The 123,401-nt window shown below is 43.0% G+C and overlaps 3 protein-coding genes and 1 long non-coding RNA gene across 9 annotated transcripts; 2 read left to right on the forward strand and 2 right to left on the reverse strand.

Moving 5' to 3' along the window:
• Positions 1-6,639: 6,639 nt before the first annotated feature.
• WDR37 (WD repeat domain 37) lies at positions 6,640-51,587 on the reverse strand. 4 transcript variants are annotated; one of them, XM_083825189.1, is made up of 15 exons: positions 48,518-48,677; positions 43,367-43,398; positions 40,160-40,337; positions 35,065-35,161; positions 32,383-32,478; positions 32,150-32,214; positions 27,842-27,977; positions 27,186-27,257; positions 24,772-24,816; positions 22,999-23,075; positions 21,403-21,640; positions 20,714-20,855; positions 11,728-11,862; positions 11,232-11,346; positions 6,640-9,762 (listed from the first exon to the last, which is right to left on the reverse strand). In XM_083825189.1, exons 3-15 carry the CDS (start codon positions 40,295-40,297, stop codon positions 9,631-9,633), a joined length of 1,488 nt encoding a protein of 495 aa, XP_083681315.1. In that variant the 5' UTR covers positions 40,298-40,337; positions 43,367-43,398; positions 48,518-48,677; the 3' UTR covers positions 6,640-9,630. The 4 variants fall into 4 exon arrangements, with proteins under 4 accessions (XP_083681315.1, XP_083681317.1, XP_083681314.1 ...); XM_083825191.1 differs by lacking the exons at positions 43,367-43,398; positions 48,518-48,677 and adding an exon at positions 51,441-51,587; XM_083825188.1 differs by lacking the exon at positions 43,367-43,398 and having other exon boundaries at positions 48,518-48,679.
• Positions 51,588-53,172: 1,585 nt separating this feature from the next.
• On the forward strand, positions 53,173-61,858 carry LOC310894843. Of its 2 annotated transcripts, none has more exons than XR_014580239.1 (3): positions 53,173-57,849; positions 58,644-58,764; positions 59,106-61,858. It is a non-coding gene; the product is annotated as an uncharacterized lncRNA (long non-coding RNA). The 2 variants fall into 2 exon arrangements; XR_014580240.1 differs by having other exon boundaries at positions 58,644-58,715.
• A 264-nt stretch (positions 61,859-62,122) lies between these two features.
• Positions 62,123-67,719, forward strand: LOC310894972 (isopentenyl-diphosphate Delta-isomerase 1). 2 transcript variants are annotated; one of them, XM_083825709.1, is made up of 5 exons: positions 62,123-62,340; positions 62,622-62,776; positions 63,788-63,880; positions 64,909-65,039; positions 65,981-67,719. In XM_083825709.1, exons 1-5 carry the CDS (start codon positions 62,204-62,206, stop codon positions 66,296-66,298), a joined length of 834 nt encoding a protein of 277 aa, XP_083681835.1. In that variant the 5' UTR covers positions 62,123-62,203; the 3' UTR covers positions 66,299-67,719. The 2 variants fall into 2 exon arrangements, with proteins under 2 accessions (XP_083681835.1, XP_083681836.1); XM_083825710.1 differs by having other exon boundaries at positions 62,207-62,340; positions 62,549-62,776.
• A 1,891-nt stretch (positions 67,720-69,610) lies between these two features.
• Positions 69,611-80,138, reverse strand: GTPBP4 (GTP binding protein 4). The gene is made up of 17 exons (XM_083825708.1): positions 79,981-80,138; positions 79,111-79,281; positions 77,981-78,084; positions 77,766-77,902; positions 77,056-77,156; positions 76,576-76,668; positions 75,865-76,056; positions 75,710-75,775; positions 74,883-74,972; positions 74,321-74,431; positions 73,961-74,038; positions 73,801-73,852; positions 73,146-73,246; positions 72,106-72,303; positions 71,666-71,731; positions 70,348-70,482; positions 69,611-69,802 (listed from the first exon to the last, which is right to left on the reverse strand). The coding sequence occupies exons 1-17, from the start codon at positions 80,026-80,028 to the stop codon at positions 69,650-69,652; spliced, it is 1,896 nt and encodes a 631-aa protein (XP_083681834.1). The 5' UTR covers positions 80,029-80,138; the 3' UTR covers positions 69,611-69,649.
• Positions 80,139-123,401: the final 43,263 nt, after the last annotated feature.

The raw sequence follows: 123,401 nt of genomic DNA on the forward strand, positions 1-123,401 counted from the left end.
AAATCACTTTTTTGGTGGAGGAAAGGAGACTGGAAGGGGGCATCTCAGTAGCTGTGGCTTTCAAGTGAGAGAGCAGAAATATGTTATATTTCAGGGACACTCCTAGGTAGTTCAAAGTGAGAACTCAAGTGAGCAGCTGAGACTCTTGGCAAACACTCAGTTGCCGAAGGCCTGTTGAGGCCAACAGCACTACATGGAGGCACAGGGTTTGGAAGAGGTGAAGCACATCTGGATAGTTAAGACCCCCCCAGAATAGTGTACTTGTATCTATGTAACATTAAACAGCATTCCTAGAGCACTCGAGGCGATGCACAGCAGCAGTACAAATACAAGTAATATCTTGTTGGGTCAGGACCTTACCCTCAAGGAGATTACTAGAACAGATGCTCATCCTTTAGGCAAGGATTCTTACAATCAATAACAGAAAGTGCTGTCTCTTTGCTAAGGAGAATATTATTCCAATCTTCCTTAAATTTCAGTTACAGAGCCAGCATTCTAGGAGAAGGGGGGGAGGGCTTTTTCTTTGCTTGTTTTCATTTTTAAAGTCTCAAATTAGCCTGATTTCTCAGTCTGTGAAGACACCAGTCAGGATCTACCTGACCTGAGACTCGTGCCTCAGTGGGTTCCTCCTGAAATGCTTCTGCATCCCATGCCCCTCCGGGTATCCCTGCGCTGAGTCACTCCAGCTTCCTGCAACAGAAAACTGGCAACAACACGACGTCACCTCCCCTTTTCCACAGCCCCCTCCTCCTCCTCTTTCACAGACGCTGACTTTTTTGTGTTTTTTCTTCGTCTTCTAACTCCTTCACTTGCCTTAGTGACTCAAGCCCATCGCCTTAACACCCACACACACTCTCATCCTCTTCTGAGCTTTTTGTGTCCTTTATTCTTCTTCTTTCTTTTTTTTTTTTAATTTTATTTTTCTGCTGACATCAAAGTTTTCATTGGTCTTATATCCTGAACAATCCAGCCCCACAGGCTCTGCCCTGGCCTTCCTCCTCCCTCACCTTCCTCGCTGAGCCCCTGGCTGCAGGCCCCATTACCCCCCTGCACCCTCTGCCACCACCACTAATGCTGTCCCTCATTAAGTCCCCAAGGCAGCGAGCCATCCACCTCCTGTCACACCTCGCAGCCCAAGCTGAAGTGCCCTTTGCCAGGTCATCATCCTGTGGGGCCAGCCACTGCCACCAGTCCTAACCCTGCTGCTCCTGCAGAGCTCCTGGGAGACATCAGACCCTGTCCCTGTGGCACCACAGGGCCCTGTTGCTGGTTTCCTTCTGGGCAGCCTTGTTTTCCCCATGAAGCCCACTAAAATCCACCCAATGTTTCCTCATGCTCCCTCGCTGTACCCGTGTCCCCCTGGTCCCAATGTGTCCCCAGTGAGGAACCCCACAGGGCCGATGGGTGGCTGTGCCCAGCGTGGCAGAATCCCAAGGCCAGAGTCGTGCTCCCTTACTGGCTGCATCCATGGTTAAGGCTTCTATAGGTTATGGTAACAATGATATTGGGCTAAATAACACTAATTTTCTGCACATTGTTCCCCAGAAGTACCTCAACCTACTTGTGTCTATTCCCAGCAGAGGACAACTCAAGGATTTTGGGTCATCTTCTCTTGTGATATTCATATTTTTATCATGAGCACTTGACTTACATGGGCCACAGCTAATATCTGCAGGGATGTGGCTCTATCTAGCGTTTGCTCTTAAACTTTTCTTCAATGCACTGTTGATCTGTTTATAGCTGCCTCTTTTAAGAACTTGTCAATGCTTTTTTTTCAAAAGACAATACTAGTCTGACAAAAATCGATTTACTGAAAATACTGTCACAAGCACATACTTGCATGAACGTGAGGGAGACACACTGCAGCCCAGCAGGTAAAGGACGAGAAAAGTGCAGTGTTAGCAGGCAGCTGCTGAGGCCCCTTGCAGCCTGGTTATTCCCTCACCACAACACCAGACTTTGCTGCAAGCGCTGCAGAGAAGCGCTAAGCACACAGCAGCAAGGTCGGAATGTGGACAAACTAACGGCCGAGTACCAAGTGGGAAAGGGGCTGCGTGAAGCCGTGAATGCCTTCTTAAAAACGCCTCTCTCCAGCTGCGGGGCCCTCGGCCCACAGGAGGCCCGGGGAGAGATGGCGGGCCCTCAGCGCTGCAGGCGGCCCCCTCGTGGTTCGGGCTTTTTCTTCCTGGCTAGGCCTGAGCTGCTGCTGGGGGCAAAGCCCCTGACATTGCCCCCACCTTGCTCCATCTCTCACTGGCACAAAAGTTAAGACCAAGTTTCATTTTATGCCATTTCAAATACGGTAATTGACATTCATCGCCAAGACCCTTTGCCTGCACCAATGCAAATAAACTCCGCTCACTTCAAGGAGGTATTTTCTGGTGAAACATTTGGACACACCTCCACTCTGTCACTGCCTGTTTTTACCTCAGTACTTTGTCACAGAAAGTGCCCCTCAGTAGCTCGCCTGCTGACGGGCATCCAGCGCTGCCCTCAAGGTAGGCATGGAAGAGACCAAACTGCAACCCAAGGTATTGCACGGGCAGTTTCTCAGAAATAAGGTATCAGTTTGAAAGGTCCGGTCCCCATAAATATATGCATTTGGATTTGATTTCCTCCATTTTGTACATAATGGAAGAATGATGGAGGATTATATATTTTTATATATACATGTATATATATATATATATATGGATGTGTGCAACTTCAGTCACCCAACTCAGGTAACAGGCTTGCTGAGGCTCTGTAACAAAGCAGCACACATAGCCACCAATGTAATATTTATAGTGTTCAACTTTTCTTAAATGTGTCTGTAGCTAAACCTTTGGTTTCCTTCACTGTGGAAAACATATGCTATGACTTCCACGCTGGGGAGAAGATTTTCATTTGAAAGAGGAGCAATGAGTTTCCCAAGGAAGGTATTTATTCCCTGATCAGTGAATAGTTGTATCTGGAGCTGACACAATGTCGCTTCAGTTTTTCAGCAGCAAACTCCAGGAAGCCTTATATAACTCCAAAGGGAAAATAATCTCTCTACTTTTCTTACATTTCATTGAACTATGCGTTTGTGTCCAAGAACTTTTCAAGTACATTAATTCAGCAACAACATAAAACGTATACGAAATTAGGGTATGGTTTTCAAAAGCAGGAACCTAAAATGAAGTTTCTAATTCCACATTTAGGCACATGAATCTGATTTTCCAAACTACTAACCACCCACCAGCCTGCACAGAAGGCTGACGGGAGCTCGTCATTTCTGGAAGTTGCACCACTGAACTGCAGCATCTGACTTTTTGACAGCCTTCTGGCGAGCAGTTTGCACAAGCCTCATAAAACATCAAAGGCCAAAACAACATGTCCTGCAATTACCCACCGAAAAACAATCTTAATTAATAACGATATCATCACTACTCCCTCTACCCTTTAACTGCTGCTGAAAAGTTTTGCTTTTCCTTCATCTCTGTCCCTGCTCCTTAATGCTTTAATCCTGCCCTTCAAGTTTTTATCGTACTATCAACCTGATTTCGGTGCTGTTTATTGCTCACTGTGTCAGATTTTTCTCTCTTGTTTTTTGGATTAGTCTGCTTGCTATATACTCAGCAACTACAGCCTCAGAGGACATGCATTACTCCATCAAAATACTCTAAGTTCAGTTTTACATGTGTACGAGGCTGATCTTAGTGACATCATAAAAATTTAGATAAGGTTGAAAAAACTAACAGGAAAATAAGAATTTGGATTTCTGGCTTTATCCACATTAAGCACTTGGGAAAAAATAGTAATTAAAAATATTAAGTACTGAAAGCACATAAGTTTAGAACATTAACCTCATGGAGTTGACCAGTTATTTGTTCTCCTTTCCATCAGCTAATGATTTTGATGTAGACACAGAATGTCACGTTTGCATAAGACTCATAGTGTCTGTATCCTTAGGTGTGTATTTTGACCAAAAGTCATTGAGGTAAACTGGAATCAGAAATTTGACCACTGAAGCCAAGAGTAATATTTTTACTCACTTGGGTTTGTGATGGAGAACGTCAAATTCTGTCATCTCAAGGTGAAAATTGGAAGGAAGGGCTGGTTTTGTCTTTCCCAGGACTAAGAGAATTATTGGAAGTACAGCCATATCTCCCCAGTGCGATCTGTACATTCAAATGCCTCTATTTTGGCTTGGCTGGGAAGCATCCCCAGTCAATTCAAATTAAATTGAAATAAACAGAATTAAGGCAAGTATTTAGAGCATTTTGGCCTGAAGTCATGCTGAAATTTAAAATGCTGAAACTTTCTTTGTAGACTAGCCACATGTACCCAAAGGGACCTTGTAAAACATCATGACCTTCTTGCAAATTAATTGTTCATTCAAAAAAGGAAGAGACTTCCAGTCTAAGAGTGATTCCTAATAAGCCACATGTCATGCTGTCATACCTTGAGTTTGTGGGATGGAGCTTGTTTGCCTGTACCGTTTGTAATCTTCTACTGGAACAGCCCCATCCCAGGAGTGCTTCCATCAACTACTCCAGTAATCATAGCACCATTGCAACAGTTGAAGTAGAAAATTGAACATATGTCATTAAAATTGTGTTTATATAACTGAGGTTTTCCCCAGACCAAGGATATTGAAAACAACTACCTATTCTTATTAAAAATGCGAATATCTTTAATGTCCAGCAGTTTCCACACCGGGCTCTGAGTACCAGAACATCCCGATGTCCACATTTCCCAGCAGCTCAGAAACTGCTGCTTCTCCCTGCCCTGCTCCCATCTGTTCTTCCTCTTCTCCTCATCTAGTCAGGGGCACACACTAGGCTCTACTCTCCCAGCACCATTTGTCTCCAGCTGACCACCAGGAGGGTCACAGTTTCACCTTTTGGGCACACACACACCTCCTCCTCATCACTTTGTTCTCTCGTCGTACCTGTCTTCCTAAGCTGGTTTTATTTCAGCTTTGCATTTCCCTTCATTTTCTGTGTTCCTCAACTGCAGTCCAAACACTTCCATCGCAAATTTGCCCCTCTAAGTTCTCATACAGTCTTGCTTCCTTCTCAAATCAGCTCTCAAACGCTGGGTCGACATCCCTGCTTACACCACAGACTCTTCATGCTCAGTTTGGGCCCTTTCTCCTCGCTACTGGAAGCAGGTGGGACTGTGTGGTTAGCAGCAGCTGGAAATGGGGCCTCAAAGTGAACCACCCTTCCGAAACCCCTAAAAGTTTTATGAAGACCCTAAGGTGCTAATTCAGGCACTTGGGCGAGATCCTACTAACGCGCACCAGCCTCAGCTCTTCACTGCTGAGAAATGCCATGTCCTGGTAGGAAGAAATATTCTCTGTAGGACACTGATGAGCTGCATCCATGGCTTGCACAAACGCCCTTCTCCAGCATGGTGCCTCTCCCAGTCACTGGTACCTTCTGACCAGGATTTACAGTCAGAATTAAATGGGATTTTCTGTGTAAGGTCCTGCAAATTACTTATGTTCTGAAAATTATGAGCTGTGGGAATTAGAAAAGGTAACAACACTGCTTAAAAATAAAATATCACAAGGCTGAGTAATTTTTCAGTGACATACTTTAGCCTCAATGGAGCATTAAATAAAAATTCCATGCCAGTCAAAGAAGCACAGTGTGACACACAAGAGCGGTTCTCCTGCAGCTCTTCAAGTTAGAGCACAGACATCCTACTGAAACCACTCGTTTGTGCATGCGATTTACTCACAGGTTTAAAAAAAGGCGTCAGAATACTCATCCTCAACCCCCCCTCGACCCAAAGTATGAGCAGGAATAGCCTTTGTAAACGTATATAACTTGGGAGATTTAAGGTTGTAAGTACTGCAAGTTTAAAATCAGTTGCAGTAAGTCCTGATCTAAATTCCTCAACTGAGATTGACTAAAAGTATAAATAAATAAACCAAAGAGTTGCATTCTATCCCAAACCAGCCCCCAGGTCTGTTGTGTCATCCTGTAACTTTGGTCTTTTATTTCTGATCCATATCACCAGTGACATGAATAGCAATTTTCCAGAGCACTAGACTTTGAGGATTTGAAGTAGCAATACAGGATCCCGAAGAACACTGAAGGGAACTGCAGTATCCTACAGCTGTGCTCCGCTCTCAGGTGCTGGCTGGCACTCGGCTAAGGCACCTGAAACCAGATGGCATGGCCTGCTCTGACACGAAGCTTCTTAGGATTGATTTCAACACTGCAAAGCTCTGTTTCAAATGATATGGGTGCAACGAGCAAACCATCGTTAACCTAAAGCAATAATGATGGCAGGTTTTAGATTGCATTAAAAATATCAACCTATAGAGTACTGTGAAAAAATCACATGGAGACTTCTGTTTAATCTGCATAACAAAATGTAATTACGAAATGTCTCTTTGTAAAACTGAAGACGAGAGCACAAATGCCACGTCTGAGCACCTTTCAGCCCATATACTTATCTGCCAGCATAACCAACTGCACTCCAGAAGTCCTACCTCAGGGGCAGACTTGGCCTTCTTCCCAAAGAACTGTGCCCATCATTGCACTGGAAGTGAATTTTTTGGGTGGAAGAGGGGAAAATGGATAGGAAGATCATTGGACTATTAACAAGATGAAATGTTAATTGCAATTTTAATGAAAAACCGAAGAACAGCAGGTTGCAAAAAAAAAAGTTGAATGTTTTAATGCATTTTGAATCATAATGAAGAATAACATATTACATCTAAAAACAAATTAGCAGAATAATAAAAAGTGGTTCCACATAACTTATAAATTCTTTTTTTCCAAAAAGATGGTTTTCACAGATTTAGGCAACAAATAAGATGTTTCACTCCAGATCTGATTGCAAAGTATACACACAACTTGTGAAAACTGATGTGCATTGCTTAAAAGACATAAAAGCTTGATTTTGCCCAGTGATCAATTTCCTGTGAAATTCTGCACAATACTGAAACTGCAACTTTCCTCCATTTTATGAAATGTTGGACATTGTTCAACGCTGAAAAACTCTCTCTGGAACATTCAAAGCCATGAAATGTTTTCCACATATTTAGTCAAGGCAGTAGCATTCGCTACTACTGCTCAGGGGTGATTTGCTTCAAGGGGAACAGCAGCCTGGAGTTAATCTTCAGTACAGTATATAAAATTAAGCTAAGGGACAGTTCAGTATTTAGCTGATTGAGTATTAGCCTGCTCATAAGAACATGGCTCTAGCACCTTGTCTGGTTGATTTTTTTTTCAAAAGTAAAAGTGTGTAATCATCCCGTTCCTGGTGCCAGAGGTGTGTCCCTCTGGTGATATAAAAAGCTTGCAGCAATGATTAAACTGCATAGAATCCAGTGGTCCTGTGTTACATATGTATATTAGAGAAGCTTATGCTGTCAATTTAGTTCAGCAGGACCAAAACAGTGACCTTCTCCCCCACCTCATGTAATTAAAAGGTTAGTCATTGCTCAAGATGCTACACAGGCCATGCTGGAGAAACCGCTTCTACTGGCTGGAAAGAAGTTTCTCTCTCTGTTAAGCAGCATCAACCTGCCTAAAACTCTCTCCATTACCAACTGAAAGAAAAAGTGAGCCTTTTTTCTTACAGAATAAAACCTGCAATCCAATATCAGATGGCCTTACCCAAGAATTAAAAACCCAGAAAAAAAAAAGTGAAAACAAACTCTGACACCATCCTTTAACCCTTGTTATCAGAAGGCTTAAAACTCTGCAGCTGCTTTCCTCGACCTCACTAGTTTTGGTACTTTAAGATTGCTTCAGTATAATTCTGCATTTATCTTGTACCTCATAAAAAAAAGCTACGACGACCCGTACTATAAAGATACTGGACTACTCCATTAAATACCTTGAGCTTCCTCAATGTTGTGCACTCAAAAACCATTTCTAGGACCCCAGCTTCCTTGTAACTACTCAACGATGCATTCACCATCCCCTTCCATTGCACTCTAATGCCTTTACGTGTTAGTTAACAGGCAAACCAGCAAACACATCGGCCTTAATGTCATTATGAACAGTGCTGTACAGGACATGAGCACAGCTACAGCTTCATGTAATCCTAACAACACGATAGAAAGTTTTGACTACTTTACTTACGGCAACCCAATATACTCTGATTCCCACTGTAAGAGTGCTTTCCCTCACCCTCCATCTTACAGCGTGATATGTCAGACAGATAGGGGCAGTATCTCGCTCCAGCTAAGAAGTGTCTGTCTGAAGCAGCCTTCCTGTTCTTTTGCAGATGTCAGCTGCCACTTGCATTTACTTACATAATCAGCAGCTGTGGTGTAACGCCACATTGCCAGTGCAAAAGAGGCTGAGCACAGCGAGGAACAAAACCAGAGTAAGATCATTTGGGAGAAAGAAGGGAGACCTGTGTTAATTATCCCCCTCGGAACACGATAGGGACTGCAGCAGCCCTTGCCACAGCTGAGAACACAAAGGTGACAGATGATGTTTACTTACCATATTGCTCCATTAGCCTTAAGTGTTAATTATCTTAAGGATCACATTTAGTATGATTGTCTTTCCTCTCATGTCAGAGATAGTTCTTCAGCCAGAGACCAAAAGTGCTTTTTTCTAGGCTACAGAGAGATTCAATGCATCTTGACCAACATTCACTTTTGAGGTAGTACTAATTTATTTTGTATTGCTGGCTCAAAAAAAAAAAAAATACGGGCAGCGAGCACATTTAAAAGCATGCTCACTGTAGGTATAAGAGAAAAAAAAAAAGAAAAAGAAAAAACCTATTTCCTTTCTGGGCAGATCACCAAAAAGAAGCAATCCTTCTTACAAAGGTCAGCTCACATTCACTGGTAAAGTCAAACTTTCATACATGGTTTATAACAATAGCTATAAACTAAAGTGCTTCAAAATTTGCTTGACTAGATTTCAGTGATTAGAATCATAATATTCTGGATTTTTGCTAGTGTGAAATGCCATGAGTTTTTTAGAATCACTTTATATAAGAAGGGCAGAATGAACGTTTTTCTTTTTCAAAAGAAAAAGTACAAAAAGCATTCAGAATAAACCTTGCAGCCTATACTCACTACAAGTAGTTTATATTTTCCTTCTCAAATCTACTATTTCTCCAGTAACTGGACTAAAAATGGAGTTGAAGTTGCACTATACTGCAGCACTAAAAAAAAAGTATTCTGATCAGATGCAAACAGGAAAACGTTTACAATCATATACCTAGTGAAATTCACACTTCATTTCAAACTTTTAGCCCTGCAGATTCTTTTTAACACAAGGCAGATATGTAGAGTCATGGAAAAATGTAACAGACTGCTATACATTCTCTACACCTACTACATAAATTTCACATTTATGTCACAAATGTAATGCCCTACTGTTTATCTATCAAACGCTAAATAACTTATGAACATTTATGTGCTCTATGCAACAGTGAACATATTGACCAGTGGATGCCAAAATATAAAAGTTCATACACGAGACGAACTAATTTTAAAAAAATCACATTTTCTGTACAATTCATGCAAACTGTGCACAACGTGGTAACAAGAACAACATTTGCTGAAGTCTCCATTTAAGGAAGAGCTTTTGGAGCAATAGCAGACCAATATCCGGAGAAGTCTGCGGGAGTGTAGAAGTCCATGGCAACATAAAATGCAAAAATTCTTCCAGCATTTCATTTTTCTTGTAACAAAGCGGGGATGTTGATGTTCCAGCCAATAGCCTGACGATCAAATCCACATGTGAAGAGGTTACAGATTGGGTGGTCCTCACTCCACGCCGAGCAGCACACCATCCTTCTGTGGCCCTACGACAGTTTGAGACACATCAAGTACTGCTTACAACAATTTTGAAAGCTTCTGTGTCAACAACTTAAAGTCAAAATAGAAACTTGTTCATGCTCTCACTACTTTTTTTGTATTTGAGGTTCCTAAAGATTACAGTCACTTTCATCTGCAAGGTAAAATCTTTATGACATTGAGACTGCTTAATAACAGCACTGGGTCCATAAAGACAGAAGCATACAAACAGGTGAATCAAAACTTGAGGTTTTCACAGTATGTCTGCTATCTAATTGCCACTTTATTTACAAAAGCAAACTGAATTTTGATTTTAAAACTTTTACTTATAAAAGCAATCTTAAAATAAGGAACTACTTGCTGGCAACTGCTTTCTTATGAACCTGCAAGGTTTGCTGTTGAGTTTTTTTTGTCTGTCATGTTTATAATTCAGAAAGGATAACAGTACAGCAGGAGGAATGTCATACTGAGGAAAAGCAATGCCTTATCTATTGTTCAAGTCCAATAGTAAGAAAAATACCTCAAGGAGGATTCTGACAAACATTCAAGTAAAAAAAAAAATCTCCGTGATTTCTGTAGTGTTGACCTGAATGTAAACACTAAAGAAAAATAAAGGAAAGAAGAAAATTCACAATATCAAGACTTAAAAATAGGTAAGCACTAAACAGCTCTTAAAACCCTTTCCTAAATTCTGTCAACAGCTGCTGCATCCACATACGTGCTTGGTTTCCACAAAGCTGTGAGTGATGATACAGGACAGTCAGAAACCCTGCCTTTCAAATGGTTAAACATACTACTGCTTATGAAATATTTGAAATGTGCTGGAAAACTGATGTCTTCAAAAACGTATTGTAAAAGGTCCCTTTGAGTGACATAATCCAATTAATTTCACTTAGTCTAACTTGCTACATTAGCAGTGCCATGCCAAGTAGCACCACAAATGAACAAACTTGGTGGCTACAGAAAGGATGGTTGAGTAGCTGGTATCAAATATCAAGAATTTATTTGTATAAGCATGGGAGAAAAAAAGATTATCACCAAATCATACAAAGTGAGCTTTTCAAACTGCATCCCATTTTTTCCCTTTATGTTTCTTTACAAAACAAATTCACCACACGGTAATGAAAAAAGTCTGAAACCTCAAAATGAGTCACTTTTCTGACAAGATTCACGTCAAGATGTTTAAACACATTTAAAATGCCCTTAAACATTTTTATCCATTTCATAGAGAATGCAGACATTAGGATCTCTTTCACAAGAAGAAAAATTATGATGAAATCCGGTTGAAACATTTCCAATTCCAAAATATGATTTTACTTATTTGTACATTGGTCATTTCCAACAACAGTGTATTTGTATAGACAAGTGTCTTTCAGCATTTCTTCAGCTTTTACACTACAGATATCAAACCCTATTTTTAACCTTGTATGAAAGAGAAGAACAGACATACTTTAAGGCTATAAAAAAATTCAGTTACCTGTCTATTACTGCGAGGGAGGCGTGCTAATCGCACTCCTGACATGTCAAATAACCTAACCTGTCGGTTGTCATGTGGAAGCGCAATGATTCTTTGGCCAACACACACATTAATCCTGCACGTAAGAGACAAAAGTAGGTTATGCACAAAACAGTCAGCCTGGCAAACAGAACTTGATATAAATTTAAGCTCACGAGAAGTGATATAGCTGAATTTTTCCTGGTTAGCATTCAAAAGTGGAAAAAATAAAGTATTAAATCATTAAGGTGACTTTTATTGTACCAGAAGCTCTAACAGGTTTAACTTCTGCATCCCATATAAAAATCTCAGAAAATCAATACAATATATTTATTGAAAATGAATGTTGACTAAATCTGTATTTTGGAAAATCACTTTCAAAAACTCATAAATCTCTCTGCACAAGTTTAATTATAGTGACTAAAACTAAATTTCTGTTCAGTGAATTAAGAAAATAGTAACTTGAATATCTGCTTACCTATTGACTGCTGAATCTGTACGGATGGTTGCAATAGGAGACCTCATGTTTTTCAAATCCCAAACTTTTACAGTACGGTCATCGCTGCCAGAAACAACATTGTCTCCCACGGTGAAAACTGCAGATGTCACAGTGCTGAACAAACAGGAGTAAAAATGAAAAAAGGCCAAGCTCCGAAGTTTGTATTTAAACTAGCTGCTGATTTAGAGTTCTACTTCCTGTTCCTACGTTTCCGTTAGGATATATAGCTTGCCTTTCCCCCAGCTTGATGTGGGTATCTTAGAATAAAGTAATCTTATGAGAGGTTGTTTCACTTAAGGTCTAAGCGGCTTGACTGGCCAACATGCTAAGAAAAGAAGCCCAACGGTGCCGAGCCCATTTGGAGACACCTCTCACATTCCATTTATCCTAATAGGACTGGGCACTTTTACCTCATGAAGCCTTAATTCACTTTGTAGTTTCTATGTCAACGTTCACTATGCTATCAGACACCCAAAACTGAATCAGTAGTATACAATCAAACTCTTCCTCTCAAGTGCCTTGAGACCACTAGCTCAAGTTATTTTATCTTCCATTCAAAAATTTCTGTAGAACTACCGCAGGCATTTGTTATTCACGCTGCAGACACGAAAGAGATCCACAATACCTGACCTGAGATGTAACTAATAATACTTTGTACATACACCTAAACACGTTACACAAAGAGCTTCCAGAACAACTCTGCTAGCAGCAACTACATCAATCTAACAATTTCCAATTCTGATTTCAATTCCTATTCAACAATAGCTGAAGTCTGATAGTCAGGTAAGAAAAATGGCAAGTAGTAACATCAAGAAGCATGACCAGCCAGTTCTTCAAATTCAACCTATTGTGGCTTCAAATGCACAAGTTCAACCAGCGAATGACTCTCAAGAATATTTATACCAACTGGAAGCACAAAATATTACTTTCAGAAAATGTTTTTATTTTATATATATTTAGGTATATATTAAATATATATTTATATTATTAAATATCAGCCACAAACAATTTTATTTTAGAATTTTCTCTTATTTACATCTTTTACCTATTATTTCATATTGTACTGTACCAGTAGTACTCAGTATTTAAACGAAAATAGTAGTACAATGTGAATTCTCAACTCAAAAATAGTTATTTTTTGCTCACAGAGTGTACTAAGAAAGCATATAATCTCTCCCTAAAATCATTAGGAAAGGCTTCTCAACTCTGTTTCTGCAGATTTGATTTAATGACCTATCTTGTAACTTGGGTCATGCACATCAATTTCTTAGAATTTAGTAATTTTAATTTAAGTTGTCAGTTGTTACTGTCACTTTGGTTGTTCTGCAGAAATTTGAATTCATGTCCTACCCAAGCTGCTGATTGAGATTAGCACTAGCCAGGTCACAACGGACCAGTTTATGCAAGCCTCTTAATTTAAATTGACACCAAATTAAGTTTTAATTAGGATGAAGGTCCACTTTATTCATGACACCAAGTTTCCTAATGCATTATTAGAGTGTAGCTAAGCTATCAGGGAGATGATTATAATAACAGGCCTTTGCCTCATCTTCTGGACTCATGAACCAAAAGTCAAGAAGTTAAAAGATACATGAAGGCCACAACCGAGGAGTCTTCAGATAAGCACCTTCGCATTTGGGAAGAAAATTCATCCACACGATCAAGTTACTGCAGACTAGAGTTGGTACGGTCTTGGCACAGAACCTGCCTTCCACCTGCCTGACCTCCCCACGACTTAGTAATTTCTGCATTTCCTTCCCCAAGTTCTAGAACACAAGCTGCAAAATACCTCACAGGAAAACTTTTCAGACTTCCACTGAACTCCATATCAGTGTAACACATTTGAAATAATGTTTAGCAGTTTAAAGTTGACTATTAAATCTGTACACTTTGCGCACACTGCGAGACCACCTTGTACATGACAGCATGAGGAATTCAAGTCGTAGAAAGACTCCAGGTGAGTGAAAAGGCAGCATTTTAGTATTCTGCTACAACACACAGATATGATCTGTTTTCCCATCATACATTTTGTTCCAATTATGGTCTTAACACATTTCCAAACTGTCTTTAAATAAACCTCCAATTTCGGATGCTTTATTCCACAACTTTAAACAGTCTTCCAGCTTCTTTGATCTCGTATTGGTTCTCCTTTATCACTTATCACTGTCAAACACAGTTAAGTACAGTTAAGTCTTTTTGACCACAGAAGGTCTCTCTTTCTTAGATTTATCATCTTTCAAATGAAAACATTCAAAGCCTTTGCCATGCAAACAGAACGCCAGCTCTAGGTTTGCTCAGCTCTTTCTGCTCCTCTCAAAAGGAAAAGATTTCCAAAATAAACCAAAATCCTTTTCTGTAGTACTTTCAGTTTAACTACTCATTCAGATATTACTGGGCACATCAGGAAGAAGTTTGTAAAACAGAAGTGCAGTGAAGTTCTCCTGTAGCTCTCTGTGATGACTGGGAAAAGGGTAGAAAGGCAAAAGGAAAGCTGCCATGCTGTTTTCCGTGATGTCCTTAAAGGCATTTAGTAGTCTTCATCCTCTGGCTCCCATCCCAAAACTCCACTGGAAGGCACTGCAGACTGAGATATGCACTATTTACAAGCACACGTGACTACAATAGCCTTTTTCATAAGGAGCTCTGAATTCAAAGGCTAGATATAAAAGCACTTTTTATTGCAAAAAGGCAACATTGAGAAAACCCACTTCCTGAGAAGCAAGCAAAGCAAAGTCTGTGTGGGAAGAAAGAAGTTGGCAGAGCAGCCAGCATCCCAATAACCTTTCAGAAGTATTGCCTCCCTAATCCCACCCACATCACAAAATTAAAAGGCTGCTTTCTGCATTTTCATGGGGCTGCTTTTACTTTCCATCGATACTAGTCTTCAATTTGTTCTAACCCAACTTAAATTGCGGTTAACGTCCCCTTGGCAAAATTAATAAAAAGTGTCAACAAAAGATCATCAGACCCCCGTGTTAATGGAATGCTAGAAGACATTAGGTTTTTAATAACTCAAAAAAGATGACAGGTATTATAGGACGTTAAAAAAAAATGGCAAAGAAGCAGCAGTCTTATGACACTTCAAACCACGGGTCCCACAGGGAGTTTGGTGTGCTACGACCATTCTCCAGAAAAGCTTCAGCCTCCGCCAAACCCCAGCAAAACTCATTTATCTTGTCGTAGGGAGCAGCCGAGCGTGTACTTCCAGCTGACAGCGTGGCACTTCCTCACCACACACCGCTGCCTGGCCTCGAACATTCTGCTCCCTCCGTGGGTCTCAATCAACAGAAATACTGTAGTGCTAGCACTCCTCATTAGGCCGAACAGCTGTCTCCCCAGTCACACTGAGACACGGAACTGTTTTGCATAACAATCTGCTGAAATTTCACACACAGGGAAAAAAAAAATGATGTGGAAAATGTTGGACCATGAAATGCTGATGCAGAACACTTACTGGCAACGCACCAAAAAAGAAAGTTAACACTGCTGTTTCCATTTTGATTCGCAACCTATGCTGGGATTTGCTGTTGAATACTCGGAGAGGACGTGTTTTCCTGGCAGTGGGAAGGCAGCTACTAAAAAGCACTAACCTGCTTGTGGGCCGAGGTTCTGGAGAAAATGAACTAAAAGAGAGTTTTCAGACAAACACACTCGATGTACACCAAATCATAGTTAAGCAACAAAATCGGAGTGTTCCAACTCGTGTTTCGTATTCCAAGCGGTAAAATTTAGGAATGAAACCTAAAGAAAGAGGTATTTGGGGCAGCCTTTCCTGTACACAGGAGTTTACCTTCTGTTAGGGGAACTAAGCATATCCTCACACAGAGCACCCCGCAGTCTGTGGGGAAGCCTGGACCTGGATTTAAAGCCTCCAGACAAGGACAACATACTGCCCTGGCCACAGGAGTACCACGTAAGGAGCACACCAATACCTCCTCATCTGATCGTGCACTCAGGTTTTAGAAGTGCTAAGGAACTTAATTCCAAGAGCAGCTACACACACAACTCCCAAAGTCTGTTTCTGGGTTTATCTCCGAATATCAGCAGAGCTTCTTCCTCCCACTTGAGAAGCACTAAAAACAAACCACGGAAGAATTAACACAAAAATGGTGGGAATTCAGAGACAGCTTCACGCTGAAAAGTCATCTCTAGCGTTTAAATCAACAATGCCTATTTCAAAGATATGCGTTTCATGACATTCAGAGAAAACAACCCGTGTCTCTTTTTCTCTGTCTTAACAAAACGATACAGGATTGAAAACCAATTGCTAGCTTTTATGAGAATCACTCAATGGCAAGTTAGCAAATTAGTTAAGGTGCAGATGTCTTTAAAATCAATTCCATTACCTTTATGATGGGATAAAAAAGGTTCATTTATCCCTGCAGTCTTGCTGCATGTGTTAGGTAAGCTTTAAAACAACAAAACACTATGAAGCGTTTTCCATTGAATAGGATATAAAGAAAAGGCCTTTGGCTATGCTTTTTTGTGGGTCATTTGAGAAAAAATCATAGTACTTTTAGAGCATGCATTCACAAATGGAATTAAGATTCTCTCCACCTACTCTAGTAAAGCTTAAAGCATTCACAAACAACTAAATAGATTTATTGCCCACATCTCTTTTTTGAAGTGACTGACAAAAACTCCAATGGCTAACATCGAGTACAGTGAAACTCTGTGTTATATACCCCATTGCCCCAAATAAACGCATGGTGGATCTTATTATTATTATTATTTAAAAAATTACTAGCTACAGGGGGTTTAATTGTAAACAGTTATTCTTCCAGATAAAAAAGATGTTCACTTTTTTATATTTTTTTAAGTAAAAGCAATTTTCTCTACAAGAAAATTAGTCAATGACAAATTAAAAAGCAAAAAGAATATAAAATTATTGAATAATATTATCTTTTAAACAGCTTTTTCATCAATTCAGCAACTCCATGACGGTGCAGTAACTCTCTTTATTTGGCCTAATATTCAAGTACTGACAAACATACAACTAGCATTTATGGAATGACTCATTTTCCAGGATTTCAAAAGTGATTGCAGTACGTCTCTTTATTTCTGAGTACATACTACTGGTTATATAGCAGAGAACTTGCTAAGATAAGATCAGTTAATTGGAACTCTAAGCGGTATGCCCTACAGCAAGTTTCCTTGCTGTACAACCCTACAGGAGGTTTCTTTTCAACTAATTTTCTCTATAATGCTACGTACATTCCTTTTATAGGAAGAAAGGATTAAACTTCATCAAGTTTTGATTATTCTCTCAAAATAAAGATGGCAAAAATATTTCAAGAACAGAGACAGTCTAAGTGTCATTTTAAGGTGTTTAGAATCTCTCTGATATCAACTCCACAGCATCACATTCTAATGCCTTCCCTCTTGTCTGATGATATAATGTTTACAAGAAAAAAAGCTAAGTTGCATACTACTGATTATTGGGGCTTACAAACCCAGTTATGTTACCATTTTACACACGTGGTACTGACACCCTAACAAAACTCCTAATTTTGTGGAGGAGACGGAACAAGATAGATACAGTAAGAGAAGAATCATCGAGTTAATCAGTAAGGCTTGGGCAGAAAAACAACAGATTTCACAGACAAATTTTGCACTTCCTACAGAAGCTGAGTTGAGAGACCCACACACGGGGAATGCCAAAGGCATTCCTTGATTAGGAACAGCAGAAAAATAGTAGACACAGTAAAGCATCGCTGATGGCATTAATAGCTGAGAAAGACCAGGAATATCTCAAGACGACCCAGTGCTTGAAACTGGTTGAATTTCACTGACAGCATCCAACAAGGTATTCTCCCTTCGCCCACATCACCTTGGCTTTCAAAGGCGAGCAAGACACACAGCAGGGTAAGAGAATTAAACCTTGCAGAACAAAGGATCTGGGAAAGCCTGCTGACCTTGGCAAACTTGAGTGTCCATGAAACTAAAACAATCATTAGTCTCTTAATACAGGATGCCATTTTGACATTAATTCCACACTCATTAAATGTCAGAATTCAACCCAGCATCCTAATCAGCTACTAATCAAGTATTTTTACATTTTTTAATTCAGATTTTACAGCAGAAATAGGAGTTAGAAGATGAAAAGTTGAAAAAGTGAGACATTATTTGCACTTCCCTCGTTTCACAATTCTCACAACAAAGCACAACTCACCATCAGCCGTATATTCAGAGATATATGGCTAGCAGAGGTACTGGAGCCTTTCGCACATCTCCTGTAGCCACACATTTGGAATGAAAGTCGAAGGCATATGCAGTAGTCTGGAAATGCTACAGGCCACCCCATTCTGCTCTTCATCAGCAGTAACACGAGATCCACTTTGAGCAATTTTTCTCTGAGTTTGCCCACAAAGACGTAAGATCCAACAACTAACACATTCATCTTGATGCACTGGCTCAAACTAGCAACAAAGATTTGAGCCTGAGAACTCAAATTACGAATTTTTTTCAGCCTAGGTCAAAAGCACCTGCTCAGATGATGTTTCTGAAGCCAGAAACATGCTTATTGCCATGACAAGTTGGTGCCTAACGAGGCACTGAACAATCAAGAAGCATTAACAAAGGGCATTCAACTAAGAGCTACCCAAAGCTGCTTTTGAAGACAGTATTTTACACCTTGAAGGTGTAAATCTAGAAAGATCTCAGCACATGTAGAATACCTGAAAAGACAGAAAAACACTGACATTCTCTAGCTCTTTCAGATTATTGCATATTCCTTCTCCTTTCACTGTGTGGCTGCAGATGACAGCAGTGGAAAGCTCCAGTTCACCTGCTGTATGCAGCCTCTGAACCTCCCAGGCTGAACCTCTGCTGCTGATGGGAAGTAGTCAGTGAATTCCTTGCTTTGCTTTGCTTGTGGGTGCAGCTTTTGCTTTACCTGTTAAGCTGTCCTTATCTCAACCCAGGAGTTTTCTCACTTCTGCCCTTCCCGTTCTCTCCCCTATCCCAGTGCAGGGGAGTGAGCAAGGAGCTCTGTGGTGCTCAGCTGCCTGCTGGGGCTAAAACCACTTAAGTGCGAAACATAGAGGCTTGAACTCAGGAAATCAGCTCAATTAACTTGCAACAGGTCAATGTCTGGATGATATTGTATCCTTTTCCCAGGGCTCTGTTAAACATCTCATAGAAGGATGTGATTGGAAATTAACAGTACTAGGAATATAAATTCCTTGTGGTGCAAGCAGAAAAATCAGACAGGGAATAGTAGTAAGTGATACGACAGGGAATAGTAGTAAGTGATACAAACTGGAGGTATACCAGGTATAATAAAAAGGCAAGATAAAATCCTGTTGCCAGAAATTAAAGCTAGACAAAGTCACACTACAAAAGCACAAGAAGTTTAACAAGGAGGTTAAATGCTGGAACAAGCAACTTACAGGATGCACCAAGGGCTAAGTTAAAACCTTTATTACTGAAGAACCTAATATAAAATTGGACAATTCTTCTAAATTTACCTCTTAATTAAAAATAGGCATCAATGTAAGAAGCCCAAGACAGATGTGATGATCACAACAGGTTCCATCTGGCCTTACTGGACAATGTTTTATTTTCTTGGACTATAGCAGAACTGTGATAGAAGTAAAGTACAAGAAATACCCCACTTCTAATAAAGCAAACAGTTATATGCTCAGGATGCCAAAATAACAGGTGATTTCTTAGTCCATTTACTTAAAATACAAATAGACTCATCTCTGGTATACATACACCTGTTCTGAAAGAATATCACTTGATCACACAAGGCAACACACAGTAATTTTTTTTTGTTTTTGAAAGTCAACTTATAAAATCATATTCTGTATGTAACAGTCTTAGTCTGTTACATTGCAGTTTATTTTTAAAAGATAAAGTGCCATTTTGACTAAATCTTAAATCATTACGGCTAATAAGAAAGGAATTTGAAATTACACTATCCACCTACGTCTTTAGTAGGCAAACAGACACAAAGCATAATATGGCACTGAACAGAAAATGTAGTTTCTGAGCAGGTTTAAAGTTTTGACTTTCTCCCTCACATTCCCAAAACTAAAAATTGCTTTTGGAACCAGGAATCACATGTCTGATGGCAAAGTTTTAAGAGGCAGAAGTGGTATGCCACCCTCTGAGTTCAGAGGCTGGCACCTAAGAGCCTCTTTTACGTGTGAGTTTTTTTTCTTTGACAGCTCTGAGCTGGGGCTGCAGGCACCCAGGCTGGCGGCCACCAGCAGAGCTGTGGTGCCATCTGCTGGGCGCTCTGGTGCCTGTGCTCCTGGCTCTGCCGCCCCAAGGCTGTGCCACCAAGCAGTGAACCATTTAGGAAATACTGCTCTTACTCTCCCACCAGAAGCTTTACTGCTTTCAAGAGAGAAGCAAGTGCTACGAAGTATCAAATATGGCAGAAAGGAACCAAACTTCAATTCCGAACCATATATTACTAGGGTTCGATGATGGTTTGGATCTCAGATGAGAACAAAAAGGCAGTAACGATACTGACTGTAGGTGAAAATAAAAACAATTTTCACAGAAACTCTTATCTGTTCTCCTTCAAATGTCACACAGTAGTACTCAGTTTCCAAAACAACAGCCAGAGCTCATGATATATTAAACGTATACGGTAAAACTAAGTAAAACTTACAATTAAAGGTGATTTTAAGTATGAAAATTGACTTTTCACAGACCAGATAACCTCCAGAGGTCCCTTCTAACCTTAACTATTCTGTAATTTGGTGATTTATTTCACACTGAGTATCACGACAAGCAGAGATGACCTGTTCGATCAACTGCAGCAATACCCCTAAACTACACTGTAACTGATGCAAAAAAAAAAAATAGTCTTATAAAACAGGGAAATTAACTTAGTACCTCAAAGAGCACATGAACGTCTTTGCTTGGATAAGCAACTGAGGACATTCATACTTTAAGAACTTGTAAAAAAAATTTTATTTTTATTAATCGTGAATTAAATGTCACTTACTCTGTGTGGCCCTGAAAGACATTCACAGAATGGATAGAAGGATCTCTGAAATCCCACAGACGGAAAGTTGTATCGCGGGATGATGTCACCACAAGACGCTGGGTGGGATGCGTACAACAATGCGTTAGCTCTTGGTCGTGCCCTAGAAGCACAGATGAGAACATGTAAGGTAATGAAAATAAGACTTTTCATTTCCACATATGCTTGGAATGAAATGCTGGTGATTTTAAACAAACAGTAAAACAATAATAAGCATCATTCCAAACTTTCATTTTACTATTGCTGTAAAAGTTTAGAACTGTATTTAGAAGCAAAAAAAAAAAAAACCATGAAAAATTACCACTCATTTCACATGATTATTAAGTAGCCATAGATTATTGCTACTTAATATGCCATGAAGACAACAAAAACACTTTGCTAGAACTGAAATTTGGCTGCATTCACTTTACAAACAACTGCTTCATAGGCCACGTATCACATGCTTGAAACAACACAAATTCATGCTCACAGGATTTGCCAGGTTGGAATCTTAGAAGCCACTGCAGCACTGAGCAGCAGCATAAATCCTGCACACGCTCACACCACACTCCAGCAAAACAACTTAACTTTCCCAATGTTTCTGTATCTAAAAGTAATCCCACGTATAACACTAAACCACCAATTTTATCTTTATGTGAATGAAGAAATACCTGTAAGAGAATGGACTAGTTCGGAAGTCTCTACATCATACAGATTTGCTGTCCTATCCCACGAAGCTGTCACAGCTTGCTTTCCCCCCACAAGCCAGTCGGCTGCTATGACCACTCCTTGATGGCTTTTGAGCGAAGTTAACGGGGCTCTGATAGTGGGACAGTCACTAGAACCATCTCCGTCTCCATCAGGTTCATCCTTATCTGAGAACTCAAATTCATCTTCTCCGGACACTTGCTATAAAATGCAATAGGAAAAAGAATAAAAATAAATGGGAAGGAATGTCTCAAAGTTACATTTTACAGTGTAAATGCAACCAAACCCCTTTAATGTGAACATGGGTAGCTTAATTCTCTAGAACCTAGCCTACTCAGGTATCTACTATGAAAATCTTAACTGAAGGCATAAGACAGGTGAGTTAAATGCATTTTTAATAGCTTCTTCATTTTCAAATCTCTCCTGAACTGTTTAGCTCTGAATATCTGTCCACCTTACTTTCTGGCAAATCTTTTCCATAAATCCTCTCGCTCTATTACCTTGAGTTTCATTCCCATGCATGTATCACAGGACTTTCTTACCTTTAATTTTTTTAAAAGAAATCAGAAGCATCTAGCAGGACGCTATTTTTTAATCTTTGGGAAGAGAATCATTTACAGTAATATTTTTATCCATTAGAATTAAAATCCTGACATCAGGATTTGTCTGTTGGTCTTTACATCAGAACTGCATGCTGACAGAAACTGGATACAAAATAAACTCTTATGCTAAGGTAAAATCATCCATCTCTGAATCCTACCAAAATACACCCCTCCTTCACCATATTCAGATGTGAAAAAGTAACATTTGTACTGCTCTTTCAAAATAGAAATTCCAAATCAACTCAATTGAATCAAACATTTGCCATTTAGAAATCTACCTACATATCTCTTATCATACAGTCATCTCCTGCCCCTACGCAGCTTACTGAGAAGCTCTCACTATGAGCTACATTTGTCTTCAGAATTTAGTAAGGGTGACTTGAAGTCAAATACAGCACTTGACGGTCTACAGTAAATGTTGTTCCCAGGCTTTTATTCAGTCAGCAAATGTCAGTTAGTATGACGAATACTGGCAAGGGTCAAACAGAAATCAGGTTTAGAGATACAATTAAATAAATGCCAAAAACATGAACCTGTACCACCAGTTCTCATCACAGCAACTACAGCTAATACAGGTACCTCGGTAAGGTACGGTACAAGAACTTAACTAGTTTAACTTAACTTCATTATTATTTATGATTGTACTAGTTACAAAAAAACATACGCGCCACCTCATTTACTTATATGCTTATCACCTTCAGATAAAAGTCAAAGTGCTTGCAGTTTCATAGTCTATTCTGCACTTCTATTCTGATCTTCAAAAACATGAATCTTTTTTTTTTTAGAAAGATGCTGAAATATACCCGTTCAACTAAAACCTTAAACCCCACCTTTTCCAATCCTGAAATCATGCAATTTTTTAATTACATATAAATTTAATGTTCAGTATTATCACAACACCCATATCTGATGAAATTGCTGTGCAATTAGTTGAGTTGCAGTAAGTTGATTGCTTACACTGCAGTCTGCAGTTGGCTGAGGTGCAGGCAACTGTACTATGTATCTCCAGATATGAGCTGTCTGGTCTCCAGATGCTGCAGAGGGGAAAAAGAAAGCACAAAGAAATGGAGGGGGAGGCAGAGAGGGAGAGACTGACTAAATAAGAGCATTTCCATGAGAAATAAAAACAAGCTTTAATGTTACATATTTGGCAATAACATCTGTGTGGCATCTAACAGACACCATTGCTACTTTTTTGGCAAGCAAGCTTCAATGAAATGGCCTCTGGCTTCAATACAGATCAGAACATAATTCATTCTGCAAAATGTAAGTATCTACCAAATTAATCCTTCTTACAGTGAAAATATCTACTTAAATACTACAAATCAAAACTCTAATATCACTGCTGTTCTAGTATGGAACATTTGAAGAAAGTATTTAATGCATCAGCAAGAGCCATCTTTCATTTGCTATTTCCCAAAATGCTAGGGTTCTTCTTCATTCAATGATTTCTTCTGTTACATGTTTCTAGCACATTTTTAATGAGAAAACCAAAACAGCAAGAGTGAAGCTATTCTGCCTCTGCCTTAAGCAACTCAGCTTAACTAGCACCAGTTCACAGCTCAGCAAGTATCATTTGATTTTAGACTTCACCCGTTTTTCAAAGAAACTTACCCATTACTAAACAAGATTCTCTTTGCTATGGACAAAACAAACATGCTCCTAATACTTAGGGGGTACAGTGTTGAGATTGCTACATTGAGAAGAAAAACAGTCTGCTATGTGTGTGCACAGACTTCGAAAGTAAAATGTATGTGAAAACGTTTGGAGAAATGTCTTTTTAATAGAACAAGTAAGACAGGTAAAAGGAAGTTCATCAGCCTTATATGCTTTTGGGTGTCAGTATTCTGGATCAGGGAAGGAGGTGTTTTTCTCGCTTGTACCCCCCCTTTTTTTTTTCATTTAAAGTAGTCATGTCAATCAAGTGACACAGATTGTCAATGGAAATATTTTGCAGAAACACCTCTCAGAAAACCAGAAGTCTCACTATGGCTAGTTTTTTGCTTTGTTTTTCATTTTTGGTTTATTTGTTTTTGTAAGTCAGTTTACATAACAATATTATTTATGGCACTGCAACACTAACTTCAGTTAGCATATGAAAACAGGAAAATCCAATTAGCCGAACTTAAATCACCATTAGCCTAGCTAGAAATCATACCTACCTTCTTTTAAGGTAGCCACTGCTGAAGCAGAAAGCAGCAGCATTTTAATTTCTAACCTCAATAGCAATTATCTTCATTTTACAGTGAGTTACCCAAAAGCCGCAAATTGAATCCAGATCTCTTTAATGCCAAGGGTAGTACCCTAATTGCTGGACCATAAAAAACACAGCACTAACCACATCAGACAGTTTTCAAACCCAAAGCTTAATGACAATATTCTCAGTCCTGAAAACATCGTTACACTACTATCCATATTTTCTTTCCTTTTTTTTTTTTTCCTGCACATTCAGTATCAACCTTCTCATTCACTTCTGGAAACATAATTTAACCCAAAAGGGCTAAGATCTATGATTCCAGAGGTCTGTTTTGGAGCAGGTAAGCACAAGTGACAATATGATATGATAAACTGATGGAAAGATCTAGCTCTGATTTCTTACACGTTCAAATATTAAGATCATTGTATCAGCAACGATACTGACGAAGTGGTGAGAGGGGAGACAGTAGCAAACAATGCACTTACTTTTCCAACACAATTAAAATACTCAGCAGATGAAAACAATGTACGTACCTGTAAGAGCCACTTGCTCAGTTGGATGAAACTTTATGGAATTTACTGTGTAAAACAAAGTAAAGCTTTAAGCCAGCATACTAGAAGAATTATTTCACAATGCTTTATCATAAAAAGTATTGAGACATCAAGAAGTCTTCAGTTTTAAATAACTTCTTGTCAGATAGCAATCTCTTAGGTGAGAGAAACCACAATGATATTTGAGTACATAAACCTATGCAGTATCAAAGAAAGCAGTCACTGTCAATCACAGATACCACGGTACACATTTTCTAGCAAGTTATTTCCTAAACCTAGTGCAAGTGTTTCGTGTTAAAAAGGACAAACAAACTATATTCATGTAATCATGTGCAAGATGGCTGGAGATAAATTCACTTTGGGGAAATTTAGAGCAGTATGTAATCATAATTATTTATAACATAATGAAAACTTCCTATATAGGACCATCAACTTCCTGATTAATGCTACAGATTACAGGAACAAATGCCTAAAGATCCAATGGAAAGAACATAAATTAGACTTCAGTCCTGCAAAACTACATGTAATTGAAGCATGATTGTTTTAAAATACAGTTCTGCAAGAATTCTATCAGCCTACAAAGCTGTTCTTAGTTCAATGTATATGATTCAATTGCTTACATTACTAAGCACTTTCATTTTCAAAATCCATAAGCTTCTCTTCAATAGTTCTTCAGGAAAGAACTTAAAAATCATTTCTATCATACAAGTAAAAGATGTCCATGATCTCAAGAGAGTGCTAGAATTTAGTAGCAAGTTGGAAAAGTTACTCATTCATGCTGAACTACCTCAAGTCTACTAACTGCTGCCATCCAACATCCCTGCTCTATTTCCAATCAACTGTCAAACATAAGTAAACAAAGTTTAACTAAATACAAGCTATATGAACTGAAATTTAACTGTAATTATTTTCTTTTAAAACTTAGTTTACAAACTGTTTAAATATAGTTTGGAGTCTTATTATTTTCATGATTACCCAAAAAGTAATTTAAAAACAAACTAACAAACAAAAAAATCTTCACCTCAACACAGGAGCTGGGTGCATGCTAGCTAAGTTTGTGGTTGATGCTAAATTAGGGGAAAACACTGACTCCCTTGAGGGTAGAGAGGCCTTACAAGGCTATCTTGATAGATGCAAGTGCTGGTCAACCACCAATCGTATGAAATTTAACAAGAACAAATGCCAGATTCTGCATCTGGGACAGCATAATCCTGGATGTACATGCAGGCTGGCGGACAAGAGGCTGGCATGCAACCCTGCAGAGAGGAGTCCGGAGGGTTTTGGTTGATGGTAAGATCAGTATGAGCCAAAGATATGTCCTGGTTGCCAAAAAAAAGGGCACCATTCGTACCCTCACCACACTGCAAGCAACCTGAGAGACCTGTACGAGTTAAGTGTTACCTGTTGTCTCTATGCATCTATCTATTGGGCGTTAGAATCCTTAAGCTACAGGAGCTAGAAGTCGTAGCAGCAAACAAAAAAAAAAGTAGAACTCCTGGCTGAAAGCAGCTGACCTTACTGCACAGAACTTAATCCTATTTGTGTCCTTGCCGCAAAGCTCACGTGATGTCCCAGCTGCATTACCTAACCAAATATACCAGTTTAATAATGGTGTTCCTCATCTTCTGGCTGCATGACTCGATGCTCCATATGAGATATGAGAGCTCAACTCTCATCAGCAAGTTAAAGCTATGGAAAACATCACCACCTTTGGTCTATAAAACCCAATATTCTTACCCATTACGAGGTAGAAGGGAGCTAAACAGGTGCTTGTTGTCAAACTGGACACCAAAAATGAAGATTAACATCAAAACACTTACTGCACTGCATCTTTCCACCCAAAGAGCAGTACAAAAACACTAAGGTCACATTTCTGAAACGTTCATGCTGGTATACAGGAAGACAAATAGGGAATTAACTGTCTTCAAAATAAGACTTTAATACCATGCAGTAAATTATATATCGAATCACACACTGAACAAGAAGTGAAGATTGATGGTCACCCAGCACCTGTATCTTGTATCCCAAATAAAACACAGCCTCTACGAAATAACCAATTTCTGACTATGTAAGCTTCTCTTTGTTCTACATGAAGGCCTTAATGAATTCTGACATTTAACTTCTAAGTGTTGTAACTGTGTCTGTTAAATTTCTTTATATGGAGTTGTTTATTCGTTCAGCATTTGCAGAACTGTCTTAATATTCCTCTCTAAAAAAGAATCACATTAGAAAACATTCACTATATGAGGACTAATGGAAATTTACAGTTAACTTGCTAATGGTGTTGGCAAACCTGACAGTAAAACCACAATAAACATTTTTGCAGTTGTCCAAAACACACTTCACCCTCCCAAACGCATTCTGCTTCCAATTTACACAACACGCCCTTATCTTACCTGATCCAACGTGCCCTGCATACTTGACAAGGGACTTCCCCGTTTCTATGCTCCAGAGCAAAGCAGTATGATCTACAAGATTAAAAACCAGCTGTAAATATTGTTACAAGTGTATACTTTTAACACTGATTCAACAAGCTATTTATCTTGGGCTGTACAGCACACCATACGAAATGGACTTCAAATCCAGGTAATGCCAGCTCCTCTTGACCATTAGCTTACACATAAAATAGAAAAGCTTCCCATCATTACAACTTAACGCAACTCTCAAAACAAGTAAAAGGAATTACCCCAATCAGATTAATCTGCAGTAGATATCAAAAGGCCAATTCTACTTGCGGTATTTTTCCTAACTTGAAAACTTGATTTTTGGATCACAACAGGTACCTTGAATAAGTCAGTGACCCACAGGGAAGTTAACTGACACACACTTCAGAAACATCAACAAGGATGCCTGAATTTTCTGAAGGTTAAATGCATTTCAAGGAAAATCCAACTTAAGAATTTTCGAGATACTGAATTTCTTTATATCGACTTTTTCAGAGCTGTGCTCATTGGTGGAGTGAAGTATTCAGGAATGCTTTTGACCTACATTTGCTATTGTTTAAGAGACTACACCACAATTTTCAGAAGATTCAAGCAACGCAAAATGTTACCAGCAGATGCAGTTCCCAAAACCACAGGCTGAGTTTTCGCGACACTGACATCCCAAATACCGTCCCTGTGGCCAACATATTCCTTTACCAGTTGACAGATTGCCCTTGATGTTGTAGTCTTAAAACTGGAGACAATCTGAAAAGGCAGAAAGACCAAAATCTTTTTTTCCACACCAACACAAGATTAAGTAATTATTTCACAAATACAAATAGATAGCATTTTTTTCATACCAATTCTTTAGTTTTCAACAGTTCACTGTTGTCAAGAATTTGACACTTGATAGCAGGAAAGTGAGTTTGGATGCAAACATACCACATGATTTCTTATAATATGTCCCTTTTTACAGAAGGCTAAACAACTTTGTACTACAGTAATACAACCTCTTTGAAGTAAAACACTGTACAAATGCAGTGCACACTTCCCATCAGTGTGGGTAAGAGATTGCCAGCAACAACGACAACACACCTTCCTATTCCCTAACGATTCCAATTCCTTAACAATTCCAATTGTCTATTCCCAAACAATTATAACTGACAACTTAAAGACAATGTAATCTTTGAGAAAAATCTATTAAATAATTCTAATAAAAAAACAGAAACATTTTTTCACCTTTTTAAGTTGCAAAAAGCTAATCAAATCAAGCTTTAATCTGAGAGCATCTGACAGTTTATTTGCACAACAACGCATTTTTCAAGATATGTCAAACTCATCTAAGCATCTGATAAATACATTCCCTCGATGTTGTTAAGGGAAAACAGAGAAGACTCAGTAAATCCAAATTAGTATGTGCATAAATAATAATAAATCAAAGGAAGAAAAAAATCTAGCAAAAGTGTGAAAACTACAAGACATTATAGTACAAGAAAATAAAAGCCAGTCAGTATCTATAGAGAAGTAACCCACTTGCAGAAATTTTGTATTTTCAGATGACAGGGGACTGTAATACTTTTAAAGAAAAAAAACGTTTCTCTGTAACACTTCCAGAGACAACTGAAAACAAGAGTGGTAAAAGATTACTTCAGTGAGAGCAAAGTCTCATTTAAAACTACCCTCTTATTATCCCACAAATCTCTTATCCTGCATGCAATTATGGGAAAGTATCTGTCCAGCTGATTCAAAACCTTTAAATGCTTCAACACAAGCCACATTAAGACATCTACAACGTAGCAGAAGTTAGAAAATTAAGCCTACATTTCAGATACAGTAAACTAAGGTTAAAATCTCATTAGTTTGTGGCATCAAAAAAGAAGGTCCAAAGCACATCATTAAAGCAAATTATTTTTAAGAAATGTTCTTAAAGGGCATCTTCCACTCTTAAAACTAGGGTACATTCCAAATCCTGAGCACGTCAACTTTCCAGTGGCAAAATGATAATGCCCTACATGAATTCCAAATTAACCGTTAATATGCATTTCTGTTCCATGGCAGCAGAAGCAACGATTATTAAGGCTGCATTGAAAAGAGAATGGGCTAATGGTAAAGTTATTAGTTCAGCCACACTATAGAGTTTTATAGGTGATGAATACAATCCTGTGGGTGCAGCCTTAACACAGAATATTGTCCTTGAACTAAACAGAATCTATCTATGAGAAACAGAACAGCAGAATTCAGTAAGGAACTAAGTAACAGTTACGGACTAATACAGCACTCAGCTCAAATTCCAACCTTGAAGTTTTTCAACTCTCAGACCCACGCTCAAACTACTTTTACACTCTGTTTTTCTAATTTTGAGTCGAATCCTCATGCAAAAGTTGTATGGGAAACCTAACTCCTATTCATCAACAAGCACTGATGTTTCCAAAACTGCTGGGCAGTACTTTCACTAATTCTTTAATAGAAAGGCCATAATACTCCTCCTGGAGTATCAGCAGTTTTGAATGAACATGGGGGATAAAAGCTCAAGAATATTACATGTTTATAGATAGATACAGATATTTATTTATTGACTCTTTCTCTACACACAAAATCTTTTAAAACATATATATATATATATATATATATATATGCACACACACACACACACACGTATACACTCCTCTTTTGCTGTCTCTCACTTCACATACCAGTAATTGGATTAACTGGATCTTCCCTGGGTCACTTTCTGGTTCCTTACACATTCACAAACATTTTCCCGGGAAAGGAAAGGAAGTATTTCAATACCATGCAACTTTCTAGATGGCTCTGCACTGCACAAAGCTTTTAAATTATTTGAGCAGACCTCAGATTATCATGTTCAGTTATTTGCACTTGCATATCATCTTGACAGTGTTCCAGCTTGTCCTATTTGTTAAATCAATACAGTTTCCTGTACTTCCTTCTGTACAGAGATTTGCTAGTGAGAAAGCAATTGTTTGCACGTAGTGTCAAAACACTGTTTAAAGATGTCTCTGAAATGGACAGGATACATTAGAAGTAAGAATGAAAACTTGGCCAAGTCAGGATCAGCAACACTGCACTGTGACTGACTAATGGAATTTACGGTCAAACAACATTAAGCACTGAGGTTAAACACTACCTCTACCAAAAAGTTTTATTCCCTTCAACTGCTCAATGGACAGGTGAAGAAATACCTTCCTTTAAGAGTCCTTTTCCTGGTCCAAAAGAATCAGAGATCCTGGAAGATAGTTCATGATGAAGCAAGTTATGCAATTTCAGTTTATTTTAGGATTCTGCATAAACTGTTAATGTGCTCCTGACATCTTATAAACTATTACAGCTGGGGGTTGTTAACATCAGCAATAAAGTTGCCATCAATGCATGAATTTCATAGAGTAATTCTTGCATTTGCAGAACATTTAATTTAACGTTAAATAACAGCATCTTGTCCATTAACATACACAAAAATAACTTTTAGAGTACCAAGCACTAAATCTACTCTCTCTCCAGGATTTGAGCACCAGTGGGTTACCCCAGGTGCCAAAAGTATCCTTATTCTCTGATACGAGTTTTGCCAACTTGAACGTTCTCACCTCTCCTCTTTACATCCCAGTAAATTCTGATTTAAAGTTGCAGAAAGAAATATGCCACCACATTCAACCATGTTAGTTATCAACTGATGTAATCAATACGATGCTTATCGTAAATTAAATTCTTGTTTCACTACTCAGGACTACTTCGATGTGCATGCATATCGGAACACCGGGAAACAAAGCAGGTGCTCAGGATTCTCCCAGTTTCCCATGCTGAAGTTATGAGGTTCACCTGTCTTGCCCAGGAAAGAATGAGCACTACATTGCTAGCAAGTAAAAGAAGGCAAGCATTTAACAGCAGCCTTAAAAAAAAGATAAAAAATAAAGCAGAAAGTATTAATTGATAACTCCATAGTATTGTACTATTAATACTATGTTATCCCTACATAAGTGGCCTCAATAAAGGATTTATGAGTCATTAGCTATTAAAAAAACACACAAAGTATTATCTCTGGTCACCAGCTTGGCAAGAATAAAAAAGAAAGTTTGAGAAACAACAGGAAAAAAGGGGAGACCAAGTAAAACATGAACTCAGATGTATTTCACCACACTATTCTTATTCTCTCACTTTCAAACTACTTAATAGATTGTACTTCCAAGACACCTGCAGTCATTCTATTGCCTGCAACAATAGTCTCCACAGAGCTTCTCATAATTAGGTTCACAACCAGATCTCACTGTTTTTTCCTGAGACATCACATTTTATTTACTCTTAACGTATCACAAAATTACCCTGAGACAGGACAGAAAGAGCAGCAGCTAAAACTTAAAAATGCAAAAGAGAAAAACAAAAGTACTGAACAGACGTCGCTGTACAAAAAGAAAACCATCAGAAAGGGTAGTTGTGCTAAGAGACCCGACAAAAAGTTAGCTAGCTACTAATTTGCAAGGCTTGTGACATAAAGAAAATGAACTCATAGTTAAAAAAAAAAATAAACCTACACTACAATGCCTATTCGTATCTTAGGTTCCAATTTCAACTGCAATATCCAAATCAATATTCAAAAAAAAGTCATCTAATTTCTGTTTCCTTCATCAAAACGTTAGCTATCTCTACAGAAGAGCAATCTCACACAAACATGCACACACATGCACATGCTCTCCCCTCCAACATTCGCTCTTTAAAAATGTGAACAGTTACTGTAAAAAGGTGGTGGTAGCGTGGCTGAAGCAATGAGTAATAGATGAATCCAAGATAAAGATACTGTTCCTCATTAGGCGGGTTCACATAAAGCACAGCACTCCTCAGCTTAAAGAAACCATAATTTACAACTTCAGGACAGCCACGTTAGTCTCATGAGTACACAGTGATGAGTAGAGGTTTAATTGGTCTCATACCTTGCTAGTAGATGCCTTGTAAGTTGTCTTTAATTTCTGAGAAAGCTGACTGGTACTATGACTGGCTGTTGAGACAAATAAATTTAAAGGAAGATATTTCAAATACAGCATTAGCTTATTTGTGATAGGTAACTGGCATTAATTCCCTTTAATAAATTCTAAGTTCAGGCCAGCCAAGTACAAAAAAAAGTACATTCAAAAGGAGTATATAGAATTATTTGTAGTTCTCTTACCTTTTGTTTTCAGTTGTCCTTTGCTCAGTTCAGCTCCATCAATTGTCTGTCCTTCAGCTGCTAAACGCTCATTAAGTGTATCAATCTCTCTACGTACTGATGAGAGCAAAAATTCACGTTAATACAAAAAAAACTAAGTATCATTAACAACGTCATTAACATACTATTTCTGAATTGTTATGTAACGTATGCACACAATGTATTTTGCACTAAGGACAGGAAAACAGATCAACTGTGATTTTATAGAAGCAGTTCTCACCAAGACATAAACCAAGGCTCATGCTGAATGTTCCGGAGATCAACCTTGACCCAGATTCCAAGGAAAGCATTACTGGCTTCTAATTACTGTTGCTTTTACTATCAAACGTGACTAAAGATTAACAAAGCAACTTCTGTGAAATAAATGACCCACCTTTACTGACTGAAATCCTAGAGAAGGCAGAAAACTTATATCATCAGAAATATTTTAGCCACACAACTAATATGTCATTTCTTGGCAAAGATTTTACTCATCATGAAATAGTATTTTCCCCCGAATGCTTGTCTACTGCTAGTTTCAGGGGAAGAAAAAGGAAAACAAACATGCATTTTACACTCTGAAATACAGTAAAAGTGCTGAAGAATGACATTTACATTTGCATTTAAGTGTTTTAAAAATATCAACTCCAATCAAAATGTTTTTGCATGTTACACAGAGCATGTATTTGCAAGAAGAATCTGCTTTTCTGTCAATTATTGATGACTCTTGCTAATGCCATTTGAACACCAGAGTGATGGCATAGCTAAAACAAATCAGGTACTTGGAAGTGATTTCCAGTTGCCGGGCTGGTTTAAAGTGCCCCAGCTTCATTTTATAAAGACGAAGATGGCTTAGAGTTTTTCCTCAAAATCTGGGCTGATATTTTTCAAGCATCTTCCTTAGGTGAAACATGATTGAGAGGCTTTAGCTAAGCAGTTTTTAACTGTTCTTAAGTCTAGGTCTGTCTTTTCCACAAATTCCTAGGACTACTATTTTAAAAATAAATAAATAAATAAATAAACACTCATTCCCAGACTTTGGAATAAAGCTTTCAGATCCGGGAGAACGTAATCCATCAGGAGAGAGGTTTTTGACATTTCTGAGAAATTCACAGAAGTCTCAGTCATAAGCACTAGAAGGCAGTTTGCAACTGTGTATCAAATCCAAGTGCCTGCAATGAGCAAAGCAAGGTTCTCTTTCCTGTGTTCCAGGTCACATGCACCTAAACTTATTAAACACAGACTGAAAGAGAAGTAAACAAAGAGACAAGCTTGTCCTAACAGATGACTGAAACAGACAAGCCTGGCAGACTAAAAGAAATGGCTGCAAAAAAAAATAAATAAAAAAAAAAATCAAGACTGCAGCCTGGAAGGAATCAGAAAAGGAAGAAACTAGAAATTAGCTGCAATAAGGAAAAGTGGATATATGAACAGCCAGGAAAGAAAAACTGAGATTCTCCACATAAAATAACTGCAACACTAACATAGGAGTTAGATCATAAGGCACAATAACAGACTCAGCATCAAAAGAGAAAAATTTGGAAGTTGTCAGGGAGGCAGAAAGAGATCACAAATGCCGGGAGCAAAATATAACTACCGGGTAAAAAAGAAAGATGCAGAAGTAACAGAAATGGGATGGAAGGAAAATAACCATGCTCTGGAGGGTACAGGCAAATTCGCCACTTGTTTTCTGACAAACATTTGTGAATTTCTGTAAAATTTGGGGGGAGAAGGGGGACATATAATACTTTTTTCTTACTTCCAGCCAACTTCACAGCAGGAGGCTGAAAACTGAGGTGTGCAAATTGTCACTACTGCAAGAAGTGTGTAGTGTTGCTGACGGCCTTTAACCACCACTACCTCCGGTTTTTAAAATAAGAAAAAGGCAGCACATTTTCCAAAAGCATGCAAGAATGTTTTTGTAACATGAGTGTTTGCTTTAACTGTGATAACAGATTAGGTTTGGAAAAAAGTTTAACTGGGAGCCAAGACAGACAGATTCCACAATTCAGAAGCCAAGCCATACAACACAGCTTCCAGAACCCAACAAGGAAAATTTAACAGGGTCTTCACAATATGGTTGCTTGTGTTACTTACTTTGGATCCTCTTACATCACTTTAGATCATTTATATTACTAAATCATTTATATTACAATACAGTCATTACACATAGAACATTTTTTCCAAAAAAAATTTTTCCAGGTAACACCTGGAACGTACAGCGACAAGGAGACAGCCACTTGCCTTTTTTTGCCAAGAGCCAAGGAGGGTATCACACATTAGTCTCGCTACTTGCGTCAAAGAGCTAAAATTAAGTTAAATCTGTCACCATGGTGGAGTCACCATCCCTGGAGGTCTTTAAAAGACGTTTAGATGTAGAGCTTAGGGATATGGTTTAGTGGAGTACTTAGTGTTAGGTCGGAGGTTGGACTCGATGATCTTGAGGTCTCTTCCAACCTAGAGAAATCTGTGAATCTGTGAAAGTTATTTTTCTGAAAGGGGACAAACGCTGTCTTTCACTACAAGTTCAAAACAATTCTTGAATTCCTCACAAAAATTAATTAATTAATTAAATTACAGTATCCAGTGTAAGCTCTTTCAACTAGAGCTGCTATATCCTAAGTCCAAACAGTTCGTAAGTTGCTTAAAGAAAGATATACTCACATTCCAAATTTTCAATATACAGATTTTCAAACTCCCGCTCTATTTGTCCAAAAAGTTCAAGGAGTGTGTTCCGAACAGAAGATGGTAGCTTAGAATCCTAGGAGGCAAAACACAGTTTTATATTTTTTTTTATCATCTATATAACAATAATAATAATATGTATTTTTTTATATATATATACATATGCATACATAGAAAATTTTACTCTGAGCTGCAGCTGCCTTTCAATCTTATGCCAATTTTAGAAGTTTTCTACCTCTCAGCAAAGAGGGAAATTAAAGCTTCTTCTAGCACAGAACACAAAACAAAAAGCTTTGGGGACATTTCTGTCCAAATAATTCATTTTACATATGCTTTCTCTTTCAAGGGACAGAATTCAAGTGACCAATTTTTTCTGTTGTTTTTACTAGAGAACAATTATAAAAATGTAACACAATAAAGGCAAAAAACGGTGAAAAAAATGTATTGTAATGTCAAGATTCTTCTAGTTCAAGAAGAAAAATACCTCTGGTTGACAAAGCAATTTACAAGTTGACTATGCACTACTTAAGAAACTGCTTTGTGATGATACCTTACTATCAAACCTTAAGACAATCTAAGCTTTTAAGCAGTCACCTACTTTTGTCACTAGCCATAACTAAGTGTGAAAGAAACAGCAATGTCTAATCCTTCCCTCCCCCATGTTATTCAAGACTCTCCTCCTCGCAGAAAATATTTTGAGATAAGTTTACAGAGAAGGGCTGAATTTTTCTTCAGCATAATCAGCATCGCAGTTCTGAGGCATAAAAACAAGTACAAGATAAAGCCACTAACACAGGATTTAAAGGGCCCAACTTCAATACGCAGTTCAACCACAAGCTTCTGAAGGCAAACTACTTAAATTTTATTCATCTGCCTCTAAAATACCACATTGTCTTTAAAGAAACACATACCAACCTACGGAGTACTGATTTCTGCTGGGATGCAAGGCTCCCACTCTATCAGTTACTGAAGACCTTTGAGAAGACAGCAAGTACAGGAAAAGGCAAATGACTGCAGCACACTGATAAATTTGTGACCCAGTACTAACAAATATGTTATAAAATTTAAAGCACGGTATGCTACTAAGAAGTGGTACATTAGAAAGGAAAAAATACTGTCACAAGGATGATAACTAGAGTAAATTAATCCACTAGCTGGCCTAGTAATTGTTTTTTTTGGATAGACTGTAAGGGGCTTTGCCAGCTGCAAATAGAGAATTTTCCCTGCCTTTTGAGTGAATAGCAGACTGTCAGTCACCACTGAGTTTCTCTGATGCAGTGGTTCAAAGGCATCTATATTACAATTGCTACTTGTTATTACTTACAATCTTTAAGTATGGAGTAATGTTCTATTCTATTCTAGGAATAGAAGGTATTTTGAGCAAGTTTGCTGATGACACCAAACTTGGAGGAGTTGTGGACTCGAATGAGGGTGGAAAGGCCTTGCAGAGGGATCTGGATAGGTTGGAGAGCTGGGCGATCACCAACCGCATGAAGTTCAATAAGAGCAAGTGCCGGGTCCTGCACCTGGGACGGGGAAACCCTGGCTGCACGTACAGACTGGGCGATGAGACGCTGGAGAGCAGCCTAGAGGAGAGGGATCTGGGGGTCGTGGTAGACAGCAAGTTGAATATGAGCCAGCAGTGTGCCCTGGCGGCCAGGAGGGCCAACCGTGTCCTGGGGTGCATCAAGCACGGCATCGCTAGTAGGTCAAGGGAGGTGATTGTCCTGCTCTACTCTGCGCTGGTGCGGCCTCACCTCGAGTACTGTGTGCAGTTCTGGGCACCACAGTATAAAAAGGACATGAAACTGTTGAAGAGTGTACAGAGGAGGGCTACGAAGATGGTGAAAGGCCTGGAGGGGAAGACATACGAGGAACTGCTGAGGTCACTGGGCCTGTTCAGCCTGGAGAAGAGGAGGCTGAGGGGAGACCTCATCACAGTCTACAACTTCCTCGTAAGGGGGTGTCGGGAGGCAGGAGACCTTTTCTCCATTAACACCAGTGACAGGACCCGCGGGAACGGGGTTAAGCTGAGGCAGGGGAAATTTAGGCTCGACATCAGGAGGGGGTTCTTCACAGAGAGGGTGGTTGCACACTGGAACAGGCTCCCCAGGGAAGTGGTCACTGCACCGAGCCTGTCTGAATTTAAGAAGAGATTCGACTGTGCACTTAGTCACATGGTCTGAACTTTTGGGTAGACCTGTGCGGTATCAAGAGTTGGACTTGATGATCCTTAAGGGTCCCTTCCAACTCAGGATATTCTATGATTCTATGATTCTAATCTACAGTGACGAGCTGTCCCTGTACATCATGCAAATAAATTATACTAAAACTGTTCTTTCCTTCTGCTGCTGATAGACCACAATATGTAGTTGGCTTACTGCAGGCATCATTTACCTACTTAGCCAGTTGTTTTAAGAAGAGTTTCCACTTAGTGAGCCCTACCCTAACGCTGAAAAAGCTCAACTGTTCCTTTGTAGCATATCTAACCTGTCATCTTGGAATTCATCTAGCAAAAATACAGGGAATATGCCAATTAGCAACTTTTTTTAAAAAATTTAGAAGTATATACCTTAAAGTCTTGAAACCATAAGCTCTGAACAAAAAAAGAAATTGAGTCAGCTCCTGCCACAGCACAAACCACCACTATTTCAGGTCTTGGAAGTACAGGAAAACCATTACTGAGTGGAACATTAATACAGAAAACCACCCAAATTAGAGTGAACGTCATTATTTCAATGCAAGTTTAAGAATGATTATGGCTTGTTTTGTTCTTACGTGTTCCAGCAAACCCAAACCAAAAGAAATTGTTTCCATTCCTATAAACGGACTGAAATATGAAGAAGCATGTGCACACTAGCCATTAGAGGGCAGCATGCATCTTTGATCAAGTCAGCATCTAAGCGACCAGAATTTAGCCTAACATTCTGGTTCATACATTCAGGATGACTTAAAAAAAAAAAAGAAAAGCCTATCATAATCCTCACTTTGTATTAGCTAACAGGTTGTCTCTGGACATCAAGCTTAAAGAGAGGAGCAAGAGCAACCAACAGCCACAACACAGAGCACGCCCGCTTTGTGCACAGCTCTGTCTTACACCTGTTTCATGGCTACTTTCAACATGGAGAAGCAGGCACAGTGCTGAAAGAAGCGGCCCTACACTCCTCATGTCTCCCCATTACTCTGTTCTCCATCGTCATCTGCCTCCCCCCGGAGAGGGTACTTTTGTTCATGCATTCAGAGAACCAGAACATCAAACAGATCCAGATTAAAACCAGCCTGGGATAAAATTGATTCAACAAGAACACTACACAAATTAAACACTACTAAAAGAAATACTGAAATTCGAAGAATTATTTCTGATTCAACTACCCACTAATTCCACACAGCAAGGTTATAAAAGACACTAAGCTAGCTTACTGAAACTCTAGAAACAGGGAAGGAGAAGTAGGAAGAAGTTTTTAATTTACTTGTCAGAGCCTGATAGCGTTAGAAAATCTAAACCTGTCCTAAAGTAACCAACACGGTAAAACACACCCACTTCCTTTACTAACTTGAAAGTTGGCATTGCTTAAGTTAGCTTATTAAAATACCATGTAAAAAGTATTTTCACAGATAGGCAGACAGCATTATCTAGGTTTCATGCGGCTTGCAGCTCTGCTGTGAAGTAGCTCTATGCTCTCTAGACGTTAGAGCTGGCCACTGGCTGTTCAAGGTTAAATTAGATCAACAGAATTAACTAAGACGACACATAAAATATTTAAAACATCTACATATTACAGTGCAGTACACCTGTGGAGTCTGATAAGAAATACTAAAATAAGTTAATGTGGTTTTTTTTGTTTGTTGTTGGTGGTGGTGGTTTTGTTTTTTTTGTTTTGTTTTGTTTTTTTTTGGTTTTTTTTTTTTTTTTAACTACACTGAAGCAACAGCATGACCTCTCAGCTGCCCTTCCCTCCTGAAGTAAGGCTCTAGCAGCCCAAACATGAGCAGTTTTCTGTCCGAGGAAGTATTTCCATCCAACTTCCAGATGACGAGCAGCAACAACTTAGGCTCTGTCAGTTCTCAGAAAACTAACAGTGTCATTAAGTGAACAATAGATTCAGCACAAAAGCCTGTCACACCAGAGAAAACACAAGCTGTTCACTTCAGAGTATCTGCAGACCAGAAGAGAAAGTGAGGTTTCTCATAGCTAAACGCCGTTACTATTTCAAGCCAACTCTCTGATAAACATCAAGTTTTGCATCATCTTTGCCAGGCCCACACTAATATTGCACATTCAACTTGAAAGCAGATAGTTTTCAAACTGCTACTTGCTTATCTTTGCTAGTACTGCTATAAGCACCTCCTACAGGGGTCTTACCTACAGTTAATTTCAATATTTAAGGTGAAGCATTCCAAGTGACTCCAAACTGCACCCACTATAGAAACTGACATGATTTTAAAAGTTACAGAAGCTTGTGGCTGTTGTTCTTTCCCTTAAATTAACTGCACAGAAAATCCCACCTGTATCTGAGCCAAGTTCAAAAAAAAAAAAAACACACCACAAACAAAAATCTAAGTTAGCTCAAGCCTGTCAAGTGGGCAATATTTATTTACTTTATGGAAAGGAATGCAGAAGAGTGTTCTCACTAATACCTTCCCTATCAGAGTTGTAATAAACAAGTATTTCAGTTTATCGTACTCCTAAGTTACTTCTATTCCAATTTCAAACTTACGAAATCAAGAACCAGTCTTCACCTTAAAGGTACGAGGAGACGGCAGGGGGACGTGCAGCAATCTGAACAGGCTGTTTCTTTGTATTTGTTAATGGTTTCATCATTCATGTAAGAATATGTAAAAGCTAATAAAAAGCTTCCCAAGTCTGAAAACAACCTGAAACGCTCAACACCTGCGTCAATGGTCTTCAAAGACAGTCAGCACTTGAAAGCAAACATGTCTGCAGTTTCTCCAACTTCACTGGATGTATTTCATCACTTACGTTTACTTAGCTTCTTCACATAGGAAACTCTTCATTTAAAAACAAAAAAAAAAAAGCTAAGGAAGTTACCCAAGCAGTAGCGTACTACCTTACCTGCCCTTCCAGCATGTCTCTCTGCAGCGCGGCCCGTTCTTGCTCGGAACTGTTGGTTCTTCGGATGGAAAGGCTGTGCGATTTACGTTTCTGCTTTGCTTGGCGAGCAGATGCACAACTTCCACTTTCTATTGGCATTACTTCAAAAAAACAGCTTCACAGAGGCTCCTATGATAAACTAAGGACAAGCATTAAATGTCACAATTTGCTTTCCCAAATGAATTGGAGGTTTTTGGTTTTTTCCTCAAAATAAAATTCTACTCAATTTTGGAGTTCTTTGGGGTGTCATTAAAACAGAGAGATCCTATTACTCATAAGTTCTAAATCATATGTATAAATGCAAATAAAGAATGGAATCATTTCCGCATTACCGTTTCATTAGCTTACAAACCTCCGCAAAAGGAAAACAAATTCCACTACCTTGCTCATTTTGGTGAATACCAGCAGCAATAGCCCCAAAATGCTTCCAGGAAACAATTATTATGCGTACTATAGTTCACTGAAATGCATGCAAAAATTAAAACCCAGCTGGAAAATGAAAGCAAACAGACATGATAATTTAAGGACACTGTCAGGTTCAAATTGTATAAGGCAACTTTAAGCACTAGCATATGAATTTCAGTACACGTGCTTGTTTACATACAGCAGATTTTAATTTTAATGACATTCTGAAAACTACTTTTTAACATTTTTGACAGCTCATGGTTTCACTTTCTTGGATAGTAAAAGTGCACTTGCCTTAACGTGACCACTGAAAGCAGGCCTGACTTACCAAGTCGTTGCTGTTAATTTTCAAACTTTGTCAACATTTTAAAGGCAATTATGCGTTCTGAAATCCTTAAAAAACCTGACAGTATCACCAGATAGCATTACCATGTATGATCTACTGCTTTCCCCTGTGTAAGAAAAATCAAATCATATTTGATTTCTTGCATAAATACATGGAGACTATGTTCTTTACCATCAATTTTTTATTATTTTTAAACAAACATTTAATTTCTGGATTTTTTTTTTTATTATTACACCTGATATTCAACACCAATTATTTTAGCTTTATGAGGTGTACCAGCTGTTAAACATTTTGAATGTTTCAGGATTAGTTATTCAAAATTTTTTGATCGTGAACATTGAGAACAAAATAAAAATTCATTCTCCAGCATAAAAGATTTCTGAAACAACAATTACAACTTAAAATAGCTGCAACAGTCTGCAGAGAAATAGGAGAGCAGAGTTGGCAAAGCTAACAAGGCAACTGAGCTTCCTTTCAGACAAGATGATCAAAGAAAAATTTAAAGCAAACCCAGGGCCACTTCCAGTTTAAGATCCGCCAACACACTAGATCTCAAGCTAGGAATGAGCACCATAGCTACGAACAAGATTAGGCATTAACCACTTCGGTGTTTTGGACATGGTTTTTCCAACTTTTTAACATATCATAAAGCCAAGGAAAAGCAGAGCTTACTAAAAACACAGTATACCATGAATAAAAACAGCTTCAAATTTGCCTTGTTTTTTATACATCTTTTTACATCTTCATTTTGTTGTATAAATGAGCCTAGATTTAATTAAGGTTTTGATGCCCATAATCCTCAAACCTTCTAAAAAATATAATTGGTATTTCAATTAGTTGCTGGAACACCTGAGCTCCAGTAACCTGACACCAATCCCCGAGTGGATCTAGAATAAAATTCAGGTTGCACCACCAGTAGCTTGTCCTTCACTGAAATGATTTCATTCATTTCCACCGGACTCTGCAGTCCTCCCCTGCACCTAATCCCACTGGAGCTCTTCGTGTGATTAAGCAGTAGTAATTACCTATATTCAAAAACCAAAGGAGAAAGAAGAGAAAGAACTATCATTTAGTAGTTTCTTATTTCACTAGGTTTCTTTTTTCCCCTGTGGCTGGATCCCTCTATCATAGAAAGACAGGGCTGAAATTACAAAAAAGCCAACCCCATAATCGAGTTATTGCCAATGTTCTGGGCTTTGCTGAGTATTTTCCTGTTCTTGAACACGTGGTCAACAATTAGGAACAGGCTTTCAGCACTCCTCACATTTGTGTTTCTTTCTAAAGGCACCAAGCACTGCTGGAGATTCTCCTCTTTCTTATCTCACCTGGGAACCCATCTTTTGGTGGTTTTCAGTTTACCAGTTTCTGCGGTGTTCGTGATTAATTTTTGAGGCCCATTGCAACAAACTGTGCACACAGGCATAGATGTGTTGAACGGTTTTATCCCTACACATACACACAGTTGCATATAATCATATAAATCAGTTTATACCATTTCGCTTCCACTCTGCAAAGAGAAATTTGATTTCTAATTCCTGCCAGACACCAGCTGCTAAGCTGTAGGTACCGACAGAGATGTTAACAGCATTTATATTTACTCCTTACCAGGCATTGTTCTAACTGTGTTAGCTTCCACCTGCCCTTCGCTGCCAAGCTCCTTCATTTTAGAGGACGTCACCAAGCTACACTCTTTTCTGGACTGCTCCACGACATACAGATTTGGCAGCTCTACATCAGTACGTTCCACCACGTAGAATTTAAAGGGACACGGTCAGGCAAGATTGTACTTTTACACAGTGAAATGCTCCCATTAACTGCACGAGAGTTCCTATTTTCAACGCCGCTAAGCAAACAGAAAAGGTAAGAGACACTTCCATATTGTACGCACTTCACCCGCAGCCAGTGTCACTGCCAGGAGCCGCGCTCTCCTCATGCACCAGCAGGACCACGTCGCTCATGCACTGCTCTGGAGACAGCAAAGCATGCACGCTCCTCCCCAGGCCCGGCACCAGGGCACAGCCAGAGCAAAGCTGCAGCCAGAGAGGCAACAAGCAGGCACGTGTATACAGAGGACAGGAAGGAGACAGGGGACTAGCTCAACTCTCTGGAATATTAGTCATAATTCCACCCAACAGCCTCGAACTTTCAGGAAGGGAGCAGTAATTCAGAGCTTATAAAAGCAAGGCGTAAATTCGGGTGGAAAAAGGAATGACAGTGTCCCTTTAAATATTGACTTCTCCTTGACAATTTCAGAAGTGTTTGGAGGCCACGGGGAGAAGCTAGGGATTTTCCAAGAGCAGATTTCACAGAACAAATCCCTGGCAATACGATACTAAAATATAAATAAATAAGGTGCTCATTTCTAGCAGTTACCTGATTCCCCTCATTACGTAAGGTTTTCAAGCAGTGAAAATTACCTGTCCAGAATATCAGTGTCATGTTACATATCCTATGAAAACCATATTAAATATTGATTAGTGAAACAGTCAGCAGTATGCAAACCAAAGTTTTTCACATTTCTGAAACGTTTGTAGTTAGAACACAGAAGACTACGGGAAAGGGGGGAAGGGAATATATCAATACAAGTTAGGGCTAAGCACCAAATCTGAGTCAAACAAAGTAAGAAAAAAAGACATCAAAATGACCCATTATATACTGTTAGTCAGACGTAGTTAATCAGAGCTTTGGAATGCTTATAAACGGGTTGTGGGAAGACGCATTCATTTCCCTTTGCCTAGCAATACTACCAGGAGGAACAAAAAGTCACCAAGAAGCATGGGACTAGTTTCCTGAACCAAATGAGGCTGAATTCACAACAGCTAAAAATTAGCATAGAGTAAATAAAGCTGAACAAAAGTACTTCCCAAGGAAAAAAAACAACAGAAAAGGGGGAAGGCTGTTGTATTACTAAACTACACTCAATAAAGGCACACCAGTAAACCAGCACTGTACTGTTACAAAGTGAGCTTGTACGACACGTCGAGCACTTCTGCACGATTGTTTGGGAAAAGGCTGCTTGCATAGGGTTCTTCACACAATGATCTGTCAGAGCCTCAGGAGTGCTACCAAATGAATTTCCAACAAAGTCAGTCAGCAGAAGTAGGGGAAAAAAATGTGTCCTAGAAAACAGTCTAGACCATAGGTGATTACCGCTTTCTGAATGCAAAGCTACTCTGGCATTTCAATTATGCTGTTTAATTAAACTATCATATTTTATAGCATGTTAAATTAAAGTTCTGCCACCTACCTTTCTGTAACAGATGTTACCATGTATTCAGTCACAGGAAATATTTCATCAGAGTTAACAGCAAACCAGTTACTGTTTTATTCAGCTACAGTAAAGAAAGGGCACTGAACAGACGTGCACACACAGGTCTTACTAGACTTAAAAATTAATTCACTGCAGCCATCAACTGATTCTCCTTGCACGCTTCTGCTCTCGAGCATGGAACAAGAACAGCAGACTGCTGAAAGGAAAGAATTCCTGGGGTATGCATGCTGCTGAAGCCAAGGAGAAAATCTGTTTTAAGAAGTGTCAGAGCGCAGACAGAATGGCTACAGTACTGCATTTCCTTTTTTGTTCATTCAAGACAACACACAAGGCTGGAAAGGGAAAGCATCAGGAAATTTCAGCAACATCTCTTACCCAAGATCTCCCTGCTCCATTTTGTTTAAAGTTTAGCAATGCTAACACTTACTATTTAAAGGATCGTCAGAAACAAAACAAAACAATTTTACTGGGTTTGTGTGCGCTCTTAAATCTCTTGAACAGTTTCAGGTCCCTCGGTTTCAAATATGTTTTAGAACAAAATTTCAGCATATACTATATAAGAAATGGAGGCTTATTGCAACAGCAATTATTGTCCTGTGCAACAATAAAACCTTAAGATACAAAGATGCAAATTAACGTGTCTTTTCATAAAATGGGGGGGGAAGGAAAGGGGAAAGAGGAGAACGACTGCAGTTATGAAGTTCTCAATTACATGTAACTGAGTTTGACAGCATTACTCATGAGTTAAGGGAATTTAAAAATCAACCTACACCACTACAACGTTTATTAACATGCAAAGGAATCAAATTTAGAAGAGTTTTGAGGTTTTCACCAAACAATTAGTTTCAAGGATGCTGTACGTTCAAGTGCAGTTAATTCAATGCAAATGCCAAGAACACAGCACACCTGAGAAGGATCAGGCTAAGCAGACTTCTTTGCAAGGCTCAATGTTTTTCTAAAGATAAATATTTAGGAAACAAAACCATTCCCGATCATCCTAGATGATGCTAGAACCACTGAGAAGTGTGCTCAAACCTAACAAAATCCACTCGAGCGTTACAACGTGATTTTTCTTTCCCCTAAATTTAGAACAGCACGCTCTCAAACAAAACTGGATGTTACTTGAAACGTAAGAGGGGAGAGCAGCCCCCAGTGAAAAGGTGACAACCTCCCTTTGACAGCAAGCACGGTAAAGGAACCGCACCGATGAATTTTAAGTATGTTATACAGCTGGGAAGCGATGATAAAAACTTCAATGCATTAGCAGGAACCTACCCCGAGCAAGCTTCTAACACCAACATTGAAGAGTAAAGCAGGGCAGTTTTGCTGCTAGCACGCTTTGATCTTGCTAATTCAACTCTGTCAGCAAATGTTGCGATCAAAACGCAACACAGACCTAGCCTGCCGACTGTTAGTCTACTAAAGCAAAAAATTATACCCCTAGCCATACATACTTGTTTTAGCTGATATTAAACGATAATTATTAAAAGTAGATGGCTTTTTATTTAGAATATGGAAGAAACCTGCCTAAGTCTACTAATAATCACCAGACCAAGACCTCTGAAGTGAAATTGCTGATGTCGTGAAGGTGCACAATGTTCCTGTGAAAGCTCTGCTACCTACACTCACGAAATGGGCTCACTGTTTCTGCTAATTTAAACAGCACAGTGTACAATATAAGCTTACATTTAACACTAGTTACTTACCTCTGCAGTATACACTGCGCTTTATTTTATTAACAAGTATTGATTAGCTGACTTTTCTTGAAGAGCTCAATAAACAGCATCAAGTCCTGCTAAACTACTTTCTGCTGGTTAAATCCCAAAGAGCAGCCTTCAAACATACTTTCCTTAGCTGTGTCACAGAGCCTTTAGCTCTCGTTCCTGTATCAGCATATCCCTAATAGCTTGGAAGTAGTCTAGATGCGTGCACAGGTATGCAAATGCAAGACCTGAGGGTGAGGAATCCCAAGGAAGCTCAAGCACAAAGGTGGTTTAGCCAGGTATTTGTTTAAGGAAGCCCTGCATCTAATTAAGAGGTCAGATTCTTGCTCTGCTATTCTCCAAACAATACACAGGTGCTTATTACCAATGTACCAGATAAATTGCCATCACATTGGTATGCAAGCAAAGTGACCTCAGGTATCACTGCCTTTCATTTGGGAATATATCAGTTGCTAATAAATTATTTTACTGCTGAGACATCAGCAGAAGCAAGCAACTTGGATGCTCACTGTAACACACCTAGCAAGCCTTTCTGAAGCACCAAGAAGCAACCCTCAGACAGCACACCCCTGAAGCATTTCCTCCTGTGGCCGAGCAGGGAGAGCTACCAAATCTTCCGACAGCACACACAGCAGCCCTGCGAGTACCCAGTCCCACCATTTTGAAACACCAGGTCTCAGAACAGTCGGCAGGGGTTATTCGTTGAGGAGAAAACAAGAAACCCCTGGCTTAGGAGACTGTCCTGGTCCCTCACTGCTCGCGTGGCAGAGCACTAGCAAACTCATCCCATAGAGGTTTGAAGTGGTGGCATCTGGAACAAGCCCCACACCCAGGCCTACACCTCACAGGCTACAAGCCTTAGTTAGCTCCAAGACTGAAAAATTGCACAGCGTAACCCCTACCTCACCTCAAACATACAAAATACAACGCAGCTTCCCTTCTTGCTGTGTGACACGCAGTAATTCTGGTTTGCAATTTCTGGATCGTGTAACAGCAAGCTACTCTTTTAACACATGTTCACCCCACTCACAAGACTTCTCCCCTGACTATACCAACGCTCCCAGGCACTTCAGCCCGTACCTGTGGCTCTGCATCCGCTAAACAAGTCCTAAATTTAAAAGAAACATGATGTTATGAGCATGTCTACATTAGAGAGAGACGGTCTCATCTCAGAGTTACGTTTAAATTCAACATACTAAACCTAGTTTAGGGACACGTGTACACATAAACAAGCGGCATTAAAAAAATTTACACTGGCCTTTGCCTTAAATTCTAACACTTTGTGCATGCTCTTCTCAAAAAACCTGCCCAAGTACACAACACATACAGCTACATTTAAAGTTACTACAGAAAGACAGGGTAGGGCTGACGCATGCACAGATCTTATCTAATATAAACTACCCATAAGAAAATGCACCACAGGATTCTTGAGGTTGCCAGATCTCTTTTAAAAATCTTATGTTAGAAAAAACGACAACAGCAGGCTTGCTTGGAAAACAGCCTCAGAACTTTGTTTAGGCAGAAGGATATCGCTCTGATGTTTCAAACCCAGTGCCTGAACAATAGAGATTTGTATAATTTCAAGGTGTACTCAATGACACTGAATCACCTCAAAGAAGCTGTTCCACCAGTTCTTTAGGTAAATCCTCCATGAATTACTGTTACAGACAGCGTGCTTGAAAGTGCTGTAACAAAACAAACTTCCACAAGCTGGAAGTCGAAGTTTCCCTTTTCTCACAAGACATCATTGAGCAACATCTCAGGGCTTAGCTTGACAAAGTTTCCCTCACCTCCACATAAGCACCATTTTTTTCATTTCCTACAACTGGAAACAAATCTACTCAACATTTCAACACGTGAAGCATATTAATTCCTCCCTGAAATTTGTTTCCACAGTTTTTAGCTCAAGGAAGGATAAAGACAAACTGCAAGCGAACCTTTACAGGCCTGAATTCCATGCATTTGGGCCAGTTCTGAGACACCCTCCCACTGCCGGAGGCCAGGTCTACCCGATGCCTCCCCAGCCAGCATCCCCCGTGCTTGCCCAGCCGTGCCCCGCTGCAGGGGATGTAAAACGGGGCCTTTTGGGGTTTTAACCCCATTTCTGCGTGATGAGAGGGTCTGAACCGAGCCGTGAGCCGCGGCGCTTGGCTTGTCCTCAGGACACAGCAGGAGGTAAACAAAGTTCGCCAGCAGCCTCCTGAGGAAGCGCTCCCATTCCCACCGCCTGCAGGACTGGACCATCCCTACGCCCTCGGGCTCGACTAAAGAATAAAACTAAATATATATATATATATAAAATAGCTGGCATAGGAGAGCTGGCAGGCTCGCTCTGGGCGATTTTCGTTTTTAGGGAGGGATGCGCCAGGCACTGCCGGCGGGAGCCCCGCTTCCCTCAGCGGGCCCTGAGGCGCAGGGAGCCCACAGCCCGGGTCCCCCCGCTCCCCACAGGTCCCCCCCGGTGCCCCCCGGGTCCCCCCGGTCCCGTCCCCTCGGGGCAGCCGCTGCCGGCGGCGGGCGGGAAGATGGCGGAGGCGCGCTGAGGGGAGCGGGCGCGGCGGCCCCGCACTCACCTGTCAGCACCGGGCGGGCGGCGGGGGGGCAGCGGCGGCGGCAGCAGGAGGAGGAGAAGGAGGAGGAGGAGGAGGAGGAGGAGGAGGAGGAAGAGGAGAAGGAGGAAGGCGGGCGGGGCAACGAGCAGCCCGGCAGCGACCCGTCGCGGTGCTGAGCAGCCCCGGCGGCGACATCCGGCAGCGGGCGGAAGCGCAGCGCGGCCCCCGCTCCGCCGCCATGGAGACGGGGCCGGGACGGGACCGGGCGGGAGCGCGGCGCTGTGGGGTCCCTGCCCGCTGAGGGGCCCCTCTGTAGCGGGCTGCCCTCACCGCACCCCGTCCTGCCCCAAACCCCGGCCGTGGGCGTGTGGCGTGGGGCGAAACCCGCCGCGGAGTTACAGCGGGTCTGGGGGGGCTTGGGGAGCCCCCAGCAGGGAGGCACCTGTGTGGGGAGCAAGGCAGGGAGGCAGCCCAAGTGTCCCCCTAAGCATTCTCCTCAGCATCCCGCAGTGTCTCCTTAAGTGCCCTCCTCGGCATCCCCCTCAGCTTCCTCCCAAGTGTCTCCCTAGGGGTCCTCCTCAGCATCCCCCTCAGTGTCCCCCTAAGCATCGCCCTGTGTCCCCCTCAGCGTCACAACTGTTCCCCAAGTGTCTCCCCAAGTGTCCCCCTAAATGTCATTCTCAGCATCCCAAGTGTCCCCCCAAGTGTCCCCCTTCAGCATTCCCCTGAGTATCCCCCTAAATGTCCCCCTCAGCGTCCCCCTCAGCATTCCCCCAAATGTCTCCCCAAGTGTCCCCCCAAGGACCCCCTTCACCGTCCCCCTCAGCCTTCACCTAATGCTGACATTTAAAAAACCCGGCCTGCTTTTCCTTACTGCACCCTCACCCCTGGCTGAGGGGGGAGATGAAACTTCACTAAATCACAGACAGAATTCCCTACTTTTTGATACAGAAAGGCAGAGAAATGCCGAGTCTCAGTGCTGTGCCAAGCGGGACCGCCGACACCGTGACAGAAACAGAGAATCAAAGGTAGCCGCCGCGGTCTGCTAGCAGGCTGTTCGCTTTGAGGCTTACAACGCGTAATTGAAATGGGATTAATTCCTGTGCTGATTAACGCTTAGAAGAAGCCCCGATGTAAAATTCATTGTGGCAGATTATGAAAGTCAGAAAAGGCCTTTGCCTAATTATTTGCTCTCTTTCTTCAGATTATCTAGCGGCCTCTGAAGAGGTCTTTAAAAAGGCCAGAAGAATATGGGCCTCGTTGTGAGGGCTAAAAATGTTATCACATTTTCTTTTCATGTGCTTCCCAGCTACAACTATGCCTTCCGATCTCTTTTGTCTTTTATTCCTTTCTACCTCCATTTGTGCAGCCATGTCTTAATTGCAACTGTACTAACAGGAAAAAAAAGAAAAAAAGTGTGTGTTTTTTTTATTTACTAGCATCTTTTTCTTCATTGGAGGTTATTCCAGAAGATAACCAGCCTAATTAGGCTGTTGAGAGCTTCTCGTAGCTTTCACCTATTCCCTTTTTCAACGCCCCCAAAAGGAGAAAGGAAGGGAGCAAAAAGAGTAGCTAAGTGGCTTTTACGAGAGGAAAAGGGGGAGAGAGCACAGGCAAACGAGGATGGACAAGGAGTAGAACAGAGTCGCCTGGGAGGAAGCTTGAGCACAACCTGAGCAAATGGCACCGTTTGATGCTTTGAATTCTCCTTATAGTTACTGCAGGTGCAGTTACCTCAGCCGCGTTATCTAAGGCACCGCTGGAGCCACCACTATTCAGTTCCTAAGTAAAAAGTTGTTTAAGCCTCATTATTCCTACCGAAATTACTTCATCCTAATGTAATTGTTAATGTAATGTAATGGAAAAAAATGTCCAGAAAGCACAGGAGAATCCACATTTGAGATTTCCCTGAAAAAAAAATGCTTGGCAACTGCCTTCTCTGGAACAGCTCACTCTAACAGCAGGGGGCAATAAAGATAACACCATTTTTTATGCTGTAGAAGCGATGCAAAACAGTGCAGTAGGGAAAGACAGGGGTTTAAACAACTCCTTCCTTGACACGGGGTGACTAACCGTAAAATCAACAGGGCTTGTATGGATGCAGTTGCCTTTTCACGAGAAATGCGTGACAAGGAGCACTGTTGTCACCCCAGCCCTGGGCCTGGTTTTGTTTTGCTGTTGCATTACAAGGGTAGCAAGGCACCATTTAACAAACAGTAACGCATACAGGACAAACTGCTTTTCACAAACTGCTTGTTTTAAAAAAGACACTTGCACAGGTACCAGTACAGGAGCCTAGGGAAACGTAGGGCAGGATTAGTTAGCATGAGTCTTTTTTTTTTTTTTTTCAGTGCTACAGTAAATGTAGTGGCAAACATTGGGTTGTCCTTGACACCGCCTTCCAGACCGTCTGCAGCTGCACTTCTGCACCCGTGGCTGGACTTGAGAAAACAAGATACGAGGCTTGGGAAACCAGCAATGGAACAGAATAATAATTGAATCCACTACATAAAAATTTTCCAGGCCTGCAAATGTAGCAGGAAAAGGCAGAACTTCCTGCCCAGTGCTCAAACCAAAAGAAAGAAAATAAATAAATAAATAAATAAATAAAAGAAAACCAGATCTAGGGGATAAAAGCACTCCAGGGTTATTTTTTCCTTCTTATAGGAAACTTCTTAATAATTCCTGGCTAAAAGAGCTGTTTCCTATATTATTCATCGTCACCTTATGCTGTACATGCAACTTTCCGTCATAAGTCTTTCCATCACACTCGAGATAGCAAACTGCAAATACAACATCCTACTTATATATTTAGCATACATGTGTTACATTTTCACTACAAAGCCATCTGTCCTCTCTGAAGCAGGCTAAAACCAACCCACTTTCCTGCAGTTGGTCTTTTAAGAAAGCAAACAGCAGAGTATTTAGGACAGGGAGTTATTACCTGCCAATACAGATAAATTCCAGGCTGGCGTTAGCTCTGCACGTAAGTGTAGCCTTCAGACGGGTATTTTCTGAAGAGCCATGACTCAGGGCAGAAGCTGACTTCTGACAAGGGTGCTGCAGGGAGATCAGCAGCTAGGTCTACAGCTGAGAAGGCTGAACTGGAAGTCTTAAGCTTTAAAACAAGTGAACAGGAAGCTTAAAAAAAGGCAGATTGGATGTGAAGGGTGGAGAGAAATGAAAACTTGTTTTCTTTGGCAAGTTGAGAACTGAGGAGAGGCTTATTCCTCAAGTCTGTGTGTTCTGAGGTCAAATCCCGTGGAATTCTGCATTTATTTATCCTGCAGTTTACTGCCTTCTAGTTTAACTTCCTGGGTAATTATGATGTTTTGCTCCAGTTTGGTGTATTTGCATTTCCTTTCAACTCAGTAGACAGCAAAATTCTGTCAGTAATTTGCAGCTGGGTGGATTTTCAGGTGAAATAAGAGACTTCCCAGTGGTGACAAGTGTTTTCCTTGTTGGCAGAGTATCGGAAAACAGCCAGCAGACTTCAAGAGATGAATAAATTAAATCAAGTCTTAAAGCTATATATATGTCACTTCATGCACGCTTCTTTTCAAGCAGGGCAGAGCAAAACTTCGGAGGTTTCAGTGTAATGCATACCATTACCAAAACTAGAATCTTTTATTTTCAACACAAATAGTTTGTTAGCAGGTATAAGGCAAAGCAGGAGGGGTGTGAGTGAGATGAAAGATGATACAAATGACATAAAGCACTTGGTCCTGAAAGAATCCTTAGCGAAATGCTTGGGACGTCTCTCACTTGTCTGTTTTGTGATAAGAGTTTATTGTCATCCTCACATCCTTTCTGGCTCTCATCAGCCACTGGGACTTGTTGCTCACAAACACCACTCCAAGTGAAATACTTCGCTTCTCTGCCTAGGACAGAAACTGTATTTTTTTTCTGACAGTCAGGTTCTAAAATACCTTCACAGAAGTTCTCAATAGCTATTACTGGGAATAAGATCCTTCTTTTCCCCATAACCTACACGGACACTTGGTATGTCTCCACCGTGCAGCCTGCACATCGCCGTGCACACCCGCTGGTTGTCTCTCCTGCATGCCATACTTCAGCTTTGTCCCGCTTACAGAAGCAGCTCTGGGTTTAGGGCAGAAGCTTCTACACCGACAGAGCTTCCCTCTTGGAAGGCCGATCGTTAACTGCGTTGTCTCCACACGTGGTGCTGGTTGGTGTGTCCATCTCGGTAGTTAGAGTGGTTTTGGTAGATCTGCATAGCTTATATTTAGTCACGTTAGGATAATGAAAGAAAAGTTACTATTTTAACTTTTTTTTTTTTTCACAGGGAGCAATGAACCTAGCGAGTGTTTGATCTGGCAAAGGACATCAGGCATCACCACAAGGCCCAACGTCCAGTTGCTCGGGACAAAACGCTTCAGTGAGTGTGGGCGACACAAAAACCTTTCAGTGACCGGGCAGGCTGTGGGTGCTTGAGCCCTCTGTGAGGGCACCTGTGGGTGTTTCTCCTTCTGCGTTTTCTACAGCTAAGGGGCTGTGCAGCGGATGGTATTTATATATATATATAAATTTATTATTATTATTTCTTGTGGTGCTGCCTGGTTTCACGTTGCCCCCCCCCCCCAAATTGGTGCCCCTCTTGTTAGTAATAGAAGAAGAAATAATACAATATTGTTTAGTATGTTACATTTGCGATGTACTGTTCTGAGGCTGCGCTTGGAAGATACAAAATATATGTGCGAGGGTAACATGAGAATGCACCAATTCATGATGAGGAGTAAGGAGGATTAAAAGAATGCTCAATTTGCAAGACATCTAGATAACTGGGGCTTCTTGGACTCTGGGAACTGGGTCAAACCAACCTTGCGGTTTGGACTGAGACCAAGGGCTCAGAGAGCATGCGTGAAAAGGAAAGGTTAAAAAGTTCAACTCTGATGAAGACATCTTACTTCATCCCGACGACCACCCGGACGACCACCAGAGAGTGATACGCAAGCGCAGAAGGACTGATAAGATAATTAGCATACGAAGCGAGGCTAGGCGGGGCTAGGAAATGAATATGCATAGATGAGTTGTGAAACCTAATGCATATGTAGTATCTTAGGAGATAAAAGAGAACTAAGAAAACAAATCAGACGAAGTTAGATTTGGGCAGGCATGCCCCTAACTTCCGGCGCCTAATAAAGCACCTTCATATAATCACTTTGTGGATTATGTGTCTTCATGAACGCTAACATTTTGGCGACCCAGATGGGACCTCGTGGGCACTGCTGAGGCGGCTCGCGAACTGATCACGCTCCAGCCGGCACCGAGGAGTTTCTCGGGGAGCCATCGGCCGCGACCGACCCCCGCTGCTCACAACGTACCTCTGAAAGGGTAAGAAAAAGGTGCTTTCTGGTAATCGGTACCGATCTGGTCTGGGAGCCTGCCGGTCAGACGCGGCGAAAGCCACGCACGGTTGGGCTAGGGAATTCCCGTGGTAAGCCTAGGCGCCGTCCGTCAGACAGTCGCGAAAGCGCTGCAGGTTCGGCATCAGTGGTCTGGTTTTGCTGCAGGCTCAGCATCTGGTTCGGTTCGGTAAAAGCTATAGCTGATAATGGAAAAACTTAAAAGTATTCTGGGCGGTAATGCTTCGGTACCGCGATCCTCCCCTTTGGGCTGTTTACTAGCACACTGGAAGGAGGGGTGTTTCGGGCAGGAGTTACGAAAGGGTAAACTGGTTGATTACTGTAATGTTTGGTGGCCACAGTATGAACTAGAAGATCAAGAAAGTTGGCCAGAAAACGGAACCTTACAGTACAATACTATCTTACAATTAATGTTATTTTGTGAGCGAGAGTGCAAGGGGCCCCTCTGTGTGATTGCGTGATTGTGTTGTGAGTGAGACGCAGCATCGCTGCGAAGCGAGTGCGGAGTTCCGATCCGCGGTTCCGTATTCTCCGCGAGGGGAGCGGCCGGAGATGAACGAAGCGCATGACAGACCGAAAAGAAGTGCTGCTTTATCCAAATGTTGATTGGTGGTGCCCAATACACGGGCCCGGCGGTGCATCTTGCAATCCTATTTCGTTCTTAAATGTTTTGAGTGTGACAAGGAGGAAGGTGGGAGCATTATCTAAATAACAGTTTAAAAGTTTCAGTATATTTGCGGTGGTGTTTGGTCGGTTTCCCAAGTATCGGGGGAGGGGGGCTGACTGATTATCAAAGCGGTAGAACAGAGAGCCACTTCTTTGGTGGTTCGGGCCTGAGCCCTGGGAATTTGGTAAGAAGGGGGAGAGCGAATTTATTTAGGCCTCAATACCTTTTAAACCCCCGTCTTGATGGATACACAGGAGTGATTCCTTGTTTTGTGTAGGCTTACTAACAAAGTGCATGAGAAAAATTAGCATTCGGCTTGAAATTCGGCCTTGTTGAAATGTAAATTTTGTGGAAAAGGTGGTATTGTTTGTCTAGAAGACGGAAGGCTGAGTGCTTCAGGTGTTTTTCCGAAGTCCTGTGGATTTACGATTGGAACGGGGGTCATTAATAATCTGAAATAGTGAAGTTTGTATGTGGAGTTTAATCCCAGAGAATTGGGACATTTGAGAAGACTAGGAAAACATAGTAAAAACCTGCAATAAAAAGGTTTGCGTGGAAATTGAAACAAGGGACAGTAATTAATATAAATAAATAAAAGGGAATGGGAAATCAAGGAAATGGGTAATATCCAAAACAAAGACGTTTTAAAGAAAGCCTCCTTGGGTGTATATTGGCACATTGCAAGGATATTGTCGGAAGGGGGAGTGGGGGGGGCGCGGAAAGCAAGAGGATTTCCACTAAGTATTGCAATCAATTGTGGCCACTATATAAACTAAATGGCCACTTTATGGATCAATTGTTTTTGAGGAGAGAAGGAAAATAGGATGAAATGTTGTATACTGATATGTTGTTTCAGCATCTTGGAGGGAAAAGGTATGGAATTAAGTTGGCCCCTGACTGAGCCTTTGGTGTTGGCATTAGAAAAGTACAGGCTGGAGGAAGATAAAGGAAGTGTTAAAAGGGTTGTTGAAGGTGTTAAAGGCTGTGTGGCATGTAGTATTTAACAGAGCTGTTTGAAGTTGAATGAGCAGGGGAAGAGGATGTAGGAATGTTAATAGTTCCGCCTCAACCCGAGGCTGAGATCTCAAAATCGCGGTGTGAGCCCTCTGGGGCAGAGGGACCGTGATGGGTCCGGGAGAGTTGTCATGGAAACAGAAAAGCAGCTAACTCTTAAAACAACCTGAGTTCCTATGTGAGCTCAGATTGCCAATGGGACCGCTCAGGGAACTTTCAACCATTGCATTCCCCTGACCGACTCCCCCCCCCCCCCCCCCCCCAAGACCCTTACCACCCCGGAAATTATGTAAATACCAAAATCTGGTTAAATTGGGAATTGAGAATCTGTTCCAACAAGGTCCAAAAGAAAACCCTATGGAATTTTTGAATTTTTGGACCAACTTTGAAATGCAATGGAAAAAAAAAAAAAAAAAGACGAAAATTTGGACCTGGCTTCAGAAAACAAACAGAGGCAATTGGCTAGCCTCTTTCTAGGGCAATCAGCCCCTGATATCAGAAAGAATTTGTCTTAGGCTGCAGGATAAACTTACAACAGTCAGAAATGACGGGGACCTGGGGCATCTACCCTAGCAGGTCCACTAGTTGAAATAAAGCTAGGAAACGAAGAGAGAGGCTTGAATTTTTTGTTGTTGTTGGTTACAGGAGCTTCTTTCTCTGTGTTAATTAGTCTGTAAATGTAATAGGAGCAACATATTCAGTGTTAAATAGTTTAAAAGGACGATTGGGAACTAAGACAACTACAATAATTGGAGCCACAGGGAAGGAGGAGGAACGGCCATTCTTACAACCCCTTGATTTGCGTTTTGGGGGTAAGGAACTAACCCATGAATTCTTGTATGTACCAGAATGCCCGATTCCACTCTTGGGACGGGATCTATTAGCTAAATTAGATGCAACAATAACCTTTGAGGATGGAGAATTAATAATGAAGGTACCTGAGTCCAAAGTAGGACAAATCCTAATGATCAAAGATAAACCCTTTGTTAATATTCCAAGAGAAGTAGAAAATGCAGTTATACCAACAGTATGGGAAACAGATGTACCAGGGAAGTCGAAACTGGCACAACCGGTAAAGGTGGAATTAAAGGAAGGAGCCAAACCTGTTCGAATCAAACAATATCCACTTAAGATAGAAGCTAGGCAGGGGACAGTGAAAATTATTGACAAATTTCTCAAACATCAGATTCTGGAAGAATGTAAATCGGAATACAATACTCCAATTTTTCCAGTAAGGAAGCCGAATGGTGAGTATAGATTGGTACAAGATCTTAGAGCAATAAATGAAATAACAAAGGACATTCACCCGGTAGTGGCTAATCCTTACACATTGTTAACATCTGTGAGAGAGATATATAAATGGTTTACTGTGATAGATTTAAAGGATGCCTTCTTTTGCATACCTCTTGATAAAGATAGTAGAAAATTATTTGCCTTCAAATGGGAAAACATATTGAAGTTTTTGTACCACATATGGTAACAACTGTTTTAGAACAAAAGGGGGGCCACTGGTTATCACCCAGCCGAATGATGAAATATCAGGCAATACTAACTGAACAAGATGACGTAACCTTGAAAACAACTAACCTGTTAAATTCAGCAGTCTTTCTAGGAACTGTTCCAGAAGAAGGACCGTTGGAACACAATTGTGTGGAAATAATTGAACATACCCATGCGAGCCGCGAGGATTTGAAGGATGTACCCCTTGAAAGGTATGACTGGGAACTTTTTACTGATGGTAGTAGTTTTGCGGAGAATGGAACACGATATGCAGGGTATGCAGTAACAACCCTGAAGACAGTAATCGAAGCAAAACCTTTACCACCTGAAACATCAGCACAGCGAGTGGAACTGATAGCCCTACCTCGAGCACTGGAACTGAGTAAAGGAAAGATGGTAAATATTTGGACAGATTCAAAGTATGCTTTTGGAGTAGTCCATGTTCATGGAGCATTATGGAAAGAAAGAGGGCTGTTGTCCTCACAAGGAGCCAATATAAGATATCAAGAGCAGGTGTTAAATTTGATAAATGCGGTACAAAAACCAAAACAAGTGGCTATTATGCACTGTAAAGCTCATCAAGGAGGAACCTTGAAAATATCAGAAGGGAATCGGCTGGCAGATTGAGCAGCTCGACAAATTGCTCGGGAGGTGTGGAATGTAATGGCTTTGGTACCACTCAAGGTAGGCCCCACTTGTCTTAATCTTCCCAAGGAACCAAGATATTCACCAGAGGATGAGAAATTAGCAAATCTCCTAAAGGCCCGAAAGAACTCTGATGGACGGTATGTAACTGCTACGGGCCAGGTAGTAATACCCCCCTTGGTGATGCGAGAGATACTTCAGACAAGACATAATGAGTGTCACTGGGGTGCAGAGGCAATGGCAACATTTTTAAAACGTAGCATCATCTCTACACATATGTTAACAATGGCAAAATCAGTAATGTCAAAGTGTGAGATTTGTCTGAAAAATAATCCAGTAGCAAGAAAACATGCTGAAATGGGAAGAGTTAGAGTAGGAATAGAACCAGGAGATTACTGGCAAGTTGATTTTGTAGAGTTACCTAGGACCGGGGGATATAGGTATTTGTTAGTAGGGGTTGACACCTTTTCCGGATGGCCGGAAGCCCTTCCCTGTCGCACCAATCAAGCTAAAGAGACAGTAAAATGGTTACTGCGGGAAATCATTCCGAGGTTTGGGGTACCATTAGGAATATCCTCGGATAGGGGGCCGCACTTTGTTTCATCTGTGGTTAAAGACGTAAGTCGACTATTAGGAATTTCTTGGAATTTACATACTGCATGGAGACCCCAATCTAGTGGACAGGTAGAAAGGATGAACCAAACTCTAAAGGGACAGATCAGTAAAATCTGCCAGGAAGCCAAAATACAATGGCCACAAGCTTTGCCTATAGCCTTATTGAGAATAAGGATAAAGCCAAGGAGTGGAATGTCAGTAAGCCCATACGAGATAATGTATGGAAAGCCTTACGAATCCCCAGAACCAAATCCTAACATGCATATAACAGGGAACCAGGATGTTCATAATTATGTATTGTCTCTTGGTAAAACTTTAGCTCAACTTCGAAGTGTTCTGGTGTGGAACTGACCGTTGGCACTGGAAAATCCTGTCCACGACATTCAGCCAGGTGACCAAGTGTACATTAAAAACTGGAATGAAGAACCCCTGAGAGAACGGTGGGCCGGACCTTATCAAGTATTATTGACTACTTTTACAGCTGTAAAGGTAGAAGGGGTGGATGCTTGGATTCATTATACTCGGGTGAAAAAGGTTCCCGAATTTTGGTCAGTGCGAGCAATCGGAGATACAAAACTACAGATGAAGCGTGTATAACCATACAATGTTGGGGTTCTTAACAACAGTAACGATAACAGTAATTGTTTTGTGTAAATACCTTGTAATTGGGTTCCTAGAAATACCAGAAAAATATAAGAAAGAGGAAATATTCAGAGGAGAAAATGTTACTTTGGAATGTGGAATGCACAACGATAAACCAATAACAATTAGCTCTCTACAGGTGGTCTGGGAAAAAATAAGTGACTCCGGACAGAGCCAGGAAATATACGTAGACACAACCAGGGACAATACAGGATTGAAGGCTGGATGGAAGGGGAAGGCATACGTAAGTAAAACCATAGAATTGGGCCAACAACTGAGAGGAGCTACCACCTGAACCCTGTTTAGTGTTACTAAAGTCAACAAAGGAAATTACCGGTGCGTGGTAACACATGAAAATAGCACAGATTACGGGATAAGAGAAATATTGGTATATCCGAAATTGGATAAAGGAATATTGGTAGCCCACCAAAAAGGATCTAGAAGAAAAAGAGAGGGCCAGGTACCATGGACACAAGTGGTACAGATCCCACACAGGCAACCATCAGAGAATTTACTGGTAGGATTGATTAAAGATTTTGCCATAATGAAAGGAACTGATAGAATTACTGCTTGTTTGCCCATTCCAAAAGCAACAGGGGACCCGCTTGAGTGGGGTATAACCACCTGCCACTGCCCCAAGTAAAAGGAAATGAAACAATTCAATGTAAAGAAGTGAAAGTTCTAGAGAGGATAAATGTTACACAATACTATAGGAAACTGAGCCCCCCAACATCAAGGTCTGAATGTGAAAAGAAGAACTACCATTTCATAAAGATAGGCAGATTTAAGAATGTGGGACAGTGTTATTACGATGAACTACGTGTAGTAGAAGGAGTTAGAGAAAAGATTGTTTGGGAATGTCAAGAGAAAAATGAGCCAAAAGGAATGAAAGGGTGGGATAGTGATTGGACAGTAAGTTTATTGCAGAAATTCCAGTATGGAGGGAATACATCATGGTGTATTAAATGGCAGGGAAAGCAGAATGGAACTGATCAGTTTTATACAGTAAGCCGGGCTGACAGTAGTGGTAGACAAGAGTCAACAAAGGTAGCTTGGTGGACTTGTGAGAAGAAATATACTTGCGACAGTAATAATGAAGATATCGAGCACTTACTTCCGGTATTGATAGCTCTTAGGGCAGGATGTGCTTGCCGAGGAATTAAGTACAATTCGGAAAGAAATAGCCAGGCTAGTCAAGTCGCAGTGGATTGTAGCTATAGTACCATACAAAGTCCAGGACAATTTGTATGGGCAGCCAGTAATGGAACTTGGACTACACACCCACTGATAGATGGGGAAGTAAAAGAAATAACTCTAGGACTCCCTCCCCACACTGCGTCCAATATGGAAAAAGTCTCCTTTTAAGGGAAAGTTGGAAACCCTACAAATTAGTAGGGCAAAAAGAAGTTTAGAAGAAGGGGAAGATGAAGATACATGGCATGAACCCTCGGATGGAGTAAAATTCAGTTGGGCATTAGAATCTCTATTTGCACAGGTAGCTACTTATCGAAATAGGGAAATGATTTATAAACTTACAGGACAAGTGAGTAGGCTTGCGAGAGCCACAAAAGAAGGCTTTAGAGACCTTAATATCCAACTACAATCTACAACTAAAATGGTGCTACAGAATCGATTGGCATTAGATACACTGTTATTAAAGGAACATGGAGTATGTGGATTTCTAAAAGATCGTATTGATCATTGCTGCATCCACATTCCAAATGTGACTATTGACGTAGAACATGACATAGAACAACTGGCTCAAGTGGAACAAGATGCAGAACAGGAAGAGAAAGATATGACAACAAGTTGGTTGGATAAAATTTTTAGTGGATGGAATATTAGTAATTGGGTTAAGTCCTTACTGGAGACAATAATTATATTGGTGATTGTAGGGGTACTAATTTGGTTAACATTTATAATGCTGAAAAGTCTGATTCTAAGGAAGACAACCTGGAACCGGACAGTGATGCAAACTATTGCTCGGCAAATGGAACCACATCCTCAATATCCTCCACCGGCATCTAACAACTTTGGATTTCAGAGAAAGAATCTGAGGAACCCAGGAGGTGAAATAGAATGAAAACCGAATAGACAAGATCAGTTTCAGGTCAAGTGAACCCAACCAGAAGGGTGAACGTAACATAAAGCAGAAGTGGTGGACTTATGAAATGTTGTGACAATCCTAATCTTTGTAATTTCCTTGATTCTTAATGATGTAATTTTCCGTGATTATATTATTGGTGAGCACTGAGTGTAAAATATTTTAGTTAGTTAGTGAAAGCATTTGCCCTCCTCGAAAGGAGTGAAATGCTTTCAAAGGGGGGAAATGTTAGTAATAGAAGAAGAAATAATACAATATTGTTTAGTATGTTACATTTGCGATGTACTGTTCTGAGGCTGCGCTTGGAAGATACAAAATATATGTGCAAGGGTAACATGAGAATGCACCAATTCATGATGAGGAGTAAGGAGGATTAAAAGAATGCTCAATTTGCAAGACATCTAGATAACTGGGGCTTCTTGGACTCTGGGAACTGGGTCAAACCAACCTTGCGGTTTGGACTGAGACCAAGGGCTCAGAGAGCATGCGTGAAAAGGAAAGGTTAAAAAGTTCAACTCTGATGAAGACATCTTACTTCATCGCGACGACCACCCGGACGACCACCAGAGAGTGATACGCAAGCGCAGAAGGACTGATAAGATAATTAGCATACGAAGCGAGGCTAGGTGGAGCTAGGAAATGAATATGCATAGATGAGTTGTGAAACCTAATGCATATGTAGTATCTTAGGAGATAAAAGAGAACTAAGAAAACAAATCAGACGAAGTTAGATTTGGGCAGGCATGCCCCTAACTTCCGGCGCCTAATAAAGCACCTTCATATAATCACTTTGTGGATTATGTGTCTTCATGAACGCTAACACTCTGAGGGGCTATGCCCCCGCGAAGTCCCCTGCCAGGCACCAACGTCGCCCGCCTCAAGCGGGTCCCGCCCTTCCCACCCTGATTGGCTAACTCGCCACTCCCCCCTCTCCTCACTGGCCCGTGCCACCGCCCCTCTGTGCGCCGATTGGCTGCGCTTCACGCCCGTCCCCCCGCTCCCTCCCTCCTCCCCCCCTCCAGTCAGGGCGGGCCCCGCCGCCCGGGCCGCCCGCGCCGCTGTGGGGCGATCGGGCGATGCGCTGACGTCGGCGTGCCAGCGCCCGCCCATTGGTGGCGGCGGGCTGACGGGCGATGTGGCGCGTGCTGCGCGTCCTGGGCAGCCGCGGGGCCCCGCGGTGCGTCAGGGGCGTCGCTGCACCCGCTGCTGCTGCTGCTCCCGCTCCCGCTGCTGCTGCTGCCTTGCGCGGGAACTGGGCCCGGGCCCTCAGGTGAGGGCGGAGGGGCTGCGGGGAGGGGGGCGCGGCGGCGGCGGCGGGGCCCCAACGGCCACTAACGGTCCCTTAGCGGTCCCCAACCGGCCCCAACGGTCCCCAACCGACCCCGGCGGGTCCCCAGCGGCCATCAGCAGGATTCCTGAGGGAGAGGGCGGTGGGTGCGGGTTCGGGGAGCGCCCCCTCAGGGCAGCCGGTCCCTCAGGAGCAGCCCGGCCGAGGGGCCGTGGGGGGGCCCCGGCCGTGTGACCGCCCCGTCCCGGCCCGTCGTCCCGCAGCACGGTCACCGCCATGCCCGAGGTGAACACGGACAGCCTGGACGAGCAGCAGGTGCGGCTGCTGGCCGAGATGTGCATCCTCATCGATGAGAACGACAACAGGGTGGGAGCGGACACCAAGAAGAACTGTCACCTGAACGAAAACATCGATAAAGGTACGGCCGGTCGCCTCCGCCTCGAGCCACAGAATCACAGAACGGCTCAGGTTGGAAGGGACCTCAGAGCCCACCCAGTGCCACCCCCTGCCATGGGCAGGGACCCCTCCCAGCAGCCCAGGCTGCCCCCAGCCCCATCCAGCCTGGCCTTGGGCACTGCCAGGGATGGGGCAGCCACAGCTCCTCTGGGCAGCCTGGGCCGGGGCCTCACCACCCTCTGAGTTAGACTGAAGGTTTTTACAAGTATCCGAGTCATACAAGTGTGGCTGAATGAAAGGCTCCTTCTCAGGTGGGTGCTGAGCCTCCCTGCCTTATAGCGTCTATGTTGCAGTAGGGAGGAACAAGCAGTTGGAGGCAGCAGCAAAGCAGAGAAATGTGTGATCATGGACATAAGCTCTATGCCATGATAAATATTTCTGAATTGCATTGTGTTGGTAAAATGGTATTATTTTCCTGTTATAGATACTTGATTTTATGCAGTTTTTTCTAAGCAGTGCCACTTGCTTCTTTGCCGGGTTCTCCTCATGTAGAGGAGGCTTTGATGTCCGTCTTTAACTAGCTAACATGGAGTTCTGCTTCAGCTGATTCTAGTGGGAAAGGGTTTTTGGTTGTCATTTTAATTGGTGATGGGCTTTATTTTAGGCTAGTCATGTTTGTGAATCTCTTAGCAGTTTGTGACTTTCTTTTTTCTAGTTATGGGAAGCATTTTCCTGAAGAGTGAGGAATAATAAGCTCAGAATTGTTTAAAAAAAGCAATTATGCTGTGCTTGAGGGAGTTCATTTTCTGTTGTAATTTTTGCATCGTTGTTCATAGTACTTTGTTAATTTCATAATGTTTAGCATATATTGACACAAAAATCTAAACAATAACTCTTTTTCGTCAAATCCTTGATTTTTAACACTTGAAAAATTTTGAGTTTATCAACAAATGAGGCCGTTCTAAGCCCTGAAATTTTGTCTTCATGTGATTCTTCTCCTTTGTAAAATAACTTTCTATGTTTTTGTTTTTAGGGTTATTACACCGAGCATTCAGTGTTTTCTTATTTAATACAGAAAACAAACTGTTGCTGCAGCAGAGGTCAAATGCTAAAATTACATTTCCAGGTTAGTTCTGAAACACACTGCACATAAATGTTACGTTTAAATCTATATTTAAAAATATGTCAGTCTAATTTTGCAGAGTAACTCCTTCTGAGGCTTTAGAATTTTCTCTCTTTGGAGAGGAGATCCTTTTAAATACTTCTGAGATGCACTTCTCTTGTGGATGAAGCAACATAGTGGGAACGTGAATTTATTGGTAGGCATGTTGGGAAATGATTGCTCCCTGACTTGTTTGATCCTGTTTGTGGCAGAGTATATGTTGTTTACCTTATCTGTTGCAAGACGTACTGTATGGCAGTGGAGAAATTGCTCTGGCAGCTGTGGAGAATGCTTTAATTCCTCTGGGAAGGACATACGTTTGATTTATCATGGAACTGTTTCTAACTTGAGAAAGGAAGACCTTTCCTTCCTTCCAAGCAAATTTTTATTCTACAGACTGATTTTTTTTTTTCCTTGACTGTTAATTAATCAAAATGCCTGAATGTAGCTTGTAAGTCATCAGATTCCGTTTTAGATGCTTTTTGAGCTAGACTGTTAAAGGTGAAAGGTTGGCTGATCGGTTGCTCCACGTTACTGATAAATAATTTTTAATATACTTGGAGTACGGAGAGTACGTTCTTACAACTTTTTACAAGCATAAATTGCCTGTTTACTTACTGTCAGCTGGTCTTGCAAGCGCTGGAGGTATTGTCAATATTCTTTTGCATATCAACTCAAAAGTTGCTTTAACCAGCATCTGCAAGGTCTCTTCAAACTGGCTTTTGAAGTAGATGCTGTGCAGTCAGAGAACGCGTGTGTTCGTGTCTGTCAGCCACTAACCTGCAAAGCAGCACACGACAGGCAAATCCAGGTACATAAATGGAAAGAAAAATAAGGGGATGCAAAACTTCCTTCCTTTCTGAACCTTTTCTCCAAATGAGAACAAAAATGTAGTATGGTGATTAGCTGGTCTACGTCTCAGGCTTTGTTTTTTGTGTTTTCTTTTAACGATTTATACATGTTAAAAGTGTGCTAACTGAAACTTCTTGCAGATTGTTTTACCAACACTTGCTGTAGCCACCCACTGAGCCACCCGCTGGAACTGGAAGAAAATGATGCCATTGGTGTTCGAAGAGCGGCACAAAGACGAATGAAAGCAGAGTTAGGAATCCCCATGGAGCAGGTAAAGGAGAGAGGGCAGTTCTTAACAGCGTGTGCTGACTCACAGAGTAACTGCAGCTAGCAGATGGGGGCAGCATGAAATCTGAAAATGAATTTAATTTTGGAGATGCAGAGGGCTTAATGCATTTGAGGCCTCAGCAGTAACGCAGGAGTGTATTGCTTCAGCTCTAACTATGGGTGCCTACATTTTCTCCTGAGCAGGCTATCCTGCTTGCCCAAGAGAACTTAAACCATCTGTGTACGAGTCCCTTTGTGATTCCAGGTTTCTTGTGGGCAAAAGGGTGCCCTGGGCACCTGGTTTTCCTTCCAGAACAACTGCACTCCCTGCTTCTGGCTGCCTTCTGGTACGGTGGCAATTTGGGAGTGCACAGAGAGCAGGGTAAGGCTGGCTGGATTATGCTGGTGATCAAAATCTCCTTCCACGCTTTGCAGCTAGGTACGTTTGTGTCGTGGGACACAGAAGCTGCGGGCTATTGGGGAACACGATGGTTGGGTGATCCCCTGAACTAATGCCCTGCTCTGCTGTTTGCACGGATCCCTGTTGGGTCAGCGTTACACGTGCTCTGTCAGCAAGCGCTTCTGGCCTGGGTGTCAAAGAGCTGTTGGGCCCTTGGGTTGAGAGAGAAGGGGCAGGTACAAGTGGCCGTCTGTCAGTGCCTCCAGAAGCGTGCTGTAGGCTCTGGGAAATGTTATTTGAAACTGAAGTGTACAGAAGAAATCCTGTCAAAATATTATCGGGTGAGTCTGCCTAGAGAGATGCTGTGCAATTTGTCTGATCAAAGTGCAACAAAAGTTATTTTTTCCTAGCAATTATTTATGAAGGAAGTGCAGTGCAGCTGAATACTTGAGGGGAGGAATAATTTATGTGGCAGGATGGTAATAACTGGTAACTCTCTGTAACGCCCAGCAGTTGAATTGTTCTGACGTGTGTTTTGGTTGTAGGTAACTCCAGAGGAAATTGTCTATCTGACCCGAATTCACTACAAGGCCAAGTCTGATGGGATCTGGGGTGAACACGAAATAGACTATATCCTGTTCGTGCAGAAGGATGTAACGCTGAACCCCGATCCGAACGAGATCCAGAGCTACCGTTACGTGACGCAGAAAGAACTGAAGCAGCTCTTAGACAAAGCCTCCAGGAACGAAGTCAAGATTACTCCGTGGTTTAAACTGATAGCAGAGACCTTTCTTTTTAAGTGGTGGGATAACTTACCTAACTTGGGCAAATTCGTTGATCATGAAAAAATACACAGAATGTGAATGGCTGCAGTGAAAGATGCTGAAGGCTAGTAATGATGCGCTAAGCGTGGGAACTCACGACTCAGGTGCAGAAAAGTGGCCCGCATGGAGCACGTTTAACAAATAATGTTATACAGACGTGTTTAGAGCCTTATTTTTCCTGCTTCTTCACCCCTTCTCCCAGCCCCGTTCCCCTTGAGTGAATTAAGCTTGATGTCATTTAAAATGAGCAACAGTCATACAAGAATCCCCCTTGGGTTCATCTTTCTCCGTTGCCTCGGGTGATAGCAAAGAACCCCCGGCCCGCATGTGCCCGGCTGGCCCTTCCTTGCAGAAGTGCGTGCCCTGGGGAGGGCGCTGGGCTGCCTGCTGCCCGGCTCGTCCCCTCGAGGTGACTACGTCTTGTGAAATAGCGATTAGGAAGGAATTTGGGTTCTGCGTTGATGTTGGGAAAAGTAATCACCAAAGGAGAAGTGATTAGTTCAAAGTGGTTAGGGTGATTTTAATTGCAGAGCGCATCGCTTCAACTACTGTACTGTGTAATTAACCAAGCACATAAAGGTTAAGTAATTGGATTGTGTGGACTGAGTTTCCACACAGACTGCAAGTGCTGTGTGGTGTGCTTTAGATCAAAACACTGATTTCTCCCTGTCCCCCACCTGTTTAGCTGACAACCAAATACTGGCCATCGGTATGATTAACCATTAATTTTTAGGTATGGATGGTAGGTACCTAACGTAGGTAGTAGCCTGTCCTTGCAGGAGGGATGTGCACTAGGTAGCTCTTCCTCATCTTCCAGAAAACAAAGGCCTCCTGCTGCAAGTTCTTTTTTTGTGCAACATCTGCTGTGATAATCTTCCCAAGGTCCTGGAGAATGCAAACCTCAATACCGAAATTCAGGATTGAGAATTTGGGGGTTTATACCATGTCTTAATTTCAGTTAATCAGAAGGTCCAACAGAGCGTAAGAGCCAATCCATTGTGATCGTGCCTTTTCTTCCCAGCCCCAAAAAAACTTAAATTGATTTCTTCTCTTAGCAGACCACTCAATCCAGGTACCTTCGGGTCATTTCTTGGTGAAATAGGGTATTGTTCCTACTGGCCCTCCGTGTCTGTGAGCTGTGGTTATAACTAGTCTGTGCCTGGTGGCAAGGTAAAACCCAGTTTTTCAAATGCTTTGTGTTTTTCTCATCCCACTTGTGCCAGCAGCTCTACGCTTACGGTTTTAGGGGCAAGCTGTTGTATGTTGACCTGAGCGGATTTATTGTCATGAAGCAAATAATGGGGGGGGGGATAGTAATGCAGTGTAACAGCTCTCGAATTCGGTTCAATCAGCCACGTTACCCAAGTAATGTCTTTGTAGTCCTTTTGAAATACCTGGAATACTTTTTAAAGATCGTCTTAAATATAAGGTTAATTAAATTAAAACTCCTGACCTAAAAACGTGGACTGTGCTTTTCTTTGCAGACTTAATTGCCCCATGAACAGACTGCCCGTTAGGCATCACTGAAGCAATATGGCTGGGAGCAAGAGGGCACACACTTAGAACAAAGGTCTCTATTTCACATAGCCACCTGGGGCATGAGCTGACAAAGCGTATCCTGAATAATGGACGTGAAGCTGAAAGCAAAGTTTTGCTAAACAGTTCTGTAAAGTTCTCTAACTGTTTTGATATTAAAGGTTTTCTTGACGTTGAACTTATTTGCAGTGTTAAAGATAATTTTAATGCTGAATTTATTACATGAAGGAGACGAGGGAAGGAATACGAGTGTAAATCCACAACTACAACTCCACTATGTGAAAACTGACACCTGAGCACTCCCGTTCCCCCTTGCGTTGGGCCTGGTTGGGAAAGTTTTCTTCATAGTTGCTCACAGGGTGCTGTGTTCTGGATTTGTGATGGAAAACACAGCGTGGCTCACACAGTGAGGTTTACGCCCTGCTGAACGGCGCTTACGGAGTCGAGGCCTTGTGCTGCTCACGCCGCCCTGCCAGCGAGCAGGCTGCAGGTGCACCAGGAGCCAGGGGGCACAGCCAGGATGACACGGGGACGTTCCCTACCGCGAGGCTTTGGGCCAGCAATAAAAGCTGGGGGCAAAGAAGGGCGGGGAGACAGCGGGCGTTACAGCACTTTTGTTAAGCATGCTGGCTCCTTCTTTGCTAAACAGCTGCCTGACGGTGGGAAACGGTGACTGAATTCTTTATTTTGCTTTGCTCGTCTTATCTCAATCGTCTCAGTCTCAACACAGGAGTTTCTCGCTATTGCCCTTCTGGTTCCTTCCCCCGTCTCCCTGGGGAAAGTGCGCGAGCAGCTGTGCGGTGTGTAGCTGCCTGCTGGGGTTTAACCACAACACCCTCTGCTATTGAAAAATAGTTCCAAGTAAAAACAAGATCAAGGATTCTCCTCCTTACCTCTTCATATATTTTTACATGTCTTACTGGGCTCCAGTATAAACTCTTAAAACTGTGCTTCGTGGTTTGTCCATGCAACACATTTATAATGCACGCTTTTACGAACTTACAGATATTTTCTACCGTGTTTTTGACCAACTAGGGACAAAAAGGGAATATTTAAAGTTTGACAATGCATTTTGCCTTGCACGTATACATTTTTTGTTTTCAGCTTCTGAAGAGAAAAAGTCTTGACATGAACTCAAAACATTTTAGTCTGACCCTTATTTTTAAATACTAATTAATATTAATCTGAAATATGAGTAATCTAGGTTGTAATCTTCCCTGCCCATGCTTTTACAGATCGTTAGGCTGCAGGGCAGCACTAAAACTGCGACTATTGCTCCAGCTGCAGTCACCGTTCAGCTTAGTTAACTGGCAAGTGTTTCATTCCCTCTTTCAGTGCCCAACCCCTAACTGGATGCAGTGCCTGCCCGTCTCCCGTCCCTCCCCACCAGTTCCAGCCTTACCTGCAACATGAACCCATCGCCTACATCTGGGAATTAACAGGCACGTAGAAAACCAAGCCTCATTGATTCAGTTCCTCATGAAGCTGTGTGTTTTTAATTCTGGTGACAGCTTTATTAACAAATACTTTTTTTTGGTATATTTTAACCTCATTTTAAACCTAGCTTTACATAAAATAGGAAATGCTTTATTGCTCCAGGAAAGTCAGCAGTGTCATTTTTCATGTCTATTTAGAAATGGCTTCTGCCACTGGTACTGACAAATTTCTCATGCTATTACTACCCCACTTAGAGCTGCAACATCAACGTATCAGAACTTTTGGAGCTTCAAATACTTCACCCCTAAGTCAAGCATGTGCTTTTTTTGCTATTCTCTGTTACAAAAAAGGAAAACAGGACCAAAACAGGACCAACAGTGAGTTTTAATAAAATTATGTTTTAATTCAGAAGACCGCTCATCTTCTCTGTGTTTTACCCGATTTTCTCTTTCCGGCCAGCAGATGTTTTGGCTTGGTGTCAAATATGTGTCTGTCCGCCTCTCCTTTCCTGCCCATGCGATTCATTTTCGTCTGAGCTTTCTTTGCCATGGTCTTGACCTTCTTCACCATCTATTTAAAAACAAGCATACAAACGTGCTGAGTGACTTCCTCGGCAACTCAGGTAAGTAGCTTTACCTTTAAAAAACCACAAAGCTAGAGGATTTTAACGGGGCATTAAATACCGCCCAACACAAACCACCATTTGCTACTCTAGCATAGTGTAAGTTTAAGTAACACTAAACTTCCTTACAAAAAACACTTTTTTTTCCCCCCAATACACTAAAAATATGATCATGATACCCCTAGAACTCACTAAAGGTGGAACTCCACTATTAGATTATAGAGTACATACAGATTTTAGAACTCTTCTGGAATAACTGCATTTCAAAAAAAAAAAAAAGTACTTTCTTAGTCTGTATTATTACATCTTATTTCTAAGAATGAACTAGGACTTCTTAAAGTACAGAGAGTTCAAACAGATGATGAAACTGCAAAGGGAAGAGAGAGGAACTCTCAACGAGCACAACCAACCAGTATTGCAAGTTTCCCAGAAGCCGGTTTAAGTAGAGTGGTGCTGTTCCACCCGCTGTAAAGGGCAGGTGACTCTAACAAACCTTTTCATCACGGAGCCCGGAGACATCCCGTGGCGGGCGAGAGGAGCTGCGACTGCGTGCCACAGACGTAGGGGTTTCGGACTCGTCACGTTTACGTTTCCTTGTGACACTGCGGGACCTTCTGGCGTAATGTGCCTGAAATTCAAAGCAGCACTTTGGTTATTGATAATGGAAACAAGCAGCTCGGACATAGCCCCATTTCTAATTAGGCTAACATGAAAAAACAGGAAGTAAACTGCTCTGATTCACCGTCATAATGCAAACAGCTACTTCGGATACCAGAAGACAAAATGATACCTGAAGCATTTTGGTTACTCCACAATAACAACAGACCTTGTCATCTGGTGGTCACTGTCTTTCTGTCCCAGAGTAATATTCAAATTTCAGTGAATATTAGCATATTCTTTTCAGAATTATGAATTCCATTTTTATAATCTTTTTTTTTTCCACTAAGTTCATACGTAATGGATAAAAAGACACAAACTAACGGATAGCAATGCTGAAGCTAATTTGCAACAGCAAAAAAGCAGTGCAGCAATCTCCTCTGATTAGCGCCTGTTTACAGGACAAAGCCCTAGGGAACCATCATCCCACAGCCTGAGTATGAAACTCCTCCTCGCTGAGATAGCTCTTAAGTCAACATGGCATATCAGCCCCGAGAAGCGTGAATGCTTCCTTCAGATGGGCACTGTTGACACTCCTTGTTTCCTAACCCCTTGTTCAGTTAAAGAATTCAAGGTCTCAAGATCTACATATCCATAATACTGCTGGATTTGCTGTACAAAAATATATTTTTTTAACTTACGATAAAAGAAAATGGCTCCCTAAGGCAAATCCAGGTTTGAAGTACTTTGACTTACATGTAAAAATGCCAGTCACAGTATCAAAAATTCAAGTACAAATCACAGCATTAATGAACTGTAAAAAGATGAGCCTGACCCAGTATCGCTTTCTGAAATATCACTACTTCTGACATAGTCGTGTCTCATCCAACAAAGCAGTCCTGAAAATTAAACCCAGTTCTTGAATCCTCTACAATTCCAAAAGACTTCCAATAGAAAGCATTACATATATACGTGTGATACTACAGAAACATACATTAGTACATGTTTTCAGCCAACCCAACAGGTTATTCTCACATCACTCAAAAATTCCAGCATCAACCGCCTCATTTAGGTTTCCTGTTTCCTCCTTAATAGATTCCACCTCTCTCTTCTGTCAGCTGTGACACGCAATTCACAAGTGCACAAAGAAATTTAGCATATAACGGAATTGATCTCTCTTAGATGAGCACAGTGTTAAATTAGCAGAAACTTACATCATCTTTGTTAGTCATGTCAAGTCCAAGATCACTCATTTCTTTCTCTAGCACCTTCCGCTGGACCTGTAAAAAGACAGTTAGGAAATCATGTTTCTTTTAAAAAATTGTATTTATATCTTAATTTTGTCTTAATATGCGAAAAAAAGAAAGATGCAGCAACCCAACTAAACAAGCTGAATTATACTCTTAGAAACTTTTCCTACAATATGTATGGAATCCTATAAAAGACTCACTTGTGTTACAGAAAAAGAAAAAAAAGAAAGGTTTGGCCTCCATAACTAAGTAGTTATCAGAACTCCTAGGAGCACAGAAGGAAGCAAGCAGCAAGGGAGAGGGTCAAACATAAGAAAAAGCGATCAGTGCCCAAAATTATTACATAGTTTTATAAGTTATTATACATCAACAAAGTCTTACTACAGAATGTGTCCTATACTTGCCTTCTTAGCTGTTCGAGGCATCCTCGGCCCTCGAGTATCTTTTTCCTTTGACTGCAGGATTTTCAGTTTCTTTTTTTCTCGGATCTGTTTTGCCAGCTGTCGGATTTCCATCATTTCTTCGTCTTCGCTTTCTGGTTCACTGTCATATTCTCCAGCAGCTTCTCTCAGCTCTTCTTCTTTCTCTAATTCTTCCAGTTTCTTAAAAGAGATTAAATGAAAATCAAGATGTTCATCAAATCCTTGACTTACAATCCTCAACATCACATTTTTGTACGGCGCAGGGCCTTTTCAAGACAGCATGTGGACACTTCAAAGATGGAACTGTGTTATTTTAGGGCCCCTCCAGCCATGTGTAGTGCAGTTAGTGGTACAGATTACTGAGCAAGAATCCAAGGGGATTCAAGTCCCATGAAGACCTACTTGATCACATCACATCGCATTGTCGTTTGGCTATATTTGTACAGCTGCCCTGAAGCTGCCCACTGTGTGAGCTCGGATGTACTGTACTGTGACCTGTACTAGTTGTGCTCTTTCTGGTAACACACTCCCAAAAAACCTCCTATTTCTAATTTACCGTGATTCTGGAGCACTAGCAATTCAGATGAACCCAACTGCACAACCAGCAGGCTCCGCTGTCTGCACTCAGAACTTCTGAAGAACCACCAGGAAATAAGGATGGTTTTTGTTATTAAATAAAAATGCTATAAATTGAGAATTCAGTCTATTTTGTTTGATAACTACATTCCTTCTGGCTACAGTCATAGAGTAAGGAAACACAACTTCCTCTGCAACACTCATATCTTAAGACTCAAAAGATAAGATCGCCATTAGGTCTGAAAGGGTAAAGTAATTTTCCATTCTTCTGAAACTGTGTCCTTGATCGTTCAGAAAACAGTATCTTTTCCCATGGCAAGCGCAGACAGTGTAGAAGAATTTGTTTTCATAACATATTGTTTTTATCCAGGAATACAGCAATCTACGCTAAACGAATAAAGGGACGAAGATGCAAGAATGTGTAAAAAGTACAAAGGAAAACTCACTTTCATTATATCTGGATCAATGTAGTCGAGGATATTGTGACCTTGCCATATCTCTGGTATCTTGTCATACTTTTCAGATGCATTCATTAAGTCCCAGTATTCTTAAATAAAAGCAAACACACAAAACCAGACTTTAATAAAAAGACAAAAACAATTTCAAAGAACGTTCAATGACGGAAAACAAGGCTCATCGCAATAAAAAAAATAAATTCAGATCCCTCTGTGGCAAAAACATGACAGCATCTCTGACGTATTCATAAATACCTCTGATCCCCTGCCTATTGCCAAATATTGTTCGGTAATGACAAGTCCACTGCAAGCTATAATAAGCAACAGATAGCCAGTTCTCATATTGATGCTTTCTTAACAAAGTCAGCATCAACAATTAATGAGACACCACAATATAAAGTGAAAGGGAATCACAAGACCAGTCACTCTGTCTGCAACTCTAAAATGGGAAACCACTAAGAGACATTACAAACCAAGGAAGAATCAATGAAGATCACCGGTTTTAGAATAGGAGAAAAGGATTGTAAGAAATAAAAAGGTGGCACTGTTACTCAGTTGAACGGAGTCCAGGTTAAGCGTTCTCCAGTAAGACTGAAATAGCTAAACTTTATTGATCAATAATAATACTGAGACATATAATACTTACTCTGAAGATCCAAAACATAATCATCTCCCATTTCAAGTTCAAGATCTCTCTCCTGCAAAGACATATGCAGCTTTATACATCTCATAGCTGTAAATCTATGTGCTATTATTAAGCATTTAAAAACCATCCGCTGATTTCCTAATTAAGAGATGCCACTTACTGTTTTCCTCCTGGGTGTGTCTACTTCCATGCGCTTCTTCCGTGCTACTGCTCCCTCGGGTATAAAAGGCAGCCGCTCCTGAAATTAATGCAACAATTCATCCCAATAAAAAAATAGGAAGAAGTCTTGAAGTCTTGAATCCATTTTTTTATAAAGCTATAAATCACCGTTTTAAAATAACAGATTTTGAAAGAAAGCGAAGGCCCAGGCTGACTCACCCACCAGCAACGGCAGTTATAGATTCAAAAAAATAAGCAGATCTCATCATACAAACTGTTCACGTGTTAAGCAAAGCGAGAATTCTTTTCCTTCTTAAAGAGTACTGGAAAATATACTAAAAAGTGTAAATATGTAACATACCTTGTCATCTCTTTTGGCTGGCATGGCCAAGTGTAATCTATTCAACACTTCATTCACTTTATTTCCTTTCATTTTAGTATCAACACGATGGGCTAACAGTCTGTCACAGGCCTGAAAGTGCACATGGCAACAGAAGGTGAGGAATGAAGTCATCCTGACCCAACAAATGACACCGCAAGCTTTCAATCCCAAATATCTAGCTTTGTATTTTATCTTCTGTCTTACCTCTCTAGCTCTCAAGAAAGTATCAAAGTATTTTATATAAAAAAGGAGCATGGGAAGATGCATATGATACTGTTCTTTTGGTATAACCCACCTTTTATAACGAGCTGACTATAAGAAAAAGCAACAAGGCCCTGACAAAATATCACCATAATTTTTGAACGGTATTAGATATAAGTTTCCATTTCCCCCAAGTCCACAGAGGCTCAAAAGGACATTAAGGATAGCATGCTTAAAGCTTGTCACTATAATGCACAGTTTAACTGAGATTAAATTCATTCAAATGAGGCAAAAACATCCGCTGTTCCTTTTGAATGAAACTGAGAGAAAAGAGACGTACCTCTGTTTTAACCTGGATTACACCTTCTTCTGTTAGAGTACTTGTCTCTATGACAGAAAATCCTTCTGCTTCAAAAGTTTCAAATATTTTCTGAAATAGAAACATTATGCCAAGTAATTACATTCTGCCCATTTCTTAATATATCATTACATTAAGAACTGAAATTTTAATCTAACATCAATATACGGAACTCATTACTGAGTATTTCATTAAAATGTGTTTCTAAAAACATGAGAGGAATTTATAACTATAGTTCTATTGTTTTTTGTTTTTTTTTTTTTTTTTTTTTAAGTAAATAGCCACTTTCTATATGGTAACTGTAAATGACACATGAATAAAAAAAAAGAGTGAGAAAGAAACACCAATTCCATGTGTCCTTGAAGTCACAGATACAAAAGAACTAGCCCTGCATATACACAAACTGCTGCCCAACGGGAACTCCTGCTGCAACTGGCAGCAACTATCAGTTCAGCCTGAACTCTTAGTGAAATGGCATTTTTGATCAAGGTCATTCAGTCTTCCAACTACTGTAGTAATTAACAGTAGTTCTCACAGCGTGTCCAAGATTTCTGAAACCACTAGGGAGCTGCTTTCTGTTTGGCATTTACAATAGGCCGGCAAGTACATACATTAGACAATACAAGTACATACATTAGACATATGGATCAAGACCCAGAAAACTATTTTCCACTACACTATTAGACAATGAAATTTAGAAATGATCATGTAAAATTTTTTGCCCAATATAAATTATGCAAACCCATGAATCTTGCATAGTATTTCTGTAAATTTCAGAAGAAAAAGAGAGGTGGGAGTAGTCGTCTCACCTGACTCTCTTCAGGAAGTTCCGCAATTCTCTTCACATCACATTTGTTTGCAACAATTATAAGTGGCTAATAAAAAGAAAAAAAAAATCATAATCCAAGCTATTGCATTACAAAAAAAAAAAAAGAATTTTATTAATAATGTAAAGCAAACCTACCTTGTTGGCAAATAATGGCTTAATGTTTCTGAAGAGTTCTACTTGCTCCTCCAGGCTATGCCCACACTGTTCAGAGACATCCATCACATAGAGCACAGCAGCACGAAGATGTGCGAGTGCAGTTATAGCCTGCATCTCAATGGTGTTCCTGTCCTCCAAAGGATGATCCAAAATACCAGGAGTATCTACTACCTAAAATGAACAGAATTAGCTCGGGCCCCATTACAAGGTAATTGATACGCTGTAACGTACGTAATTTCTGGTCGATATTATCCTTTTTAGACAGCAGTATTCCTTCCTTTCATTCATAAATAAGACTGTAAACTCAGCCAAGTTGAGAATGGGAAAATGGAACAAAGGGAGAAGAATGAGGCTTCAGAATAACCAATACTCCAAGCAGTGAGCAAGTACAGAAAGCCCTGCCCCAACCTGGCCCAGGATTTGATGGTGGTAAGAAATGAGCCGTCCTTAGTCAGACGTTCCAGCTCCAATTCTTCCCTCGAACTAAAACCACATACATACATACACGTTTTTGAAATAGATTTGGACTGCTGCCTTCATTTGGCACACTGTATTAGAAGATGTTGCACAGAAGCTCTCAGACAGTGTTTCTTATCAAGACACAAAAATGCAACTCACATTCCAAAATGGCAAATCAGATTATAACCAGTTAATTCCTGTAAGAAAATGCAGAATAGTGATGGTTCTTACCTGCCAACGCAGATACTTGTAATCCATATGTCCCACAAAGAGAGATTTGGTGGTAAAGGCGTAAGGCTGCACTTCTACATCTGCTCTTGTAACCTTAAAACAAGTTATTCACACACATTTATTGATCATTTCCTAAACTTGCAAGCAGGACATCCTAATTGTAACACACTTTCTTTGCTACAGAAAAGCTAAAAACTAGTTATTCTGACTGTTTCTCTGCAAGACTTTATCTACCTGAAAATATGTTAATCATATACATGCTATTTTGGAAAAGATAATGATTTTGAGTGCAATCTGTTGCAAGTTTCCATATAACCCTCCAGAAATTTCACTCAGTCTCTATCCACACATTTAAGTTTCCCACCCTTCATATCAGACAGTGCTATAATGAAATAAATTGCTTAAATGTTACTTCATCTTAATTAAATGGTATCTCAGTATAATTAAAACAAAACAAAACAAACAAAAACGTTCACACACCTTATTTATAAAGCTAGATTTTCCAACATTTGGATAGCCACACAACAGAAGAGTTCTTGTATTGGGATCGATGGTTGGCAAACGAGACAAATGCTGTCGCACTGAAATGTTGAAAAAAAGTCCTAAGTATTTGGGATAATTTCAGTTTGGATGGGAGAAAAATTCATATTCTGAAGTATTTACTCACGACTTAATATTTTTGGACTTCATAAATTTATTGAGTGATTATTTATGAAAATACATAGTTGCTTGTTAACTACAGAAGTATCTACACACAACAACAACAAAAAAAGAAATTTATCAAGTATTTTAAAAATAAAGACCACTGTCTCTTAGCTAGAATGAGCCAATCGACACAGACTGAAGGAATAATGAGCCTGAAGTAAGAAGTGATGTTTGGAAAATGTTTAGTACTAATCTTTCAAAATATGTAAATGAAAATGATAAATAAAAGCATGGCTGTGATCTTTAAGTGAGGAAAAACATTTTATAACCGTTAGTAACAAAATAAAGTTTTAAATTTAAAATGAGAGAACCACTCAGTTGAAAAATAAGTTCTACGTATTTGGGGGTTTTGGAACTATCTCTATGTTCCCATTATTTCCATTCCATATTAAACACATTTTTCTCTATTTAACTGTTATGCTTTGTACAAATAAATTTTATATTCTCTTTATGCTCCTTTGTTTTAGCCTATTTATTACACAGACCTTGCTCCAAGTATTCCAAGCTTTGTTTCTGTCTTTTGATAATCGTACACATTCGTCCCAGAGCAGCACGTTTCAGTTGCTTGCAGCGGTACAGAGAATCGCCGTACTTCATCAGGCGCACGTAGTCTTTAGCAACACTGCAGAGACAATGAAATAAGAAGTTAGCTAGCAACCTACCACACAGGTAGAAAATCAAAGAAATGAATGTCCCTTACTTGTCAATCAGATTCTTGGCAATATTAATCTGCCCCAAAGCCAGCTTGTAGTGGTCTTTGTCATAGAGAACGTTCATCAAATCTGCATAAAAAGGATGGATGTCCTAAAAAAAAAGCATGAAGTAAAATTAAGGTTCATATTTTCTTAAAGATGACTATGTCTTGGCAACTATGTAAGTTCATCTTTTTCTTTAATATAGCAACACAAGTGACTATACAACCTAGACTGTTTTCATTATCATCTTACCTAAGGAAAACAATATCCTTGGTCATTACATGCATAATTCTTAACACATCAAATTTATTCTGCAAGCATATCCTGGAGGCATTCATATAGTTTCCATTTCTTCTTTTGCACTATAAAATACTTTCCAATTTCATCTTAGAAGGCTATTTTAGTTACTTATGTATTTATCTGCAGAAACTTCATCAAGAGATTATAAAATGCAGAAGACATTTGTGGAAATACTTCAGTAATGATCACTGGGTACAAAAACAGCAGGAAGGTATAGGGCTGCATCAGGTACAGCTGTCCATAAAGAAGTCCCACTGGACACCTGGATGCAGCTGTAGCTGTCGGGAAGTTAAGACTACACGTGTCTTGTCGAAGTGCACTTCCAACAATACCCTCTGTGTGGCCAAGAATAAGGTTTTTGTTGTCAAATTAACACTTCTGAAGAACTGAAGATGGGAGGCAATGTGACATGCTTGGGTATTGCTAACTTCCAGTAGGTGTTTTGTAGGAAAGACTGACCATAGGAACATAATGACTTACATGTACATACATAAAGAAGAAACACACAAACACAACATACTTAAGAAACTTTCTTTCTCATCATTTAACAGCAGTTTCTGGCCAACACTAGCTCATCAGCTAAAACCTTGAAAATGCATCCTTTGGCAATCACCCAGGGGCACAATTCAGGCTTTTCTTAGTAAGAATAAAGTATTTTTGTAGAACAAGTTTGCCTAAATTTACTCTCAAAACTGTGCTGAGAGTTATTCTAAATCTTCCACGCAGGGAATCAGTAGTGTGCTGCTCAGGCCAAAATAAACTCTAATAAAACCACTGTTGCAGAATAATTTCTGATTCATGAAGTTCCTTTATGATCAAACGAACAAATACTTACATCTAATTTGGGGAAGTCTGTTAAGATCTGAGTGAGTCTATCATGGTAATTCTGTTGAGTATATTTGACTTTTCGCATGTAAAACTGTCGAATCCGATGGATTTGGTAATGTTTATGAATGACGGTTGGAGTCTTTCGCTGAGTCTTTGACAATGTCAAATCTATGAAGTCCTGCAATCAAAGAAATGTTACTAATGACGCAAGTTGTCAAGTTTTAATACAGTGATAAAGCAGTAATTGTATTTTGGTGGAGGAGCAGGTAGAGCAGTTAGGCCCATTAAGTGGTGTGGCCCACAGCACTGCTCTGCAATGGATGAACTGAGCATGTTTTAGGGTAAAACACCCGAACCACAGACTTTTATCTCCAAGCAGTAACAGAAAGTTTGTGCATTCTGAGTGGGGTTTTCCTGCCAATTATTTGAGGGCTGACCTCCTTTCCCCAGCAGAGCTCGGGAAATGGCCCCACTAATGCCCAGGCTCGGTTGTCACCACCACAGCCCCAGCATGGCTAACACCCCACTGCTACGGAACAAAACTCCTTCGTCAAACCAGGAAATAACTTTATTTTCGATAAATGCATGGCGCGGAGCGGGGGGAGGGGAACAGACGGGATTCCTGTCAGGGCCAGCCCGGCCAGGGCAGCAGAGCCGCAGGACCCCACCTCAGGCGGCACCCCCGCGCCCTGCATGGTACAGCCCGCCGGGCCGCCCCGCACTGCCCTAGGGCGAGCCCATAAGCCCGGGGGGGGGGGGGCGAAGGCCGAGGCCACGCCGGGCAGCGCGGGCGGCGCTCCCCTGAGGCGCGGCGGGAGCAGGGGCTGCCCGCGCTGAGGGACGGGGACGGGGGGGGGGACAGGGAAGGGCACCGTACCTTGGCGGACGGCACCACCATGATCTTCTTGAAGTTGTAGAGCGCCATGCCGGCCGGCTGCCCGAGCCCCACGCTGCCGGAAAGGGGGAAGAGAGGCCGTGCCTCTCGCGAGAGCCCCGAGCTTCCGTGCCGGGGAGGCGGGCAGAGAGGGAGGGATGGGGGCCGGCCGTTACGTGGGGGGTTTGTGGAGTCTCCTGGGGGAAGACCCGAGCGTGAACAGGCGCTCAGGCTTGCTGGGGTGCTTTACAGCAGGCCTGTGCTGCGCCTTGTGGCACCGTGACGACGACATGTACCCTCATGTGTTCGGCCCGGGCTCGCTGCCTGCAGCCGTGAGGGGCTCCTGGGGCACGGGGAGGAATCGTGGAAAATCCCAGTTGGAAGGGACCCCAGAGTGTCTTGGGATCGTATGGGGCTTATGGGGTGTTTAGGGAAAGGATCAGAGCAAAGGAGGAATCAAGGTTCCACGTGTTGGGGCAGAACAGGTGTTAGAAAATAGAAAGGGGGATAAAAGAAGCCAGTAACACATCAACAGGCTGGTCAGTGTGCTCGTCCGACCGTGGGCTTTGTGCCAGTCACTACAGTCTGTCCTTCTGTCTTATTAAACTCAATTTCTAACTGTTCACCTTGTTGAGAGACTTTTTCATTCCACGTTCATTCCACATTTTTCATTCGACATGTGTGTACAGATCCAAGTACCAGGGAACAGGCAGTGGTTCAGAGGGGCCACACGCCGGGCACCAGGAACAGCAGCACAAACACTGCGTGGCTGTGTATATCGCTGTGTGTATGCATGTAACTGGGAGACCTGGGGATCCAAGGGCCAGCTACCGGATGGTTCCTGTGTCTGGGGCTCGTTATGTGGAGGGGTGCGTAGGGCAAGGCTGTGTGAAAGAGTTCTGAACACCAGCAGCTGGAGCAGGGCTGTGGGCTTATGAGGTTCACACAAGAAAGTGCCAGAAACTGGAGACCAGGAGATACTGGGCCCAGCTACTTGGTCTGAGTGCCCAAGACCGGCTACTTAGACTGATAGAATCATTAGAGTTGGAAAAAGTCTCCAAGATCATCTGGTCCAACCGTCCCCCTACCACCAATATCCCCCACTAAACCATCTCCGTAAGCACCACATCCAACCTTTCCACTCCTGCGTGTGCTGGCACTTCCTGGCACGGGCTGGGACAGTGCCATTGTGGACACACATGCTAGCGCGGGAGGGACACCAGTCTTTGGGTGAGGGAATTTAGTGCACCCTCAGTAAGTTTGCAGATGACACCAAGTTGGGGGGAAGTGTCGATCTGCCAGAGGGCAGGAAGGCCCTGCAGAGGGACCTGGACGAGATGGGTTGATGGGCAGATGCCAATGGGCTGAGGTTCAACATGGCTAAGTGCCGGGTTCTGCACTTTAGCCACAACAACCCCATGCAGTGCTACGGGCTTGGGGCAGAGTGGCTGGAAAGCTGTGCAGAGGGAAAGGATCTGGGGGTGCTGACTGATGCTCGCCTGAACATGAGCCAGCAGTGTGCCCAGGAGGCCAAGAAGGCCAACGGCATCCTGGCTGGTATCAGGAACAGTGTGGCCAGCAGGACCAGCGAGGTGACCGTCCCCCTCTACTCTGCTCTGGTGAGGCCGCACCTCGAGTGCTGTGTTCAGCTTTGGGCCCCTCACTACAAGAAGGACATTGAGGCCCTGGAGCATGTCCAGAGAAGGGCTACGCGTACAAGTCCTGTGAGGAGCGGCTGAGGGAACTGGGGTTGTTTAGGCTGGGGAAGAGGAGGTTCTGGGGAGACCTTATTGCTCTCTGCAAGTACCTGAAAGGAAGGTGTGGGGAACTGGGGGTCAGCCTCTTCTCACAGATAACCAGTGATAGGACTAGAGGGAAGGGCCTCAAGTTGCGCCAGGGGAGGTTCAGGTTGGAAATGAGGTGACATTTCTTCTCAGAAAGAGCAGTGAGGCATTGGGACGGGTTGCCCAGGGAGGTGGTGGAGTCCATATTTTTGTACATTTTCTGCTAGCAGGTTATGCTGATCAGGTAGAAAGGGGAAGAGGACCAGGACATTCCATCTGTTGTGTGCGTGTATATGCTTATCATGGGTACACACCCAAACATCCCCAAACACACATCCTCTCACTTCTCTTTTTTTTTCTTTAATAATAACTTTTGGTGGCTTGTCTCACACAAAACTGTAAAACCTTTAAGATAAAGGCATCACTTGAGTGAATTCTGGAGCAGTTTGTGATCTTGACTACACCTTGTGCTCTGTTCTTCGTTGCTTATCTCTAGCAAACATGAGACCCAAACATAGACCAAGGACATAAACTTGAAATGCACCTAAATGCAGGCCTGTAATGCAATGTGCTTGTCCGTTCCTGTTTTCTACTTGGCCCTAACACTAAGCTGGCATGCACCAAAATACATCTGTTTTAGATAAATTACATTTTATGTGATACACTTCGGAAAATAAGTTAGATTAAAAATTGAAAATTCTTTGGCTTCCACACTTATTTTCCTCTCTCCACACAAAGCGTGACATTTTCCACTTGAGAGAATCTAGTCAAGTATTACTCTGTCACTGCACATTTTTCTACAGTACTAGAAATTCAAATGCACAATTCCTTCCACATTTCCTTTATTTCATCATGTTACTAATTTTGCTGACACGCTCCAATGCAGTGGAAATTTTTAAGGTATTAGAAAATTAAGAGTCCCTATAATCAGTCAAGCCAGTAGCTAATCCTTTCCAGAAATTAATTTCCGTAATGACTGTATGAACATCATTTGATCATAAACACGCTGTTAGAACCATCCCTGTTGCTATAGCCTCTCAACGATGCTGCAGCTGCCCCATTATGATGAGCGTGCTGCTTCATAAATATTTTGATAATAATACTTCAGTCTGCTTTCCTGATGCATTCTTGAAGCAGTGAGGTTTGACTTCACATTTTGTGTGTGCACATTTTATATGCGATTTGCCTCCAAAAACATGGGTTTATAGAGCAGAAGGAGCTCTTCTCTAGCATATCCCCAGGTCTCCCCAGTTTCTGGCACTTCTACATGTGGACTCTGATCCCCACAGCCCTGCTCCACTTGCTGGTACTCAAAACAGTGACACACAGATGTGCATTATGCACCCCTCCACAAAACTGACCCCAGACGCTGGGATCATCCAGTAGCTGCCCCCTGCATCCCCCGTTCTCACACAGCGTGTACGTTGCTACTCTCCTGAGCAGTTTTGAAGAGAACTAGTTCCTTCCAAGACAAAATGTGGGTACCGTTCTGGATATTTTGTCCTCTGGAGACTTATTCCAGGAGCCAAGAGAGATGAGACCTTATCAGGCTGTTTTTCTTTCAGTCCACATGGTTCTTTACCCGAGCTGGCCTTCTGCACTCCGATGTCCTTGTTCATGTTCATGCCAAACTCGAGGCATAGTTTCATGTTTTAAAAACATTGCTCCAGTAGACTGTAATTCATACCACTTTGAAATTAAAAACAAAATTGTTGTTCTGCCTTGTACAAGAGCAGCTAATAGCAGCCAGCAAGACCCAAACCATGCTCAGAGAGGCGCTCAGGAAAATCAGCATGAGAATGGGCGTCCTGAGGGAGCCAAGGAAACACTCTTCTGTAACAAATGCTCCTGCAGGACATGTGTGACATTGTGCTGTGCCTAGCTATGGCATTAGCTTGATATCCATATTTTCTCTGAAGTGTCAGCTGACAATTCCAAACGTAGCCTCAGATTTGAGGGGTTGGGTCTGAATTTGATTTGTGCAAGGGTTTGTTGTGTTGGATATACTTAAAAAATTGGAGTGTTTCGATTAGATAGACCAAATCTTTGCTTTCTTGTCCCGCAAAATGAGAAGACGAGTTCACAGTGTCAGAGAATCACAGAAGGGCTGAGGTGGGAACAGACCTCTGGGTCCCTCTGGTCCAAACCCAGCTCAAGCAGGGCCACCCAGAGCAGGGTGCTCAGGACCACATCTAGGCAGGTTTTGAAGATCTCTGGGAAGGGAGACTACAATCTCTCTGGGCAACCTGTGCCAGCACTCAGTCACCCTCCCAGTAAAGCAGTATTTCATGATGTTGAGACAAAATCTCCTGTGTTTCAGTTTGGGCTCAATCCTTCCTGGCCTGCCACTGGGCACCGTTAAAAAGGGCCTGGCTCTGTCCTCTTTGCACCTTCCTTTCAGATAATCCTATACATTAATAAGATCCCATGCTCATACAGGTCTCTTCCATCTGTAAGTACATTCATTCTGTAGAATCTCACCCAAATTAAGTTAAAGTTTAAACCATTTCAACAATTTGATGTTGCAAAGCTATTTCCAGCATCAGCTCTTATGTATGTATGCATTCAAGTTTTAAAGCTCATTTCTCAGGCAAACCCTGCACGCACTGAACCTCGCCCAAGTGAAAAGCTTAGCCTCTTGTTTCCTTACCAAAAAATATTTTTGAGTGGGGTTTATTAGATAACCTGCTGGTCTGGCAGCAATATCCAGTCCCCCTCACCTTTGATATCAACACCTTAAGTCAAGCTGGTCAAAACCTTAACAAGCTGGGCAGCAATATATTAATTCTGAAGGCAATTTTACTTCAGTGGGGTGCTCGGATTTCGATGGGAGCAGCCCGGGCAGAAGATGCCTGTCAGCCTGAGAGCCGCCAGCCTGGGAACCAGGCCTGTGAGCCAGAAGCATCCTTGAGAGGCACCGCTGGCACCTCTGAAGTGCAGCTGAGCACGTGGGATACCACGGATAAGGGCAAAAGCGAGGATCTGTAACAGCAACTTATCGTCTGACAAAGAGAAAACAGTCTGGAAGAAAGGGGAAAACATCCTGAGAAAGTGGGAACCAGCACTGCTGTTGTCTGTGTTAGCTGAAAGAAAGGAAAACAGTCTGGGGAAAGGACAGCTCTGCCTGAGGGACTTGGAAACACCCTCGGCCATTGGTTGTCCCAGGTGAGAACCGGCAACCAGCCGCGTCCATTGGGTGCTCCGAGAGGTGGTGCCCTACGCCCCCCTGGGTCTCCAGGGTATATCAGGGCCCTGGTCTCCGTCCAGAATGGAGCCTCTCTCTGGGAGCACGTCCCGTGCCGCACGGACTTCTCCTTGCCCTCCAGGATTCCCGACACAAACCGACCCTTGGCTGGGGACGCCTGGCTGCTTCCAGACGCCGTGACGCGGATCCCCCTCGCAGTGAGACTTTGTTCCTTACTTGTTTGGGCCCACCGCTGGGGTCGGCCTTTGCCGGCCCATTTCTGAGGTGGCTTTGAGTCCCCTTCTGGGATGGGCTTGATAGTGCTTGGTACCGGTGTCATTTTGTATAGATAGAAGCATATCCCTGAGCATATTAGTAATCAGTCATAACTAGGTTTGCTGCTTTCCTGGTGATGGGTTTGTTGTAACCTGTAGTATTAATATATATATATATACTTGCTGCTATCTTATTGACTGCTACTACTATAGATTGCTGCTGGTATTGATTGCTGCTACTATTAATAACAATATATCTATATACTTGCTTTCCTGGTAATAGAACATAATAGTTGATATATACGTGCTGTTTTAGTCATAGGTGTACTTGATAGTGGTGATTTGTAGTAACCTGTAATAGCATAGAGAAACTTAGGAAATAAAGCCTCGGTGTCCTCGTGTATTAGAGAATCCTGTGAACCCACTGTTGTGATCTCTATAAAGCTGCAGGCTCGGTGACCCTTTAGGTTTTGATATTAATTGGTGTAAGAGGTCAGCTTCTGTAAAATATAGAAATCATGGATGCTTGGGAAGAGGCAGTAGAAGAGCAGCGAAAATGGCAACAGGATAAGGGATGGAAAACCCCTAGGTGGGACAGGAATTGGGTAGCCGAGAATTGTTTCAACTGGGAAGCCTTGCGAGCAGAGTTTCAGAGGTGGCAGGAGAGTCATAAAAGTAAAGGCAAGGAAGGGAAAGGGTCCTTCATTGGGCTCCTCACAGAGGCATTAGCAGCCGCAGGCACTTTGTTTAAAACTACACGGCAGAAACTAGAAACTGCCTCACAGGATGCCTTGCAGCGAGCTAAAGACGCCGAAGCACAAGCGAAAGATGCAGAAGCACGAGCTAAGGATGCCGAAGCACGAGCAGCTGCCTACGAATCTCACAGCCTTATTAAGAACCGCTTGCTGCAACAATTAGAGACTAACCTCAGACCCCTGGCTTTAAGCCAGCTGGAGCAAGAGCATACGCGCCCGGTCTCCGAGAGTGAGATCATTGGCGAAATGCACACGCTGAAAACCGATAATGAGGATTCCGATTTTAGCAACGGGCTGTCTACGCCCACCTCGTTGCCTGAATCTAACCCAGACGAGACAGCCGCTCTGTACCCCATCACACAGCTCCCGGCTCCTGGCGGGGATGAAGGCTCTCCCCTCCCTCCTCAGGTGACGCTGGCCACTTTAAATTTTAATTCAGGACAGCTCTGGCAGAAGTTCGTGCAGTTCAGCAAGAAATCGAGCGAGGACTGGCTAGGGTGGGTGGCGCGATGCTATCAGATGGGAGCAGGAACACTTATTCTTAATCAGAACGAGGCTAAACAAATATTCCTGGGAGGGGGGATAATTCTTCACAACCCCGATGAGGGGGCCGAACAGAACACCTTTTCTCTACTCTCTTCAATAATACATGCTGTCAGACAAATGCAGGTACGATGGGGATACAGCCCCCCTCCTCCCTGGAATACCCGCGATGGGTTTGCCAAGTGGACGATGAGACTGGCTGCCTGGGATGCCCTTAAGGCCCAGGGGGCCATACCAGAGGACATGATGTCTATGATGGCTACAGAAGCAGGGAAATCGAGGCTACTGGAAAACGCAGCGTACGGGGGAGCGAAGGGTTTAGCCTTAATGCTGTACAGTAGGACTTACGATTGGAACACTATAATGGTTCAAGGGCTGCAGTATTGGGTAGCCTTTATGAAAAGCACCCCCAAATCAACAGCTCGCCAAAGGGAAGGGTGGGTCAGGGTCACCCAAACACCAAGAGGAAGTCACAAAAAGGGGCAAAATGTTCGTAAGTTCCCCGTTGAAATGAATCGGTCTGATACAAGAAGATCCCCTGACAAACAGGAGCGAGACCTGGAACGGAGACGCTTATGGGGTCTCCTGCGAGGGATAGGATTCACGCCAGGACAATTAGACAAGATGCCCACGTTCCTCTTACAGAGACTGTGGGATAATCGCAAAAGGGATTGCTCCTGCACCCCCAGCGTGAGTGATGAGAAGCTGACAGACAGCGTTGATCCACCTGCTCCTCTGATCCCGACCCCAGATAACCCATCCCCTCCCCCAGTCTCTGATTCAGGAAACTGATGGGGGAACCCCCAGCTTCCAGCCCAGGGAGTTCTGACGACCTGTCCCAAGAGGCTGAAACTTTTAGAATTAGTATTAGCAAAAGTCTTTCTATGCCATTAATAGTAAACGGTAAATATTTTGTTGTTGTTGTTGTTGTTTTCTAATGGATATGGGAGCCCCAATATCAATGAGCAAAGCGGAGCATGCCCCTGGATTAATTAAAAAAAAAAAAAAAAAAAAAACGAAAAAAAAGAAACAACAAAACTTTAAAAGGCTTTCTGTGACAGGAATTGCTGGAAAAAGACAAGAGGTTCCTGTAGCCAAGATAAATCTGTGCCCAATGGAAGAACGCTGAGAGCTGTAGTGGCAGTAGGACCCTCAGGTATATTAGGTGTGGATATATTAAAATCTCAGACTTTGAAGGTTCCTTTAGGCACTTGAGTGCCAAACCATCAAACACAGAACTCTAATTTCTGTAGATGAAATACCAGCTGAAGGGTCTACTGCTTTTCTATTACAGGCTGCTCCTAAATTACCTAGAAGTACCTTAACTCATGCACAAAATATCGTATTGGCCCTGAAGCCTTGCAAGGTGTAACTGCTGTCGGTCAGGATTTAGAACAATGGGGTGTTAGTCAGAAAACTCTGTCCCCATATAACTCCCCTGGGTGGCCTGTCCATAAGCCTAACGGCACCTGGCGTTTGTCAGTAAATTAGCAAAAATTGTGTGAAAATAGTGGAAATAGCGGACCCTTACATGCAGCTGTTCTCTCTGTTACAAATCTTATTTTTGCCGTACAGCAAGCACCCCGTCCTTGGATGTCTCCCCTGGACAAGGCAGAAGTATTTTTCATGGTCTCATTGCAAGCTGAGGATCAAGAGAGCTTTGCTTTTACCTCACCAGAATCCAGTACGCTTTCTCCTGATTGCCCCAAGAATTCAAATATAGCCCTATGTTGTTACATCAGGCTTTGGCTAAGGAATTAGAACACGTTTGACAGGAACCAGGGGTGAAAGTGTAATATTAATATATAGATGACATTTTAATCAGAGGAGATTCCCCCAGTAAGGCCCAAATAGTAGGTGATCATACAAAGCTCAGTGACGAAGTCCTAGCCAGATGGTTCAATTTTTAGGCATAACTTGGCAAGGTGGCAGAGGGTTTATTCCCTAAGTTAGACTCACCCTCCAATAAAAAGGAGCTTCGACAAACCTTAGGAACATTAGGATTGTGGAAATCCCATGCTTGACGGTTTAGCATAGTTGCTCGACCCCTGTGCAATCTGTTAAAGCAGTGTGCTACCTGGGAATGGAGGGTTACTCCTGAGGAAGCATTGCATTCGTTTATTATGCCATGTTTCAGTACACCAGGCTATGGGTCCGGTAACACCAGCCCCCATTTAGCCTACATGTAGGGCTGACAGAAAGAGGTTATCAGTGAGAAATATGGCAACGAGTTCCCAATAAAGTCCGATGAACTCCTGTATGATTTCGATCAAACAGGTGGCAGGGTTCCCAGGTATGATATTTGCCTTGGGAAAAATCGTTACTGGCTACTTACCCAGTCCTCTGCAATACTGAGCCCATCACATCAGATGCACCCTTAGAAATCCAAACCCTGTTCCCTATTTAAAGATTTAGGGAGTCTACTCCAATTCCGCAGGCAATTTGCACGCTCAGTCCAATTCAGAGAAGGGGGACGTACCTTGCGCATTGCACCTGGATCGAGGGGAAGCCCAGGCTTACAGGGAGCTGAACGGAGCTTTTGGTCTTCAAGAAACGTGTAGACGTAAAGTTTAGTAGCATGGTTTGGTGGTGAACTTGTCAGTACTAGGTTAAAGGTTTGACTAGCTGATCTTAGAGGTCTTTTCCAACCTGAATGATTCTATGATTCTGTAATATCCAAAGACCACCCCTGGAAATTCCATCCACCCTCACTCGGTCAGGATGTCGGGTTTACACAGAGATGCCGAGGCTTGGTCTGACATCTGGTTCACAGCTGGACCAGCTCCGAGGGCTGGAGGGGAAGGGAAGGGCAAGGCTGCTCTCTGGCGACCTGAGGACGGAACAGCTCAAGCACAGGAGCTGGATGGGGCGGCTGAAGTGGCTGAGCTCCTGGCCACGGTGCTGGCCCGGGGCAGGAAACATCGAGTCCTGTGCAGCAAGGGCTCAGTGGCTCCAGTATTGGAAAGCTTCTGGTAGCATCCCCACTTCATGTAACTTCAACTTCAGATGTAAATGATCATCATCAATTATATATTGGACAAACTGTCCTGTTAAATCATCCGCAAAGAGAAGTTTTCCTTGCATATTACAAACTCTCCTTCAAACTGCTACAAGGAAGGTGCTCAGTCGGCAGGGTAATGAGCACCTTACTTCTGAACAATGAACGTCCCAAATACCTAGTATCCAAAAGGAATGAAGCGATTTTGTTTTTCTTTCAGGTTATCCGAGCTGCAACATCAGCAACTGGGAACTCGGACCATTTTCCTGGGATCCTGGTTCTACCTTATTCAGTGAGCTGACTGACCAGCAGCTTGCCATGGAAGGAAACAACGTCAAGAGCAATTTGCTTCCCTTCTTATAATTGTTATTTAATATATGCAATGATTGGCTTATACCTAATAATCATAATCACACTCATTCACTTACCCCTGGGATGGAATAGCAATCACATCGGTTAATTTATGAATACAATTTCTTGAGTGGGCAATGAATCAAGCAGTTGGTGTTGCTTATACCACCCACGAACACCGATTGCTAAATTTTGGTGCTTAGCAGAACCCATCCCTGAGGCATCTTGGTCTCAAAATAATTTGGCATGCTAACTCCCCAGTACTCCAAATTATTGAGGACTGGGGCAATGCAAGACATGAGCACAGACTGGGAGAAGAACATGTTGAGAGCAGCCCTGCAGAGAAAGACTTGGGAGTTCTGGTGGACAAAAAGCTCGACGTGAGCCAGCAGTGTGCGCTTGCAGCTCAGAAGGCCAACTGCACCCTGGGCTGCATCAACAGAGGGGTGTCCAGCAGGGGAGGGAGGGGATTGTCCCCCTCTGCTCTGCCCTTGTGAGGCCCCACTTGGAGTCCTGCGTCCAGGTGTGGGGCCCCAGCACAAGAAGGATGTGGGGCTGTTAGAGCGGGTCCAGAGGAGGGCCACAAAGATCATCAGAGGACTGGAGCACCTCTGCTGTGAAGAAAGGCTGAGAGAGCTGGGGCTGTTCAGCCTGCAGAAGAGAAAGCTCCAGGGAGACCTCATTGCGGCTTTTCAGTACTTAAAGGGGACTTATAAAAAAGATGGAGAGCGACTCTTTGCTCAATCAGATAATGACTGGACAAGGGGGAATGGTTTAAAACTATAAGAGTGTATATTTAGATTAGGTGTTAGGAGGAAATTCTTCACTCAGAGGGTGGTGAGGCACTGGCACAGGCTGCCCAGAGAGGTTGTGGATGCCCCATCCCTGGAGGTGTTCAAGGCCAGGCTGGATGGGGCCTTGGGCAACCTGGTCTAGTGGGAGGTGTCTCTGCCCATGGCAGGGGGTTGGAGTTAGATGGTCTTTAAGGTCGGTTCAGACCTGAGCCATTCTGTGATTGACAACAAACCTTCTGAAGCACATTCATATGATAAGGCCCCATGGAGCAATAAAATGCCCCAGGGTACAAGTTCAACTTCAGTGGGAAAGATGAGCAGTGGTAATTACACGTGACATTACAATCACAACCAAGTGCAGTTTCAATTTAAATGTGACAAAATACGAACTTAAATTGATTCTGAACTGAAATCCTTATGGACCTGTGATAACGAATCTGTACTTACAAAAAAAGGTGGTTTTAGGGGATGAAATTCTGGACTCTCACATCAAATGTTAATTATATGAACTGTCAAAGACACTATAATTTCACCAGTCCTCATTCTACACACTATAGTCCGTGCAGTAACGGCTGGCTGAGTACTGACCGTAGTTGGGATACATGCAGCACAAACAACGGGTCTGGCTGTATGGATTGTAACCCCTTTTGGACAAGCCAATCAAGCCAAAGACGCTTAATGAAATGTAATTGTTCTTCTAATCCTTGGTGTTCACTATGCAAACATTGCAATAACTCTGTACAGAGCTGGTAACTTTTCTTTTTTTTTTTTTTTTTTAGTACCTGGATGGTTCTGGCTTTGTGGCACTAATACCTGTAGGAGTCTACCACCACAGTGGGCGGTACTTGCACCATAGCCCATCTCGGCCCCCATGCTTTTTGTTCTAAAGATTTAACGTGAAACTTTCAACACAACTGTAAGTAATAAGCGCAGAGTATCTAAGCCCTTAGTGACAAGACCAATTAAATTTCAGAAACGTGTACATGCACTGTGCCCAAACTTGGGTATGCTGAATTGGAACGAGCTATCGTTAACATTTCTGCTACCCTTTGTTGCAGAATATCAGGACTCTGAGCGTGTAACAACACAAGCAATTTGAGATAAGCCAGACAGAGGCTTTATTAACTACAATCATAGCGAGAGAGCACCAGGGCAGCATCTGTCCCTGTGCCCCTGTGTTCTCCACCCAGTGGCTGCAGAGACCCGCCTCATTTACTGTTTCAAAGAAATGAAAGAAGTAAGGAAAAGCATTCTAATGTTAACAAAGCCAGGTGTGCATTGTCAGGAAGAATGGACTGCAGCCAAAAATATATATGTTAACAAGGCCAAGTACCCATTGCTTCATGGATGGGCTCCTTGAATGTCTTGTTAACTGCCAAGACTGACACTGTGGTGGGGCTTGTACAAGGGACACAGAAGTGGGAGTTGGAAAGGATCAGACTGCTAGCTTTTGGTCAAAAGGCATGTGCCTTTTGTTAGGATAAACTTCCTAGTGAGACCTCTCGAATCTTAAATATTAATAGTTTTTGTATCACACCTTGAAATCACACAAAATGCTACTGTCGGTGCTCTAAAGACTCTACAAACTGAGATAAGTTCATTCTTACAGTTGACTATCCGTAATTATTGGGCCTTGGACCCTCTTTTAGCCTCACAAGGAGGTGTTTGTATGTTCATAAACACTGCCTGTTGCTTTTATGTTAACAAATCCAAATGAATTGAATGCAATGTTAACATTTTTTAGCAGCGTCTGTACCTTTCACTGAAAAAAACCAACAACAAGCCCTGCTTGGAAGCCTGTCAGCAGAGTGGTCAGGGTCTTGGTTGTCAGACCTCGGACCATGGGCATAGCACATTTAACGGTATTAGCTCTCAATCTAGCTGTAGGATTTGTGCTTTTCTGTATTGTATCAAATCACTGTATCACTTTTATGTAATCCGGTACTTGCTTGTGTCTCAACTAACAAACCATCCCAGGAGGCAAAACAACACTGGACATAAACGGACATAAGTCTCCTCCGCCTCACGCACTAGGAGGCAAGAGAGACGCACCAAGCACGGTGTAGTCTCACTCCTAGTGACCCACAGGTGGCCCTAGGCCAAAAGGTGGAGTGATGGGGGCAGCCGTAAGGTGACCTGGCTATAACGGGGGACAAACTGACAGGAAATGACTGCTGGAACCCAGGCAGAAGATGCCTGTCAGCCTGAGAGCCGCCAGCCTGGGAACCAGGCCTGTGAGCCAGAAGCATCCTTGAGAGGCACCGCTGGCACCTTTGAAGTGCAGCTGAGCACGTGGGAACCGGAGGCATCCTGCAGATACCACGGATAAGGGCAAAAGCGAGGATCTGTAACAGCAACTTATCGTCTGACAAAGAGAAAACAGTCTGGAAGAAAGGGGAAAACATCCTGAGAAAGTGGGAACCAGCACTGCTGTTGTCTGTGTTAGCTGGAAGAAAGGAAAACAGTCTGGGGAAAGGACAGCTCTGCCTGAGGGACTTGGAAACACCCTCGGCCATTGGTTGTCCCAGGTGAGAACCGGCAACCAGCCGCGTCCATTGGGTGCTCCGAGAGGTGGTGCCCTACGCCCCCCTGGGTCTCCAGGGTATATCAGGGCTCTGGTCTCCGTCCAGAATGGAGCCTCTCTCTGGGAGCACGTCCCGTGCCGCACGGACTTCTCCTTGCCCTCCAGGATTCCCGACACAAACCGACCCTTGGCTGGGGACGCCTGGCTGCTTCCAGACGCCGTGACGCGGATCCCCCTCGCAGTGAGACTTTGTTCCTTACTTGTTTGGGCCCACCGCTGGGGTCGGCCTTTGCCGGCCTATTTCTGAGGTGGCTTTGAGTCCCCTTCTGGGATGGGCTTGATAGTGCTTGGTACCGGTGTCATTTTGTATAGATAGAAGCATATCCCTGAGCATATTAGTAATCAGTCATAACTAGGTTTGCTGCTTTCCTGGTGATGGGTTTGTTGTAACCTGTAGTATCAATGCATATATATACTTGTTCTGGTGTAACCCTGGTAGGCAGCTGAGCACCACACAGAGAAATGTAATCAGAAATGTAAAATTGAGAAAACTCTTGGGTTGAGATAAAGACGTTTTAACGGGTAAAATGAAAGCTGCACCCACAAGCAAAGCAAAACAAGGAATTCATTGACTGCTTCCCATCAGCAGCAGAGGTTCAGCCATTTCCTGGGTAGCTGAGTCCATCACATGTAATGGTTGCTTGGGAAGACAAACACCATAATTCCGAGCATTCCCCCCCTCCTCCTTCTTTCTCCCCAGCTTTCATTGCTGTTCACAACATCCCATGTTATGGGATATCTCTTTGGTTATTTGGGGCCAGCTGTCCTGGCTGTGTCCCCTCCCAGCTCCTCATGCACCCCCAGCCTCCTCGCCGGCAGGGCAGCACGAGAAGCTGAAAAGCCCTTGGCTCTGTGTGAGCGCTGCTCTGCAACAACTAAACATACCAGTGTGTTATCACCACTGTTTTCATGACAAATCCAAAACATAGCACCATAGAAGCCTCTATAAAGAAAATTAACTCTATCCCAACCAAAAAGCAGCACGTTGCTGACATATTATTGACTACTGCTGCTATTGATTTCTGCTACGATTGATATATATACACTTGCTTTCCTGGTAACAGTTATAATAGCTTGATATACGCTTGCTGTATTAATCACAGTTATACTTGATAGTGGCGATTTGTAGTAACCTATAATAAAGTAGAAAAACTTCGGAAATAAAGCCTCCATGTCCTTGTGTATTACAGAAGCCTGTGAACCCACTGTTGTAATCTCTGGAACTCTTAAGATCATGACAGATTTTAAAGCTGCATCGTATCAGTTGTCAGTTTGCAGAAAAACAGCCAGTCCCATTCTGGCCATCACAATGAAGAGACGCAGGCCTGGACGGAGCTGGCAACTTCCCCGACTTCTTGCTCTGTAAGTTGGATGCAAAGGTCAAGGCCAAGGAATCCTGGCAGAAGGCGGTAACAGAAACTACTGCTTCTTCTCTCACCACTACTCAGGCCTTGATCAGAGAACATCAGACTCTAAACTGCCAACCCAGTAGCACTGCATTAAGTACAGAGAATAGAGCTATAAACAGGCAATCGTGCTTACACATATCTGCAGTACCTGAAATAGTGAGAGCATGATTTTATTTTGAAACAGTGTCAATTGGTATCAGCACACAAAAGGCAGGTAAGGGGAAGTCTCAGGATTGAATTAATAAGTATCAGACTCTTTTTACTAAATTATCATTACAAAGGGCACGCATAGTAATAGATCAAAGAGCTCTGGAGAGCAGCATGCTGCTGCAGATGAGTAATGCTTTCTGATCTGTCTTGGTAACATGCCTGAGACACTCTTAGGAACACTCTCAGGAATGCAATATATGCATGTTAATGGTTGTAGCTGCCCTGTAATCCTGGGTAAACTTTCAAGTTGTTAAAGGGAGTATAATGAGGACATACTGTGTTATCTTCCCCAGCTCCTCCTCTTTAGAGTTGTTTGAGGAAAAAGTTAGCTTAACCGAAAGGGAGCTGGGGGAGCCTTGTGGAAGTAGCCCCTCATCCTCAGCGTCTGGATGCACAGAGGCTGCATCCATGCTGCCAGAGCTGGCGCACAACTGTACATCCAGGGAAAGGCTCATGAAGGGCTGCCTTCTGTGCTTGATTCCGTGCAGGCATCTGACCGAGCATACAGGCTGGGACAATCCTCAAAAGCCTTAAAGAGCCCCAAGGGGAGCTTCTGAAATATCCTGTCTCACCCAGCTTCCCCGAGGCGTCAAGAGCCAAACCGAAGTAAACAGAGCCCCTCAGTAGATCAGTTACTGATACTTAATTCCTGATATTGTGAAAATATCCTCAGGACCAATCCAATCTGCTGATTATTATGGTTAGGAAAGAGTTGCTTTGCTAATCTTTCTGAATATGGATGCTCAGCCTCAAGGCTGGCGGAGTTCCATAAAGCTTTAAGGAACAGGTAATTCCTCTGCAAAAAGAGGTGCCTTTTGTCAGTTCTGTCAACGCTCTGGCCCAGACAGAGTGGCATCCACGGGTTATGTTCTCAGAAGGAGTTGCACCCAGCCTTTGTTTGCTGGAAGAAGCAGCTCACAAAGTGAGTGCAGCCCTGTGTGCCCTGGGCACCTCTCTGAGGCACCTGAAGGGCATGGTGGCCTATTGCCCACCTTTTAGGTCCAAAATAAGTGTTGTTTTTTGTTTGTCTGTTTTTTGTTTTATGCTCCACTAGTTTGCTTTCTAATATTGAATGACCACCCTAATTTTAAATTACTGCAAATCCTAAGTTGCTGACCCGTCTGTGACTCCCTGTAGCTCCATGGAAAATGAAGTGCTGGCAGGGTCTGTGCTGGCACTGCCTGCGACCAGACGCTTTTTCCAGAGCAGCCCAAGGTGTGGAATTCCTGGCACTAAGGATAAAACTGCACTCACAAAGGGCTAATCACTTTTGCAAACCTGCCCGAAATGGCAATAGGAGGAATTAGCCTAGGAAAAATTTTCCGTGTGAGAAAGGAAAAGGCAAGAAAAGGAAAGGAAATAAAAAAGAACAAACAGTAACAGCAGCAATGGAAAGTAAGGCATAGGAGGGCAGTATTAATATTTTATCTCATCATTATTTTATTTGGCCTTAATTAAGACTCAAGATCCTTTAAGATCCAGAAGTGTAAATATCAGCACGAATCAGGATTACTGAATGGATATCCCTTACAGTGCAGAAGCAGGATGTGCTTTGTGCTCAGATACTCACATCTACTTCTTTCACATTTCGTATTTTTGGAGATGATTTCTAGCATTCTCAGATTTTTGCACTTGAGAACATCTGCAGGTGTCATTTTGCTGGCACATGTAATTGCAGGCACATCTCATTGTACTTACATGTCTATTTTGTTTTGGCTGGAAACCAAGCGATTTGACATCTAAACGCCCCTGCAATCAGCTGTGACATAAACTGTATCTACAGACGTATTCTTGATGTAAAATTGGAAACCGAGTTGATATCCTTCTAAAAAGTAATGCCTTCATCCTCACGTTGCTGGACCGAAGATGGTAGGTTTCAGGTTTTATAATAATATCGGATCTTTGTCAGCATCTATTTAAAAGGTGCCAGTAATGACATTTGAGAAATAAAACATCACCCTGTTACTGTTGAACGCGGTGATGCAGCCAGGTGGCTGCGAGCAGAGCAAAGAGGACTGGGAGGTGGCAGCTCAGAAAGCCGTGCCGCTGTGCTAGCAGTCAGCAGGTGGTGCTTTCGAGTCGCAGCTCTTCCACACTGCCCAGAGCAGCCCCGTGTAAAGGGAGCTCTACGGCATCCTGCAGCATCTTCAGCTGTGGCTTAAGGCATGGCAGCGATGCTTTGGCCAAGTGCTGTATTTGGGGCTATTTATATCGTTTCCAGCTGGCCTAACCACTCCGGGTAGACGTAACTTCTGTAGGTGGCCTCGGGATCTTCTGTGCTTGTGGCGTGTCTGGGGAGCTCCTGCTGGCTGTCCGAGGGCTGGAGCTCGTGGCCGGGTTCGCCCTGTAGTCCCCCGGCCATGTCAGACCGCTGGCGGCCTGAAGACCGAAATCAGCTGCCGTGATCAGGAACGTGAAAAGGCTGCAGCCTGCTGTTTAGCTAGCCAGAAACATTTCTGCAGTTCCGTATTCTTCAAGTCACTGAGGTGAGAGAAGAGGCAGGACATTCATCCCGACATGAAACAGACTTCCTCGGATGAGAGGAGTTTCTCCTCCTCTGAACAGGAGGCCACCAAAGGAGCCGACGTTTCACAGTTTGAATTTTGTATTTTCTTTACATTCTGCTCATGACCTCTTTCTCCCAACAGCCCGTTTCTCCACCCATCACAAACATTTTCTTTCCACATCCTTCATTCGGTGCTGTACAGATCCATATATCGGTCACAGCAACGCTGTCCTTGTCAGTCACGGGAGTGCTGACTGGCATCCTTCCTGAAGAAAAACTAAAAATGTCTGCCTGTTTTGTCACTCCTCCTTCTACGAATTCATTTATTTTATTTTTTTTTCCTTATTCTTTCATTGATTCTTGCTCTATGTGAAAGTCCTTGCAGTATTTTTTCTTAGCCATTAAATCAACAACAGCCCCTGAGATGTAAATGTGAATTAGTACTCAGCATGTCAGGCTTCCTTTTGTTGTCACTTCTCCTGTGTTTGCATCTGCCACACAAACACCCTGCACTTTGCAAAGACAACATTTGTGTTACAGAGATTAAAACAGAACAAAACAAACAAACAAACAAAAAAACCACACACACACACAAAAACCCACAACTTCCTTACCACTTTCTTCCTGTCTGGGTTTTTATAAGGTCACCTTGTCCCTGTGCTGTTAGAGATCCTTCCAGAAGTACCCAAAAGTCTTCAGCAGTTCTTTAAATAATAGTGGGGTAAATCCAGGAGCACCTTTGTAGCAAACTGGGATAGTGAGTGTTTTAATGATTATAATTTGCTATATAATCTCATATTTACTATGAATAATTGCTACAAAGGTAGCACAAGAAACACAGGAATATTGAACCTGAAGGGCCCAGCATATTACTCCTTGGGGAAGGTGTTACCACAGCATCATTTGTAAAGCATTACTAAAACCTCCCTTTATTTTATTGTTACCAGACATACATACAATTTGCAATACATACATGTGGGTGTATACATATATACACACTCTTTTGTAAATATATGCATTTTACATACCTATACAGACTTACATAATCACAGCACAGTCTTTGTCTTCAGGATTTACTTCACACATTTTCAGGGAATTACCATTTGTCAGGTGGTATACTGGGCTGTTATTGTTCGCTGAAACGTGCATGGTACTTGACAGGAAGCTCAAACTGCAAGGAAGTAGCAGGGGGAAAAAGGTCCCGAGCTGTTGCAGTGCAATACTTGATAATACATAGGAACTCTTCTATAGCGCTTTTCACTTTCCCAACTTTCAAAAAACCGATTAATTAATCTTTGCAACATTCCTGCATAGGAAGTACCATTCTCAAACAATACCTTAATTAGCAGATTTCCAAAAAAAAGATACAACAGAAGGCTCAAGGGACAGTCATTTTGGAAGGAGCAGCAATGGTTGCACGCGTGTTGCTGCTGCGTGCCTGTGATCTGACCCAGAGCAGCTGCTACCCTGGACTACAAAGTGCAAACAGAAGTGTAATTAGTGTTCAATTACTCCTGCTTTCAGTGCATTAACATTAATGATTGGGAAGTACTTCTGCTCTGTGCTTGTGTCTGAGAGAAGTCAACCTGAAATGCCCAGTCACTGAACTGGGAGTTTTGTTGGGATTAGAGAACTGATGCGCAATTTACTGATACAGAACAACTCTCCCACTCAGTCTGCAGGCCAGTGCCATGTTCCTGATCCCAACCTGTTGCTCTGCAAGGAAAGGTGTAAAGCCTGGGTTGTTAATAATTAGTTTTGTTTGTCCCACCCATCCGCAGTCAGAGAAAGAGCATCTTCAAATATTCAAGGTGACGAGAAGGAACCTGGGGCCTCATCTACCGTGTGCATTGAGAACAGTCTCGAGCCCTCGTGTGAAGCCCTTGTTCTCTGACATCCCACTCCATGTACTCCAAGGAACTGGGACTAAAATTAGGGCAAATCCAGACAGGATATATAAAAGGAATGGCGTGCTTTAGGGTCTGCATATGGCACATTGCTGCATATGGTCAGACTCTGGAGCATTGTGTTGTGTCCAGCTATTTTCTGGTGCTGCCATCCCAGGGCAAACGGAATAACCTGCGATCACTTCTACAAGGGCTCCGACAGCCCCTAGGAGCACTGCCTGGTGGTGATTCAGACAGCTCCTGAGTCCTTCTGCCCATCTTAGGGTGAGCTCCGGTGCCTTGAGGGCATGCCTTCAGTTCCACAAACAGAAAGCCACAGCATCAAAGGGGAGTGTCTGTGCTGCGTGGAGCACGGCTCAGCAGCTTCCCCCCCAAGAGAGCCCAGGTGCGGGGGCTTCTCTGAAACACAGAATCACAGAACTGCAGGGGTTGGAAGGGACCTCGAGAGATCATTGGGTCCAACCCCCCTGCCAAAGCTGGTTCCCTAGAGCAGGTTGCCCAGGTAGGCATCCAGACGGGCCTTGAATATCCCCACAGAAGGAGACCCCACAACCTCCCTGGGCAGCCTGTCCCAGTGCTCCGTCACCCTCACCGTGAAGAAGTTCTTTCGCGTGTTGGTGCTGAACTTCCTGTGCTCCATTTTGTGGCCATTACCCCTTGTCCTGTTCCCACAAACCACTGAGAAGAGGTTGGCCAAATCCCTCTGTCTCCCACACCTTAGGTATTTATACACATTGATGAGATCCCCTCTCAGTCTTCTTTTCTCCAGGCTGAACAGACCCAGGTCTCTCAGCCTTTCTTCATAGGGAAGATGCTCCATATCATCTTTGTGGCCCTCCGCTGGACTCTTTCCAGGAGATCCCTGTCTTTTTTGTACCGGGGAGCCCAGAACTGGACACAGTACTCCAAGTGAGGCCTGACCAGGGCAGAGTAGAGGGGGAGGATCACCTCCCTTGACCTGCTGGCCACGCTCCTTTTAATGCACGCCAGGATCCCATTGGCCTTCTTGGCCACCAGGACACACTGCTGGTTTATGGCCAACCTGTCGCCCACCAGGACCCCCAGGTCCTTCTTCGCAGAGCTCCTCTCCAGCAGGTCATCCCCCAGCCTGTACTGATACATGTGGTTATTAAACATGGTGCTGTTAAACTTGGTATGAAGCACGGAGCTTGTTCAGAGCTCCCAAAGAGGTTGCAACAATATAAGTCAACCTCTAGTATGAGCAGCAAGATGTGCCAGACAACTAAGTCAGTTGGCAGCTCCATTAGCCGTAACAGCTTTCAGATGACCCAAAAGCTACTGGAGTCATAATTAATAAGGTCAGCTCCCATGAGAGGTGTGGTGATCATGGAAACTAAAGCTCAGCTGAACAACGGGCACTGTTAGAAAGCTAATGGTGAGGTCATACATGTAGGAAACAAAAATGTAGGTCATAGTTATAGATTGGTACTTGGAAAAGAATGACTTAGAAAATGGTTGGGAAAGCCTGATGAGTTAACTAAGAACACATGAGCTCCCAGTGTGATGCAGCAGCCAAAAAAAAAAAAATCTGGTATAAACAATGTTATTTCCTCTGAAAGCAACAATACTGAGGACATGACTGGAATATTGGCTCCTCACTTCTCATTTCCATTTCTTAAAAGAATATTGGCAAATGTAAAAGTGGTCAGAAAAATCTATAGTAGTTGAGATCCTTCCAGTACCTAAAGGGGGGCAACAAGAAAGCTGGGGAGGGACTCTGTTAGGGAGTGTAGTGATAGGACAAGGAGTGATGGCTTTAAACTAAAAGTGGGGAGATTTAGATTAGATATTGGGAAGAAATTCTTTGCCATGAGTGTGGTGAGGCCCTGTCCCAGGCTGCCCAGAGGAGCTGTGGCTGCCCCATCCCTGGCAGTGCCCAAGGCCAGGCTGGATGGGGCTGGGGGCAGCCTGGGCTGGTGGGAGGGGTCCCTGCCCATGGCTTGGGACTAGACATAGACTAGAGAGAATTAAAAGCCCATCTTGACCTGTAGGTCCAGCTCAAAATAGCTCCCCTAGACCTTTCCTAGCTACCATATGCCATCCAAAGCTAGCCACGTAGCATCCCATGCCTCTCCCTTAACACATACGCTACGCCATTACCTACGTGTTTCACATTCAGATACACTGCAAAAAGCCACATCTGGCTGGCTGGGAAGCAGCTGTGTCTGTGGTCAACATCTGCAAGAACCATGCCTGCACCCACAGCTTCTTTGGCAAGAAGATTTTCCAACAGAAATGTGAAGAAATAGCAGACATATAAAGTTCAGGCAGCTTTTTAAAACTGAGCAGTGCTGGATTGCATTAAAGAAGTTGGAAGTTGTGTATAAACATGGAAAGGTCGGAAAACAGTCTTTGGCTGCAGGTAGGAAAGGCCAGCTTTGGCACCAGAAACTGTATCTGGTACTTGGGAGACCACGATGGTGCTTCATGGTCCCTTGGCAGTTAGGTGTGCATGCCAGCGCTTGACAGACACACTTCTTTTTCAGACTCTTCAGACTCACAAAAGCAGCTGAAGAGAGAAAGACGGAGAAAGGGAGTGGAAGAGAGAGGACCAGGCAGGCCCTGACTCCAAATTCTGGTGTGTTCTCTTCTCCACCGTCCTTGGAAGCAGCCTTGGAGAGATCAGCTGGCTGAGAGCACGCAACAGATCGCAGGGCAGAAACCTCGCTTCAGCAAACTCTTGATGAGGACGTCCATGTTACTGTAGGGTAAAGAGGGCCTGAGAAGAGGACACGTGAGCTGTGTTCAGTGACAGCTCACTGACTCGTGGTCTGCAGGCCCTGGCAGCCAGAGGATGAGAATCAGCTGTGTTTGGTACCTCGAGGGTGCCTTCCAAAAGCATTTCACCTTGTCCTGACCTTGCCAGCACAAGCAGAAACACAATTTCTGTCTGTTCACAGGGGTGGTCCCCTGCCTTGTTTGCTTGTGAAGCAGCTGTAGTGGTTTAATGGCCTGCTGTTCACTGGTCTTGCTTGTTTCTAACAGCTTTTCTTCATAGTCAATGGAACCCAATGGTTATATCCTCTGGTCCTGCACCTCATGGCTGCTACCAAATGAGGCTGGTCTTGCCATAAGCCACAAGGTGATTCCTACCCTCTGGGATATAGGAAGTAGTACAGGGACTGTTAGCCTGGGGTTTGCTGGAAGGTCCGCCACAGAGCTGGCAGGTATTTGGGAGGTGAGGTTTCCATGGCCCCACTAACAACACCACAGGCGCAGCCAGAGGATTCCTCCCTGCCTAAAGTCTATCAACCTACACCATAACATTTAATAACTACCTAGCAATGTAACTCCTTCCCATTCACCCCAGCCAATTCACCTTTTTTTAATCTGAGCAAGAATCAGAGCGGTGAGACCTGTCTTTTGTGACGGGGGGGCTGCCCCAGCTCACGGGCCGGGCCTGCAGGATTGAGGAGGTGCCACCGCGGCGGGGCGTTGCGCAGACATCAGGTGCGGCCTGGCCTCGGGGATGCAGAGACACCCGGTTCGGTGGCACTGCGTGGGGCTGGGGACTGCTGAACCCGAGCTGTGGCCCTGCCTGAACCCAGGCCTGGTTGGGAGCTCGGGTGCAAATAATCATTGCTCCGAAGCGAGCCACCCGCTGCTCGTGGCCGTACCGGGGGTTAGATGCCTACTGGTGTTCCTTGTACGTGTCGAGACATAAATAAACTTAAGCCACCTAAGGATAAAATTACAGGGCATAAAACCCCCGGAGTTGCTGATGGATCAGGCTGCGTTTCCAGGGCCCGAAGGGACCTGCTACGTCCCATCGGTGGTAGCAGTCCCCAAGGCAGCCGGTCGCACAGTGCTCTTCCCGAGGGATTAGGGGCTCTGGGGTATAGCAACATCGTGTGAGGGGGGTTTTGGAGGGGTGCTCTAGCAAACTCTATGAAGTGTTACTTTCTTTTAAATAAAAGCACTTCAGAATTGTACAAGCGCAGGGGAAACATCTGATGTTAATTCTTTGCATTATTAAAATTGAAAAAAAATAGAAATTAAGCTTCACTAAGGAATAACTGAAATATAGCAATTATTTTATGTCAAATTACAACTTGAAGCAATCCTTTATCTCCACATTATGAATTCACAAAAGCAATTGCAGCATGTTTTTAATTATTAACTACTACATAATGGAGGAGGCAACACAATATACTAGAGATTTTCTTTCCTCTTTTTTTTTTTTTTTTTTTCCTTTTTCCATATGGGAGATCTGAATTTAAATTCTGGAAATGTCTGCAAATCAAAGCGAATTCTCAAATTTCAGCCTCAACCTTTCACTGTCCCCAGGACCAAAAATAATGCCCAATTAAAAGGACCGTCTCCAGGAGCTAGGTGTGGGATAGCAGTGCTGATGCCATCCGGTTCCAAGTGCAGAGCCACGTGAAGGGACCTTGCACAACGCTTGCATAGTAATGTCAGCAACCCCGCATCACTCACCCAGAAAAAAAAGGAAACCCGATGACATCATTCATCTTCCCTGTCAAGTGACCCGCAGTGCCCACAGAAATGGATGTTTGCTGACACGTCTGTGTAACCGGCAGTCAGGAACAGCTGGAGTGTCGAGCACGGCATTTTCCAGTGAACAGTGCCGGAGTCCAGAAGCTGTTCGTTGTAAATCCTGTACGGGCCGAATGCAGAGCCAGCTGAATTCCCTCTGAGTGAGACGGACGCTTGAGGGGTATGGCTGTCAGCTAAGCTAAGGTGCTTTTCTACGCCACTTGACTCCTCTGAAGGAGTCTTGCAGTGGAAGGAAATGATGCTCTTTGGGTGCCCCCTGCTCCGAGGGCAGCACAGGGCTGAAACCACCCACGCCAGATTTGCTCCATTGTGTCCCGCAGGGCTTGGGCACGGTTCAGGAACGGTTTAACTGCCTGAGCTCACACCCTGAGCAAGGAACAGGCCACCAGACCCTAAAGGCAGCCCCCTGCTCCACTCCTCAAGGGCTGGGTTACCCACACGTCAGATGGTAGTGGTGTATCTGTAGTGGTCATTTCTGTAGTGGCTGACAAATATTTATTTTCCTACTGTTTGTTTCTAGGTGAAATCCAATTTGAGCGGTTTAGGTCAGTGGTTCCTAGTGTGTTTTGACATGTTACAACAGCAGAAAGGTAGAGATCGACGCTGTCTCTATTGAAAAAAAAAGAATGGAGCAATAGCAACCCAGCCTGCCCTCACATGCAGCCCTTTCAGCGGCTGGGATTTGCCATCCGGGGGTGGAGGACAAATATCCAATGATTATGTCTTTAAACAAAGAGGGACACGCTGTACTCAGCCCGCATCCTTTCTGTGAGCCCAGGCTAGGAGGCTGGGCTGGGCACTTTGGATTTGGCACTGGAAAGACAGCAAATGGTGTGAGTCTGGCCCCTCTGTCAGGAGCCACAGGGCGAAAACGCAGCTCAGTGCTAACACGGGGAAAGAAATGCAGCCTAAATTCCACGCGTGAAAGTTGTTACTGAACGACACATGAGCTCTTACTGCATTTTACACTGAAAGACAAGCTTTTGGGTTAGAGGTGTGTGCAGATGGATGAGATCAGCTGTACGGACCGTGACAATGTGGGTGGAGTTCCCTGTGAACGTACGGGCTGTGCCAGATTGTCTTCCACAGAAACGACACAGTGGCAAAACAATCGATGCTGATAACTAGAGGAATCTCTAGGAATATCGTGCTGATGCCCGCACAGCCATCTTCCAAATCCTAGAGGTTAACCAACATCGTTAACTTTGATCTTTGCACACTAGGATATAGACTTTAGGAGATCCCCTACAGGAGATTAATAATCAGGAGATTGCCTACCTCACAAAAACCAGTGCGGTTAAAAGCACTTTTCTCAAGATTTAGGTAAAACAGAAATTGAGAGAAAAATCATATAAAGGTACAAGTTAAGCTGAAATCTTAGTTCTACTGAGTTCAAAGGCTAGATCCTCTTCTAGAAAGAATTCTATACATACGCATCCATAATTAAGTGCTTCTGAGTGCCCTGTTAATAACAAACAAGCAAATTTAATGATTTCAGCTGATTTCAGAAGAGGAAGGATTTTACCTAACTTTCTATATGTATTCATGTATTCATGAATATATCAACATGCACTGCATATAGGCACTGAGACACCGATGCAGTTTTTCTAGATGGCTGCCCAAACATAAACTATTTTCAGCAATAGAGCTTGTTCCTATCTATCTGTACACCCTACTTCTGTCGCAAAAGGAAAGCAAAGATCTGTTTTAAAATCTGAAATTAGGGATGGAAGAGAGATACTGAACAGCTACTCCATTGCCTTTGAGCGCACGAGGGGAATTCTCGCTGCACAGGTGTTGGTGCTTTGCCAGGTGCAGCTACAAGTGGTGCATGGGAAAGGTCTCTCTGCATGCCCAAGGCTGTTCCTCCACAGTCTTACTGGTCTCACTGAAAGAAAATACTCTGGGGACATTCACCTCTTACTTTCCTCTGGTTTGTCCTACCTCCTACATATCTTATAGTAGAAACGTTGTCATTCATTGCTGTCCATACGCTGCTATGATTACTGCACCAGCCAAGGGGCTCATAGGGGTCTTTGGCTGTGGGTCTGTCCCCTTCAGAAAACAGACACCCAGGCAGCTTCCCTTTCCTTCACTTTCTGGAGACCAAGGCTTGCTTTACAAAAGAAATGGAGTTTGCTGTCTGGGCTAAGCATAGCCGTGATTTATCTCTCCATATCCGAGGAAGGTGTCTGAGAGCACTAAATTCTGCATTACATTTCCAGAGAACTGACACATCTCAAGGGCACACGTGTGAATCCCTGCAGTCATTTTCATGGAAGGAGTTTTCCTTAATGAATTTTTGCTTGTGAACTTGTTATGCTCTGATATAGGTAGTGAATTACCATCCTTCTTAATGCTAATTACTGAGGGCTAAGTTTGGAGATATTGAAGATTATGCCCAGGGTCACTTTTTTAAAAAGATGGTTATGGTATTACAATTTCTTTACTCCAGTTTTCTTGTATACACTGTGTGTTACGTGGTTTCTCAAGCAGTAAGACATGTTGTACAATTTTGAATCTACCTAAAGATGCTCTCCAGTGCACAGGCAAGCTGTTGGGGTTTTTTAAACAGTAAAGGTATTTGTTGCCCAAACAGCTGAAATCTTACCCCATGCTTTATGAAATTAGCTAGATGGGAAATAGAAGTCTCCCTATACTCAGTCAGACTGAGCTCTTCAGAAGATTCATCAGTCTTCCAGTTCAGCATCAGCATGCAGCAAAGAGCATCTCAGCGTCGTCTAAACGCATGTATGACCTAAGACCTGGGGTATGAATTTCTCTCATGCACTTACACTGAAATCCACCGAGCACATTATTAGTGCTAAAGGGAAAAATATGCTATTCCTGCATGAAGAATGTCTCTTGCTTCCCCTGAGCAGGTCACCTTGCACTCTCAGACAGACTAGGCACAGAGACCGATGCTGCCGGGTGTGAAAACCTCAGAGAACACGGGGCAGGACTAGGCCCGAACGTGTGCACAGGACCTCCAGGTATGATGCTACGTTTAGTATAAGCAGCACGTCTACAGTGGCTCCTTATAGCTCTTTTTCTTTTTCCTTTTTTTTTTTCCTTAAGAAAGCTGCCAGACAAAGCAATAAAGAATGTTTCCTGTCTTTTACAACTTAATGTGACTGCAGCGCCTCAGCTGTACTGAAATTCAGCCAGTGGTGCTATGGGCTGGCTGCAATTCACCCTGTCCTCACCTCCTGAGGGTACAAAACTGCTGGCGTGCCCCCCTTGTCCCACCTCCCTCCTTGCGGACCCTGCCGGGGTCTGCGGCTCACATCAGCAGGGCTGAGGATAATGCAGGAATTAGCTTCCTTTAAAAGAGAATGCTGTCAGAATTCAAATGGAGAAATTAAATAGAAAGCCCAGTGCTAGGAGAAGAGAAAGAGAGTGTCTCAAAACGAGTGTTGGTGACTCAGCCCTGTGCTCGCTTTGGCAGAGCCGGCTGCTGCGGAAGGCAAAGATGCAGTGCCCGAGGAATAGCCCCGCTGATGGGTGGAAACGTTTCATACAGTTTTGCTTATTCTGAGTTGTCAGAAGCAGAGAACCCCCAAGTCTTGTTCATTTAAAGGGTGAGAGTGGCTGACATTCAGACAGCGTTGTGAGGATCGGTATTTATTTGGGATTTTCAGGGCTGCGGGCTTGTCTGGAAGTGCAGCTGAAAAGCTGGTGCCAGGTGCCAGCAGCTTCGCCAGGTCCAGAGAAGCTGGCAGTGGCATTGCCCAGGAAGGCACAGATTTGTGATGCTCAGCCTACCTGAGGTGGGTTGCTGGTCCCTGCCTAACGTCCTAGCGACACCGCAATGCTGGCCTGACGGTCACACAGTGTAAGAGCAAAGCTCTGCAGCACACCAAACCTCTGCAGAGCAGACCTGAGCTGTGCGTGGAATGAGAGAGGTGCAAAGGCTTGCACAGCGTCACTTCTCCGACTGCTTTTCTATTAGCAGAAAGCCCATCCAGCCCGGCAGCCAGAAGCAATTTTCGTAGGAAATAGAGATTGGTCGCTCTTCTGATGGAAAATGTTCAAAGAAAGGAAGATATGCAGGATGCAGGGCTTCACAGTGAAGCCTGCTACGCTTCACAGCACCAGGCATTACTACCAAGCCAGAGCGAGAGCCCAGAGGGGAGCAGAACATAAAGAACAATCTCCAGAGAAGTGAGAGCCTTGGTACAAAGCATTTCTTCTCTTCAAGCCAGAGTGAATCATCTGGGAGGAGCTTCCCACCTAGAAAAGAGACAACTAGGTTCTCCTGCGAGCACTAAGATCTCTCCTGTGTCTCAGAGGAAGCAAGGCTCATGAGGACTGGATTGAGAGCAGCCCTGAGGAGAAGGATCATCAGAGGGCTGGAGCACCTCTGCTACAAAGGCAGGCTGAGGGAGTTGGGGTTGTTCACCCTGGAGAAGAGAAGGCCCCGGGGAGACCTCACAGCGGCCTGCCAGGGCCTAAAGGGGGCTGCAGGAGAGCTGGGGAGGGACTCTTGGTCAGGGGTGTGGTGCTAGGACAAGGGATAATGGCTTTAAACTTTAAAAAGGGTAGATTTAGATTACTTATGAGGAAGAAACTCATCACTCAGAGGGCGGTGAGGCCCTGGCCCAGGCTGCCCAGAGGAGCTGTGGCTGCCCCATCCCTGGCAGTGCTCAAGGCCAGGCTGGATGGGGCTGGGGGCAGCCTGGGCTGCTAGGTGGGGTCCCTGCCCATGGCAGGGGGCTGGGACTAGATGACTTTTAAGGTACCTTCCAACCTAAACCATTCTGTTTGAGGGATTTGGCCAACCTCTTTTCAGTGGCTTGTGGGGACAGGACAAGGGGCAATGGCCACAAAATGGAGCCCAGGAAGTTCCGCACCAACATGCAAAAGAACTTCTTCACGGTGAGGGTGACGGAGCACTAGAACAGGCTGCCTGGGGAGGTTGTGGAGTCTCCTTCTCTGGAGATATTCAAGGCCCATCTGGATGCCCACCTGGGCAACCTGCTCTAGGGAACCTGCTTTGGCAGGGGGGTTGGACCCAATGATCTCTTGAGGTCCCTTCCAACCCCTACAATTCTGTGAATTCTGTGATTACAAGACACTGGTAAGGGAAGGGACTTCTCCAGGGAACGGCTTGGTTTGTGGCCTTTCACTTTCCCACCTGGGAAATGAGGACACCCCACATCTCCTTGAGGTGCTGGAAACCAGAGATCGTCTCAAATGGAGGCTGCTTCCTTTAAAAAAGAAGTGATCCTTTTTGATCTTGTCAGTACCCAGACATTTTGTTAACTGCCTTGTCCATCTTTTTGATGAAAAAAGCTGTTTCACCTGACACCTGTCTTCAGCCTATCCTCTCTGGTTCCACTGTGCCTGTTCCACATCAACACAAGGATACCTGGCTGCACTGTGGACAACAAGGAGAAGCTGCCTCCATTTTACTCAGAAAGACGCCATGCTACCTTCACAGGCCAAATGGCGCGGCACGTGCATACGGCATCACTGCCAGCCTCTTGTTCCTTACCCGCGGTGGACAGTCTTGAGCTATGAACCGTGCATCTTGGCAGCTGAAATATCCTCGATCTAAGTCCAGATTAATTAAGTCAACCGAGTATATAACATTTGCAGCTTAATGTGAAATTCAGCTTGTCTCGCCTTGGCTCCCAATTTGTGCTGTGGGATGTAACTGAGGGTAGGCCCTGAAGCTGTACTTCTCTGTAAGAGTGCTAAAGCTCAGCTCAGCTGTGTTGCAGGCAGGTACAGCTGCAGTGACACGCTGAAAAGTGCAGTGCATGTCACACCACCAGCGGCATCTCTGCATGCCCCTGGGGAATGCCACCTTGTGGGCCTCACTGCTTGGCTTCGCCCCGCTCTTCAGCGGAGACGACAGTCAGGAGGGAGCTGCTAATGCTCATGAGGGCGGGCAGAAGAGGACTGAAGAAGCGAGGCCATGAGCTTTCCTCTGCCAGAAAATCATAGATCATGAAGGTTGGAAAAGATAGGAAGTGAGACTGCTGTCCATCCGCCCTTGGAGCAGCTGGATTCCTGTGGCGGCGCCGAGTGATGGAGCCTGCAAAGTGTTGCCTACGGGCAAGTCTGCCTGTCTTAGTTTATGCTCCCATTCCCCTCACTCCCTGCCTAGACATAACTGTGCCTTTGAAATAGTCTTCAGTAGGAAGCAAAAGCTAGTGGTGAGGGTTAATTATCCCTTGGCAGAAAGGGACACCCCCGCTCCAACACTGACCCTGCACCGTGGGCACTGCTAATGCCCTGCCGCGGTTCCTCTCAGCTGTCCTTGCACCACGGCACCGAGGGCCGTGGCTGGAACTCCATCACGCTGAGATGTCCCCATGCTTTGAGGAGTTTTGTATTTAAAACTTGTTCCTTCTGACTCAGTTTGGCACCCAGCGAAGATAAATTAAGTGATGTTTCTGGGAAGGCAGCCAGTACTGTCGAAGCCCAAGAAAAATCAATCTTCAACAAAGAAATAAATTAAATTCTGTCACTATCTATCAATATTTGCTCTGACTCTGCATAACAATTAGAAGAAAATGGACCGTTTGCTTTAAATATGGAGACGAAGAGAGCTACGCACTGATATGTTTTGGGAAAAGATATCTTTTGTGGAGCAGAGCTATTCAGAAAATGCTACTTGGTATCATGGTAATGGGCACCGCAGGAACAAACACAAAGTAAGTCCTAAAGAAATATATTACTGCCACCTTCAAAGTCTTCACACCTATAGAAGTAATCCTCTCAATATATCAGGGCTGCATTTTATAAAAATTTCATCTTGACTTTATAGCCTAGATAAAGTGAAAATACAGCACATGCCATTTGACTAGTACAGCAACTTTGGCAGGGCGTCTCGGGGTGAAGTGCCACCGCAGCACACTAGGGAATAGCCCGGATTCATGCCCTGCAAGAACAGAATCAGCAAGGGGTCCAGGAGCAGGTACTAAACGTAAAGCTATTACCTGTGGCTGAGGAAGCCCCTGAGCCACACATTGCTGGAGCCTGGGCCAGAATATATGCAATTCAGGGAGGCACAACTACACATTGCCTGGTTTTTACACTGTTTTCTAGAGATCTGCTGTAAGACAGTGAAAGAGGCAGAACACAATGCTGGGCAGAGCTTTAGTCTGGTCCAGGCCACCCAATCCCATGTTTCACATGGAAATGCTCCACTTGAAGAGGTGTTCCCTCTTGTGCCAGCCCCTGAGGCATGGGGAAGCAAAGTTTTACAGATATACCCAACTTCTCAGGGCTTCCCACTGCTTATGTGTATATACTGCTTCTACTACTGCTCATATTTCCATGTTTAAATTACATTTTCCCCAATTAAAATATGTATCTGAATTATTTCAAACTTTCTTCCTTTTTACACATTTTGGGGTATATGTTTCATCACTCACCTGATCTCCAAATTGAATGTGAGCAATGTGTTATTGCTCAAGAGAAGATTAGCAGATAGGTTCTCCTGTGTCTCTGGCCCAGGTCTGTGATCACATCTGTACATTTTGTATCTTTTCTCTTCATAATCAGTTTGGCTTTTCTCTTTCTTGTGGAAAGGCAGCCATTTTTCTTTCTTTCTTTCTTTCTTTTTTTTTTTTTTTTTTCATTTGCCCTCTGGCTTTCTGCTTTTCTTCTGACAACTTGGTGCTCCTCAGCACTGCCTGGTCAGAGATGCCATACTGCTGAGTGTCAAGGGTGCCTACAGACAGATGCTCATTGAAGCTATAACAGAAGAAACAAAAAAAACCTTTAACACAGCTCAATTGCTAAACACATCAGTTGTCAGGAGGGAGACAGATGGAGAAGAAACTGGTAGAGGTCTAATATCTCACACCTGTAACGTGTCCTGGTTTGTGCAAATTTCTTCTTTTCTTCCATATAGTCCTCACAGATCATCAGACAAACATAGCCTTAAGGTAATCCCCATCCACCGTTCTTTATGCTGTAACACCGATCCGCATTTTCGGTAAGCTGGTTTTCTGTGACACCAACCAGCCTTACACCCAGTGCCCTCTCCCTGTTGTGTTACATGGCCTGGGTGAGAGCACGCAGCCAGCTGCTGCCTTTCTCCTCTTCCTCCTCAGCACACCCAGTCCTCTGTTCATTTTATTATCATAGTTAATTGGGAAGTCTAGATACAAAAATAACTTCTAACTGTCCAAAAATAGGTCAAGGAAAGCACTGGGCGTGTATAAAAGCGAGCCATCTTTAAAGCTCTGACTAAAAGCGATGAGCCTCCAAACGCGCGTGGTTTTAATTCTTGATGCAAGCAGTGGTGACAGCATTATAACCACAGCCCTTCAGATGCAGGCAGGTCCCCAGGCCAGCCTGCAGGCACGCTCAGTCACTGGGCCTGCTTTAATACAGAATACTTATTCAAATTTTGGTGTCCTCTGGCATTCCCACAGCTCCCCCTCCCGAAGGGACCTCCCCGGACGGGGGATGCCATTTTGTAAGGAAAATGAACCCCGGGTGGATTTGTTTAGGGAACACAGATTGGCTCAAGTCATAATCCAGCTGCTTCCTTTATGACTTGGCTGCGCGTGTTATCTCCTCCATCAGTAAGATTCACAGCTGCATTATTCTGGTTTTCCTTCTGAAGCGCCAGCAGCTGGTTCTACCCCGCAGCCGTCCCCCACGCCTCCTGCCGTGCTACCGAAGGCCTGTCGCCAGCACTCAGCGGTTACCAAAAAGTGCACGATGCAGAGGTCAAATGCGGTGATCATTTCCATGACTGTGAGGCCAGGTGCTTTGGGCTGGAGGCTCCAAGCTCCGTGGCAGTGTGAATGCAGGGCGCTCGGCGTGCTGCTGGTGCCCGCATCCCTGCGCGCTGAGCTTGGTGCAGTCAGCCACCAGGAGGAGCCGGTGTAACTCATTTCCAGGCTGATTACGGGCTCTCAGGTCACAAAACTAATTAGAAGGGGTTGGAGAAGGGGGGATGCTGTCTGGCTTCTGCCTCCTTTTCCCTAGGAGCACCTTGCAGACCTCTTTTGTTCCAAGCACCCACCGAGGGTCTCACATCAGACACCCATTATGCGCTGAGGACATTTCCCGATTTCGTAAATCGGGGAGCATCAGGTCTTGGGTACTGGTGGTGGTCCAGGCGTTCGGCAGTATTTGTCACACACAGCGCCGATGACGCACAGCAAGTTTGGGACTTAGCGCTGGGTGATGCATCAGGGCCACTGGAATGAAGGTGTCTCAGGCTTTTCCTTTTCATATGCTTAAAGAAAAAATACCTGCCCAAGTCTGGGTCTTAGCGTAACCTCATTTCCTTCATGCACTCCCAAAGAAAATGAATATAAAATGGTAGTGTATGTAAACCAAATACTGTTGTTTTAAATAACTGGAGAATTTTAGAGATGATCACGGTATTCTTGTAGATTTAGGGGCTACCAGAAACCCACCTGAGCAGCAGAGTGTTAACAACAGGGTTTTACATATATACACATTTAGTAACAATTTATTTGAGGTCCTGGTCCAGCCATGCCTCTGTGCCAGTTTCATCCTTTGGGTAGAAAAGGCAAAAGCGTGTACCACTAATGAAGACAATTTCCCTGCTTCACGCTGCTTGTAGCCGGCGCGTTTGGTGTTTATTCCAAATTCCATTCTGATGCGATGCTTTCCTGGGACTCCCGCCAAGGATCTCGTTTCTGGAGAAGAATCGGATTTCTACCAGTCGGGTTGTTTTTAGGTTTTGAACTCATACAGGAGAATGAATATGAGCGAGAGCCCAGCACACGCCGACCTGCTGCATCCTGACACGCGCTGACGGGCACCCGTGGCCGTCGTGCTGCATTCCTGAGGAGTGAAGTGACCAGGGCATCCCCCTGCTTCTCATCCCACGCCTTCAGTGCCTCCTGAAACAATAGGATTTAGGTATGCACTTTAAGAGTGAGAGGTTGCACCTATTCTATATTTTGCTCCAGGGAACCTCGGGAATAGGTTGGGGTTTTTATTTCCTCAAAATCTGTTTTATGACACTGTGGTGTAGCCGGAATGATTGAAATGCTGAAGAACAAGAGAATGTATGACTCTGGGATTATTTTTAGATTTTGTGCTCCATTAATTATTTTAAAGATGAAGATGTTGCTTCTGGCTTAAGGAGGCCCGTGTCAGACAGCTTAAAGCTGGGGTTTTATATGGGAAGTATCACCATTTGCTGCTGCTAAGAAACTCTTCCATATATGTGCTATTGGCCTCTGTCAAGAAGGATACCAAAAAAAGCCACTGGTGTGTGTTTATATATTTTTGTATCATGAATACCCTCCTGTAAGGAACCTCCTTTTCCTCGTGCTGTTGGATTTCCCTCCTGACAGACTAGATGGCCCTGTCCTGTGAAGCCTGTTTTTATTGTGCTCCAATTCTCTTTATGGGAGTTCTGCATTTGGAAATCATACGAGACTTAAATTCATAACTAAATTGACCAGCCCCGGCTCCCAACAGAGCTGGCTTCTGCACAGAGCACAGAAAAGGAAGGAGGTGAAAATTATGCCTGAAGAGATCATCGTACACCGGTTTATCGTGGGGTGGTGGAAGGCTTGCATTGACTTCTATGCTATTATTCTGGGTCTCAGTTTGGGAGGAGGTGGAAAAGGACATTTAGTGATTAAACACAAACAGAACACGAATTTTGCAGAAATCTCACATTTACATCTGTGTCCGTTGTGTAGACGCAGTAAGACACCTTCTGAATCACAGCAGAGGAGAGCTGAGTTACCCCTCTTGTATCCCTAACAAATATTTCTCCGGAGACACGTGGGTAAATAGCGGGGCTCACTCCATGCCGTGCAGTGTTCAGCCCCGACACGCTGCCCCGCGGGGCACCCGAGAGGCAGAGGAACCTGGTGCCTGGAGCTCCCCTGTCCTGGCTGGGGCCACCGGCTCCCTGCTGCCGTCGTCTCTTTAAGGGAGCGAGCAGCATTTCCTCAGCTCTCAGCTGAGAGAAACCCGTCTGTCCCATCCTAATCCTGTTGTCCTAATCGTATCGCCCTTCTCTCCTTCTCCAGCGCAGCAGAGGATTTAATGAGCTGAAGTGGAGTCAAGTGAACGCTGAATGAAATGTTTAGGCTGCTCAGGTTTAAAATAGGTTAGTGCCTGTTATTTGAAAGCTTCGTGTAGGAGCAGTCATTAAATGAGACATAGTGTGGTTTTGGCTGGTGGTGCGGAGTTGAAAATGTAGGTCTGTCCTTCAGCAGAGCGTGAGCAACCCACAGGGTCACTTCCCGGTTTTAAAGACACCCTTACGGCGGATCCAATGACACGAGAGAAATCGCATCCCAGCTTTACAGCAAAGGGGGGAAAGGAGTTAATTGCACTGTGTCACCTCTCCAGGCACTGCGATGGCCCTGGCAGGAGTCTCCCCAGAGGAGGAGGAGGACGTAGGGTGAAGCACAAAGCGACGCCGTTTGCTCCAGCACCACGAGTACTCATGCATGAGTGTGGCTGCGTTGCACGTACCAGCAATTTAGGAAGGCCCTATTACAGGCCAGCTCTGACACATGTTCCTCGGGGAACACAGAGTCCTCCAGCACCGCTGGCAGCTGGATGCCCGTTTGGGATCATCCCATTGGGGCCTGGTGGCGCCCCTTGCCCCAAGCGGCGTATTGTGTGCAGCTGTAAGGGAATCAATAGCTGGTGTTCGCATGCTGCTACAGCAGATGTTTCCATAAACTGCTTCCTCCTGTGTCAATGCATTGATGTCTAAGCCCTTGGCTGTGCTTGGCCGTGCAACGGCTCAGAAGTTTTGCAGCTGTTGGCTTAGATGTGCTTTACTAAAAGCCGCTCTCTGCTTCCTCTTAGACCACAACTTCAAAAGAAGTGGGCCTGTAATTGGGTAATATTTTATTTGGGACCTAACAGGGTTTGGTGGCCCTGCTGATGGGGTCTGACAGACAGGTCTGCTTGGAGCTGGGTCTTCCCAACCACAGCACAGTGAGAATGTTCCCCCTATTCGGAGGGGGCACAGAGCGGGGCAGCCGGGTCTTCCCCCGAGAGACCTCAACGTATGCTGGTCTGTCACTCTGGCTCCCTTTAGACTTCTCATTTTTATGGCTGTTTTTGCCATTTATCCAGGTTTGCAGATGTTGGCTGTCAAATACCGAAGGTGAACAGGACAGACAGAAAAAACGGAGCAAAGCAAAGGCTTTTAGGAGCTAGTACAGAAAGCTGGTCCGACTGGTCTCAATACCCACCGCATTTGAGAAAGTGATACACAGCTTTGATAGCTGTGCTGCAGAAGTTCAGACATTCTTAAAAATAGAATAAAAATGATCTAATAATTAAAATACGATCATTTTAAATTGTCCTTTTCAACAAATTAATATTCTTTTATGGCTGGAAGATAGTTATCTTAAGTAATTATCCTGTTATCCTAGTGACAGACTGATGGTGACCTTTCGACTGCAAGTGAATTATGCAAATTGGTATTTTCATTAAACATTAAATAACTCCCTTGGGAGGAAAAAATGTTACTTACTGTTCATTGGCTATTAAAGTCTAATGATATGATTTACCACAACTTTGTTTTCCACCTCCAAGGGCTCTGGAGGAGAAAGGATTAAAGCTTGGCATGGAATTTGAGGCTTAGACATGTGTAGACAAGTCAAATGAAATAAATAAAAAAAAAAAAAAAGCAGAACAAATCCTAGTTACTTCATCCCGTGTTCAAAGTGTACCCTGCCAGAACATCAGTGTGCCAGTAAAATGCCTCCAGGCCCACGCTTCCTAGTCCTCTGAGTACCCCCGAGCCAAGAGGTAGCGTTCCCACTAACTTAGCCAAATTCTCAACACCAATCCGTACTTCATGTGAACTTATTAGCGTGTCCCCAACTTCAGACCACGCATAGCTATTTTGCTTTCAGCAGCTCACGTGGTCTGTCCGCTCCCCAAACCAGCCTTGTGCCACTCAGGCTGAATCAGGCTCACAGGCTACAAAATGCTGATAAATAAAGCCTACAGGCAAGCTGCGCTTACCTGGGGGACCGATGCAATGGGAACACTGGAGAGCAGGCTTCCAGCACAGTGGGAATGAAGAAAGTTTACCGAGTCATGTCAAAATCTATTAGGAGTAAGGCCAATAGGACAGGCTTTAGATATACGGATTTCTCTGCTTATTTTTAATGATCCTTGTTGTACAACATGGCCCTCAGTAACAGCACACGCTGTACAGAAAACTTTCTTGTCAGTGGTGCCGTAGGCAGGCTTGGTCCTTTAGTGTTGCCACTCCTGCAGGTTTCTACAGCTTAAACTTCTTTTTTGAACCTTCTGCTACTGCATTAAAAGGGATGTTGGCAGGCATGTGCTTCATTGAAGATATCCCAACATCTGTACTGAGAAAAGCAAGAGTACGCGGGCTTCTGGAAGCACCACGAGCTACACATAACAAAGGAGCTGCGACAACTGCATCCTGAAAGAGGTGACACACTCCTGCCACCACCAGTCTTGGGACGTTTGGGACCATGTTCTTCACATTAAAAACAAAAACCAAACCAAAACAGAACAAAAAAACAAACAAACAAAAAAACCACGCCATCACCAAGGAAAAAATAAATTAAAAAAAATAAAATATTTGTTCCATAAGATTTGGTGTTTTGTGTTGAAGATAAACCGGTAAATAGATCTATCTGAAATGTTTCTATTAATAAACTCAGTCTCATCAGAAATGAGAGAATATTTGTGCATGTGTATATGCGGTTTGTATATTAACATTGGAGAGTTAATTTAATTTGCTGTTTTTAAAATAATAAAGTATCAGATCAACAGTCTGAGCAGCGGATGCAGACGCGTATGCTTTAGAAAGCATATTCAATATTTAATCACTTTTTATTTTGAAACAGCAAAGTTGCCTGGCCCATTAAACTGAAGTTAGTATGTCATAAAAATAAATAAACACACACATATACATTATTTTAATTACTTAATTCTGCGCCAGTGGGCTGTAGGAAAATAACACTTCTTAAAATTTTGTGACAGTTACTACAATCCACCAATAAAAAAGTTTATTTTAAATATCTCAGGCTGCTAGCACAGAGTGCGTGCGGTATGCAGCCAAATCAGAAGAGAATCAGAGAATCACAGGATCATTAAGGTTGGAAAAGACCTCCAAGATCACCCGGTCCAACCATCGCCCTACTACCAAAGAGTGAGCTAAGCAGAGCAGTGCTGGGCCCCAGTGCATTGAACTGAGGGAGAAATACTGAAGCCTTGGTCACCAAAAGCATGTTTAAATTATAGTGGGATCCAGCCTGCTCGATTTAGTGAAGTTTGTGTAGGCTCTACGTCTCTGAAAAATTGTTAGCCACCTAGTTCATTTAAATGATCACTTGTTTTCCTCTTAGAGTCGGTGGAGAGAGGTAATTGCTTGATCGTGATTAGGGAGCTGTGTTAGAAGAGAAAAATTGGGTGTTGTGGACGTTGCTCCTTGCACAGGTCCCCACCAGGTCTCCCTCAGCTTGGTGAACAGGCCCGAACACAGCACTACGACAAGAGAAGGTCAGCACTGCCCTAAAGTGCCTGTTCAGAAGACAAAAAGTGATGGGGAACGCCCGGTTTTCTTTGCTCTAACTGCTCTAAGCTCATTTGCACATATTGTTAAAATAGTGCTCATTACCAACAAGGCTTTAACTCTTAGCTTTTCTCCCCCGTTAGTCTTGCCTGTGATGGATTAAACACTTCCTTGGCTTCCCGCGTTCTGTTCCCCTGATGGTGCTCATGTACTGTCACCAAGTCATCTCTCAGCGGGGGGACAAACTAAACAGATCCCCGTAAACACATCCTTTGTTAGGCAGGGAAAATAGTGCTCGTGAAACTTGTGGCTTCACAAAAAGGAAAGACAAAATATAAAACTGAGTTTTTCCCACACGTTAAGGTATTCAGAATTAAGAAAAGTTTAATATTATTAATAAATATATAGAATGATTGTTTCTTCATTGAGCCTATCACCCAGAACTGCAATAACTCATTCCAGGCTAAACATATTCTAAAAGATATTATTTATTCTGGAAAAGGCTAAAAAGGAGTCTTAAAATACAAATCTGCATTTTCCAAATAAACCTTAGTTTATGACATTTTCATGTAAATAATTTATGCTTCAAAGTAATGAAACTTCTTTTACATTAATAACTTAACATCTGCTTTTAAGCAAAGCTGTATCAATCCTTTGTTACTGTTATGTGTCCGAAATTGTTAACAGAGACGGACGATTCCCATCAGCACTTCACGTTTTGTCACGGGAATGAGAGGAGAGGAGGAGAGGAGAGGAGAGGAGAGGAGAGGAGAGGAGAGGAGAGGAGAGGAGAGGAGAGGAGAGGAGAGGAGAGGAGAGGAGAGGAGAGGAGAGGAGAGGAGAGGAGAGGAGAGGAGAGGAGAGGAGAGGAGAGGAGAGGAGAGGAGAGGATTTGCATCTACTTGTGGGCTATGGTTTTACCTGAAAGGAATGCAAAGGAGTAATTAGAGCTAAGGTAAAAGCATTTGCTTTGAGTGGTAGCATACCTCATTTATGACCCATGGTCCCTGTCCACTCCAGGAATAAAGGTGCTGCAGGTAAACAAAGGAAAGGAGTGTCATTTGGGGGGAGGTGAGGCTCACGCTGGACTCGCAGTCACCGCTTCTGTGCGGCCAGTCTGACGCCAGCTCCCGTCCCCAGTGTCCACTCAGTCCCATCCCCACCCCCTGCTACCCCAAATTATACCAATTCAATTGCCTGTGTCACTCAAAAACAAGTCCCTGAAATGGCTGGGTTTCCAAATATCTTTTTTTTTTTTTTTTTGGTGACCACTTTCCCTTCTTTTTTAAGCATAGGATTTCACAGTGTTACACCAAGCAAGACCAGCGAGGTGGAGCAGCCCTGGAAGCCCAGCTCCCGAGGCTGAGGTTGGATATTGTATGAGTGGCCATACTAATACGCGCTGGTAGCAGAGTGCCAGACCTGGCTGCATGCCCAGTAAAAGCCTCGTATTCCAGAGCAGAAACAACTACAAACCTGAAGTCAGGAGAGGGTCAGAAACGCAGCACTCTCCACATGGCCTGCTGTTGGCCTGAATCCTTCAGAAGCCAGCTCGTGGAAGAGCTGCTGACATCTGGAAGAGGCTACTGGGGATCTGCTCTTTTTGTACAGTGGCTTTATCTGGGGTAACAGTTTAGCCATCAATGCTCTTTCTTACCTGCAGTAATAGCCTCAAGGGATCCAGATATTCAGCCGTGGAGCATCTCTTGCACTTTGGAACAACGTAGACATCTCAGCTGGTGATGCCACTAACTTTTACTCGGACAGACGGTCCACCAAATCATCCCTACGCTTCAGACTGCTGCACGTGGCCTTCTTACAGATGCTTTTCAGCTTTTCAAGTCCCTTTGATGTTTGTGCTAAAACATCAATATGAAAATGGGATGTACGCTGTGGCACTACACGTGTTGCTGCTGGGGGAACTGCTACAGAGTGGCTTTTGCCCATAAAACCAGTAGGCCCAGTACCTCCACCCAGCTCCAGTTTGGATGACAGTGAGAAGAACTAAGCAAACCCAACCAATGTGCAAATGAGCTGCAGTGAACATGACCGTGACTTGCGGCCGTGGTTAGGTTTTTGAACAAATGCGATCTGACAGCAGGGCCTTATCCCAGATCAACATTTGTGTAGCGGAGCGCTTGTGTATTTTTTTGACCTGGTGCTGTGATGCTGTAAGCTAAATATACCAACCACAGCCCCACAGAGAACAATCATTTAAGGTAGGCAAGCCACTGAGGACATCCTGAAACCTGCTCTCATGCAGGTGAAAAAGCCAAATCCCTTCTGCTCACCCTAGGAAACATCCAGGGCTCTGTTCAGTTGCCTAGACATGTGTCAGGCCATTAGAGACACCTCCAGGTACCTGAGATGTTCACATAGATACGACACAGAACCTAAGATGGACACATGTCCTTCCGAAATGACATCCAGTGGGCAGGTCAGATGCACTAGGTTGTCCCAAAAGGAGCTGATTATATGTACACCTGCTTGGTACACGTACACCCACTCATTATATACACCTGCTTGGCTGGTGAATTGTCAGCTAGTTTGTCGAGGAACTGGTCAGCTGCATCACTCTCCATTAATGGTGTTGACCGGGGAGCACGATTATTTGCCGTCACGTAAATAGGAAGAGCCACTTGAGATGCTCTGGAGTTCCTGACTCAGACGAGCGCAGGTCTTCTGTGAACTCTAGAAATGCTGGTTGGAGGGGACTTCCAGAGGTCGCCTGGCCCACACTGAGCATCCCAAGCCACAATTCACGGTGACTTTCTCATCTTTTGTTACCTGATGCCAGTGAAACTGAGACAGGAAGAGCAATGATTGCCTTACAACTCCACTTCTCCCCGGGGCAATGGCATAATAACACAGCATCTCGCAGACAGTCTGTGAAATGCTTTGTAACTCTCTTAGAACAGAGCACATGGACATTATTATGTGTTGTCTAGATCTTTTTTTTGATGTGGTAAAGACACATTTAGCTTAGGCATAGCAAACACAGCTATCTGAGCTACGTTTAGACGTTGCACTTACAGTACCCAGAAACCTCCCAAACTGCCGTCCTTTCAGCTTTGCCAGAAAGATTAAGGATTTCTTCTGTGATATTTCCTTCCCATACCTGTCACTACACCCTGGAGACCAATGATATGGGTGCCATACACTTCTGGAAATCACCTATACGTTCATAGCCAAAAACCAGCCACACAAGTCAGGAGAAGATCCATCTAGTACAGTGTTTTGTCTCTGATACGTGGCCAAAATTGGATGTCAAGGGAAAAAAATGGAGAATATAGAAAATAAATAGTGGTATTTTCTCAGAACAACCTCCCAGCCTGTCATCATTGGTGGCCTGGGAACTTCCGAAGCCAAAGGAGGTATTTTTGTATTTAATACTAGCACATTACTCTTTACGGACAGTTTACACTTAAATAAATACACATCACATTACCTCAACTCCAGCATGATCAGAGCTGAAAAGTGTGATGTTGCAAGTCCCTGCCAATCTACCCCAAATCATCTCTTCATCATTTAAGACACACATTGAACTAGGGAGTGTATACAGATGTTACAGGTCAAAGCTCTAGGCAAAATGCAAGCAGTAACGCATTCTTTGAACCCTACGTCATATCTACTCAATGTGCATTCGCAGATATTGAGGTTAGAATTAACCCCTAGATCATCTAAGCTGACTTCCAGTCTAAAAAAAATTGCGTCAAAAAAAAAAAAGTAAATAATTTTATCCAAATTACTTGCTCTTCCTCTATTACTTGGAGTATGGAGTCAGCTTGCAGATTAAATCACTTTAACGAAGGTTTTTACATGTGAGCCAAGTACCTAACTCCCTGCTGCTGTCACTGCCAATGCAGCTAGCACACTCCAGGAGCCTGGGAGCTCTTCACCCTGATGTAGAGACCAACATCTGCTCGGCTGAGCAGCTCTCCTGGCCCCACCGGTGACACAGGTGACATTGACACGTCTGGGGATCTTGATCTGCAAGCTCAGCCACACTCGTTATGATTGACAAAATCAGCTTCCAGAATGACATCTAAACCTGCCTGGAAATTCATGCGTTTTTGTGCCTGGGTATCACATCAGCCTGAAGTTTCAAACTTTACGGTTATTAACTTTTGAAATACTGCTTTCCAAAAGGGTTAATGAGTCATATCACTAGCTGATACAAATGCCAATCAGCAGGGATCAGCTGTAGAATAATTAGATGCAGAATGTGAGCAGTAGGTATGCGCAGAAGTTAAAAAAAACACTGGAGGATAGCATAAAATTGCAATTCCTAGGGAGCTGAATCTGAAGAAACCCTTGGTCAAATTACCCCACCTCTGGATCCCTTTCCTCTACTTTCATGAAGCACAACAGTTTTTAATATCAGTCAAATTAGCTTGTATATTTTTAAGCACTTAGACCCTTAAATAGATATTCAACTTTGTTGCAACACAGAATCACTCGGGTGAAAATTATTTGATGACTACATCTGGAAAATGCATGTATTTTAGTGTCTGATAACATCTGCAGTCACCCAGCAACATTTGTGATAGTGACCTGGTAAACTGCAGAATGACATTTTTAGCTGTTAGATACTGTACTAACCAAAGAGTCAAGCCAGATATTTGATTGCACGTATTGGGAAATAAAGGAATTAGGCATATAAAAGCACTGAGAGTGACTACTGCAATAACAGAAAAATCATTGCAACTTCAGAAAGTATTCCTGTGATTCCAAGGAGGTAATGCTGAGAAGTTTTCCCTGCCTTTTTTTTTTATTATTTTCTCATTCACAGCCTTATGAATGATTACTGCTATGGTTCTGCAATCAGCTCACCACAGAACAGCTCTCATTTGCCTTAGTAGCTTAAACTATGTCAGGCATATTGATTATCTGACTTCTGAGCTATTAAGGATGCAATAAATCTACTAAAACATAGGCTTTGGTTTTGTATGCATTTTCTGTATCTTAGAGAACAATATTTATTGCTTGAATTTTAGTAAATAATATTAACACAGCATATTAGTATGTAACATGATACATCAATAGATATCTCTATTAATATATACAGATATGGTGTGTGGTTCTTTTTGT

The sequence above is a fragment of the Anser anser genome (assembly GCF_964211835.1).
Source record: "Anser anser genome assembly, chromosome: 2".
In the NCBI taxonomy this organism is placed as follows: Eukaryota; Metazoa; Chordata; class Aves; order Anseriformes; family Anatidae; genus Anser; species Anser anser.

Excerpts from the sequence above, each read along its gene's own strand:
- WDR37 (XM_083825191.1), bottom strand. The coding sequence starts at position 40,297 with ATGCCAATAGAAAGTGGAAGTTGTGCATCTGCTCGCCAAGCAAAGCAG. Across the intron at positions 23,076-24,771 it reads TGAGCAAGTGGCTCTTACAG|CATCTGGAGACCAGACAGCT; the intron begins GTACGTACATTG and ends TCCCCTCTGCAG. Across the intron at positions 9,763-11,231 it reads TCCCTCGCAGTAATAGACAG|GGCCACAGAAGGATGGTGTG; the intron begins GTAACTGAATTT and ends AAACTGTCGTAG.
- LOC310894972 (XM_083825709.1), top strand. The coding sequence starts at position 62,204 with ATGTGGCGCGTGCTGCGCGTCCTGGGCAGCCGCGGGGCCCCGCGGTGC. Across the intron at positions 62,777-63,787 it reads GAACGAAAACATCGATAAAG|GGTTATTACACCGAGCATTC; the intron begins GTACGGCCGGTC and ends TTTTGTTTTTAG. Across the intron at positions 65,040-65,980 it reads TAGGAATCCCCATGGAGCAG|GTAACTCCAGAGGAAATTGT; the intron begins GTAAAGGAGAGA and ends TTTTGGTTGTAG.
- GTPBP4 (XM_083825708.1), bottom strand. The coding sequence starts at position 80,028 with ATGGCGCTCTACAACTTCAAGAAGATCATGGTGGTGCCGTCCGCCAAG. Across the intron at positions 79,282-79,980 it reads TGGTGGTGCCGTCCGCCAAG|GACTTCATAGATTTGACATT; the intron begins GTACGGTGCCCT and ends CTTTGATTGCAG. Across the intron at positions 69,803-70,347 it reads CCGGGCTCCGTGATGAAAAG|ATGGTGAAGAAGGTCAAGAC; the intron begins GTTTGTTAGAGT and ends GTTTTTAAATAG.